The sequence below is a fragment of the Molothrus aeneus genome, chromosome 23 (genome assembly GCF_037042795.1).
Source record: "Molothrus aeneus isolate 106 chromosome 23, BPBGC_Maene_1.0, whole genome shotgun sequence".
NCBI lineage: Eukaryota > Metazoa > Chordata > Aves > Passeriformes > Icteridae > Molothrus > Molothrus aeneus.
Genome location: NC_089668.1, coordinates 5,475,637 through 5,617,720, shown reverse-complemented (window position 1 = coordinate 5,617,720; position 142,084 = coordinate 5,475,637). Strand labels below are relative to the sequence as shown.

Below are 142,084 nucleotides of genomic sequence, written 5' to 3'. Positions count from 1 at the left end.
CTTTTAGGATGCATTTTTCTGGTTTTGGATGCATTTTGCAGCTTTTGGGATGAATTTTGCAAGTTTAGGATGCATTAGGCTGGTTTGGGGTGCATTTTACTGATTTAGGATGCATTTTGCAGGTTTAGGGTGCATTTTGATGCTTTTAGGAGGCATTTTGCAGGTTTAGGGTGCATAATGCTGGTTTGGTATGCATTTTTCAGGTTTTGGGATGCATTTTGCAGCTCTGAAGGTGCATTTTGCACGTTTAGGGTGCATTTTGCAGGTCATGGGTTGAATTTTGCAGGCTTTGGGATGAATTTTACTGCTTTAGGGTGCATTTTGCTGATTTTAGGCTTCATTTTGCTGGTTTAGGGCACACTTTGCAGCTTTTAGGATGCATTTTTCTGCTTCTGGATGCATTTTGCAGCTTTTGGGATGCATTTTGCAAGTTTAGGATGCATTAGCCTGGTTTGGGATGCATCTTACTGATTTAGGATGCATTTTGCAGGTTTAGGGTGCATTTTTCAGGGTTTTGGGATGCATTTTGTAGGTTTAGGGTGCATTTTGATGCTTTTAGGAGGCATTTTGCTGGTTTAGGGTGCATAATGCTGGTTTGGTATGCATTTTTCTGGTTTTGGGATGCTATTTGCTGGTTTGGGATGTATTTTGCAGGTTTAGGGTGCATTTTTCAGGGTTTTGGGATGCATTTTGCTGGTTTGGGATGCATTTTGCAGGTTTAGGGTGCATTAGGCTGGTTTGGGGTCCATTTTACTGATTTAGGATGCATTTTGCAGGTTTAGGGTGCATTTTTTCAGGGTTTTGGGGTGCATTTTGCAGGTTTTAGGATGAATTTTGCTGGTTTTTGGGGTGCATTTTGCTGGTTTGGGATGCATTTTGCAGGTTTAGGGCTGTAGGGAGGCGCAGGGGCAGTGCCAGGTGAGGTGCTGGCTGCTTTGCAGTCTCCCTGGGCTGGAGCTGCTTTGGGATCCTGGGTTGAATTCGGGGCCGTGGCCCCGCTCTGCTGCCTGTGGGGTTGGAGCGTGGCCCCAGCTGGCAGAAAAGGCCTTGAGCTCCTGTTTGCATCGACCAGAGCTGGGCACTGAGCGCCAGCTGCGGGGTGGCACCAAAACATGAGCCCTGAAATTCAGTGTTTGAGGTAAACAGGTGTAGAGAGAGAGAAATTTGTGAATGAAACCAGCAGGAATTCCCCAGTCCCGTTCCTTGGGGCTGGGAATGAGGCTCTGCTGGGAGGATCTGGGGCCTCTGGGTGTGGATGTGGCTCCAGGAGAGCCTGAGAGGGACTGGGGACAAGGGACAGGACGCAGGGAATGTTCCAGTGCCAGAGAAGATTGATGGCATCCTAAAATGCATCCTAAAATGCATCCCAAACCTGCAAAATGCATCTTGCTCTGGGCAGAAATTGGGAAGGAGTTGTTTCTGTGTCTAGCACAAAACCCCTCACCAACAATCCTGCCTCTTCAGGACTTTTTTTAAAATTTTTAGCCCATTTTGTCAAATCAGAGCAAAAGGAGCAGTGGTTTGGGTGGTGTGCTTTAATAATCTCTGATTCCAGTCCAGGTGATAAATGTGGTCCTATGCCACACAAATAATTGTGCTGGGCTCTGGCAAAGCTCAGGAGGGCTCTGGAAGGACATGGGGACAAGAGAGATGGAGGAGGAGCAAAAAGTTTAGGTTTTATTGAAAAAAAAAAAAAGGGGGGGCTGAATTTTGGGATCCTGGCCTTGATTCTTGCCTTGCCTTGAGAGTAAAGAGTTTGAACTGGGGAGGGCTCTTGGTGCAGGAAATTCCTTGGAGAGGTGTTTGCTGGAACAAAACCAAGGTTCTGGTCAGTAAATGTGGGCAATGAGAGGCACAGCATGGTGGGGATGGAATGGGAGCACAGCAATGTCCTGGGAATGCCCCCGGAGCTCCGCAGGGGTGGCACCTGCAGCTCTGCCAGCACCGACCCCAAATCGCTGAACGCATTTGGGGACGGCTCAGACCTGGCCCTTCCCCTTCCTGCTGCTGCCCCAGCGCTCAAATCACCTTTCCCAAGGCAGCACAGAGCACCTGAGGCTCAGGTGGATAAAATATCCTGAGTATTTCATATTTCCCATGGCCATGGCTCGCTCCTCCATGTACCACAGGGGAATTCACTCCACGAGCGCTGCTTTGGCTCAGTGTCCATCCAGTGCTGCTCAGGGCTGGGTTTGTCGCCGTCCCCAGCGCCGGGGCAGCCTCTCCTCCCCCTGGCTGTGTGAGAGAGGCAGAGCAGGGGATGTTTTCCATTTCTCTGTGTTATTTCTGGCTCGGCTGCCTGCTCTGTAATCGCTGTGGAAACTGTTATGCTTGGGGGTTCATCAAGGAAACGCTGCAAGCTCTTCTAGGAGAAATATCTGCAGCAAGTGGCTGCGATCGTGGCTTCATAAGGGCTGGATTTAATTTGGAACAGCGTTTCCAGGAGGGTTTTGCTGGCTCTGTTTCCCATGGAGGCGAGGAACAGCTGAAGGGAAACGGCAGAGAGGAGCCCCCGGCACACTGGGAAAGGGGGGTTGGTGTTGGGACTCTGCTTCAGAGGGAAAAAAATAAATAAAATAAATCAGTTTTTGTTTTGAAGATGGGGGGAAAAGTTGGAAGGGACAGAGGGGGGTGTTGGAGGGATTGGAGAAGTTGAGGATGGATGGGATTTATGGTGGGGGGGTTGGATCTGTGAATGGGGAGAGGCTGCAGGGAGAGCTCAGAGCCCTTGCAGGGCCTGAAGGGGCTCCAGGAGAGCTGCAGAGGGACTGGGGCCAAGGATGGAGGGACAGGACAAGGGAGAAGGAGTTTAACCTAAATGAGAATGGGTTTAGATTGGATATTAGGGAGAAATTCTTCCCTGGCAGGGTGGGCAGGGGCTGGGCTGGAATTGCCAGAGCAGCTGTGGCTGCCCCTGGAGCCCTGGCAGTGCCCAAGGCCAGGCTGGACATTGGGGCTGGCAGCACCTGGCACAGTGGGAGGGGGCCCTGGGCTGCAATGAGCTGGCATTGAAGATCCCTTCCCACCCAAACCACTCTGGCATTCCCATTCCTCAATCCAGGATGGAAACCAGCACCAAAAACCATTGCAGCAAATGGAGAAAGGAAAGGAAAGAATGATTTCCTACATGGTTGGGGGGTTGGATCCATGACTGGGAGTCCCTTGATGGTCCCACAGCTGAGCCATGGCTCAGTGGCTCTGGTGGAGTGGCCTGAGGTGGCTTCCCGTGGCTGAGGCTGCATTTGGGGTACCCTGGTTCTGAACCCCAAGGGCTCAGTGCCCAATTCCAAAATTTTGGAAATTTTTCATTTCTGAAGGCTCAGTGCCTGTGCAAAGCTGCTGTGGATGGAGCTGGGTTGGTTCAGGGCCAGGAGCAGCTGCAGGGGTGAGGGCAGAGCTGCCAAACTGGAGAGGTTCCCCTTGCCCCAAGGCAGGGCTGGGGCTGTGCTGCAGCAAAACCCTGCAGGGTCAGGTTCAGGATGTATTTTGCAGATTTTGGGATGAATTTTGCTGATTTGAGATGCGTTTTCATGGTTTGGGAAAAATTGTGCAGCTTTTAGGAGGCATTTTACAGGTTTTGGGATGCATTTTGCTGGTTTAGGATGCATTTTGATGGTTTGGGATGCATTTTGCAGGCCTTGGGATGCATTTTGCAGGGTTTGGGATGCATTTTGCAGGTTTGGGGATGCATTTTGCAGGTTTTGGGATGAATGTTGCTGGTTTTGGGATGCATTTTGCAGGGTTTGGGATGCATTTTGCAGGCCTTGGGATGCATTTTGCAGGGTTTGGGATGCATTTTGCAGGTTTTGGGATGCATATTGCTGGTTTTGGGGTGCATTTTGCAGGGTTTGGGATGCATTTTGCTGGTTTGGGGATGCATTTTGCAGGTTTGGGATGAATGTTGCTGATTTAGGAGGCATTTTGCTGGTTTTGGGGTGCATATTGCTTGTTTGGGATGCATTTTGCAGGTTTAGGGCTGTAGGGAGGCGCAGGGGCAGTGCCAGGTGAGGTGCTGGCTGCTTTGCAGTCTCCCTGGGCTGGAGCTGCTTTGGGATTCTGGGTTGAATTCGGGGCCGTGGCCCCGCTCTGCTGCCTGTGGGGTTGGAGCGTGGCCCCAGCTGGCAGAAAAGGCCTTGAGCTCCTGTTTGCATCGACCAGAGCTGGGCACTGAGCGCCAGCTGCGGGGTGGCACCACCAGGGGCTGTGGTGTCCCCAAGGGGAGCATCCCTGTGCCCACTGGGGCTGGCTGTGGGGGCAGAGCCCCCGGAGCTGCTCTCGGGGTGCACCTGGCTGTGTCAGGTATTGCTCACAGAAACTGTGGAATTTCTGCACAGATGGGGTCAAAAACTGCTCAGGAATTGGGGAGGGTGGTTCTCCAGAGAGCACCAAACCCATCCTGTGGGCACAGCACGAAGCAGAGAGAGGAGAGGTCCCACCTGAGCATGTGGGTTTGTACTCATCATGAACCCTCACCAAGCTGTAGCCTGGGCTGCTCCATTGCACCAGGAGTGGAAAATTAACCCAAAAGTTCTGCTCTGCTTGTGCTTCCTACACTGGGGGGGTCATTCCTGCTGATCTGCCCCAGTCCTGAGGCTGGATGGGGCCTCTGCTGCTGCTGGGAGCTGTGGAACGCTGGATCCCATTGGTTCTGCTTACTGAGGGGTTGTGGATCACTGGATCCCATTGGTTCTGCTTACTGAGGGGTTGTGGATCACTGGATCCCATTGGTTCTCCTGCTCCCAGAGGAGCTGTGGATCACTGGATCCCATTGGTTCTCCTTCTCTCAGGGAGCTGTGGATCACTGGATCCCATTGGTTCTCCTGCTCACAGGGAACTGTGGATCACTGGATCCCATTGGTTCCCAGCTCCCAGATGAGCTGTGGATCACTGGATCCCATTGGTTCCCAGCTCCCAGAGGAGCTGTGGATCACTGGATCCCATTGGTTTTCCTGCTCCCAGAGGAGCTGTGGATCACTGGATCCCATTGGTTCTCCTGCTCCCAGAGGAGCTGTGGATCACTGGATCCCATTGGTTCCCAGCTCCCAGATGAGCTGTGGATCACTGGATCCCAGCAGTTCCCAGCTCCCAGATGAGCTGTGGATCACTGGATCCCATTGGTTCCCAGCTCCCAGAGGAGCTGTGGATCACTGGATCCCATTGGTTCCCAGCTCCCAGATGAGCTGTGGATCACTGGATCCCAGCAGTTCCCAGCTCCCAGATGAGCTGTGGATCACTGGATCCCATTGGTTCCCAGCTCCCAGAGGAGCTGTGGATCACTGGATCCCATTGGTTCCCAGCTCCCAGAGGAGCTGTGGATCACTGGATCCCATTGGTTTTCCTGCTCCCAGAGGAGCTGTGGATCACTGGATCCCATTGGTTCTCCTTCTCTCAGGGAGCTGTGGATCACTGGATCCCATTGGTTCCCAGCTCCCAGATGCTTGGGAGGCTGCTCCAGAGCTCTGCAATGTGGGATAAACTTTAATTCACGTTCATTGCTGTTCACCCCTGAACAGAATCAGCCCCCGTGTCCCTGGCTGGAAATCCCCCATTCCCACAACCCCACGCTCCCAGCTCCAGGGCTCACCCTGGCAGGCACAGGGAGGGAAAGGGTCACCCCAGGAGGCTTTGGAGCCTTTCCTGGGGTGGTTTATTTGTGGCACTTCAGAGAACTCTGTCACCAAGAGGCTGAAAGGGAAGGAGGAAAGGTGGCTTTGTCTGTGCTGTACCGATTTGATGGTTTGCATTTCAATAATTGCCTTCAGAATTTAATTTTAATAATTACCTTCAATAATTACCCTCATAAGTGACTCTGAGTCGCCTCTCACTTATTTGGGGCTCTCTGGGGGCTCTCAGTTTGTCTAACACTGCTCAGGATGTGCCAGCCCTCTGGGGGTGGTTTGTGGCCATTTAGAGATGTGGCACCCAGGGCATTGTGGCCATTTAGAGATGTGGCACCCAGGGCATTGTGGTCCTTTAGGGTGGCACCCAGGGCATTGTGGCCACTGGGGGCTGTGGCACCCAGGTGGTAGATGGCCATTAAGGGAAGGATGTGGCACCCAGGGCATTGTGGCCCTTTAGGGCTGTGGCACCCAGGGCATTGTGGCCATTTGGGGATGTGGCACCCAGGGCATTGTGGCCCTTGGGGGCTGTGGCACCCAGGGCATTGTGGCCACTGGGGGCTGTGGCACCCAGGGCATTGTGGCCATTTGGGGATGTGGCACCGAGGGCATTGTGGCCATTTGGGAATGTGGCACCCAGGGCATTGTGGCCATTTGGGGATGTGGCACCCAGGGCATTGTGGCCACTGGGGGCTGTGGCACCCAGGGCATTGTGGCCACTGGGGGCTGTGGCACCCAGGGCATTGATGTCCCTTGAGGGATGTGGCACCCAGGTGGTAGATGCCATTGAGGGAAGGATGTGGCACCCAGGGCATTGTGCCCACTGAGGGAGGTGGCACCCAGGTGACTGATGGCTAATGAGGGCTGTGGCACCCAGGGCATTGATGACCACGGAGGGATGTGGCACCCAGGTGGTTTGTGGCTATTAAGGGATGTGGCACCCAGGTGGTTTGTGGCCATTGAGGGCTGTGTCACCCAGGTCACTGGTGTCCCTTGAGGGCTGTGGCACCCAGGGCATTGATGACCATGGAGGGATGTGGCACCCAGGTGGTTTCTGGCCATTAAGGGATGTGGCACCCAGGTGGTTTGTGGCTATTAAGGGATGTGGCACCCAGGTCACTGGTGTCCCTTGAGGGATGTGGCACCCAGGTGGTTTGTGGCCATTGAGGGCTGTGGCACCCAGGTGGTCACTGGTGTCCCTTGAGGGCTGTGGCACCCAGGGCAGGATTCCCCCTCGCCCCGTGAGCAGAGCCTGCCCCGCTGGCCCAGAGAGCCCCGTTCCCCCATCTGATGAGCTCAGCACTGAATTATTCATGCAGCTTTTCCATCCCTCCCTGGCTCTGCCTGCCCCAGGAGCTGCTTGGGGGCGAGGCCTCCTGGGACACCCCCAGAGGGGTCTGGGGCTCTGCTGGGGCTGTGCCTGCCTCAACCCCCGAGGCTCCAGGCACCTCCTCTGCCCCTGGCTCCTCCCGCTCTCCTCAGCTTCCAGCCCGGATTGCTGCTCTCCCCTGAGCTCTGAGCAGGACAGAGGATGATGTGAATCCCTCCTGGCTCTCCTTTTCCTCCAGCTGTGGCCAGGGATGTGTTGGATTCTTCTCCTCAGCATCAGCTCATTTGGAGCCCAGCAGGAAAACTCTGCTTTCCTTGGGCCTCCTGCTCCAGGCTTTCCTGCAGGGAGCTTCCCTAAAAGCAGAACCTGAGGATGTTTGCTCTTGTTTTTCAGCCTTTTTTTCCTATTTTTTTTAAGGATTAAGGGTGGCCTGGCAGCAGGGCACTGACATTTAGGATAATCTGGTGTGATCCAGCGTTAGTTTTTGTGGATGTGGCTGTTTCCTTCCCTGCCTGTGTGGTTTGGCTCAGGGGTTCTGGATTGCTGTGACCCAGAAGGAGACACCTCAGAGATATTTGTGGGATTTTCCTCTTCCCTAGCAGCCAGGGACACTTAGGGGAGCTCTGATCATTTCCAGAACCTCTGGGATGGGTGGAATTTGTGTGCAAGCCCCAGAGCTGCTGAGTCTCTCACACTTGTGGTTGTTTTTACACTTGGTTTTATAGAAAAAAAAAGGTGCAGGACAGGGGAAAAGATGATTCTGTGCTCCTGTCCAGCCTCCAGCTGGAGCTCTGCAGGATCTGGGCAGGGTGGAGGGCTCAGAGCAGCTCTGGGGGACTCTGCTCCACCCCTGCAGGCACCAGGGCCTGTCCCTGCAGCACCCTGGTGCTTCCCAAGCTGGGAGCAGGAAGGGTCATTCAGCATTTTAGGGCAAAACCAGCACAGATCATTAAAGATTCTCCACTGGGTGTCCAGATCCTCCTGCTGGGTTGGGACTGAACCTAAAGGGTCTCTGCCAGGGGAAATGAAATGGTGAATTTGGGGCTTTTTGGAGTGAAAGTGGCCAGGGGAACTCTTGAGTGCAGTTCTTGGGGCTCTGCTCCTCTGGAGCCAGGCTGGGAGAGCTGGGGGTGCTGCCCTGGAGAGGAGAAGGCTCCAGGGAGAGCTCAGAGCCCTTGCAGGGCCTGAAGGGGCTCCAGGAGAGCTGCAGAGGGACTGGGGCCAAGGATGGAGGGACAGGAGGCAGGGAATGGCTGCCAGTGGCAGAGGGCAGGGCTGGATGGGATCTTGGCAATTGGGAATTGTTCCCTGGCAGGGTGGGCAGGGGCTGGGCTGGAATTGCCAGAGCAGCTGGGGCTGCCCCTGGAGCCCTGGCAGTGCCCAAGGCCAGGCTGGGCATTGGGGCTGGCAGCACCTGGCACAGTGGGAGGGGGCCCTGGGCTGCAATGAGCTGGCATTGAAGATCCCTTCCCACCCAAACCACTCTGGCATTCCCATTCCTCAATCCAGGATGGAAACCAGCAGCAAAAACCATTGCAGCAAATGGAGAAAGGAAAGGAAAGAATGATTTCCTGGATGGTTCCAGGTGCCCCCAGTGCCATTTGCCACAGGGGTTTGTAGCCTGGCAAGGCCTGGTTGGAGAGGTTTGGGCTCTGCCAGGGTGCCCAGAGCAGCTGTGGCTGCCCCTGGAGCCCTGGCAGTGCCCAAGGCCAGGCTGGGCATTGGGGCTGGCAGCACCTGGCACAGTGGGAGGTGGCCCTGGGGTGGGACTTTAGGCTCCCTTCATCCCAAACCATTCTGGAATTTTATGATTTATGATTATAAATTCTGATATTCTGTGGTACATTAGGAGTCCCAGCAGAACCCCAGAGCCCCCCAGGTGCAGGGAATGACCCCAGAGCCCCCTCACTGCCCACCCCAACCCTCACCCCTCATTTCCCCTCCTCCCTCCCACCCCAATCCCTCTCTGGACTCAGCTCCGCTGCTCCTGCCCGGCCCGGGAGGAGCTGCTGGGAGTGAAATGTTAATTAAACGTTAATTAAACGTTAATTAAACGCGGGGCCGTAATTGGCTGCCCCGGCCCGGGACCCCGAGCCCCGCTCAGCCGGGTTCGTTCTGCAGCCCCGGCTGCCGGAGCCTCCTGAATATTTCATGGCTCTGCTTTGTTGCCATCCTTCCCGTGAGTCATTTTTCCAGCAGAACCCCGTGCTAGCCGCGTTATTTGACCCCCCTTTTTTAAATTTAACCGCTTTTATTTTTTAAATTTAACCTTTTATTTTATTTAAACCTCCTTTTTATTTAACCTTTTTTAAAATTTAAACCCTTTTTTTAATTTAACCTCTTTTCGAATTTAACCCCTTTTCAAATTTAACCCCTTTTTGAATTTAACCCTTTTTCATTTAATCCCTTTTTATTATTTAACCCCTTTTTTATTTAACCCCTTTTTATTTAACCCCTTTTTTTATTTAGCCCCTTTTTAGAAATTTAACCCCATTTTTATTTAACCTCTTTTTTATTTAACCCCCCTTTTTTATTTAACTCATTTTTTAAATTTAACCCCCCTTTTGAACCCCCTTTTTAATATTTAACCGCTTTTTTTACTTAACCCCCTTTATAACTTCCTTTTTTTTATTCAACCCCTTTTTTAAATTTCACCCCTTTTTTTTACTTAACCCCTTTTTTATTTAACCCCTTTTTATTTAACCCCTTTTTTTATTTAGCCCCTTTTTAGAAATTTAACCCCATTTTTATTTAACCTCTTTTTTATTTAACCCCCCTTTTTTATTTAACCCATTTTTTAAATTTAACCCCCCTTTTGAACCCCCTTTTTAATATTTAACCGCTTTTTTTACTTAACCCCCTTTATAACTTCCTTTTTTTTATTCAACCCCTTTTTTAAATTTCACCCCTTTTTTTTACTTAACCCCTTTTTTATTTAACCCCTTTTTTATTAACCCCTTTTTTATTTAGCCCCTTTTTAAAAATTTAACCCCATTTTTATTTAACCTCTTTTTTATTTAACCCCCCTTTTTTATTTAACCCATTTTTTAAATTTAACCCCCCTTTTAGCCCCCTTTTTAAAATTTAACCACTTTTTTTATTTAACCTCCTTTATAATTTCCTTTTTTTAATTCAGCCCCTTTTTTAAATTTCACCCCTTTTTTTAAATTTCACCCCTTTTTTTTACTTAACCCCTTTATCATTTAACCCCTTTTTTAAAATTTAACTCCTTTTTTATTTAACCCCTTTTTTAAATTTAACTTTTTTTTTTTTTTAATTTTTTATTTAAGCCCTTTGGAAGGTTCCAGGGAGAGCTCAGAATCTGCTGGGAAGTGCTGGGGAGCAGAAGCTGTGCCCGGGGGAAAGTGGCAGCGCATCCCTAAATCCCCTGGAGCATCCCCAAATCCCCTGGAAATACCCCCAAATCCCCTGGAGGCATCCCCAGAACTCCTGGAGCATCCCTAAATCCCCTGGGGCATCCCCCAAATCCCTTGGAGGCATCCTCAAATCCCTTGGAAATAACCCCAAAACCCCTGGAGCATCCCCAAATGACCTTGAGCATCCCCAAATCCTCTGGAGCATCCCCAACTCCCTTGGAGGAATCCCCAAAACCCCTGGAGCATCCCCAAGTCCCTTGGAGGCATCCTCAAATCCCTTGGAAATAACCCCAAAACCCCTGGAGCATTCTCAAATGCCCTGGAGCATCCCCAAGTCCCCTGAAAATACCCCCCAAACCCCTGGAAATACCCCAAAACCCCTACAGCTTCCACAAATCCCCCGGATTCATCCTCAAATTCCCCGGATTCATCCCCAAATTCCCCAGATTCATCCCCAGATCCCCCAGATTCATCCCCAAATCCCCCAGATTCATCCCCAGATTCCCCAGATTCATCCCCAAATTCCCCAGATTCTCAGGCTGAGGTGTTGGAAGCCCTGGCACAGGTTGAATTTTGAATTTTTGAGCTTTGCAGATTGTTGTTTTCCCCCCATGGCTGAGCCCCCTCCAGAGCTCAAAACTGAGGGAATTCCATGAAATTCTGCATCCTGGAAAGGAGGGATTGGGGCTGGCAGCGTGGGATGGGTGTGCAGCCCCCAAGGGATGGGATGAGCCCCTGTGGAGGGATTTCCTGGGGCTCCCTGCAGTTTTCCTGATGTTAAGTCCACATTTTCTGTTGTTCCCTCCACTTTTTTGTGCTGTTCTTTCCACTTTTCCTGGTGTTTGTGGTGTTCCTCCCACTTTTCCTGGTTTTCCTTCTACTTTTCCTGGTGTTAGTTTCACTTTTTCTGTTCTTCCCTCCACTTTCCCTCGTGTTCCCTCCAATTTTCCTGGCCCTCACTTCATTTCTCCCAGTGCTCTTTCCACTTTTCCTGGTGTTCATCCCACTTTTCCCAGTCTCCACTTTTCCTGGGGTTCCCTCCACTTTTCCTGGTGTTAATTCCACTTTTCCCGGTGTTAATTCCACTTTTCCTGTTCTTCCCTCCACTTCTCCTGGTGTTCCTCCCACTTCTCCTGGTGTTCCTCCCACTTCTCCTGGTGTTCATCCCACTTTTCCTGGTGCTAAATCCACTTTTCCTGGTATTTACCCCACTTTTCCTGGTATTTATCCCACTCTCCCTGGTGTTCCCTCTGCTTTTCCTGGTGTTCATCCCACTTTTCCTGGTGTTCATTTTTCCTGGTGTTCCCTCCACTTTTCTCCATCCCACCAAGCAATTCTGCCTTTGCAGCTCAGGCTCTCTTTGCACCCTGCAGGTTCTGTCCCTACTAAAACCTCTCCAGTGGCTTTCCTGAATTATATCTCGACTTTTTCCCAAGTTTTCCTTTCAGACAATGCCCCAGGGATGGTTTTGGAAGATTCCCTGTGCTCTCACTCTGCTCCACCCCCCTTGGGCACAGCTCTGTGCTGTTTCTCTGCCTCTCAACCTCACTCCTGCTGCTCAACCTCACAGCTCTGAGGGCAAAAATACACCCAGGTTTCATTTCAAAAACTGCAGTGGAAACTTTCTATGGAAAGAAGCCACCCCAAAAAGCCCCTGCAAGAACCAAGCCCGACAGAACGACTTCCTCTGGCTGCTTTGTTTTCCGTTTGCATCAGCCCTGGCCTCCCTGGGGCTCTGCACTTGTGGTTCTTTGGTGTCATCCAGCACAAGTGCAGCACAACCCCTGTGCACACAGGAGAATTCGATGCTTTTTGGCTTTTTGAATCTCTCTGATATGGGGAAAAAAAACCCCTAGACCAAAAAAAAAAAAAAACCAAAAAAACTCAGCTGAGCTTTGTATAGATGGAGTCGGTGGCAGGAGTGGAGGTAAAAGTTAGAATTGGTCAGGGAGATGCTCCAGGTGAGGAGGATGGAGGAAAGGCAGAAAAGGAGAAAAGGGGAAAGAAAGAAAAGGAGAAAAAGAGAAAAGGAGGAAAGGAGAAAGGGGGAAAAGGAGAAAAGGAGAAAGGGAGGAAAGGAGAAAGGAAGTGAAGGAGTGCTGGGACAGAAATGGCCAAAACGTGGGAGCTGCTCCACCAGGGAGAGGGGAATGCTGAGGGATTCAGCCGTGGGGGCTGAGCTGCTGCTGCCAGGCTGGGAGAGCTCAGCTGGGGGAGGCTTTGTCACAGAGCCATGGGATGGTTGGGGTTGGAGGGACCTCAAAGGCCACCCAGTGCCACCCCTGCCATGGCAGGGCCACCTCCCACTGTGCCAGGTGCTGCCAGCCCCAATGCCCAGCCTGGCCTTGGGCACTGCCAGGGCTCCAGGGGCAGCCCCAGCTGCTCTGGCAATTCCAGCCCAGCCCCTGCCCACCCTGCCAGGGAACAATTCCCAATTGCCAAGATCCCATCCAGCCCTGCCCTCTGCCACTGGCAGCCATTCCCTGGCTCCTGTCCCTCCATCCTTGGCCCCAGTCCCTCTGCAGCTCTCCTGGAGCCCCTTCAGGCCCTGCAAGGGCTCTGAGCTCTCCTGGAGCCTTCTCCTCTCCAGGGCAGCACCCCCAGCTCTCCCAGCCTGGCTCCAGCCCTGACTCCACCCTTCCTGTGTCTATCCAGCTTGTAAAGCCTTAAAACCCCCAAAAGTCCCAGTTTGTCCCCAGTGTGACAGCACAGAGCAGTGCAGGTGTCCCTGTGCCCATGGTGGCTCTGGGCCCTTCCTGGCTGTGAGCTTCCACTTTTCCTGGTGCTCATCCCACATTTTGGGGCCTGCAGAGTGAAATGTCTCATTTTTCACCCCTTGGGAAGATGAAGCAAAGATTTTTTTTCTTAATGAGTCGTTAGGGCACAGCTTTGAGCATCTGATTTCCTGCTGGCCTCTGCCTCGGTGCCATTTTCTGCTCACACATGGAGCTAATGGCCAATGTTCTGCAAAGACATTTTGGGGTTTTATTTTTTTCCCCTTTTCTCTCTGGCTGATTGCATCCTCAAGAGCTGCTGGTTCAATCTCAGTTCACAGCCTCTCTCCACTTCCTTTAGAGCAGCAGAGAACTTCTCCTCTGCACTAGTGCCAAACCCTCAAAGCCCTTCCTCGTGCCTGTGACTCCCCTTGCTGCTCTGAGCCATTTCTGAAGGCAGAGCTCAGCCTGAGCAACCCAAAAGAAATATGATATTATAACATAATACATTAAATAAATATTTTTGGGTAAAATAAACCCAAGGAGGAGCAGGAATGGGCCACAGGAGTAATTTCCCCCTTGGTTTTGGTGCTCTCTTGGCGTGGCTGTGGGGGAATGAATGAACAGAAGATGCCACAGGCACTGAGGAGTTCAAATGAGGATTTATTTCGAGGGTCTCAAAACTTGAGACCATGCAGAGAAGCCACAGCCAGGCTCCTGCTGCTCAGCTCCAGCTTAACTGGGAGGCATCAGCCCCTCCTGGCCTTGGAACAAAGAATTTTAGGTTAAAAGGGGAAAATAAAAAACCAAAAAAGGAGCAGTGCAGGCACTGGAGATGAAGCAGCTTTAGAACCTCTTTTATCAGGGCGGCTTCCACCTCCAGGCTGGAGTTAGAAATTCATTTCCCAGCCACAGACACAAATTCCCAACAATTCCTCTCCCCCTCCCCGAGGCAGGGCAGGATGGCAGCTCCTGGGAGCTCCCCCAGCCGTGCTGGGGCTGCTGGCACTGCCAGCACCAATGTCCAGCCTGGCCTGGAACTGGGAAAGGGGGCATGAGGATCCCCTGGGGCCAGGGCGCCCCTGGAGCTGCCAATTCCATGGAGCCCTGGAGAGCTTGGAGCTGCTGCTCTGAGGAGCCACAGCACAGAGCCCCAGAATTGTTTGGGGTTTTTAAAGGAAGGGACTTTCAAACTCATCTTGTCCCATGGGCAGGGACACCTCCCCTGGTGGCCCCAGTGCCCAGCCTGGCCTGGGACAGCCCCAGGGGTGCAGGGGCAGCCGCAGCTGCTGCTGTCCCCTGCAGGGAGGGGACAATTGGGGTCCCATCCCAGCCTTCAGCCCAGCCCAGACACAGACAGCACCTTGTGCTCTCCTTCCCTCACAAAACCTGCCTGGAACCTCAGCACTGCCTGGCACTGAGGGACCTCGGGAGGATCTGCAGCCTGACAGGGCCAGGGGTGGAGATTTGGAGGAGAATCCAGAGCAATTCCCCTTTCCCAGTGGCTCAGCCCTGCGATGGTGCTCACAGGGGTCTGAGGATGAGGGAAGAGATGAGGATCTGACTCCATGTTTCAGAAGGCTGATTTATTATTTTATGGTATATATTACATTAAAACTATACTAAAAGAATAGAAGAAAGGATTTCATCAGAAGGCTGGCTAAGAATAGAATACAAAGGAATGATCACAAAGGCTGTCTCAGACTCTCTGTCCGAGCCAGCTGGGCTGTGATTGGTCATTAATTAGAAACAACCACATGAGCCCAATCCCAGATGCCCCTGTTGCATTCCACAGCAGCAGATAACCATTGGTTACATTTTGTTCCTGAGGCCTCTCAGCTTCTCAGGAGGAAAAATCCTAAGGAAAGGATTTTCCATAAAGGATATCTGTGCCACAGCCCTGATTCCAGAGCAGCACAAACTGCCGGGATGGCTTTTCCCTTCCCATCCCTGCAGCATCTTCAGCTCCAGGGGAGAGCTCAGCTGTGCCCTGGGCTGGCTCCATCCATGGACATTGGGCTCCCTGGAACCTTGGCAAGTGTTCTGACTTCACCTGGGATCAGGACACTGGGAAATGCCAGCAGCATCTGGGTCAGGTGTGAGTTTGTCACCCTTTATCCAGTGCAGGGTGTCCTGGGATCTCTCTCCTCTTCCCCCCCTGGCCTGGAGCCACCCCCACGGCTCTCCTGGAGCTGGGGTGCCTGAGTGTGTCCCACCCCAGGGTCAGCCCCTGCATTCCCACATCTCCAGCCCCACACCCCCTGTTCAACCCCCAAACCTGCCAAGCTTTCATTCCCTGCCTCCTCCTCCTCCTTCAGGGCTTTCCCCTCCTCTGGGGCTGCAGGGAGGGTTTGGGGTTTCTGAGCTGCTGAGAGCCCAGGCAAGGAGCCCACAGGTGGAAAGAGCTGAGCAGGAATTGCTCACCCTGCACTGGGCCAGGATTGGGCTGTCCTCCCCCTGCCAGCCACGCTGCCTCCCATCCATCCTGGGTGCTTGAACCCTGCAGAGCCTTGGGGGGTTCCTGGGGAGCCCTGCTCCCCTCAGAGCACAGCTCCAGGCTTCTCCATGGCCCCTGCAGCCTGGGAACGGGGAGACCAATGGGAATGCTGGGCTTGGGAAGGGAGAATGGAAATAAAGGAACAAGAGTCGGTTCCCCAGGTGGAGAGGCTGGGGCAGGGAAGGGCCTTCTACTCCTCCTTTCTTGGGGGATAAAAGCTTCCAAAGCCATTTGGAGGAGAAATCTCGGTTTGGGGCTGAAAGCTGCTCTGTAAAGCACAGCCTGGAGCTGGACCAGCAGCTCTGCATCTCCATCTCCCAGCACGAGAGGAGGACAAATAATGAGCAGCTCAAACCATCCAGACTCCTGTATCAGTGCTAAAACCAGGCCCAGCCAAGCTGAAATCCTCAGGAGGTGACAGCACTGAGGAGCTGAGTATCTGTAGTGGCCATTCACCCACTGAGATGGGAAAATAAACCCCAAAACTCCCCCATTTCTGAGTGATTTCCCCTACTGACAGGAAGGAGCTGCAAAGGGCCATTGCTGCTGAGCTTAATCGCATCCAGTGCTCCTGAGGCCAAGGGGAAAGAGCTCTTCATGAGCCAAAACCAAAAAAAGTGAATGTATTCTGGTGCAGCAAGAGCAGCACCCTCAAAGCTTTGCTCCCCACACCACCAAGTGTGAAATCAGAGATTTTTTTAATTTTTTTTTTTTTTTAAGTAATGCTTTTTGCTCACTTCCTGCCCGGCCTCTTGGGCTCTGAGCAATGAATCAGGGTGAATTAACATCAGGGGCCAGATTAGGATCATGCCTAAGCAGAACTTTGCTGTCATCTTCCAGGGAATTAAACCAAGGCCTTGTCATGACCACCAGTGTGGGACCAGTCCCGGCCTCTCCTCCTGGGGACCCTCTCTTGTTCCTTTATTTCCATTCTCCCTTCCCAAGCCCAGCATTGCCGTTGGTTTCCCCATTCCCAGGCTGCAGGGGCCATGGAGAAGCCTGGAGCTGTGCTCTGAGGGGAATTAATGCATCTTCCAGGGAATTAAACCAAGGCCTTGTCATGACCACCAGGGCAGGACCAGTCCCAGCTCTCTTCCTGGGAACCCTCTTTTTGTCCTTTATTTCCATGCCCCCTTCCCAAACCCAATATTCCCATTGGTTTCCACGTTCCCAGGCTGCAGGGGCCATGGAGAAGCCTGGAGCTGTGCTCTGAGGGGAATTAATGCATCTTCCAGGGAATTAAACCAAGGCCTTGTCATGACCACCAGGGTAGGACCAGTCCCAGCCTCTCTTCCTGGGAACCCTCGTTTTGTCCTTTATTTCCATGCCCCCTTCCCAAGCCCAGCATTCCCGTTGGTTTCCCCATGGAGAAGCCTGGAGCTGTGCTCTGAGGGGAGCAGGGCTCCCCAGGAACCCCCCAAGGCTCTGCAGGGTTCAAGCACCCAGGATGGATGGGAGGCAGCGTGGCTGGCGGGGGGAGGACAGCCCAATCCTGGCCCAGTGCAGGGTGAGCAATTCCTGCTCAGCTCTTTCCACCTGTGGGCTCCTTGCCTGGGCTCTCAGCAGCTCAGAAACCCCAAACCCTCCCTGCAGCCCCAGAGGAGGGGAAAGCCCTGAAGGAGGAGGAGGAGGCAGGGAATGAAAGCTTGGCAGGTTTGGGGGTTGAACAGGGGGTGTGGGGCTGGAGATGTGGGAATGCAGGGGCTGACCCTGGGGTGGGACACACTCGGGCACCCCAGCTCCAGGAGAGCCGTGGGGGTGGCTCCAGGCCAGGGGGGGAAGAGGAGAGAGATCCCAGGACACCCTGCACTGGATAAAGGGTGACAAACTCACACCTGACCCAGATGCTGCTGGCATTTCCCAGTGTCCTGATCCCAGCTGAAGTCATGTCTTGGTTTGGAAAGCCGGGTGTCTGCTAAGGAAGGCAGGAGCCTCCCCTGAAATGGAAAATGCAAACACCCTCCCTCTGAATTGCTGTAAATTTTAAATTAAGGGGCTCTCAGGCAAAAATATGGGAGCAGGAATAACAGTTCTTTAATAGGAAAAAAAAAGGATAAAATAAAGAATGCAGTGAACTAAAGCAACAGTGCCAGAGTCAGAACCCAGCCTGACACCCTGTGGGTCAGGCTGGTGGCAGCAGAACCATTGGAATTGTGGCTCAGCCCTCCTGCAGTGCCAGGGCTGGTTCTGCTGGAGCAGGGATCCTGGAGAAAGGTGCAGTCTCTGCCTCTGAAGATCCAGGGCAAGAGGCAGCTGCTGCTCCTCTGGGCAATCCAGTGCAGAAGCCGTGCTGGTGTTCCAGAATCACCAGATTCTATCCGGGTAGGAATGCTTGGCTCCTCCCCCTGGGCTCCCATCTGCCAATGGGATGCTGTAGTTCTTATCAGCCATGCAGGGACATTCCATAGCTGTTATCAGCAGGTGTGTCCCTGGAGGGAGGAATGGGTGTGGAAGAGATAAGGAAAAAACTGCCCACTGAAGAGAAGATAACTGCCCCACCTCTAACAGATGGTAAATAGAATCCATCTTGCCCCTTGCAATCTGAGACAAGCCAGAACCCTTGCCAAGGTTCCAGGGAGCCCAATGTCCATGGATGGAGCCAGCCCAGGGCACAGCTGAGCTCTCCCCTGGAGCTGAAGATGCTGCAGGGATGGGAAGGGAAAAGCCATCCCGGCAGTTTGTGCTGCTCTGGAATCAGGGCTGTGGCACAGATATCCTTTATGGAAAATCCTTTCCTTAGGATTTTTCCTCCTGAGAAGCTGAGAGGCCTCAGGAACAAAATGTAACCAATGGTTATCTGCTGCTGTGGAATGCAACAGGGGCATCTGGGATTGGGCTCATGTGGTTGTTTCTAATTAATGACCAATCACAGCCCAGCTGGCTCGGACAGAGAGTCTGAGACAGCCTTTGTGATCATTCCTTTGTATTCTATTCTTAGCCAGCCTTGTGATGAAATCCTTTCTTCTATTCTTTTAGAATAGTTTTAATGTAATATATACCATAAAATAATAAATCAGCCTTCTGAAACATGGAGTCAGATCCTCATCTCTTCCCTCATCCTCAGACCCCTGTGAGCACCATCGCAGGGCTGAGCCACTGGGAAAGGGGAATTGCTCTGGATTCTCCTCCAAATCTCCACCCCTGGCCCTGTCAGGCTGCAGATCCTCCCGAGGTCCCTCAGTGCCAGGCAGTGCTGAGGTTCCAGGCAGGTTTTGTGAGGGAAGGAGAGCACAAGGTGCTGTCTGTGTCTGGGCTGGGCTGAAGGCTGGGATGGGACCCCAATTGTCCCCTCCCTGCAGGGGACAGCAGCAGCTGCGGCTGCCCCTGCACCCCTGGGGCTGTCCCAGGCCAGGCTGGGCACTGGGGCCACCAGGGGAGGTGTCCCTGCCCATGGGACAAGATGAGTTTGAAAGTCCCTTCCTTTAAAAACCCCAAACAATTCTGGGGCTCTGTGCTGTGGCTCCTCAGAGCAGCAGCTCCAAGCTCTCCAGGGATCCATGGAATTGGCAGCTCCAGGGGCGCCCTGGCCCCAGGGGATCCTCATGCCCCCTTTCCCAGTTCCAGGCCAGGCTGGACATTGGTGCTGGCAGTGCCAGCAGCCCCAGCACGGCTGGGGGAGCTCCCAGGAGCTGCCACCCTGCCCTGCCTCGGGGAGGGGGAGAGGAATTGTTGGGAATTTGTGTCTGTGGCTGGGAAATGAATTTCTAACTCCAGCCTGGAGGTGGAAGCCGCCCTGATAAAAGAGGTTCTAAAGCTGCTTCATCTCCAGTGCCTGCACTGCTCCTTTTTTGGTGTTTTATTTCCCCTTTTAACCTAAAATTCTTCATTCCATGCCCAGGAGGGGCTGATGCCTCCCAGTTAAGCTGGAGCTGAGCAGCAGGAGCCTGGCTGTGGCTTCTCTGGATGCTCCTGAACCAGGCTGGAGATTCACTTGTCAGAGAAATGCAGAAGGAAATGTTGGGATGTTTCCCCAGCAGCAAGGCCAGCAGTCATTTCCATCAGTGTTTGTGGCTGGGGAAGCCTCAGCAGCCAGGGAGGGATGGGGCAGAAATTCCATGGAATTTCTGAGCAGCCAGGGCAGCTCTCACTGTGTGCTTCTGAAGGGGGATGCTGGTTTAGTTTTGTTTTTTGGTTTTTTTTTTTTAATTTTGCTATATAAAATGAAAATTCCCTTGTGATAAAAGGGAATTTGAGCTCTCCCAGGTTCCCCACAGCCAGGTGGCAGCGAGGGCTTGGTGATCATGGAATGGTTCAGGACCTTCCCTTCCCTTCCCTTCCCTTCCCTTCCCTTCCCTTCCCTTCCCTTCCCTTCCCTTCCCTTCCCTTCCCTTCCCTTCCCTTCCCTTCCCTTCCCTTCCCTTCCCTTCCCTTCCCTTCCCTTCCCTTCCCTTCCCTTCCCTTCCCTTCCCTTCCCTTCCCTTCCCTTCCCTTCCCTTCCCTTCCCTTCCCTTCCCTTCCCTTCCCTTCCCTTCCCTTCCCTTCCCTTCCCTTCCCCTCCCTTTTTCCCATTCCCTGGGCAGCAGGGCAAGGAATTCCTCCTCCCCAGGGCTCCCAGAGGAGTTTTTGGCACCTCCATTGCTCTGTCCACAGATCCCAACCCCAAACTTTCCTCCCCTCCCAGCCTGGGAGCCCTGAAGTTGCTGCTCCTTGTGGGCAGGGCAGCCCAGTCCCCATTCCCCTCCAGGTTTCTAGGAAAACATTGATATTTTCAGAAAATATTATCTATATTGTTCCTGAAAAATATTTTCCAGGAAAACCAGATATTCCAGATCCTGCTGTGGCTGGGGAGGCCTGGAGAGGTCGCGGGGCTCTGGGGGCAGAGCAGCCCAACAGCAACCTGGGGACACTCTGAAAATGTTTCATTTTCCTTGCAAAAGGTCCAGAATGGAGCACAGCTCCTCAGGCTGGTGGGGTTTGTGTCTCACAGAGGGGATTGGAACTTTTGTAATGAAAAATCCGATTATTTGTGGTGTCAGGGCCGGAGCAAGGCTGGTTCTGTGCAGGGTTTGGAATGGGAAAGGGTTTGGAGTGTGATTTGGGGGTTGGTTGGGTTTTGGGAAGGAATTGTTCCCTGGAAGGGTGGGGAGGGGCTGGGCTGGAATTCCCAGAGCTGCTCCAGCCCTGGAAATGAGGCAAAACTCAAACCATAGGATGGGGAATCACAAAATTATGGAATTATAGCTGAAAGGGACCTGAAATCCCCTCCAGTGCCACCCCAGCCATGGCAGGGCCACCTCCCACTGTGCCAGGTGCTGCCAGCCCCAATGCCCAGCCTGGCCTTGGGCACTGCCAGGGCTCCAGGGGCAGCCACAGCTGCTCTGGGCACCCTGGCAGAGCCCAAACCTCTCCAACCAGGCCTTGCCAGGCTACAAACCCCTGTGGCAAATGGCACTGGGGGCACCTGGAACCATGCAGGAAATCATTCTTTCCTTTCCTTTCTCCATTTGCTGCAATGGTTTTTGGTGCTGGTTTCCATCCTGGATTGAGGAATGGGAATGCCAGAGTGGTTTGGGTGGGAAGGGATCTTCAATGCCAGCTCATTGCAGCCCAGGGCCACCTCCCACTGTGCCAGGTGCTGCCAGCCCCAATGTCCAGCCTGGCCTTGGGCACTGCCAGGGCTCCAGGGGCAGCTCTCTGTGCCCAGGGCGATGCTGAGAGGTTCCTTTTAACCTCTTGGGATCCCTGGGAAAATCCCAGATCCTCCCTGTTCCCAGCTGTGCCCAAGAAGATTTTGTTGGTGCCAAGCCTGGCTTAAACGGCTCCCAAACAGAGCTGGGGCCCCTCAGCCAGCCCAGGGAGCCTCTGGGGGAGCAGAGCCCACTCTGGATCTATTTTTGGGCTTTGTGGAAATGCTGAAATTCCTGGCAGGCACTCAGGAACTCCCTGCCCCAGCCTGATTTCCTCTGAGGAATCAGAGCAGCTCTGCTGAGCCTTCCACCTGCAAGGGAAGGGTTTGCCTGCTCTGTGGGAAGGCAGATTGGTGCAAAAATAAATCTGCTTTGAGATCCTGTCACGTGAAGGGCACCTGCAGATGTTTGAGTTGAATATTTTTAATTTTTCTCTAATTAAAAGGGTCATTTTGGGTTTATTCCACTGGACAGGCCTCCCCTTCCATTGATCCTGTCCCTCTGGGTGATGTTGGCACGTCTTGGTCTCTTCAATCTCTGTTTCTTGTCCACCAAATTGATGGAATTTTACTTCTTTCCCCTGTGCAGACAGATCCCTCTGCCTGTGTGCGTGATGTGCTGGAGGAGCTGTTAATTTGGTTAATTAACTTGTGTAATTGAGCCACTGAGTTGCTTCCTGAGGGGTTTTTCTACCCTTGGAAAGAAAGAAAATTGGGAGTCCAAGGTAAAGCCACCTCCTGGTGGGCTGTACCTTAAATTCCCTGATCCAGGTGTTGGAGAACTCTTGAATTCCTTGAATTCCCACTCAGAAAACTCCTCCTGGTGTCCAGCCTGGGATGTCTGGTGCAATTTAGGGCTGTGAATGTAGGAGTGATGGGGATGGGATGGTCAGGATGGACAGAGAGCAGAGATCTCTGCAGCCAGGGCTGGAACTTGGGGTTTATTGCAAAGGGCCTGGGTGCAGGGCCCTGCTGGGAGCTGCCAGCCACAGCTCAGAGCAGGCCCAAAGAGGAGCCCCAAAGAGACCCAAAAGAGAGAGAGCAAAAGCAAAAGGGAAAAAGAGATAAAGAGGTAAAGAGAAAGAAGGCAGGAGCATGGTAAAGAGGATGAGAGAGAGCGGAGAATAAAAGCAAGAGGGAAAAGTGCAAAGTTCCTGTTACAATACCATAAATCTTCTTCTGTGCTGAATATTCTAATTCTCACTAACCAATCTAGTCCAAGATACAAATCCTACAGCATTTCCATACTGTGAGATATGTATATAACTATTACATACTATAGGGACTATAGTTACTTATATATATACTTATGTTACTTATATATAGTAATATAATATAATAGAATGTAAATGATATATTATATTATATTATATTATATTATATTATATTATATTATATTATATTATATTATATTATATATTACTTATATTACATATATATACACACACTATATTTACTATAAGAATCATTCCATTACCACACTGGGTTACATTTTAAACCCTACAAACTCCTCTTTGGGCCCCTTCTGCCAGGCTGGCAGGGTCTGCTCTGAGCCTTGGGCCTGTCTGCAAGCACAGGGGATTGTTTGATCAAAAGGGGATCACCTTCAGCTGGCCATGCCATTGTTTTCCGGTTGTTCAGGAACTGAGGGATCTCAGAGCTTGCTTTCATTTCAATCTCGCTTAGAGTTTCCATATTCTCAGAATCTTTTGCCAGACAATCATATTGATAAGGCTTTCCTGTTCCATCCTCCCCAAGGGACCCCCCTGACAAACCCTGCAGATGATTTATCCCTTGTGCTGTGTCCCTTGGGTGGATTTGAAGGCCAGGCTGATGCCTCCCTGTGGTCTTCACTCCAAATCAATCCCCAGGCTCGGAATGTGAGTCCCCATCCCTGAAAATGTCCAACAAACCGCTGGGTGTGACACTTGGGGACATGGCTTGGTGGTGGCCATGGTGGTGCTGGTTTGGGGTTGGGCTGGATGGTCCTGGAAGGCTTTTCCAACCAAAATGATGCCACAAATCTGATTTTCCTCTCTGGATTTCCAGCCTTTGCTCTCTCCACCCATTTCAGATCATTCTCTTTGGGAATTTATCTGTGATTTGACTGAAATGTCCAACACCATAACCATGCCATAAATCTGATTTTCCACTCTGGATTTCCTCTGTGCTCTCTCCACCTATTCCAGATCACTCTCCTTGTCCTCACTGGGAATTTATCTCTGATTTGACTGAAATGTCCAACCATAACTGTGCCATAAATCTGATTTTTCTCTCTGGATTTCCAGTCTTTGCTCTCTCCACCTATTCCAGATCGCTCTCCTTGTCCTCACTGGGAATTTATCTCTGATTTGACTGAAATGTCCAACACCAGCACCTCAGAGGGGCCAAAGAGATGGAAAGTTCCCTTTGTTGATTTGTTGGACATTTTGCCTCTGCATCACAGCAAATGTTGGGTTTTATTTTATTGCACTATCGCTATTTCATGTTGGGTTTTATTTTATTGCACTATTTCATGTTCAGCTCCTGGAAATCCTGAGATTCCCCAAACCCCACCCTTTCAAGCCTGTATTTATCTCCCTGGTGACCATGCCATTGATTATTCCTGCCTCACCAATTCCTCATCATTCCTGAAGTATCTCTTTCTTTTTTTCTTGTTTCTTCCAGACCATTTCTACAATTTATCAAGACCATTTCGACTCCTAATCCTGGCTCTGAAGCACCTGCAGCCTGTCCCAGCCTGGTCTCTGCAGCAATTTTAGTAAGAAAAATCTTATTTTCCATCCTCCAAATGCATTTCAAAGGTTCCAACCTGTGCTGGAGCTCCCATTTTTCCTTGGGCATTGTGGAATTGGATTTGATGATCCCGGCGGGTCCCTTCCATCTCAGAATATCCTGGGGACACTCTGAAAATGTTTCATTTTCCTTGCAAAAGGTCCAGAAGGTCCAGAATGGAGCACAGCTCCTCAGGCTGGTGGGATTTGTGTCCCACAGAGGGGATTGGAACGTTTGTAATGAAAAATCAGAATATTTGTGGCATTATTGCCTGGGAGGGTGGGATTTGTGTCCCAAAGAGGGGATCCCAGCAGCTTGGAATGTTTGTAATGAAAAATCAGAATATTTGTGGTGTCAGGGCCTGGTTCTGTGCAGGGTTTGGAGTGGGAAAGGGAAGAAAGTGTCATGTAGGGATTGGCTGGATTTTGGGAATTAGGAATTATTGCCTGGGAGGGTGGGACTTGTGTCCCAAAGAGGGGATTCCATCAGCTTGGGACGTTTGTAATGAAAAATCAGAATATTTGTGGTCAGGGCCTGAGTAAAGTTGGTTTGTGCAGAGCTTGGAGTGGGAAAGGGAAGAAACTGTGATTTGGGGGTTGGTTGGGTTTTGGGAATGAATTATTCCCTGGGAGGGTGGGATTTGTGTCCCAAAGAGGAGATTCCATCAGTGTGGAACGGTTGTAATGGAAAATCAGAATATTTGTGGTGTCAGGGCCTGAGCAAGGCTGGTTCTGTGCAGGGTTTGGAATGAGTAAGGGAAGAAACTGTGATTTGGGGGTTGGTTGGGTTTTGGGAAGGAATTGTTCCCTGGGAGGCTGGGATTTGCATCCCAAAGAGAGGATTCCATCATCTTGGAACGTTTGTAATCAAAAATCAGAATATTTGTGGCGTCAGGGCCTGGCTCTGTGCAGGGTTTGGAATGGGAAAGGGAAGAAAGTGTGATCTGGGGGTTGGTTGGGTTTTGGGAATTGGGAATTGTTCCCTGGCAGGGTGGGGAGGGGCTGGGCTGGGATTCCCAGAGCAGCTGGGGCTGCCCCTGGAGCCCTGGCCAGGCTGGAGCAGCCCGAAGGTGTCCCTGGGTTGGAACTGGGTGGGTTTAATTTCCCTTTCAACCCAAACCATTCCTGGAAAATCAGCAATTCAGCTTTTCCCTGTGGATTTGGGCACTTTTGGCTTTTCCTTCACTCCCCACCTGCCATGGACCCCTCAGAGCTGCCTTTGGCTCCCCCTCGTTCCTCAAGGAGAGTTTGGGGCCGAGACGCCAAGGGCGGAAATGCAAACTGGGTTTGTTTCATGCAAATTGGGTTTATTTAATGCAAACTGGGTTTGTTTCATGCAAACTGGGTTTATTTCATGCATTTAAAGCAGCTCTGGATGCTCCAAACCCTTGGAATTTTGCCCTCTTTCCAACACTGTGTGATTGTACCTGTATCTGCACGGGTTCATTTTGGTGGAGATGGCAAGAATTCCAGGATTGATGACTTTCTGAGGAATAAAAGGTTTATTATAGACCAGAGTTATATTTTTAATGTAAAGGGGCAGAGCCACAGGCTGTCCCCAGGGACAAAATCCAGTGGGCAGCCACTGCTGGTGTCCCTGTGACTGTCAGGGCTTAGCAAATAAGAAATGAAAACAAATCCAGGGCCCCAAAGGTGATCAGGTGCAAATAAAATGAATTAATTCCTTGTTTTTCCCTCAGGAGGAGTCTAAATCCAGGCTTTGCTCTTGTGTTTGTCAGGGCATTCTTGGTTTTAGGCTTTCTCTGTGCCCTCCACTCGTTCTGGAAGTTTAAATTTAAAGAAACAACAAAAAAAATCCCTGCTTGGTTTTCACCTCAGACTTCCTAGAAATGATCATGGGTTAGGATTTACAGCACCTCTGAAATGCCATGTCCGTATTTGAGGGAAACTGAGGCACCAGAGTTTGCTCCAGGGCTGAGCTGGAGTGGGAAATGCCAATTTTCATGACCTGCCTTCCCCAAAGTCACAAGAAATTGAGAGGAAACGAAGTTCTGGGAGCAAAGCCTTGCAGCTTGATATTTTCAAGGGCTTTAACGACATAAAACTGATTTACTTTGAGGGGAAAAGCTTGAAATATCCCTGCAGAGAGTACATAATGTGCACGGTTTTGTATTCATTCCCTGAATTTCAGTGGATGGATGAAACCTCTCCCAGGCATAATGGAATTATATTGGGATGTGCTCTCATCAGGGTGGTGTTAAAAGCAGGTGCACAAAGGGAATTCTCTTTGGAGAGAGGGGAAAAAAAACCCCTTGTGTTACCAGTGAATGATTCTTAGCCCTGCAATGAACCTAATCAGCTTAATTAGGATTAATTTGGCCGCCTGGCTTTTATTTGTGTGGAATAAAAACAGGTCTAAGGAGTTTTGTTGAAAACCTCTGTGAGTGTTAGTGATATTTTCGAGTTCTTTCACATTGGCAGTGTAAAAATCTCTGCCTGGTTGGGCTTTTAGGGAGAATTATGCTGCACCCAGCATTTAGAGCCATTAATTCTCCATCTTCTCTTGCATCTTTCATTGTCAGGAAATCCATCTCCTGTCCCCATTCCCATGGGGAGGTGACCCAGCTCTCCCTGGGTGTCTTCAAAAGTGGGGATTTTTTTGAGGATTGTACCAAATCTCCCCTCTGGCAGCAGCCTGGTTCTGCTCCTGCTCTGCTGCCCCATCCCAGACAAGGCTTTTTCCCTCTGTCCCAGCCTTCCTGTAATTTTCCACCCTGAGCCTGTCCTGCCCAGCCTGGGGCCGTTCCCTCTGCTCCTGTCCCTGTTCCTGGCTGTGCCCTCCTGGCAGGAGCTGTGCAGAGCCACAAGGGCCCCCTGAGCCTCCTTTGCTCCAGGCTGAGCCCCTGCCCAGCTCCCTCAGCCTCTCCTGGGGCTCCAGACCCTGCCCAGCTCCTTCAGCCTCTCCTGGTGGAGCCTGAGGAGCAGCTGAGGGCTCTTGGTGTGTGCAGCTGGAGCAGGGCACAGTGAGGGCAGAGCTCAGGGATCTGCAGCTCCTCCCGAGGGGCAGCTCCCATCCCTGCTCTGGGCCAGGGACAGCAGCCAGGGCACGGCTGGAGCTGGGCCAGGGCAGCTCAGGCTGGAGCTCAGGGCAAGGTTCTTCCCCCAGAGGGTGCTGGGCACTGCCCAGGCTGCCCAGGGAATGGGCACGGCCCCGAGGCTGCCAGAGCTCCAGGGATGCCCAGGCTGGGCTTGCTGGGGGCTCTGGGCAGGGCTTGGCTTTGGCATTGATCATCCCTGTGGGTCCCTTCCAGCTCAGCACATTCCATGATTCTGTGAGAGGGAGGGATGGGGGAGATGAAGGATGGGGGAGAAATTTGGGCAGCGCTGCAGGGATGGCCAGGCTGGGGCTGTTGGGGGGTCTGGGCAGGGCAGGGATTGGACTGGGTGATCCTTGTGGGTCCTTCCAGCTCAGAACATTCTGAGATCCTGTGACTGTGCTTTGCCACCACTCCCCAGGTGCAGAGGATTGTGCTGCAGTGTCAGATCAGAAGTTGTCCCCAGATCCCTGCTGGTCCCATGGGGACAGTGGCATCTCCTTGTCAGTGGCCTCTCAAATCCAGACTTTGCACCAGAACCCGTTACAGCCCCAGGGTTGGCTCTCAGAACCCAAAACCCTTCCCTAAAGTCACAAAGAGCCTTTTCTGCTCACTTTTTAGTAGGAAATGTTGTCACTTCCAAAATCTGCTTTGACTCATCCCTTTACACCCCTCTCTCCAAACCCTGGCATCTTACTACACTCACAGGGAGGTGTTAAGATCAGTTTTGGGCCTCCTTGCCTGTTTTTTTCAGTGTTTTCTCTTAGCTTGGTGCTGTGCAGGAGGCCTGGGGAGGGTGTGAAGTGTGTGTCCCTCAGGAGTGTCTCACTGCTCTGACATCACCCCGCACCAGCACACAGGGGATGGTTTTCAATGAGGTACCACGCACTATTTTCAGCAGCTTCTAAAAATAAATCCCTGCCCAAGCTGCTGTTGTGGTAGCAATGTTTTATCTCTTAATTGGGGCTGTTTGCTGAGGGTGATTCATAGAAAGGAACTGAGCTTTCCAAGTTTTACCCTGAGGTGAAACAGCCGAGGTGATTTGCTGATTGTAACCCAGGCCTGGCAGCCAGGAGGAATTTTTGGATTTTCTCCACGTTTTTTTGTTTTGCTTTTCCCCTAAGGCTGCAGTGTCACATTAAACTCTGGACAAGCTCCTTCTCCTGGAGGTGTGTGGGAGGTGGCAGAGCACGTTCAGTGCGGGGACAGTGACCCCCAGAGCTCTGGATGTCACAGCTAATGAGAGATCATGGCTGAGCGAAGGAATGAGGAATCCCTCTGGGAATTCAAGGGGAGATATAAAACTTGTGTGTGCTCAGATCTATGGGGAAGAGGAGCCAGAGGTGGAGGAAGGCATTTCATGACTATCCAAGGAGCAGGAGATGACTCAGCCTTCCCACACTGTCACCTAATTCCTCCTGGGCCCCTCACTGCAAACAGGGCCTGGAGCAGCTGGAGCACATCCAGGGCAGGGAACGGAGCTGGGCAGGGTCTGGAGCCCCAGGAGAGGCTGAGGGAGCTGGGCAGGGGCTCAGCCTGGAGCAAAGGAGGCTCAGGGGGCCCTTGTGGCTCTGCACAGCTCCTGCCAGGAGGGCACAGCCAGGGGGGCCGGGCTGTGCTCCAGGGAACAGGGACAGGAGCAGAGGGAACAGCCTCAGGCTGGGCCAGAGGGAACCTGCCCAAAGGGAACCTGCCCTGTGCCCTCACCTGGGCAAAGGGAACCTGCCCTGTGCCCTCAGTGGTGACCCCAGGCAAAGGGAACCTGCCCTGTGCCCTCACCTGCCCAAAGGGAACCTGCCCTGTGCCCTCAGTGGTGTCCCCAAGCAAAGGAACCTGCCCTGTGCCCTCAGTGGTGACCCCAGGCAAAGGGAACCTGCCCTGTGCCCTCAGTGGTGACCCCCCCAAGCAAAGGGAACCTGCCCTGTGCCCTCAGTGGTGACCCCCCAAGCAAAGGAACCTGCCCTGTGCCCTCAGTGGTGACCCCAGGCAAAGGGAACCTGCCCTGTGCCCTCAGTGGTGTCCCCAAGCAAAGGGAACCTGCCCTGTGCCCTCAGTGGTGACCCCCCAAGCAAAGGAACCTGCCCTGTGCCCTCAGTGGTGACCCCAGGCAAAGGGAACCTGCCCTGTGCCCTCAGTGGTGACCCCCCCAAGCAAAGGGAACCTGCCCTGTGCCCTCAGTGGTGTCCCCAAGCAAAGGGAACCTGCCCTGTGCCCTCAGTGGTGACCCCAGGCAAAGGGAACCTGCCCAGTGGTGCCCTGGGCAAAGGGAAGCAGAAGTTGAGCCCGAGCTGTGGCCCAGTCCGCGGCCAGGGGAGGTTGTACCAAACTCTGAAGTTGTCCATGAGGTTTTTCTCCTCCTCTGACCCTCTGAGGGGCGGATTTGGGGCAGAGTTTTTGTTCTTCATGAGGAGGCAGAGCAGAGTGAGGCAGCACTGCCACACTGAGTGCCCCAGCTCAGACAAGCACAGCACGTCCTGAGCGGGGAGGGACCCCCAGGACCACCCAGCCCAACTCCTGTCCCCACCCAGGACACCCCAAGAACCCCACCCTGAGCACACCAGAGATGGCCACAAGCCCTGGCATGGTGGAGATGTGCCCACCTCACTGCAGAGCTCTTGGAACATTGGTTATTGAGAATTGGAGACTTTCTGTGCTGCCAGGCACTGACCCCCAGAGAACACTGCACTGACCTGAGGCCACGGAGAAGCTTCCAGAATGGAATGACAGAGCTGGGATTGTGGGTGTGGAGTTTGGATAGAAGTGTGTGAGATCACAGGGTGGGAAACTCAGAGTTTGGGGTTTAGAATACAGGAATAGATATGGAGCAAGATGGAGGTTTTGGGGTGGAAGCTTCTCCTTCTCCTTCTCCTTCTCCTTCTCCTTCTCCTTCTCCTTCTCCTTCTCCTTCTCCTTCTCCTTCTCCTTCTCCTTCTCCTTCTCCTTCTCCTTCTCCTTCTCCTTCTCCTTCTCCTTCTCCTTCTCCTTCTCCTTCTCCTTCTCCTTCTCCTTCTCCTTCTCCTTCTCCTTCTCCTTCTCCTTCTCCTTCTCCTTCTCCTTCTCCTTCTCCTTCTCCTTCTCCTTCTCCTTCTCCTTCTCCTTCTCCTTCTCCTTCTCCTCCTTCTCCTTCTCCTTCTCCTTCTCCTTCTCCTTCTCCTTCTCCTTCTCCTCCATGGGTTTGGGTGGTTTTGTGTAATTGGATAAAAAGTCCCCATTGAAGGCCATGGGTGGTTGGTTATTGGGTTAAAAGTGAAAATAATTCAGGTGTCATTTCTTAATTGGACAGTTTATCCTTAAAAGGCCTTGTAGAGAGAGAGACAGGGCTCCATTTTCAGTGTGTGAGAGTGAAGTGCTGCAGAACTCAGGGTTTGTGGGACTGTGACAGAGATAAGAGCTAACAAACATCTGAGTCCAAACAAGAAACACCATCTCACACATTTAATCCCAACCCTGGCAAGGAAAAAAAAAAAGTTAAAACTCAACAGAGAACAACAGGAAAACCACCAAAGGGCTGGAAAGTCTTGTGGTGATGCTCACAAACCCTCAGCAGGATCCTTGGGGTGTCAGAGCATTGGGTGTTGGTCTGGATGCTGTCACCTCCTCCCCTCCTGGGGTGAAGGTGCCTTTCAGGGGTGGCCTCCTCCTCCTCTTCCTCTTCCTCATCCTCGTCCTCCTCGTTCTCCTCGTCCTCCTCGTTCTCCTCGTCCTCCTCCTCCTCCCTGCCTCACCTGCAAAGAACACCGACCAACCCCCCCAAAACAACAACTCCCCTTCCCAAGGTCACAGCAATCATCTCAACCCCAACTCAACACAAACTGAATCTCACTTATGACAAGGACATGGGGCACTTAGGGTTTGTCAGGATCCTGGCGTTGGCTGTGGGAGCCTGGGATCACACGTGCTGCTCTGTAAATTTGTTTAGCTCTGAACTGGAAAGGAGCAGAGGGTCATTTTTGGGCTAATTTGGAGCTGATTTGCTGTGCACTTCAGGAATTGCTGCCTCAAAAGCAGCAGAACCAGCTAAAAAACAGAATTGTTAGCAAGGCAAAAGTGTGCCAGAGGCTGAGGCTGGGCACAGGGGAATTGGTTTTGTTTGCAAGAGGTCAGGCTCTTTAAAATGCTGTTTCCTTCATTCATCTTCATTAAGGAAATGACACTCAGAGCGAAAATGAAACACCCCAGGGAAATAAAACTCCTCCAAGTGTGGAGGAGATCTGCCCAGAGCTGCAGAGCCTTTTGGATGAGTTTATTCCCTGCAGTGCCTCGTGGGGAAGGGAACCAGACCGTCCCCATCTCTGGAGTGTCCCAGGCCAGGCTGGACAGGGCTGGGAGCGCCTGGGACAGTGGGAGGTGCCCCTGCCCATGGCAGGGGTGGGATGGGGTTGAAGGTCCCTTTCACCCCAAACCGTTCCAGGATTCTGGGATTCAATAATTCAATAAATCATTAGTTCAGTAATTCTATAATTCTGTGATTCCATTAGTCTATGATTCAATAATTCAATACTCAATGAATAATAGAATATTAAATATATTCAATATTCAATTGAATATCGAATGTATTCATTATTCAATTGAACATTGAATATAATAATAACAACAGTTCATATTTAATGAATTATATTCAATATAATTCAAGCTGCACACACATTATATTGAATATAATAATAACACAGTTGTTATTATTATATTCAATATTCAATTGAACATAGTATTCAATATTCAATCATTGAATATAATAGTAACAACAGTTCATATTTAATGCTTGAATATTGAATGCTATGTTCAATTTAATATTGGATATAATAATAACAACTCAATTATTCAGTGATTTAATAATTCCATGATTCTGGGATTCTATAGTTGTGTGATTCTATAATTCAATAATTCAATATTGAATGTTGAATATATTCAATTGAATATTGGATATAATAAAACCAGCTCATATCTAATAATTGAATATTGATACTACATTCAATTGAATATTGAATATAATAACACCTCAATTATTCAATGATTTAATAATTTGGTGATTCCATGATTCTGTGATTCTATAATTCTGTGATTCTCTGATTCAATAATTCAATAATTCAATAATTAAGTGATTCTATAATTCAATGATTCCATTATTCTATGATTTAATAATTCAGTGATTCCATGATTCCGTGAGTCTAAAATCCTGTGATTCTATGATTCATTCAATATCCAAAGAATAATTGAATATTAAATATATTCAGTATTCAATTGAATATTGAATATAATAATAACAACTCAATTATTCAATCATTGAATAATTCAGTGATTCCATGACTCAATGATTCCATAATTCCATGATTCTGTAATTCTCTAATTCTATGATTGAATAATTCAGTGATTCCATGAGTCTGTAATTCTGTGATTCAATAATTCAATATTCAATGAATAATTGAATATGAAATATATTCAATATTCAATTGAAGATTGAATAAATTCAATAGTCAATTGAATATTGAATATAATAACAACTCAATTATTCAATGATTTATTAATTCAGTGATTCCATGATTCTGTGATGCTATAGTTCTGTGATTCTATGATTCAATAATTCAATATTCAATGAATAATTCAATTGAATATTGACTATAATAATGAACGCTCGTATTTAATAATTGAATATTGAATACTACATTCAGTTGAATATTGAAAATAATAATAACTCAATTATCCAATGATTGAATAATTCAGTGATTCCATGAGTCTGTGATTCTATAGTTCTGTGATTCTGTAATTCAATATTCAATAAATAATTGAATATTAAATATATTCAATATTCAATTGAATACTGAATATAATACCAGCTCATATTTAATAATTGAAGATTGAATGTTATATTCAATTGAATATTGAATATAATAATAACAACTCAATTATTCATTGATTGAATATTGTATTAATGATTGATTATTGTATTTGTGGGGTTCCCCGATGGAGGAAGGAATGATGAATCTGACTCCATGTTCTCAGAAGGCTAATTTATTATTTTATGATACTATATTATATTAAAGAATGCTATACTAAACTGTACTAAAGAATACAGCAAGGATACAGACAGAAGGTTAAAACGATAATAATGAAAACTCGTGACTCTCTCCAGAGTCCTGACACAGCTTCTAAAGGTGTTTAGAAAGTGTCCAAAGGTGGGAGAAGGGGATGGGGAAGGGTCTGGAGGAGCAGCTGAGGGCTCCTGGTGTGTGCAGCTGGAGCAGGGCACAGTGAGGGCAGAGCTCAGGGATCTGCAGCTCCTCCCGAGGGGCAGCTCCCATCCCTGCTCTGGGCCAGGGACAGCAGCCAGGGCACGGCTGGAGCTGGGCCAGGGCAGCTCAGGCTGGAGCTCAGGGCAAGGCTCTTCCCCCAGAGGGTGCTGGGCACTGCCCAGGCTGCCCAGGGAATGGGCACGGCCCCGAGGCTGCCAGAGCTCCAGGGATGCCCAGGCTGGGCTTGCTGGGGGCTCTGGGCAGGGCTTGGCTTTGGCATTGATCATCCCTGTGGGTCCCTTCCAGCTCAGCACATTCCATGATTCTGTGAGAGGGAGGGATGGGGGAGATGAAGGATGGGGGAGAAATTTGGGCAGCGCTGCAGGGATGGCCAGGCTGGGGCTGTTGGGGTCCAGGAGCTGGAATGGACCATCCACCATTTAAGAACATAATTTTAAAAAATCTTGGTGCTCCAGAACAAAAAATACAAATTTTGCCACTAGCAGCCAGCCAGATGTGGCTACAGGAATATCAAATGCTTTGCAAAGAATAGAAATATTTCTTGGTATTATTATGGGGTTTTTTTTGACCTTCAGCACTGTGGGCTCTCCATGACCAGAGAAAATTGTGCTGGTTTCTGGTTTCTGACCATTGCTGCTCATCCAAACCCCTTCTGGAGTGTCACAGTTGGCCTGTGCACACCACAGCCCCAGCTGCAGCCTGAGGCTTTGTGTGAGCTGCAGAGAAATGTGACTGAAAAGGAGCAGGTTTCCAAGAATTCCCTGTGCTTTGCTTTGTGCAAGGCCTGAAATGCAGGATGTGTTTCTCTTACCCCAAGCAGATCTCCAGCAGCAATTGTAGGTGAATTACAACGAGAATTGCTGGGTTTAGGGAGGGCCCACAGAGATCTGTCCTTGGGCTTTGGGAGTTGGGGTATTTCTCCTCGAAGAGCAAAGCCAACAATAAAAACATCTGGGATTGGATTTTAGAGGTCTGGGCAGTGAAGCCAGACAAAAAAAGCCTCGAAAAAAAGGGAACAGAATCTTAGCAGAGAAGGAATCGATCACCAGAACATCCTCAGCAAGAGCTGCTGGTCCTGCCACTGTTTGCAGTCTTTAAATCAAGACTATTTTCTGTTTTCATGAGAGAAATTGAAGCTTCGGGGCGAGTCCTGAGCCAGGTGCAGAAATGCCTGGAGGGTTCTGCAGCCTGGGTTTAGCAGGTCAGGCTTAGTCAGGCCCTGGGCTGGCTCCTGGGCTCAGTGTCTGAGTGTCTCTGAGGACCCTGTGGGGTTGTGGCAGCCCTTTTTGAACCATGAATCTTTTCATGTTCCTGGAAAGGCTGATTCCAAAAAATCAGCAGAGTTTTTGGCTGAAATTCCCTGTCTGCAGTGCCCCATAAATAGGAGCATCAGTGTTACCCAGATAAAACTCTCAGGTTTTTGGTTGATAATTGCTGCCCCGAGATGTGCAGGATGTCTCTGCTTCGGCCCATGTGTCTGAAGAACGAGTCTGGACTCTTCACTTTTTGGTCTTGAGGTTTATTAATTCTTATCTATAAAATTTTCTTTCTGCCCAGCTGAGATCTGCTCAGCAGGGCAGCCACAGGCACTCTGACCGCCCCCAAGGGTGGTGTTGTCCTTTTATACTGCAAACTACATGGAACATATTTACACTTAATTCCCAATACCTATCACCTGTGTTAGACAGTGCACTTCTACTCTAAACCAACCCCAAAGTGCCAACATCACTGCAGAAAATGGAGAACAAGAAGAAGAAGGAGAAAGACTGGACACGCCCAGATTCCTCCATCTTGTCCCCAAAACCCCCATACCAAAAATCCTAAAATCTACATTTTCACCCTGTGATCATTTTGTTATTACACTATTCAAACCTGTGTGACTTTCAGGTCCTCATACAAAGCTGGTAACTTGCTCCAGGGGTCACAATCAAATCCCCAGGTGCTCTGGGCTGTGTGCCAGGGTCTCTGAGCTCCCCGGCGGGGCCCTTGGCAATTCTGGACACCCGGAGGGATGCACTGAGTTCTGACAAAAAACCAGTGTTATCTCTTAGTCTGGGGCTGAGAGGAGTTCCCAGGATAAATGCTGGGCTAATTTCACTCCAGTTCATCACTGGTGGTGACTTTGAAGAGCTTAATGGGGCTCCTGCTCAACTCACAAAGCAAAAGCTGAGACCAGCAGGGGCTCCATGGGTTATTCTGCCCCTGGGCAAACAAACAACCTCTTGTGCCATGATTCTTTTTAATTTAATGCATCCTGGGGGATTCATTTTACAGTTCTGAGCCCCTTCCCTTAAACTCCAGGTGTGGGTGTAAGACTGACACATCTGCTGGGGAAAGGAATGGGATCTTCCAAACTGACTTTTAGGAGAGAAAATAAAAACCAAACCCAAAAGCGACCAAAAACCCAAGAAAAATAAAGGCATTGTAGGGCTCACAGAATGGTTTGGACTGGAAGGCACTTAAAGACCATGGGCAGGGACACCTTCCAGGACCTGCTCATGTTGGACATTCTCTCTTTTTGGGTGTCAGATCAGCATTCTGCTCATCTTCCCAACCATCCTCCCTGTGCCACCAGAGCAGGGCCATATTTGCAGCTCTCCTCGGCTGTGGATGAGCTCCAAAGGCTCAGAGAGGAAAATCCTACAAAGCTTTTGGAAACCCAAGGCTGTAATTTGAGTGAGCTCCTCCGCGGTGACCAACCGCTCGGGTTCCCCAGGCCTTGCCCCCGTGGGTGTGGGGTGAGCGGCTCGGGAGGGCTCTGGGGTTTCCTGCAGCCCCAGGAATGATTCAGCACCTTGCAGGCAGCTCAGGTCGGGCTGGTTTGGGGTGTGGGAGCACCATTCTTGCAGCACCCCCTCCTGCAGCTCAGCCCCACATCCCTGGTGAGGGTGATGGAGCAGCACGCAGAGCTGCTGCTGCCTGCACCAGGGAGGCTCCGGGGTGGAGACCCCGAGGGGCTGGAGCTCTCCTGGGGGAGCCTGAGTGCTCCTGGGGGAATCTGAGCCACCCTCAAGCTGTGCTTTGTGCAGGGTTTCCGAGCCCTGGGGCGCTGACAGAGGTGTGGAACCACATCCTGCCCACGCTCGGAGCCTCCCCGTGAGGAGAGAGTGACTGAGCTTGCAGAGCTCCGAGGAGGGCCAGGAACCTCCTGCCCCTTCACAGCATCACCCCACGGGCAGCTTTGCTCCTCTGCCCCTCCTTTTCCCACCCTGCCACTGGCTGGTCACTCCTTGGTCACCTGTTGGTCACTGGTTGGTCACTGATTGGTCAATGATCAACCAGTTGATTAGTGCTTGGTCATTGATTGGTCTCCAGTTGGTCAGTGATTGATCAGTGGTTGGTCACTGGTCACCAGTTGGTCACTGGCTGGTCACTGGTTGGTCACCAGTTGGTCACTGGCTGGTCACTGGTTGGTCATTGGTTGGTCACCAGTTGGTCACTGGTTGGTCTCTGGTTGGTCACCGGTTGGTCACTGGTTGGTCACTGGTTGGTCACCAGTTGGTCACTGGTTGGTCACTGATTGGTCACCGGTTGGTCACCGGTTGGTCACTGGTTGGTCACTGGTTGGTCACTGGTTGGTCACCAGTTGGTCACTGGTTGGTCACTGGTTGGTCACCAGTTGGTCATTGGTTGGTCACCAGTTGGTCACTGGTTGGTCACTGGTTGGTCACCAGTTGGTCATTGGTTGATCACTGGTTGGTCACCGGTTGGTCACCAGTTGGTCACTGGTTGGTCACTGGTTGGTCACCAGTTGGTCACTGATTGGTCACCAGTTCGTCATTGGTTGGTCACCAGTTGGTCACTGGTTGGTCACTGATTGGTCACCAGTTGGTCATTGGTTGATCACTGGTTGGTCATTGGTTGATCACTGGTTGGTCACTGATTGGTCACCAGTTGGTCACTGGTTGGTCACTGGTTGGTCACTGGTTGGTCACCAGTTGGTCACTGGTTGGTCACTGGTTGGTCTCTGGTTGGTCACTGGTTGGTCACTGATTGGTCACCAGTTGGTCACCGGTTGGTCACTGGTTGGTCACTGGTTGGTCACTGGTTGGTCACCGGTTGGTCACCGGTTGGTCACTGGTTGGTCACCGGTTGGTCACCGGTTGGTCACTGGTTGGTCACTGGTTGGTCACCAGTTGGTCACTGGTTGGTCACTGGTTGGTCACTGGTTGGTCACTGGTTGGTCACTGGTTGGTCACCAGTTGGTCATTGGTTGGTCACCAGTTGGTCACTGGTTGGTCACTGGTTGGTCACTGGTTGGTCACTGGTTGGTCACCAGTTGGTCATTGGTTGGTCACTGGTTGGTCACTGGTTGGTCACTGGTTGGTCATTGGTTGATCACTGGTTGGTCACTGGTTGGTCACTGATTGGTCACTGGTTGGTCACCGGTTGGTCACTGGTTGGTCAGTAGTTGGTTCAGTGCCTGGCCCTGGGCACAGTCCCAGTGTTCCTGCCCTGCCCAGGGCTGGTGCTGCCCGGGGTCCCTCTCCCTGTGCCCGCTGCTCTGTTTGAAGCCCTGAGCTCTCCCTGCTGCCCCTGCCCTGCCCTGGGCTCTCTCTCAGGGCCTCCTCCCACCCCTCCCTGAGCCTGTCCCCACTGCTGTGTCCCCGCTGTGACAGAAATGTCTCTGCAGACACCAGAACCCTCAGCTCCATGCAGAAACCCAGACCTGAGCTCTGCTCCGTGCCTGTCAGGGCCTGCAGCCGTCCTTTATTTGATGCTCAGGCATCAAGCAGGAATGCTGGCCCCTGGAGAGGGTTTTTTTTTTTGTGCTTTTAATAATTTTTTACCTTTCCTAAAGAGGCTGGAGGCAATTTCAGACTTGCCTCATGTCCAAACGTTGCTTTGCCCATGGAGGGAGAGGCAGCGGTCTTGTTCCAGCACTGGCTGCTTGTCCACAGGGTGGATTTAACTGGGAATTGTCCCTCCCTGGAGCCAAACCCAAATTCTTTGGGATTATTGAGGGGTCCCTGTGCTCAGGGCTGGTTTGCAGCAGCCCCTTGAGGAAGGAGTTGCTGTTAAAGGTTCAGGACTGCGCTTGGTAAATGGTATTTGGGGAAAAAAATATTGTTCTGCTGTGAGATACACCAGGAAAAGAATTGAGAATCCAGCTGTGAGGGTTCCTGGATTTCATCAAGGAATCTGAACAAAAATCCAAAAACTCTTCGTGGCATTTCTCACACTGACCCAGCAGAGTCAGAGGGGGTTGAGGATCCACTTTGCCAGCAGCTGATGGGTTTAAGGGTTTTTATTTGGATTGTTTATTTTTTTTTAAGCAGCTACTTAATCTCAAATTCAGGTGTGTGGCTGCTTGTGACCTTTAACTGAAGAATTTCTTGTTTGCATTGAAATAATTATTTTGGTGATCTCTCTGCTGTTCTACCAGAGATTTCATCCCAGGGAGGGTTTTTGAAGCATTCTTCTCCTCAGGGCTCTGCAGAGCAGGAGGATTTTTGGGTCAGTAGCTGAGTATATGAGTAATTTCTGGCTCGGGGTTCTCTGCAAATCCCAGATATGTTTTTTTAATTTCTTAGAAAAAGGTAACACACACTGAAATAAATAAAACAGGTTGGATGTGTTAAGGAAAATATTTTTCCATTTTTTCTTGACAAACACATTTAAATTCTTTTAAAAATACCCCCAAATGAACATTTTGAAGCCTATTTTTTATTGAGCCCTGTGCTAAGCTGAAGGAATGTGATCTCAGATTTCCTGGATGTCTGTCCACAGGGATATATATCCACTGTCTTTGCTAGGGATGGCTTAAAAAATATTTATTTGCCTTGAAATCTTTAATATTTGACCTGCAGATCATTTCCTTGATGCCATTCCAGCTTTGAGCCATGATGAGCTCAGCTGGGAGGTGCTGGGAGGTGTTTTCAAGGTATTTTTGGTCACCAGTGTGAGCTGGTTTCTAATTAAACAGGAGCTCACACTTTATCTCATTAGAGACACGATAACAAACGTGCACAGCACTGGCTGATCATTGGGAACGGATTCCCTGAGTCTGGCAGGCTCAGAAAAGGGGGTTTTGTGTCACTGAATGGTCTCCTTCTCCTGGTCTGCACGAAGGTGGCATTTTGCTGCTGGTTTGGGTTTGTTGGGATGATTTTTCCAGGCCCTGGATGTGACCCAGCAGGTACAGCTGGAATATTGCCAGGAGGCACAGAGTGCACCCGGGACTGCTTTGCTTTGGATTCAGGGGAAGTTATGGAGCAGAACTTTGGACCTCAGTGGTGACTCTGGGGGTCACCTCGAATTTGCCACCTGCAGGTGCTTTCACCAGTAAATATCAACAGCAAAAGGCCCCAAAATTGAGTTGTTTCTCATTAATTAAAGTTCTGGAATGTTCTGCCCGGGGAGGTGGTGGAGTCGCCATCCCTGGGGGTGTTTAACAAAGCCTGGATGTGGCACTGGGTGCCAGGGTTGAGTTGAGGGGTTGGGGCTGGGTTGGACTCAATGAGCTTGAAGGTCTCTTCCCACCCAGTGATTCTGGGAATTCTGCCAATTCTGTGATTCTGGGAATTCTGGGAATTCTGTCTATTCTGTCAATTCTGTGATTCTGGGAATTCTGTGGCTGCCCCAGCCCTGGAAGGTCCCCGGCCAGGTTGGAAGCAACCTGGGGGAGTGGAAGGTGGATGAGCTTTAAGGTCCCCCCAGCCCAAACCATTCCATGGTTCCATGAATCCATGCCCGAGTACAAGTCCAGCAGGTGGATGCAGCAAACACAAACCTTCCACACGAGCTCCTCCCCTGCTGTGTTCCAGTGGCCCCAGATGAAGATCCCTGTTCCCATAGAGTGGGAATGGGGTGAGGCTGGGGTGAATCCTCCTGCCCATCCTTCACCCCAATCCCCCTGGGAGCTGCTGGGGTGATCTCCCTTGTGTGGCTTTGTCCTCCTGGCTGCATCCTGTTCCTATTTGGAGCCCTCAAACCCTTACAGGGATAAAGGGAAGGGAAATGTCAGGAAGTGGCGCTGTCTGAAGAAATGGAGCAAGGAAAAGGCAGCACCAGGATTCCTGGGTTTTAATCTGGCATTTAAATCTTGGAATGGCTGTTCCACCCCAGGCAGGACCCTCCAGAATCTTACTTCGATATAGAATTGTTCAATTAATGATTATTTGTCCTGCAGCTTTGCTGGATGCTCAGATTTATCCCACCAAAGCTCAGAGCTCTTCCCCATCCAAATCCACCTCAGGTGTCCCAAAGAGCCACCCCAAACCACTGGAAGCAAAAGATGCTGGAAGAAATATTTGGCCAGGCTGCATCCCTGTGTAGGCGTCAGGAATTTCTGAGGGATGCAATGGGATTGAAAGGGTGGAGACTCCCTGGAGTGGAGGAGATCCTGTCTGGGGTTCTGAGCACGTGGAAAATCCTGCTCTGGGTTTTGTGCCATGCCCCCAGCCAGTGCTGGTGCTGTGGATTCCTGAGGAACAGGTTTATGAAGGGAAAAACCCGAGGAGAGGGACACGCAGCCAACGGGGTCCCTACATAAATATTTGCCTTCATCTACAAGAAGGATCTGTTAAGAAGAGGCCAATCACCTGGAAATGACCCAAAACACGTCCTGCTGCTCGTTAAGCCCTGCCTGTTTCCCTGGCACAAGGTGTATTTTTGTATGAGCAGACAAGGCAGTTCTGTGAGCCTGTGATGACAAGGGAGCAAACACTGCCCAGACTTGACTCTGCTCTCCCTGCAAAGCTCCCGACATTCCCTCCAAACTCAGTCATGCTTTCTCTCCTTTTCCTGTTAAACAAATGCATATCTTGATTTTGAGTTATTTGTGCTCTCTGTGTGCACTCCAGAGCTCCAAAACACGAGGTTTTCCCCCCTGTATCTGGTGTGGGGAACATCAGGATTTTCCAGGGGGGACAGGTCTTCCCACCCTTCCCAGCTGTCTGAAATGGGGATCTGTCTAGAATTGCCTAGAATTGGGATTTGGCTTGGAATTTTTAACCAGAATTGCACATGGAGCTGTGTGTGTGTGTGTGTGCACAGACAACTGCAGGATAAAAATATAGATATATAAATAAATATATACAAATAAATATATACAGTAATATATATATACATATAGATAAATAAATATATACAAGATATAAATAGAAATGAATATATCTATATAAAATATAATATCTATATTAAAATATAGATATATAAATAAATATATACAAATAAATATATACAGTAATATATATATACATATAGATAAATAAATATAAACAAGATATAAATAGAAATGAATATATCTATATAAAATATAATATCTATATTAAAATATAGATATATAAATAAATATATAAAATAAATATATACAGTAATCTATATATACATTTAGATAAATAAATATAAACAAGATATAAATAGAAATGAATATATCTGTATAAAATATAATATCTATATTAAAATATAGATATATAAATAAATATATAAAATAAATATATACAGTAATATATATACATATAGATAAATAAATATAAACAAGATATAAATAAAAATAAGTATATCTATATAAAATATAATATCTATAATAAAATATAGATAAATAAATATATAAAATATATAAAGTTATATATATATATTTAAAATATAGATATATAAAAATAAATATATACAAGATATAAATAGCCACACTATCCTTTGAAAATGAGGGGTTGGGTAAGGAAAAACTCCACCTCGTGCAGCTGGCTCTGCATTCCCTGGTGAATCCCTTTCCAGCAGCTCCACCTTGCCTGGGAAAATATTTACCTGGAGAAAAGCTGTGTTAATGAACCCAGCCACAGAGTGGGAGCACAGCAGAGGCTTTGTGGGGCTGAGGGTGGCACTGGGGACAGGCAGGGCCTTGCTCACGGTGTCACATTCATATTTCTGGGTTTGTCACCGTTTCTGTAATGTGACAAAATGTAAATGAATGTCAGGATTTGCTCCCCACAAGGCTCTGGAAAAGGGAGATTTCCAGCCTGGAGAGAGGATCAGAAGCTCTCCAAATCCTACAGGGTTTGCCTGTAGGAAATAAATGGATTATTTATCTCTATTTCTGCCTTTCACTGAGGGTAGGGAAAAGCCCCATTGCCTTTGGTCCTGAATCAGCTGGGAAAGTTTCCTTGTTGAATTTCCACTGAGATTCCAATTATTTTTTCCATTTAAACAGAAATCTTTCAGCATCTCCTCTGTATATTTAATTAAATAAGATCCAGACTGGTGCAACACAACACTGTGTGTTCCTGCTGCGTCCAGAAAGTGGAAAATCTGATTTATTTTGATTTTCACACTTGCACAGGTGCAGGAATTCCCAAACAAAAAATTCCCAAGCAAAAAAAGCATTTGCACTATGCTAATAGAGGGAATTTATAATATATTTGTATTTTTACAGTACCTTCCGTTCTTTAGAGCACTGAGGAACTTGGTTAACACAAAGCTGGAATTCCAAAGCTGGAATTCTGTGCATGAGGAGAGGGCAGCCTTGTGTGGTACTGCAGGGCAGCAGGAAAAGGGAGAATTCCTGCTCCTCCCTCCTGCATCCAAAGCAAACTGGCAGCTTTTTGTGATATCAGCTGGAAGGATCCCTTCAGTGGGGCTGAACAATAATCTCAGAGTCGGTTCTAATTCCATTCTGTTTAAATCTTATTGCACTTTGCTTAATTGCTTCTGCTTTGTCGTTAACGAGACAAAGAGCAGTTTGTGTAAGGGAAAAATTGTCGAGTGGCAGAGCTGGAATTTGCATGTTAAAAGTTTCCTTTTTTATTGTTTTCATTGCCTTCCAATCCCTCGTTTGGTTTTGTTCAGTCCTACAAAGCTGCTGTGCCCTGCAGCTGACATCACCGGCCTGGCTGTGTCCTGCCAGGGCATCCTTAGGGAAAACTCCTCTGGATCATGCCCAGGAAGGCTCTGCATGGGCAGGACCAGCCCTGCACACACTGGGATGGGGCACTCCCTGTGCCAGTCCTCCAGCAGCCTGGGCGCTTCTGCAAGCTGCCAAAAGGGTCCCTCTCTCAGGATATTTGCAAAACACACCAAAATTCCTCATTTTTTCCCATTTTTTTCCATTTTTTCCCATTTATTCCTAAATTTTTTTCCCATTTTTCCCATTTATTCCTAAATTTTTTTCCCATTTTTTCCATGGATTTGCTCCAGCTCCCACAGCAACCAACAGTCAGGAAAGCAGGGACTGAGCCAAACAATGCAACCATGACACTTCTTGGGGGTTTTTGGCTGAGTTTTTTTGGTTTTTTGGTTTTTTTTCCCAGTTATTTTCTTTAGTGAATCGTGAGGGGAATGCTACTCTCAGGAAGCCCTGGAATGCCAAATAAAGGCAAGGAAATGGCATTAATTCAGCTGGAGGAAACTTGGGAAAAGCTGCTCATCCCTGGTGTTCCCCCGCTGTGGAGAGCCAGCAAAGGCTGAGTTACTACGAGCTGAAAAGGGCACATTTGCAACTTTACTGCAGAGCTTTCCCAGTGCCCTTGTTGGAACAAACTTCCCAGGGAAGTGGTGGAATCTCATCCCTGGAAGTGCTCAGAAAATGAGCGGGCATGGGCTTTGGTGTTTTGGTTTGGAAAGCCAGGTGGCTGCTAAGGAAGGCAGGAGCCTCCCCTGAAATGGAAAATGCAAACCCTCCCCACCCCTCTGAATTGCTATAAATTTTAAATTAAGGGGCTCTCAGGCAAAAATATGGGAGCAGGAATAACAGTTCTTTAATAGGAAAAAAAAAATGAAAGGATAAAATAAAGAATGCAGTGAACTAAAGCAACAGTGCCAGAGTCAGAACCCAGCCTGACACCCTGTGGGTCAGGCTGGTGGCAGCAGAACCATTGGAATTGTGGCTCAGCCCTCCTGCAGTGCCAGGGCTGGTTCTGCTGGAGCAGGGATCCTGGAGAAAGGTGCAGTCTCTGCCTCTGCAGATCCAGGGCAAGAGGCAGCTGCTGTTCCTCTGGGCAATCCAGTGCAGAAGCTGTGCTGGTGTTCCAGAATCTCCAGATTCTATCCGGGTAGGAATGCTTGGCTCCTCCCTCTGGGCTCCCATCTGCCAATGGGATGCTGTAGTTCTTATCAGCCATGCAGGGACATTCCATAGCTGTTATTAGCAGATGTCTCCCCAGCTGTGGAAGAGATAAGGAAAACTGCCCACTGAACAGAAGACAACTGCCATCCAGATGGCAAATAGAACACAATTTGCTTGATAATCCAGGACATTTGGGAATATGGTGGGATTGGGTGGAAGGCTGGACTTGTCCTGGAGAGCTTTTCCAACATTAATAATTTGGTGTTTCTGTGGAAATCCTGCAGGAGTTACATGGGCTGGCGTGGGGTCTGGATCCTGGGTGGTCAAATCTGTGTGGATAAAGTGCTGGGGAATATTTTGGGAATGGGGATTAGCTCGTTATTGCCACAGCCACGAGGTCCCTGCTGCTGCCTCCTGGCTGCCCTCAGCTCTGCTTTGGGGGGTCATTCACTGGCCATCCCACTGGTGTGGCTGCAGCCCTCCTGCTGCTCCAGGAATTGTTCTCCTGGATTCCAGGGCAGAGGAAGTTCTAAATTAGTCCCTCACGGACGGCTCAGCCCAGGTGTGTGAGCAGCAGTCAGCACCTGGGGCTGGCTGGGCTTCATTCAGGGGAGAGGAGATCAGAGAAGGGCTGGGACAAAGCTGGGGAGCTTGAGCTCTGCTTCCCTCCCTGAGGGCTGGAATACAGGTTGGATATTAGGAAAAGGATTTTTACAGAAAGGTGATAAAGTTCTGGAATGTTCTGCCCGGGGAGGTGGTGGAGTCCCCATCCCTGGGGGTGCTCAACAAAGCCTGGATGTGGCACTGGGTGCCAGGGTCGAGTTGAGGGGTTGGGGCTGGGTTGGACTCAATGAGCTTGAAGGTCTCTTCCCACCCAGTGATTCTGGGAAAATTCTGTGAATCTCTGCTGGGTTCCTGTGCTGGGAGTTTGGGATCTCTGCTCCTGGTGGAGCTGGGATTTGTGCTGGGCTTGAAGGATGAGCCAGGCTCTGGCACATCCCAGGGTCAGCTCCAGGCCGGGCTCTCCCTGACCTGCTGCAGCTCCCAAACCAGGCTGGAAAATGGGCTTTTCTGGGAGCCCTGCTCTTCCCAGCACTGCTTTCAGACCCTGCAGAGTGCAGCCCAGGCTCAGAGCGCCGGGTGGGTGTCTGCAAGCTGCCCTCTGCTCTCCTTCTGAGCAGTCTGGCAGCCTGAGCCCTGCTGGGGCTCATCCGTCCTGGCTCAGCTTCCCTTGGAGCTTTTCCCTCTGCTCCGTGCCAAGGCTGGAGCTCAGCTGGAGCAGGAGGAGCCACAGGAGCAGCAGAGCAGTGCCTGGTGTGGGGCCACCCTCCAGCCTCAGCTGCAGAGCTGCTGGGGCTGCTCCAGGGCCGGGAAATGAAGGAGGCAGGATCAGCTGAATTCCTGAATGGAAGGAGCTCCCTCCATCTCGGGGGCTGGAGTTTGGGTGTGCCCTCTGCACAAGGATGCGATTCACCTTGGAGCAAGATCCAGCTTCTCAAATTGGGAAATAATCTTATTAAAACCCTTCCTGTACTTTCCTCTGTGTGGTGTTGGAGATGTGGGCATCCATGGGCTGTTGGATTGTGGAAGAGGCACATGGAGAAGGAAGCAGGGAGTGTGGAGCCAGTCCTGACTCCATGGGAATGGCCAGATTTGGTGTGTGAATCCTTGGACTGATGTGTGACTCCATGGATTGGTGTGTGTGAATCCATGGATTGGTGTGTGAATGCATGGATTGAGTGTGAATGCATAGATTGGTGTGTGAATCCATGGATTGGTGTGTGTGAATCCATGGATTGAGTGTGAATCCATGGATTGATATGTGAATCCATGGATTGGTGTGTGAATGCATGGATTGGTGTGTGAATCCATGGATTGGGTGTGAATCCATGGATTGGTGTGTGAATGCATGGATTGGTGTGTGAATCCATGGATTGGGTGTGAATCCATGGATTGGTGTGTGTGCATCCATGGATTGGTGTGTGTGCATCCATGGATTGATGTGTGTGCATCCATGGATTCATGTGTGTGAATGCATGGGTTGGGTGTGCATCCATGGATTGGTGTGTGTGAATCCATGGATTGACGTGTGAATCCATGGATTGATGTGTGAATCCATGGATTGGTGTGTGTGAAGCCATGGATTGGTGTGTGTGAATGCATGGATTGGTGTGTGAATCCATGGATTGCTGTGTGTGAATCCATGGATTATTGTGTGAATCCAAGGGTTGGTGTGTGAATACATGGATGGGTGTGTGAATCCATGGATTGGTGTGTGCATCCATGGATTGCTGTGTGTGAATCCATGGATTGGTGTGTGAATCCATGGATTGATGTGTGTGAATCCATGGATTGGGTGTGTGAATCCATGGATTATTGTGTGAATCCATGGATTGCTGTGTGTGAATACATGGATGGGTGTGTGAATGCATGGATTGGTGTGTGCATCCATGGATTGACGTATGAATCCATGGATTGGTGTGTGTGAAGCCATGGATTGGTGTGTGTGAATCCATGGGTTGGGTGTGCATCCATGGATTGGTGTGTGTGAATCCATGGATTAGTGTGTGTGAATCCATGGATTGGTGTGTGTGAATCCATGGATTAGTGTGTGACTCCATGGATTGGTGTGTGTGCATCCATGGATTGCTGTGTGTGAATCCATGGATTGAGTGTGAATCCATGGATTGGTGTGTGCATCCATGGATTGGCGTGTGAATCCATGGATTATTGTGTGAATCCATGGATTGGTGTGTGTGCATCCATGGATTGGGTGTGTGAATCCATGGATTGGTGTGTGTGAATCCATGGATTGGTGTGTGTGCATCCATGGATTGCTGTGTGTGAATCCATGGATTGATGTGTGTGAATCCACGGATTATTGTGTGAATGCATGGATTGGTGTGTGTGAATCCATGGATTGGTGTGTGCATCCATGGACTGGTGTGTGTGCATCCATGGATTGGTGTGTGAATGCATGGATTGGTGTGTGTGCATCCATGGATTGGTGTGTGTGAATCCACGGATTGGTGTGTGAATGCATGGATTGGTGTGTGCATCCATGGATTGGTGTGTGAATGCATGGATTGGTGTGTGTGAATCCATGGATTGGTGTGTGCATCCATGGACTGGTGTGTGTGAATCCAGGGATTGGTGTGTGAATCCATGGATTGGTGTGTGCATCCATGGATTGGTGTGTGTGAATCCATGGATTGGGTGTGAATCCAAGGATTTCTGGTTGTCCATGGAAGACAATCCAGGCAGTATCCAAGGAGAGGCTCATCCAGGGAGGGTCAGGGTGAGCCATTCCCAGTGACCCCCCCAAAGCTCCCGGCCATGGAACCAGGCCTGTCATCGACTCCTTCCTGCTGCAATCCTGAGGTTGAGCAGGAATCACAAACTCCCTCTCAACTCCAGTTGTCCCTTCCTTCTATTATTGTTTTTCCCCACTCCTGTGGTTTGAAGGGACGCAGAAACATTCTGGGAGGTTTCTCAATCCCTGGGTTCAACCAGGAGTCTCTGCAGGGGAGCACATTTCCAGGGAAAGGCCATTCCTGCCTTCCCTGTGCTCAGGGCACGTGGCCTTGGATGGAATCACTGCTCACCACGAGCTGCCTCCCCATCCTGGCAGCCTGGAGGGGTCAGTCCTGGGGAATTCTGAAGGAACCATTAGGCAGGAGTGGTTTAAAAATACTAAATAGTGGCTTTTAAATAGTGAGAAGGGAGAGCAGCAGGGATTTGCACAATCCCACGGAGGAGATGAGCTGGGAATGCTCAGAATTCCTCACAGGCACTGGACCTCGAGGGTCATCTTGAATGTCTCTAAAAAAGTTGATTTTCTTGAATTTTGCTTGCAAGAAAACAGGATCAGTGTCCTTATGAAAGCGAGACACCCCTGAGAAGCCCTCTGGCATGAGGGAGTGCCTGCAGGGGCAGGAGCCAGGCTGCAAATCCCACTTTTAGTGATGGAAAAGGAGCAGCAGGAGCTGGGAGGGAGCTGGGGCTGCCTGGAGGCTGAGCCAGAGCCCTGTCCTGGCTGGGCAGAGCCGAGTGCTGCTCCAAGGAATTCATGGAAGTGCTGATGCTTTGCTCCCTCCCTGCCCTTCTGTGGCTGCTGCTCCTCAGGCTGCACTGGGCTTGCTGCTTTTTTCTCTTCTTCCCTCCACTTCTAGTTTTGATGGTGTTATTTCTGGGAATATTTAGCTCTCAAATATGCAGATTTTGCAATAATTTCTCTGTTGTGACTCAAATGCTTTTCTGGAAAGCCTCTTTGAAGTGATGAAATTCTCTAGATTAACCCTTTGCCTTGAATAAATGCAGAGTTGGGTTTGTTCATGTTTTCCTCAGGGCCCTTCTCTGCCTGGAAAGGTGGGAGGGAAAACTGCAGAAACTCTGTGGGATAAAAATAAAAAGTGAATAAGCACAAACTTTTAATCCTGGATTTTTTTAATGAGCAGAGAAAGTCTCCTGGCTGCCTCCCCATCTGTTTCCAGTGAAGAGGATCCTTCTTTATCTCCCTGGGTCTCTCCCTTCCCAGAGGATCCCAGCCCCCCCTGGGCCCTCAGTGCTGAGTCACAGCCCAGCTGTGGAACAGGGAAGTGTCCCCATCTGGAAATGGGGACTCACTCAGGCCTAGCAGAGATGAACTCGCCCAGTTTCACACAGGAAATGTGTAACCAAAGTGGGAACTCAACCCAAATCTCTCCAGTTTAGTCCTGGGTTTTCTTCTCCCCTCAGTGAACCACGGCAGCTCAGCAGATGTTGCTCAAGTCTGAGGGTCCAAACAGGTGAATTCCACAATCCTGGAATGGTTTGGGTTGGAAGGACCTTAAATCCCATCCCATCCCACCCCTGCCATGGCAGGGCCACCTCCCACTGTGCCAGGTGCTGCCAGCCCCAATGCCCAGCCTGGCCTTGGGCACTGCCAGGGCTCCAGGGGCAGCCCCAGCTGCTCTGGCAATTCCAGCCCAGCCCCTGCCCACCCTGCCAGGGAACAATTCCCAATTCCCAAGATCCCATCCAGCCCTGCCCTCTGCCACTGGCAGCCATTCCCTGCCTCCTGTCCCTCCATCCTTGGCCCCAGTCCCTCTGCAGCTCTCCTGGAGCCCCTTCAGGCCCTGGAAAGGGATCTCAGATCTCCCCAGAACCTTTTATCCTTTTATTCAGCTGAACACCCCCAGCTCTCCCAGCCTTTCCTCACAGGAAAGGTGTTGGGAGATCTATGGAAGGTGAGTGAATTATTTCCTTGGAACTGAAGAGATCTAAAGGCAAAACTTGAGACTAAATACGAGTTTTGGAGGAAGGGCTGGGCCAGGAGGAGACGTAACTGATCCAGGGTTGGGATTAAATGTGTGAGTTGGTGTTTCTTGTTTGGACTCAGATGTTTGTTAGCTCTTATCTCTGTCACAGTCCCACAAACCCTGAGTTCTGCAGCACTTCACTCTCACACACTGAAAATGGAGCCCTGTCTCTCTCTACAAGGCCTTTTAAGGATAAACTGTCCAATTTAAAAATGACACCTGAATTATTTTCACTTTTAACCCAATAACCAACCACCCATGGCCTTCAATGGGGACTTTTTATCCAATTACACAAAACCACCCAAACCCATGGAGGAGAAGGAGAAGGAGAAGGAGGAGGAGGAGGAGAAGGAGAAGGAGAAGGAGAAGGAGGAGGAGGGGAAGGGGAAGGGGAAGGGGAAGGGGAAGGGGAAGGGGAAGGGGAAGGGGAAGGGGAAGGAGAAGGAGAAGGAGAAGGAGAAGGAGAAGGAGAAGGAGAAGGAGAAGGAGAAGGAGAAGGAGAAGGAGAAGGAGAAGGAGAAGGAGAAGGAGAAGGAGAAGGAGAAGGAGAAGGAGAAGGAGAAGGAGAAGGAGAAGCTTCCACCCCAAAACCTCCATCTTGCTCCATATCTATTACTGTATTCTAAACCCCAAACTCTGAGTTTCCCACCCTGTGATCTCACACACTTCTATCCAAACTCCACACCCACAATCCCAGCTCTGTCATTCCATTCTGGAAGCTTCTCCGTGGCCTCAGGTCAGTGCAGTGTTCTCTGGGGGTCAGTGCCTGGCAGCACAGAAAGTCTGGAGTTCTCTGTAGGCAGGGCTCCAGCAGAAGCCCTGGGCTGGAGCAGCTCAGCCTGCAGTGCTGTTTGCTCTGAGCGTTGGTGTCACCCCGGGGAGCTGGGAGCACCCCAGGGGCTCCCCAGCTGTGGCGCTGTTTGTGCCCTGCTGTGGTTACCTGGGCCTGTCTCCAGCAGGGCCCTGGCTGCTCCTGCAGAGGTGGAGCTGCAGGATCTGCACACCCTGAGCCCAGCCCGCTCTTCCTTCCACAGGCTGAGCTCAGCCCTGGGCAAACAAGAGGGGGACACCACCAAAATGCCCCACTGCCCATTGCACTGTGAGTAACCTCTGCTTTCTCCACCCTGGCTGCCTTCCCTGCCCTTTGCAGCGGCCTCACCTGGGAGCAGGACCTGCCTTTCTCTTTGTCCAGTTTATTTTGCTTTCACTTCAATTAATTTGAGAAACTTCTGCCTTGTGAATCCTCCTAGTGCTGCATTTTTATATTTCTGTGTCCAGTTCTGGCCTCTCAGTTTGGGAAGGACTTTGAGATGCCTGAGAGCATCCAGAGGGGGCAACGAGGCTGGAGAGGGGCTGGGAACACAAACCCAGATGTGCCATGGCAGCAGCTGGGATCTGTGTGCCCTATAATCCATGGGGCTTTTTCCTTTAGGATTTGCAGTCATTGTTCCAGTGCCATGCTCAGGATGCTGAGGGAAAGAGAGAATAGAAATGGTGAAGGGTTGTAGAATCATGGAATATCCTGAGCTGGAGGGGACCAAGGATGATGAACCTGCCCAGAGCCCCCAACAGCCCCAGCCTGGCCATCCCTGCAGCGCTGCCCAAATTTCTCCCCCATCCTTCATCTCCCCCATCCCTCCCTCTCACAGAATCATGGAATGTGCTGAGCTGGAAGGGACCCACAGGGATGATCAATGCCAAAGCCAAGCCCTGCCCAGAGCCCCCAGCAAGCCCAGCCTGGGCATCCCTGGAGCTCTGGCAGCCTCGGGGCCGTGCCCATTCCCTGGGCAGCCTGGGCAGTGCCCAGCACCCTCTGGGGGAAGAACCTTGCCCTGAGCTCCAGCCTGAGCTGCCCTGGCCCAGCTCCAGCCGTGCGCTGGCTGCTGTCCCTGGCCCAGAGCAGGGATGGGAGCTGCCCCTCATGAATTTCCCCTTTTTTTCTTCCTTCCCTCTGGATCCTTGGTGCAGAAACTCTCCCAGGCTTCATTTTTTTTTCTCCCATTTTTTGTTGCACTGTTAAATTTTTCTTGGAGAAGTCTCAGCCTGGATTAACTGCATCCAGTCATGAGAATTATCCTTTGCCACTGGCATTCCAGGAGCTTCATTCCCAGTAATGGAATAAAGATGTCTAGAGTAGCCTGGACTGGCCTGGAATGGCCCTGCTTGCTGCTGTGGGCAGCCAGGTGTGTTTGTTTGTTGGTCTGTTCTTGAATAGTGCAGAATTCCTAAAAAAATAAAAATCAGCTGGGGGCCATGTGTTCAGCAGAGGAGAATGAGGATGGTCTGAACATTTGGGGTGATATTGAATTAACTCAAGAATTTTCTTTGCAAGCATAATTATTAAACATTTAGGAATTGATATGTGGCCTATAGGAGAAAATTCAGTGTTATAATGTTGTTCAGGTTGAGTTGGGAGTTCTTAAATGTGAATATTTGAGTTTGTGGCAGCTCACTCTGCTCTTGCTGAAAAAATCCCTGCTTAAGTCCACTTCTACCCAGTTAATGTTCTCTGTCCCTGCTTAAATCCAATCTCCCAGGTTAAAAAGCTCTGTGTGTCACGAGTGGGGCAAACCCCAGCAATCTGTGCAGAAATCAAGGTGATAAATCAGCTCCACGAGTGCCTTTGATCTTGAATAAATGCTGGGCTCAAAGTCTAGCCCAGACCACGGCCAGGGTTAGTCAGCACTGAGGGCTCTCTGAAAAGGGCTTTCAAAATGTAATTGAATCCTTCTCCCAGCAAGGAGCCTGACTTCCTCAGCAAGTCAGGGCAAGAGCAGGTGCTCTGCAGGTCTTGGGAAGGTTTGAAGCTGGTGCTGGAAGGGAGCAGGACCTGGATTTGAGGAAAAAAAGGTGAAGTTCAAGGCTCGAACTGATTTTGTGTCCTTTCCCTGAGGTGCGGTGTCACAGGTGGACTGGACTTATCCAGCCAGTAAAAAATGACATCTCAGGGGAACCCATGTCCCTGAGCCGAGCCCCTCATGGGGGATCCATTGTCCCCACTGGGTCCCTGCCTCTCTCCACGAGGGAGATGTGTCCCAGGACCTGCACCCTCCATTTGGCCATCTGAGGTGGCAGTTTGCAGCGAGTCTGTGCTGTGTCCCAGGGTGTCCCAGTATCATTACACTGCTAAATTCAGCTAAATCCCCTTCAACTCCAGGTCCCTTTTCTCACTGACTCCACAGGGCTGTAGGAGTGAATGAGCAGTGAGGAATCCTTGGAGGACTTTGTGGATTCTCCTGCTGGCTCTTCACCCTGCAGGAGGAAGCTGGGCCATGGCTGAGCTCAAATCTCAGTCCCCTGCTCCTCCCTGCTCTGCTGGACTGGCACTTCAGCCCCATCCCCTGGGAACTCAGGGATTGGAGTGATTTCCTCTAATTAATCCAGTCCTAGTAAGGCACCACACCACAGGGCAGGCAATACCTTCAAAAAGAAGGATAATAATTTATTTGTCATTATAAATCACACCTATCATTTAATTTAGAAAGCGCCTCCCTTCTTTTCCTTCAGAGCATCCCACCCATTTCCACTCCATCTCCTGGAGACACTGGCTGACTCCAGTGTGGTCAGGGTGCAATTCCAGTGCAATTCCCTCCCGGAGTGTCCCATCAGGAGCTGTGTTTGCTCAGGGTGGTTAATAGGGTTTGAGAGGTCCCATCCACACTCATTTCAAGGGAGTTTCCCTTTAGAAACAGCCCAGGATGACACCCCACGTGTGTGCCACAGAAATTGGATTTGCACCTTTGTTTGGTGACAAAAGGCAGGAAATTAAAGAGGCAACAGTTCAATAAAAGCTCCTCTTTACCTGCCTTTGTTGTAGGTAACGCTGAAGATTAGCACAGCTCAAGAGCAGCTTTTTTCCAGAGAAGATGCCTTGTTATTTGTCAGGGATGTAAGAGGTGTGAGGCAGGGCTTTGGAGTCAGTCGGTTTGGAAGGGAAATACAATTATAAAAACTTTAAACCCCTAAATGTTTGCAGGAGATTAGGAGGAACTCGAGTTTGAAAGCGTTTTAATTCATTTTTCCAAACTGTCTCTGTTTCAAGTTCCTGTCTTTGGTTGCTGCCTCAGAGCCAGGTTTTGTGAGCATTAAACCGAGTCCCTGAGGTTTGCCTGAGTGCAATTTATGTTTCGGTTTAGGCAGACATTCAATGAGTTGTTCTGAATTATTTGTGTACAAAATATTTACTGTTAACCCCGCCCCCCAGAATGAGCAGCGGTTAATTACTTACACACAAAAGCTAAAAAAGTTTTTTTTTTTGTCTGTTTTTCTTTTGTATGTAATTACAGAAATGTGGGAAATACTTTTCCAAGGCTTTTGAACTCCAAAGTGGAACAGAAGGAAGACACAGGGGGACATCCACCGTTCAGTGTTATTTTCCTTGCACAGGAGAGAGAGAGAAAAAAAAATAAAAAAGGATCTTTCTGAGATGAGCACTAAAGTCTCAAGTTTTCAAAGGTTTGCATAACAAACAAGAGACACATTGTGGGTTGCATCTTGACTTTGAAGGCTTGCCACTGTCAACTGAAATAAAATGGCAAGGTTTAAAGCCTTAACCAAGTTCACAAGGAAAATATTTGGACTGAAAGTTTTGGAAAGTTTTCTCTCTTTGAAGTAGTTTGTCATGTGTTACCAATGTGAACTTTATTGACCTTGAAACGTTTTTTTTTTTGAATCAAATAGCAACTAGTGACACTTTAGTAAAATCTTAAATCAACAACCATCTCCTGGCGGCTCCAGCTTCGTAGCAAATGCAGGCAAAACAGGGAATCTACAGAGGAGACCTTTATTATTCCTAAATGAAGCCTGCCAAAACCTTCCCGAAATAGCATTCAAAGACCCTTTTAAGGTCATGGATCCTGAACAAAGCCAGAAGAGCACAAAAAAGGCTGAGGAAAGTCCAAGAAAGAGGCTTCCCAAAGGAGAGGCTTTCCAAGGCAGTATTTCATCCCCAACTACGTACCAGGGCAGCTCTGCTCCTTCCCAAGGAACCCCTCTCCAAGATATCATCTCGCAGCAGCACTTTTCCGGCTCTTTGCCCGTTCCACGAGAGGACCCTCAGGAGAAGCCCGGCCACCAGAAACAACCCAAGCCCTCCTCCTTTGACCACCCCGCCCACGTCCCGCAGCTTCAGCAGCACGCACTGGCACCAGCATTTATGTCCCCGGGGAAGCCGGAGCATGTCCTGGAAGGTCCCACATGGCAGCTAGTTGATCCAGTCAGGCCAGGGCCCTCTGGCTCCTTCCCGTCCCCCGGGCTGCACGCCCACCACGGCCAGCTCCTCCCGTCCCACTCGCCCATCATTCCCACAGAGGACATGCCGGCCGTGCAGAAGGTCTTCATCCCCCGCCCCGCCCAGGTGTCCCTGAAGCAAGCTGAGGAGGTGCACAAGAAGGAGAAGAAGCCCCAGAAGCCGGGCAAGTACATCTGCCAGTACTGCAGCAGGCCCTGCGCCAAGCCCAGCGTGCTCCAGAAACACATCAGGTCCCACACGGGCGAGAGGCCCTACCCTTGCATTCCATGCGGCTTCTCCTTCAAGACCAAGAGCAATCTGTACAAACACAGGAAGTCCCATGCTCACCGGATCAAAGCTGGGCTGGCCTCAGGGATCGGAGCAGAGATGTACCCATCGAGCCTGGAGATGGAGCGCATCGGTGGGGAGGACTTCGAGGAGCCAACGGAAGGGGAGAGCACGGACTCAGAGGAGGAGACGGCAGCAATGTCGGGGCACACCGTGGAGCTGTCGCCCAGGCAGAAGCACACCCTGCTCTCCAGCAGCCTGCTGAGCGCGGGGAGCCAAGGCTCCAGCCACGACCGCTGCTCGTTGTCCCATTCCAGCATGTCCCAGTCCCTCGAGGACAGCTCCCAGTTCGTGGAGCCGTCGTCGGAGCACGCCCTGAGCCATAAGTCTGAGGACACCCACACCATCAAGCAGAAGCTGGCGCTGCGCCTGAGCGAGCGCAAGAAGGTGATCGACGAGCAGGCGTTCCTGAGCCCCGGCAGCAAAGGCAGCACGGAGTCCGGGTACTTCTCCAGATCCGAGAGCGCGGAGCAGCAGATCAGCCCTCCCAACACCAACGCCAAATCCTACGCCGAGATCATCTTCGGGAAGTGTGGGAGGATTGGGCAGAGGACGGCGGCACTGGCTGCAAACACAACCCAGGGGTTCCCACACCTGTCTGGCGATGAGAAGCCCAGCATGGTCCCGTTGTCTGTGCCTAGAACACAGGTGATCGAACACATCACTAAGCTAATTACCATTAACGAAGCTGTTGTGGATACCAGTGAAATCGACAGCGTGAAGCCCAGAAGAAGCTCTCTTTCGAGGCGTAGCAGCATTGAATCCCCAAAGTCTGGTGCGTACAGAGAACCGTTTCAGTTCGATATCAAGTCTGGCTCCAGCAGCCAGCTGGATGCAGCGAAAGTCCTGGCATCCCACGGTGAAAAAATGAAGCCCGAACAATCATTGTTGTCACTTCAGCAATCCCACAGTGCCACAGAGACAGTGCCTCTCCTAAGAAGCCACTCAATGCCTTCTGCTGCATGCACTATAAGCTCCCCACACACCTTTAGAGGTAGCTACTCATTCGATGATCACATCATGGAGCCGGAAGTCTTAAGCCGCAGCCAAGCGTTTTCCTCCCACCCTCGAATGCTAAAACGCCAACCAGCTATCGAGCTACCCTTGGGAGTGGAATACGTCTCAGAGGAGGTCGGCTCTGCCAGCAAAGAAACTGTTCCCAAACCTCCCGAGGAGCCTGAAACCAAGGAAAGCGATCTTACCAAAAAGTCCCGCAAGGGCCCGAAGGCGAAAGGGTTCATGTACGAGTGCAACGTGTGCGGCGCTCGCTACAAGAAAAGGGACAACTATGAGGCCCACAAGAAGTACTACTGCTCAGAACTGCAGCTCTCCAAGCCCCGCTCTGCCACGTCCCACACCTCCTCAGAGCCGGAGAAGAGCGCGGCGGATCCCGACGTGTGGCCCCAGATGATGCATTACAAGCTGGGCAGCACCTTGGAGCTCACCCCGCTGCGCAAGAGGCGGAAGGAGAAGAGCCTCGGGGATGACGAGGAGCCTCCATCTTTTGAAGTGTCTGACACCCCCTCCTCCAGCACCGGCCCAGGCACTCAGTTTGCAAACCTGGCCTCATCTGAGGTGGCTCTAAACCTGACCCGTGAATCCATGAAGTCACCAGCAGACTCGGGAAAATCTGCACCTTCCGAGGCCAGTGCCAGCTTCCATTCCAGGAACACCAAACCAGCTTCGAGCGCAGAGGGCAAGGAGAGGAGAACAACCTCCAAGGAGATCTCTGTGATCCAGCACACGAGCTCCTTTGAGAAGTCAGACTCCATCGAGCAGCCCAGCAGCTTGGAAGAGGACAAGCCCCTGTCCCAGTTCCCATCTCAGCCCACGCCCCAGCACAGCCGCCCCCCTCACTCCCTGCAGCCCAGGCTCGTCCGCCAGCCCAACATCCAGGTCCCCGAGATTCTGGTCACGGAAGAGCCGGACAGACCAGAAACAGAGCCAGAACCTCCTCCAAAGGAGCCAGAGAAAACCGAGGAGTTCCAGTGGCCGCAGAGGAGCCAGACTCTCTCCCAGCTCCCTGCAGAGAAGCTCCCACCCAAGAAGAAGCGGCTCCGGCTGGCAGAAATGGCCCAGTCCTCCGGGGAGTCCAGCTTTGAGTCCGTCTCTCTCACCCGGAGCCCCAGTCAGGAGAGCAGCCTATCCCACGGCTCCAGCCACTCAATCTCCTTTGACCGGGATGACCACACCAAGCCAGAGTCGAGTAGCCAGCCCTCCGAATCCCACCCAAAACCTCCTGGTGTTGGCTCCCATATGCTGATGGTCCCCAGCCACCATCACCATTCCAGGGAAATGCGGAGATCTGCTTCCGAGCAGACGCCCAACGTGTCCCACCCTTCCCAGATGTCAGAGACTCGCAGCAAATCCTTCGACTACGGGAGTTTGTCGTCCACTCCTGCCTCCACCCCCGGCCCCTCCACCTCCTCGGCCCCCCAGGAGAGGAGGAAATGCTTCCTGGTGCGGCAGGCATCCCTCACCAGGCACCCTGAGCACGAGCCAGACCCGGCCCCGCTGGGCTGGCCGGACACGGAGGATCCAGCTCCTTCTTCAAGTAAATCTCCTGCCACGAGTTTGCCCCATCAGCCGACCACATCCTCCCCTTTGCCTTCTCACGGCACCTACCCGAGTGACAAGAGCCAGCCAAAGGACAGCCCCGAGCCATCCTACAGCCCGCCATACACAGAGGCTCTGCAGGTGTTCCACCACCCCGTGCCACAGCTGACGCTGCACGAGAAGCACTTCATGGCCCCTCAGGTTTCCATATTCCCCTACCAGCACCTCCTGCCACAGCCGGGGCAGTCTGCAGAGCTCTTCGCTGCACACACCATGTCTGACATCCTCTCTGCCCAGTTCTCCATGCCTCAGATCCCTCCCTCCATATTCCAGACCCCACCGCTGCCCCTCCCGCAAACGCTCATCCACCCAGGCCCGCTCCACATCGCTCCTCCCTTGATGTCTCACCCCGCCGAGGTGTCCTTCAGGCACCCTTCGTTCCTGCCCGTGCACTACCCTGGCTCCTCCCCGATCCCCTCAGCCTTCTTCCTGCCTCTTCAGTCTCAGTTTGCCCTCCACTTGCCAGGTGATGCTGGTGGACATTTGCCACAGATCAAATCCAGTTTGTTCTCGGCAGCAGGAAGCTCCAGCCTGTCCCCGTGCACGGATTATGACTCGGACAGCAGGTTGCACCCTCTGACCTGCGCAGCGAGTCCCGCGCTCTCTGTCACCGTGACCCAGCTCGTCGTCCCCACCCGGACAGAGCCCATGGTGTCCCTGGTTGTCCCCGTCCGCATCCAGACCAACATGCCCTCCTACGGCAGCGCCATGTACACCACGCTCTCCCAGATCCTGGTCACACAGTCCCAGTGCAGCTCCTCCACCATCGTCCTCCCCAAATTCGATGACCGACAGCCCAAGGGCGCCCTGGTGTGCAGCGCTGATGTCCACGGGCTGGGGTTTGACCTGGCCCAGATGATCACAGAGGAGCAGAGAAGCCTTTTCCAGAGCCCGTACCTGAGAGTTCCCCTGCCCTTGCCAGAAAGAAAGGGCTACATGCCCCTCACCTGCCCCTCAGACAGCGTCCTCGGCCTGGAAGGGGGCCCCTCCACAGTTGGGGGCAGCAAAAGGATGCTGTCCCCAGCTGGCAGTTTGGAGCTGACCATGGAGACACAGCAGCAGAAGAGAGTGAAGGAGGAGGAAGTGTCTGAAGCAGAGGAGAAGCTGGAAGTGGTGAAGCCACCCAGTGCAGTAGAGGAAGGGAAAAAGCAGGATAAATCTCACTTCCTTGCAGAAAGCCAAGACAGGGTGGAGGTTGAGACACCACCCAGCGTGTCCGTGGAGCAGTCGGAGCCAAAGGAAACCCCGAGCAGTTCCCAGCAGGCAGCGTCCCGGCCGGGTTCCCCGAGCTTTGAGGCACTGCAGGAGTACGAGCAGCCAGCTGGCAAACAGTTCCTCAGCCAGGAGCCTCTGCAGCCCGTCAAGAAGGAAGACTCCAAAGAACCGGTGGAGCAGCCTCCACCAACCCCTGCCAGCACTGCCCCCGTGCCCGAGGGCGCCGCCGGCGCGGGGAAGGCTCGGGAAGGCACCGACACCAAGAAGGTCCTGCAGTTCCCCAGTCTCCACACAACCACTAATGTCAGTTGGTGCTATTTAAACTACATCAAGCCAAATCACACCCAGCAAGCGGATGGGCGCTCCTCGGTGTACGCCAGCTGGTGCATCAGCCTCTACAACCCCAACCTGCCCGGGGTGTCCACCAAGGCAGCCCTGGCCCTGCTGAGGTCCAAGCAGAAGGTGAGCAAGGAGACCTACACCATGGCCACCGCGCCGCGGCCTGAGGCGGGCAGGCTGGTCCCGGCCGGCTCCAGGAAGCCCAAAATGACCGAGGTAATGCAATCCTATCTCTTTCTCCTGATCCATTTGGATGCGTGGGTAGAGGGGGCTGAGGGCCTGGGCGTGGCTGTGCTGAGCGTGGTCGGGGTTTACTCGTCCCGCTGGCGCTGTGGGAAGCGCCTGTTCTCAGTGAAGCTCTTAGAGTGAAGAGCCCAAACCCCACCGAAAGCCCAGCCCAGGAGGCAGGAGAGCCTGCTGCCAGGCCAGGTTTCTGTTCTCCAGTTCCTACTTGCTTTGTAGCCCAAAAAGTAGGAATCACCACCACCACCCCACCAACCACCACTGCTCCAGCACAAAGGATTAGACTTCATTTGCATTTGTCTTGATATTTGAAATAGCTTTACAACTTCTTTTTTTTTTTTCTTTTTTTTTTTTTTTTTTTTTTTTTGTTTAAACGCTGTTATAATTCCCTGCATTTTGCATGTTAGAAACGAAGAGAAAGGATTACCTTGGGGAAATGGGATTCTGTCTGGTTGTGCATCTGCTCATCTCACATTAATGAACATGGAGAGGCATGCTTAAAAGTATTTAAAAAATATTACAGGGAGATTTGCAAGTGTATTTAGGCCCCTGAAGAAGCACAAAGGCTGACAGTGACATTTATAAAAGTGCCTCAGCTGGTCAGACACATTTTGTTAAACACCCCTGTGGTTTGGTCCGTTTGGTCCATAGCTGTCCACCTGCTTTTCCAGGTATTTAAGGATATTTTATGCCTGGTTTTAGAGTTAAGACTTCACAGTGGCTTCCCAGGGGCAGGGCTCCCCCAAGGCATTGCCCACACGGGCACAGAAGTCTTTAAGACTCTCCTGTGAGCTGCCTAATTTTATGTATCTCATTTTAAAGCCAGACTTTACCCTTCCTGCTTAATGCTGAACCAAACAGATCCCTTTAATCCAGATCATGTTCATGTAGATTAGCAAACAGAATCGCTCTAAAGATTTTGCAATTTGATATTCATCTCAAGTCAATTTATATTGATGGATTATTCATTTTAGTTCTGTGTCATGAAATGAACTCTGAATATTAAATTTATCATAATCGCTGCTGCAGCTGCTGCTTATAAATATGTCTTAAAATACACAGTAGAATCACTTTGATTCAATAAATCTTTATTTCTATTCAGCATTTCCATCACTCTCCTGCAGAAATCCAAGAGACAGATTTCTAGGGACATGGGGGCAGATAATTACCTGAGCAGTGCAATAACCACGCTGAGATTTATGCACGATTTCTCCAAGGGTTTTATCCGAGTGGTGCCGCAGCACCCTGGATTTCAATCCCTAAAGGAAGTGCCTGTGCTGCTCTGAGCCCTGCTCTTTGCCATGGTGCTAAAACCCACACCCAGTGAGTGTCCAGAGGTACCAGACCCTCCCTCCCTGAAGGGAAAGGTTAAACAGGGGTTAAAGGGTTAAAGGGTTCAGCCCTCACTCATCCAAACCCACATTTCACTGCATGCATTTCCCCCAAAGCCTCCAAACCCCCTTAGCCAACCCCTCCAAGCTGCCTGGTGGTGCAGGTTCAGGTTCCCATGGCTCAGTTTGTGAAGGGTTCACCCTGCCCAGTTCACCTGGCACCAGCAGATCCTAACCCAGCCCTGCTCCCACGTGGCCGGCAGAGCCCTGAGAGCTGCAGCAAGCAGAGATAAACCGAGTTCTTGCCAAGCACAGCATTAATTTGTGATCAGTGGGGGTGAAATCCTCCGTGCAGGGTGTGAAACACGGGTAGGGAAGCAGCAGCTGCCAGGAGGTGCAGCAGCAGTAGCATCACTCCAGGGCTGGAGCCCAGCCCTCAGCTAACTCTGCTCTGGCTCCTTGCCCTCCCTGTTCCCTCCTCCATGTAACTCCAGGGTGTCCCTGGGCCTCCCAGGAGATGTAAAAAGCTCTGGTGTTTTGTACAGTTATGCATGCAGCAAACAGTAGTTCTGTACGTGCTGTCTCCGTCCTTGCCTTGGGGTTTAAATTTCCAGTGGGATTTGCTGAGCAGAAAATTCTGGAATTCTGGAGTGGCTGCGTGCTCCAGCGTGCATGTAGGGATGGCTGGTGACACTGTACTGGGGCTTGCACTCTCTGTAAATTCCAACAAGACTGTAAAAGGGGATAGTAGTGACTGTATGATTTTGGCTCTCTGGTGCCTTTCATCTGTCAATGTTTTTGTGCTTTCAAAAGTTGCAATAAATAAACCTCATGCTACATCTAGCAAGTCAACTGTTTTGTATTCCTCAGTAAACCTGGGAAGGTTGTCCCTAGCAGTGCTCTGAGCCCGTAGCTACCATCAGGAGGTGAAGTCACAACCCTAAAAGTTTAATTTTTGAGGGTTCTGAGTGTCTCCTGCTGCTGATTTCCTCACTGTCATCTCCATGCCCACAGCCACCAGCTCAAGACCATTCCTGCTATTAAATGGTTCCAATGGCTCCTGGCACTGCCCTGGGCTTTTTGTCATGAAATTCCTGGCACTTTTAGGGACACAGGACTACACAGGGACCACTCCCAGGAGGCTTCTAGGATGGGTGTGTGGATGGTGTGGCCATGGGGCTGACCTGGCCCCAAGCCCTGGGTGCATTTAATGCTCTGAGCTGAGCTCCTGAAATTCCTGGGCAAATTTGAAATGCTTCACCCCAGCTTTGCAAAGCAACTTTTGAGTGAGTCCATCCCTCCTCCTGCTGAGCATCCCGTGGTAGTTCCAGCAGCTGAGAAGGCTGGGTTATATCCCCCTGGATTGTGTAGGATTCTGTTGGAGCTGCTCACTCTGTGGCTTCCCCCAAAATCCCTGTTGGATTCTGCAGGATTCTGTTGGAGCTGCTCACTCTGTGGCTTCCCCCAAAACTCCCCCTGGATTCTGCAGGATTCTGTTGGAGCTGCTCACTCTGTGGCTTCCCCCAAAACCAGGGGAGACAAGGAGGCTCCACTGGGGTGATTCATCCCCCACAGACCAGGCTGAGGTGAGGCAGGTGAATCCCTGCCAGCCAGAGCCAAGGGTGCCCAGCTCTGCTTCAGCCTTCAGGGGCTGCCTGCAGGCCAAAACCCCTCTGAAAACTGCTCTCAGCTGCCTGCAGCCCTCCATCAGTTACAGAGAATGTGAGGATATGGATCCAGGACCCTCATCCCGGATATGGACTCAGCTGCATGTCAGACTGTGTGAGAGGTGACCTGGGGGAAAGGCTCTGCTTTCCTTTCTCTGGAGATCCCTGGGGGGCTGTAGGGGACCAACCTCCCAACGTTTCATTCCAGGTTGGAGAGCTCTCCCTGGCTTTGTCCTGTTGGGATTTAGGGGGCAACATCCCATTATTTTGTTTCGGGTTGGAGAGCTCACCTGCATTTGTTTTGTTAGGATTTAGAGGGCAAAATCCCATTATTCCATTCCAGGTGTGGAGAGCTCTCCCTGGCTTTGTCCCAGGATTTAGGACATCCCAACATTTCATTCCAGGTTGGAGAGCTCTCCCTGGGTATGTCCTATTAGGATTTAGGGGGCAAAATCCCATTATTCCATTCCAGGTGTGGAGTGCTCTCCCTGGCTTTGTCCCAGGATTTAGGACATCCCATCATTCCATTCCAGGTGTGGAGAGCTCTCCCTGGGTATGTCCTATTAGGATTTAGGGGGCTAAATCCTATTAGGGGGCTAAATCCTATTAGAATTCCAGGTTGGAGAGCTCACCTGCATTTGTTTTGTTAGGATTTAGAGGGCAAAATCCCATTATTCCATTCCAGGTGTGGAGAGCTCTCCCTGGCTTTGTCCCAGGATTTAGGACATCCCAACATTTCGTTCCAGGTGTGCAGAGCTCTCCCTCATCCCACCCACAGAGGCAGCTTTGATGTTCAGGTCCATCCTATAACAAACAACGTTCATCGTGTAGGTGAGGTGTCAGGGCATGACTTAAACCTTGGGCTGGACAAGGTTGAGACACAAAACCCCCTCAACAAGTGGCAATTTAACAGTGAAGTGGCAATTTAAAAGCAGATTTGGCCCTGGGAACGTGTGGGGAGGTGGAGGATTCTTTTCTCCCGTGGGTTTTGTGGCTTTCTCTGGGCTGTGCCCTTGGCAGCGAAAGGAAATCACCCAGGAATGCTGATTTATGTCAGGCTGAGGTGGCTGAAACCCAAATTTGTGTGAATGTGTGTGAATGTGGGGTAAACCTGGGGGTTCAATGTACAAATTCTGCAGATGCCCCCTCTCCAGACCTTTCAGATGTGCATTTCAGAGAGAGCATTTTCCAGGGACAGAGATTTGGGAACAGACACTCCACATGCTCAGGGTCACCCCAGCCACTTCTCTTCATCCTTCATTTTTCCAGGTGGCAAGAGCTGGATAACCTGGAGGCAGCAATTAAAAAACGTGTCAGATGCAGGAATATTTTGTGTGTTGACAGAGTGACAAAACTATCCTTTGTCTCCTTAAAAAGGATAAAAGCCCAAAAGTTTCTTTCCTCAATTAGCAAAAAAGACACCTCATAAGACCTAAGAAACTTCACCTCAAACTTAAGGATAGCCAATTGGACAGAAGCCATGAATTTACTAGAAAAAGAAGAAAACAAAGAAACGAATTGCTTTTGTGAAGTGTTTTACCAAGAGCAAGAGCCTCTTGCACCTGGCTCGGTTTTTCTCTGTAAAGAGTTTTCTTATTTTACCTTTTATTAAAACTTTTTTATTTCTAACACTACCACAAAAGCCATCCTGCTAATTTTATGCCTTCTAAAGTAGCTGAGCTATCTTAAGTGTAATATAAATCTTCAAAAACTTATGAGACCTTGTTGGAACCCAGGAAATTTCTCTGATTGCCCTGGGTGACTTGAGACCCTGGCAGGGGCTCAGAGACCTTGGAACAGAGTCAAAACCACCTGTGCCTTCCATTTTACCCCATGGAAACAATTACTAACTCTGTGTGAGGATTTACAAGCCACAAGAGTTTGAGTAGAATGATAGTGAATTTGCCACAGGGTGAAAATGTAGAATTTTGGGGTTTTAGAATGGGGGTTCAAGAGGCAAAATGGAGGAATCTGGGCATGTCCTGTCCTTCTTCTTCTTGTCCTCCATCTTCTGCTGTGATGGTGGCACTTCTGGACTGGTTTAGAGACAGACTGTCTAACATAGGTGATAGGTATTGGAAAATTATTGTAAATAAAGTACAGGTAGTTTTTAGTATAAAAAGATAACACCACCCCAAGGCGGTCAGTGTGCCACAACCCAACCTGCCAGACAGACCTCGGCAGGTCAGAGAAAGAATGTGCCAGGAAAATGAATCCACAAACACCAGAGGTTTATGTCCAGAAAGGAGACAGAGGAGTCCTTTTACTTTATTCCAATCAAGGCAGAGGCCATGGGGCATCCCCTGGGGTCTCTCCAGTTTTTGGAGGGTGCAGCCTCCTTTTTATCCCAATTTCCAGCTGCATTTCCCTTCTCTCTTTCCCCATTTCTGAGGCACTTGAGAGGTTCACACTCCCCAATACACCTGATCCCAAAGATTCCCCTCTAATGTACAACCCTCCCTTTTGGTTGTTAATTCTTACAGAATTTAGGGGTTTTTCTTCCCCATTGTTTCTTTCATCTTTCAATGTCCAATTTCATTTATCAGCAAACCTAAAGTTTATTTGTAAAATCAAATATCTTTTTCCATTCATCAATCAGTGGAATCCTCCCCATTGCTTCTTTTATCTCCCAGTGCTGGTTTTATCTCCCAGCAGACCCACAGCTGGTTTGGAAAGACAAATCCACTATTCCTCTCAAATGTTATAGAAAAGAAATAATAAACAACCTTGAAAACCAGAACAGAGGAATCCTGACTCCTTCCTTGGTCCTGGGGCTGGGAAAAAAGAGATTTTCTAACACCTTGGGCTCATCTTGACACCAGAGAGACCCCATCAAGACCCGGCTCAAAAAAGGCCCCTCTATCAGTCAGGGGTTACAGCAAATCCCCCACAACCCTGAGAGCCCCAAATCCAGCAGCAGGGCCCCAAATCCAGCAGCAGGGCCCCAAATCCAGCAGTAGGGCCCCATATCCAGCAGCAGGGCCCCATTTGTTGGGGGGGGTGCCCCAATTCCAGCCCCTGGTGTCAGGATCAGTGCTGGCGCAGCGCTGGCTCTGCTGGGGCTGTTTGCTCTGTGTGTCCTGCCAGTGATTCTGTCTGTAATCATGGATTGTTTTGCTCTTTTGGGGAGATAGGTTCATTTGCCTTCGCTCCTTTCTAATGAAGGTCGAAAAGATATAACTAGAGCTGAGAAGGAAGAGGAGAAAAGGGGAAAATCAGAAGAAGAGGCTCTTGTGACCAAGCGAGGGGAGCCGGTGAGGATCAAGATCTTTGAAGGAGGGTGAGTGTCTCATTTTATTTCTCTTCTTGTGTCTCACACTTGTGTGGAGTTGTTACAATGATGGCAAGGTGCCACTGGAGGTGAGCAGATGGAGCTGGATTTCAGTTTATTTTCCACAGCCACTGTTATAAAACTCAGCCCTCCACATCTGGAGTGCAATAATTTCCTATTTTTGAGCTGTCTTTAAGTCAGCAGTCACCTGGATCTCTTTTCTGAGTGGGTGGTTGAGTGAAGAGCACAAATCCATCTCGCAGCTGTCTCTGAGGTGATGCAGGTGCACTCTGTATCTGCTCAACCTTTCCAGAGCCTTCTCCTGCCAGTGATGGTCCTGATGGTTGTTCCCATTCTGAGGAGGCTCTGGGCAGGTCTTTCCTGATGCCTGGGGTTTGGGTGGGGAACTAAAGAAGCGTTTTGTTCATGTGATTTCCATCCCACCCAACTGAAATAGCTCAAACCAGAATGGATGCAAGGCTTTAATTTGATGTGTATCTTAAACCTTGGCTCCAGGTAATCCAGGGGGCGCCTCAGGAATTCAGCACTGGTCTAAAGCTGCTGTTTATCTCTTTAAAATTTTTAAAAATAGCTCACAAGCAATGTGTCTGGGGGTTGCAATTAAAGATCATCCTTCCTGGGTGTTGCAGAGGGGGCCAAATTGGTGCAAGCAATGTCCAGCAGGATTTTGTTCTGCCCTTGCTGTTGGGTGCTCTTGGTTTCTGTGTGTTAGAAAAAGGCTTTCATTAGGCTGTGCTTGTGGTTTTTCTGCTGCTACCAGATGAAGTTTGCTCTTATTTTAAAATACCTTGTTAGCAGATGGCCAAACTAGCAAAGCAAGAGGGAAAATCAGTGCTTGGGGAGAGGACAGCTGCTTGTTGGACAGGAGAGCTCAGCTCTGCCCCAGCTGTGGGCGTTGTGTGCCCACCTCAGGTTTGGGCAGGGATGGGGGATGCAAAGAGCCAAACAGGGCCAACCCTGCCGTGGCTGTGGCCTGATATGGCTCAGGGAGCAGCAGAATGAGAGATTTGAGGGGCTCAGGAAATCTCTGTCACCCTCCTGTGGCAGATGGGACCCCTGGGAGCCACTGGGATGGTGTCTTGGTTTGGAAAGACAGGAGTCTGCTAAGGAAGGCAGGAGCCTCCCCTGAAATGGAGAATGTAAACCCTCCCCACCCCTCTGAATTGCTGTAAATTTTAAATTAAAGGGGCTCTCAGGCAAAAATATGCGAGCAGGAAATAACAGTTCTTTATTAGGAATGAAAATGAAAGGATAAAATGAACAATGCAGTGAACTAAAGCAACAGTGCCAGAGTCAGAGCCCAGCCTGACACCCTGTGGGTCAGGCTGGTGGCAGCAGAACCATTGGAATTGTGGCTCAGCCCTCCTGCAGTGCTAGGGCTGGTTCTGCTGGAGCAGGGATCCTGGAGAAAGGTGCAGTCTCTGCCTCTGCAGATCCAGGGCAAGAGGCAGCTGCTGCTCCTCTGGGCAATCCAGTGCAGAAGCCGTGCTGGTGTTCCAGAATCTCCAGATTCTATCCGGGTAGGAATGCTTGGCTCCTCCCTCTGGGCTCCCATCTGCCAATGGGATGCTGTAGTTCTTATCAGCCATGCAGGGACATTCCATAGCTGTTATCAGCAGGTGTGTCCCTGGAGGGAGGAGTGATTGTGGTCACTCAGAGAGAGATAAGGCAAACTGCCCACTTGACAAAGGTAATCTGCCATACAGATGGCAATTGAAAACATCTTGCATTGCCATTTTCAGCAGATGGGTTTTATTGCCTTCAATGCCATGGGAACCTCAGTTCCCCTGGACTGGGTGGTCCCTGTGGCTGCTCAGGGGGGTTCCTGCATTCCTTCCTGGCCCTGATTGAAGCAGCTCAGCATTACCAGGACTGAAAATCCCCCTGCCCCTCCCAGAGCAGCTCAGGGGGCCCTCAGTGCTGCACCCCTCGTGCTGTGCTCACACAGGAGGGGCTTTGTCCCCACCCCAGCACAGCCAAGGGACAGCAGGGGTCTGTGCTGCTGCCAGGGTCCAATGCTGCTGTTTATTTCTTAAAAATGTTCAATTGCTCTTCCTGTTTGCTGCCATTCCCAGGATGGACTCTGAGAACAGAGGGCTGGGGGCACTCAGGCCGTGTCCTTCTGCATGGCAGCCACAAACCAAAGCTCTGTGCCATCCAGGGAATGTGCCAGCCATCCTCAACCTGTGTTGGCTTTAATTTTACACTTCCTGTGGCTCTGCCCGTGTCCCTCTGGCTGGGACACACCAGGAGCTCACAGCAACGAATTCCATGCCTGAATTCTGTGTCTGGATGTGATGGCAGTGCCCAGGGCCAGCAGGACAGGCTGTGTTCCCAGGCTGCTCCTGTGCCCCCTGCCTCATTCCCACAAGGTTTTGGTGTCAGGGTGTGCAGCCCCAGCAGCCAGGACCTTTTCCTGCTGCCCCTTCCCAGGGTCTGCCAGGACCTTTTCCTGCTGTTCTGTCCCAGGTATCTGCCAGGACCTTTTCCTGCAGATAAATCCACAGGCGCCTGGTCTCTTCTGCAAGTTCCCAAATGGATCAGACTCCCTTTCCTGGCCATCTCTTGAAAAGGTTTTACACCAAGTGCAGCCATTTTCAAGACATTATTTCACTCTCTTATTTTGCTTTTTTTCCCTATAAAAATTTCTTCCTTGACTCATTTTTCCCTTTATTTATTGGTTTCACACTGAATGCTGCTGGCCAGGTCCATCCTTCCAGGGGATGCAGTTGGATTCAAAGCTTTTGGATCCGTCCCACGCTTTGTTGTCTCAACCAAGGAGTGAGATTATAAAGAAATTCACAAAATGTGCACTTGCTGCAACTCTTTTAGCTCCTTCTTCCCCTCATTTTTTATTTCCTTGGAGCTCTTGCTTTTCTCTTTGCCATCTTCATCACTTTCCTTCTGTAGAGTCTTCTGCCTTCCCCAATCCCATCACTTTCCCCAACCCCATCGCTTTCCCCCTCAAGGGGCACTTCCAGGACCATCTCTGAGATTTCTCCTGCTGCTCTCCAGCCTCCTAGCTGGAATTTTATTCCTTGGCTTTCAGGGGAGACCAGAAAAGCCAAATTTCCTCTTTGCACCATTCTCTCTTGTCAGGAAGGAACTCATGAATCCCCCTGGAGCACTGGGGGCAGCTTGGCTCCCCTTGTCTCCCCTGGAGGTGTCTCCTCCACAGCTCTGGGAGGGATTGGCTCCTCTTGTTTCCCCCTGGGAAGAGTTTGGCTCCAGCACTTGCAGGTTCCTGGAGCTTCCTTGAGGTTGGGTTTGGGATCAGGGCTCAGCAGTGCCGGGCATGGGGCTCAGCCCTTCCCTCCCCTCTGTGTGTGAAGGGTTTGTGGTGCCAGCTCAGGAGGAGCTGCCTGTGGAGATCTGCAGCTCCTGGTGAGTCCCAGCCCTTCCAGCACCAGGCTCCTGATGGGAAGTGCTGGTGATGGAGAGAGCCAGGGAGACTGATTCAGGGATCAGAATCTGATTTTATTACGGGATACAAACACTTTTTTACTATTTCAGGGACACTGGTAATGTGCACTACAAGGATTAGGTTAAAATCACAAACAGAAACTTATGCATATAACAACATCCCTTGCTTGCAGAGTTTAATGGGATTTTCTTTTTCCAGTAAACTCATTTGATTGAATCCTGTTGCAATCCAGGCCTAATTTTCAAAGTTCTGTTTGCTTTTGCCAAGGCATCCTGTTATCAGATCTCTTCTGTCAGCCAGGTCCAGAGTCCATCATCTCTCTTGTGTCCCCCAACATTCCAACAGGAAGGGGCTCTGCAGACCCTTTGCAGCCTCTCTGGTGCCCTGGAAGCCTCAGGAGGGACCTGCATGGTCCTGCCTTGGCCTCTCCACACTGCACTGGGGCTGGGTCCACGGGGTTTTCTGTTGGAAGAACAAACTCCTCTTGGAGAGGAATTGAGTGCCTTGAGGTCACTCCATGTGTAATTTCAGCCGCAGCTTTTTATTTGGAATTGTGGAATTCTGTCAGGCTGGATCAATCCCCATTCTGAGCAGATGGCCCCGGCCCTTGAGGGGAGGCTGGAGTCATTTAACACCCCAAGGACAGGCTTGAGGCTGCACAGGCTCCTCGGGTTGTGCTTGGGAGAGCCATTAAACAGCCAGGTCAATGCCTGAGCCCCTCAAGGAGCCAATCAAAACATCCACTGGGCTCGTCCTGAGGGATGCTCTGCTGGTTGGAGCAGGGAAAATGATCTCTGAAGGTCAGGCTGGCCAGCAGGAGAAGTGCTGTGGTTCCTTGGTGGCTCGGTGTCACCTTCATCACCCCCCTGGGGTGCCCATTGTGCAATCTGACATCATGGAACCAGAGATTGGTATCGACCTGGGGCGGGCTGGGGTCTGTGCTGCTCTCAGGCTCTGCTCAGGGACCTGCTCCCTGCTTGCTGCCATTCCCACCATGGAACCTGAGAGCAGAGGGGTGGGGATGTTCAATCCCTGTCCTTCTGCTTCACAGCCCAGCCCTCTGTGCTGGTATGGGGACAATTCATTGGTTTAGTTAATTAGTTAATTACAACCAGTGGGAAAAACAGTACCAAGATATATAATAAATATAAATAATAAAAATAAATATAAAAAGCTTAACTGACATCCCCTAACCAGTGCCATGTATAGTGAAAACTACATTTTCTCTTTGGAAAACTGTTCCTTTTTAACTGTTTTAGGGACAAAAACCACTTATGGCTGTAATGTTATGACTGGAGGCACAAATATCTGAGTATCCTGGCATTCCCACCTTAAAAAACATCTTCCCTTCACACCATCCCCTGGAAAAACCCCACACATCCACCAGGAGGGATCTCACTTCAGAGGGATGCTCAGAGTGGGGCTGTTCCCCAAAGGCTGCTCTGCTGCTTTTGGAGGAATCCAAACCCTTCCCTCTTTGTCTTCACCAAAATGTGACAGAGTTGGAGATGCCCATCCATGGGATCTCCTGAGCTGGGGCTCTGAACTGGGGCTCTGAATCCCCATCTCTCTTGAGCCTGGGTGCAGCCCCTTCCCGAATGACTGGAGTTGCCATGTAGCCCTTCCCTTCCCTTCCCTTCCCTTCCCTTCCCTTCCCTTCCCTTCCCTTCCCTTCCCTTCCCTTCCCTTCCCTTCCCTTCCCTTCCCTTCCCTTCCCTTCCCTTCCCTTCCCTTCCCTTCCCTTCCCTTCCCTTCCCTTCCCTTCCCTTCCCTTCCCTTCCCTCTTTTGGGGTTTTAGGCACTCAGGAACACCACAGAGCACTAGATGTGCCTCCCTCAGCCTGAACAGCAAAATATTTTCTTCTGGTTGAAGGAGAATGAAGAAAATGGGGCCGATTTATCATATTTAAACATGATTGTTAACGAGTGGATGAATAAGGAGAAAATCCCCACCTGGGCTTACCCAGGAGCTGCTCTGAGCCTCCCTGCCCCGCTCTCCTCCCAGAACTTTGCTGTGGGAGCTGTGGTGGCTTCCTGGGGCTTATGTCCCCCTGTTGGGGAAGATGAAACAGGAAAGCCTTATAAATATGATTGTCTGGAAAAAGATTTTGAGAATATGGAAGCTCTAAGTGAGATTGAAATGAAAGCAAGCTTTGAGATCCCTCAGTTCCTGAACAACTGGAAAACAATGGCATGGCCAGCTGAAGGTGATCCCCTTTTGATCAAACAATCCCCTCTGCTTGCAGACAGGCCCAAGGCTCAGAGCAGCCCCTGCCAGCTTGGCAGAAGGGGCCCAAAGAGGAGTTTGTAGGGTTTAAAAGGTAACCCAGTGTGGTAATGGAATGATTCTTATAGGCTGTATGGAAATGCTGTAGGATTTGTATCTTGGACTAGATTGGTTAGTGAGAATCAGAATATTCAGCACAGAAGATGGTTTATGGTATTGTAATGGGAATTTACGTTGGTATTTGTGCTCTTACCCTTTTACTCTCTCACCCTCTCACCCTCTCTCCCCCTCTCTTCTCTCAGGCCTGCTCTGAGCTGTGGCTGGCAGCTCCCAGCAGGGCCCTGCACCCAGGCCCTTTGCAATAAACCCCAAGTTCCAGCCCTGGCTGCAGAGATCTCTGCTCTCTGTCTGTCCCCACCGTGCCACCCCCCAACGCTCCTACATCTCCCCGTTCCTGTGGCCAGCCCAGCTCCCTGGGCTCACCTGCTGGAATTCCCCTGGACAAAGGCTCCCTGCTGAACCAGCCCTGACCCCAATCCCCGCCAGGGGATTTCCTTGGCTCAGATGAGTTCTGAGAATTCTCCCTGTTTGTTTTGGAAGGAGTCACTGATCCCACAGGCAGGGGTTGAGGGGATCAGGGAAGGAGGAATCCGAGACACTTCCTACTGCCCTGAGCACCAGACAGAGCCAAGGGCAGCTCCTTCATTTAACGTAAAATGTGGGATCAGGGATTACCCAGGGTAGGAAGGGACTACCAGAATCCTGGAGTCCTGGCCCTGCACAAAGGCCCCAAATTTACCTGAACTCACTCAGGGCTCCAGGGCAGTGCCTGGAATGTGAACACACCTCTGTGGAGCAGGGCTGGGCTTAAACAGGAATCACAGGATCCCAGAATGGTTTGTTTGGAAAGGAACTGAAATCCCACCCAGTGCCACCCCTGCCATGGCAGGGCCACCTCCCACTGTGCCAGGTGCTGCCAGCCCCAATGTCCAGCCTGGCCTTGGGCACTGCCAGGGCTCCAGGGGCAGCCACAGCTGCTCTGGCAATTCCAGCCCAGCCCCTGCCCACCCTGCCAGGGAACAATTCCCAATTGCCAAGATCCCATCCAGCCCTGCCCTCTGCCACTGGCAGCCATTCCCTGCCTCCTGTCCCTCCATCCTTGGCCCCAGTCCCTCTGCAGCTCTCCTGGAGCCCCTGCAGGCCCTGCAAGGGCTCTGAGCTCTCCCTGGAGCCTTCTCCTCTCCAGGGCAGCACCCCCAGCTCTCCCAGTGTGAATATTTTGCTCCATTCCTAGATAGAAGCAAACAATTCCTGTAATTTACATTTTTGAGTGAAAGGGGTTTTCCTGAGTCTGTTTGCTTTGCATGGCCGGGAGAAATTGGTGCTCAGACTTTTCCTGAGGGCTGCTGGTGCCAGACTGACCACTCAGCGTCCACTGGAGCATCTCCTGGGGCTTTGGCTGCTGGATTTCCCCTGTCCTGAGAAGTGCTGAGCAGGCACTGATGCCCTCCTTGCAGAGTCCTCCTGGGAATCTCAGAATTATGGGATCATAGCATTGCCTTGGTTTGAAAAGCCAGGTGTCTGCTGAGGAAGGCAGGAGCCTCCCCTGAAATGGGAAATGTAAACCTCCTCCCTCCTAATTGCTGTAAATTTTAAATCAAGGGGCTCTCAGGCAAAAAATATGGGAGCAGGAATAACAGTTCTTTAATAGGGAAGAAAAAAAAAGGATAAAATAAACAATGCAGTGAACTAAAGCAACAGCGCCAGAGTCAGAACCCAGCCTGACACCCTGTGGGTCAGGCTGGTGGCAGCAGAACCATTGGAATTGTGGCTCAGCCCTCCTGCAGTGCCAGGGCTGGTTCTGCTGGAGCAGGGATCCTGGAGAAAGGTGCAGTCTCTGCCTCTGCAGATCCAGGGCAAGAGGCAGCTGCTGCTCCTCTGGGCAATCCAGTGCAGAAGCCGTGCTGGTGTTCCAGAATCTCCAGATTCTATCCGGGTAGGAATGCTTGGCTCCTCCCCCTGGGCTCCCATCTGCCAATGGGATGCTGTAGTTCTTATCAGCCATGCAGGGACATTCCATAGCTGTTATCAGCAGGTGTGTCCCTGGAGGGAGGAGTGGGTGTGGAAGAGACAAGGCAAACTGCCCATGAACAGGAGACAGCTGCCATGCAGATGGCAAGCAGATACAATTTCCTTGGCCATCCAGGACAGGCGTGCTTTGGTTGGGTTGCAAGGGACCTTGACGCCCATCTCATCCCAAACTCCCCCACGGGCAGGGCTGCCCCCCACTAAATCCCATCCTGGCTGCGCCAAGCTCTCCCGGCAACACCAATGTAAGGCCTCAAGCATCAGCCTGTGCACTGGAGTTTATGCTGCCTCCAGAAGGGTATTTTAATTAAAAAGTGGGGTTTAGGTGTGGAATTTTGGGTTGTTTTTCAGCCAGAACTTCACCAGCAGTGCGGGGGGCGGGGGGGGGGGGTTAATGTCCCTCTGAGCCCCCAGGGACAGCCCTGTTACCCATCAGCTCCAAACACCATTAACCCCCTCGTGGTGGGACGCTGGGAAGGAGGGAGAGCAAACCCTGGACTGGGCAGAGCTCAGCTGAGCAAAAGCTGCTGGCAGCTCTCCAAAATCCCCTCCAAAGGCACCAAGCCCCATCTCCCTCCCAAAATTTGGTTTTCTGGTGGGTTTTCCATGGGGTTTAGGTGTAGCCTGAAGGGTTGTGACGCTCCCACTCACCGGGATCTATCCTGGGTGCCAAGGAAAGGTTCTGGAGCTGGGCCGGGGCAGCTCAGGCTGGAGCTCAGGGCAAGGCTCTTCCCCCAGAGGGTGCTGGGCACTGCCCAGGCTGCCCAGGGAATGGGCACGGCCCCGAGGCTGCCAGAGCTCCAGGGGTGCCCAGGCTGGGCTTGCTGGGGGCTCTGGGCAGGGCTTGGCTTTGGCATTGATCATCCCTGTGGGTCCCTTCCAGCTCAGCACATTCCATGATTCTGTGAGAGGGAGGGATGGGGGAGATGAAGGATGGGGGAGAAATTTGGGCAGCGCTGCAGGGATGGCCAAGGTGGGGCTGTTGGGGGGTTTTGGAGCTGATCAATGATCCCTCTGGATCCCTCCCAATCCCTCCCCACTCTGGATATTCCACAATTCTCCTAAAAGAATTCGAGGTCTCTTTCAGCATCTTTACACTTTTTTTTTTTAATAGCACAAAACCTCCACTTTTTTCTGCTTAAAAACCTAATCCAAAGGAGACAAAACACAGCATGGCAATTTGAGGAAGGAGAGGTTTTTAAATTTTCCCAATGCTGACAAGATAAAAGGGGGAATTGTTTAAGAGGCAGCTCAGCTGCTTGAAAGAGGCATTCCTTAATAAGAAGAGAGAAAAACAGCAAGGAGAGAAAAATATTTGCAAAATGAGAGGAATCTGTGCTTTTTGCTTTGGAAATCATTATATTCTTACATTAAAATGTGCTTAAAAGCCAATATGACAAAAAGCTTCAAGTCCATAGGAAGCAAATCCTTTTTCTTTCTTTCAGTCCTAAAGTGTCTTCATGAAAATTTGGATTTTTCTCGTTAACTTTTGGTTTACTTAAAAAGAAAATGTTTTCTCTGGTAACTCAGGGAACAGTCAAAGCGAAAAATCAATTTTTTCCACTGGTTTGTTCAGGAAATCTTTTCTTGGATGGAGGCAGAGGGTGGGAAACAGCACTGGGAAGAGGAGGAAAGGCAGAAATGTGAGTGCAGAGTCAGAGCAGGAGCAGAAAAGCGCCTGCTGGGCTCTGAGCTTGGCTACCTCAGAGGGTGCAGCGTGTCCTCATGGGACCCAGGGCGGTGTGGGGTAGAAGGGACTGAAACCCCATCTGATCCCATACCCCAGGGTGTCCTCATGGGACCTCAGCCTGGTTTGGGGTGGGTTGGATTGAAATCCCATCTGATCCCATATCCCAGGGCGCTCTCATGGGATCCCAGCCTGGTGTGGGGTAGGAGGGATTGAAATCCCATCTGATCCCATATCCCAGGGCGCTCTCATGGGATCCCAGCCTGGTGTGGGGTAGGAGGGATTGAAATCCCATCTGATCCCATACCCCAGGGTGTCCTCATGGGATCCCAGCCTGGTTTGGGGTGGGTTGGATTGAAATCCCATCTGATCCCATACCCCAGGGTGCTCTCATGGGATCCCCATCTGGTTTGGGGTGGGAGGGATTGAAATCCCATCTGATCCCATACCCCATAATGGTTTGGGGTGGGTTGGATTGAAATCCCATCTGATCCCATACCCCAGGGTGTCCTCATGGGATCCCAGCCTGGTTTGGGGTGGAAGGGATTAAAATTCCATCTCACCCCATACCCCAGGGTGCTCCAGGCCCCATCCAGCCCAGCCTGGGCTGGGGCTGTGTGGAAGAGCTGGCACAGGGAGGGTGGGGTGGCTGCAGCACCATCCCTGCCCTGAGCTGCCCCTCAGCAGCCAGGCCTGCCTGCCAGGAGCTCCTGGAAAGAAAGTTTCTATGAGGAAATAAAATATAATATTCTAAGATATAATATAATATAATATAATATAATATAATATAATATAATATAATATAATATAATATAATATAATATAATATAATATAATATAATATATATTGTATATTATAATTCTTATATATTATTATTATATACTATATAATTAAATAGCATAATCATGATAATTACTATTGCATTATCATGTAGTAAATATTGATACATTTATTATATATTTATTAGATATTATCCATTATATTATTATATTATTATATTATATATTCTATTACATTTTAATCACTATAGATATTGTAATTAAAGCATATTATACAATTATATATTAATAATAAATTTTGTTATATATCATATATCATGTATCATATATTGTATATTCTATAAATATGTAACATATAACATGTTATATATTATATTAGATATTGTTTATAATTTATTATTTATTATATATATTATATATAATATATAATATATTATATATATATATATATTATATATTATATATATTATATATATATTATATATTATATAACAAATAACATATAACATATAACATATATAATATATGGTATATTTTATATATAACAATTAACCCCCCCAGGCCCCATTAAACACTGCATGTCTGAGTCCATAATCACAGGCCCTTCCCAGCTCCCCCCCAGCCCTTGGCTGGATCACAAAGGCTTTTCCCGGCTGGGGCTGTTCCCATTTGGGTTGTGCAGGGGCCAGGCCAGGCTTTGGGATTCCAGGATGTCCCCAGTGCCTTTCCTGTCACAGCAGCTGTGTTTGTGTGTTTGTGCCGGAGTTCCTGCCCGGGCTGTTCCCAGCAGCTCCCGGGGAGCTGGGGCTGGGCTCCCCAGGACTCTGGGATGAGCCCCTCTCCTCTCCATCCTGGCCTTTCCTGCTGTGTGAGGGGACTCACAAACACCCCAGCTGAAATATCTGACTGGGAATTGTTGATGTTTCCTGGCCTGGACACCTCTCTCCACAAACTGGGTTCATTGTGCAGTTTATTCCTGTTTTCCCATGAAACCCAACTTTTGGGGAAGATGAACCAGGAAAGCCTTATAAATATGATTGTCTGGAAAAAGATTTTGAGAATATGGAAACTCTAAGTGAGATTGAAATGAAAGCAAGCTCTGAGATCCCTCAGTTCCTGAACAACTGGAAAACAATGGCATGGCCAGCTGAAGGTGATCCCCTTTTGATCAAACAATCCCCTCTGCTTGCAGACAGGCCCAAGGCTCAGAGCAGCCCCTGCCAGCTTGGCAGAAGGGGCCCAAAGAGGAGTTTGTAGGGTTTAAAATGTAACCCAGTGTGGTAATGGAATGATTCTTATAGGCTGTATGGAAATGCTGTAGGATTTGTATCTTGGACTAGATTGGTTAGTGAGAATCAGAATATTCAGCACAGGAGATGATTTATTGTATTGTAATGGGAACTTTGCGCTCTTACCCCTTTTACTCTCTTACCCTTTTGCTCTCATCCCCTCTCATCCTCTCTCTCCCTCTCTTCTCTCAGGCCTGCTCTGAGCTGTGGCTGGCAGCTCCCAGCAGGGCCCTGCACCCAGGCCCTTTGCAATAAACCCCAAGTTCCAGCCCTGGCTGCAGAGATCTCTGCTCTCCGTCCATCCTGACCATGCCACCCCCCGAGGCTCCTACACCCAACCAACCCAGAAGGATTCAGCTGAGGTTCTTGTCTGGTTTCCTTCGTTATTTTCCCCAGTTCTTTCTGCCGGTTCAGCCTCTCCCGTCCTCGTGGGTGCTCATTTCCCACAGCCAATTATTCAGAAATGTTGTCTGCAGCTTCCTGCCTGACCTCGTGTGGGATGCTCGAGTTTCTGCACGGATTTCCTTCCCCCTAAGAACCCTGAGAGCATCCAAGCCCGTGGGATTCCCCTGCTGGGGGAGGAGGAGGCGGAGGAGGAGAAGAGGAAGAGGAGGATGCTCTTCCTCAGCCCAGCATTCCCATGGGTTTTCCCAGCATCTTACTCCACTCACCACCATGGGTTTTATTTTCTCTCTCACAAAATTCCTGTTTGTTCCCAGCTCAAATCAAGAATTAATAAATGGGACCAGGCAGTAAAATGCCTTTGCTGCCTCTCACAGGTGCCTGGGGTACCTGGCGGGGACCTGTGTCACCTGTGGGGAGTGAAGGATGTCTCAGTACCACACTGAGCACTAAAGGAATTTAAAATCTACTCATTATTGCATTTTTCCAAGCAATTTCTTTGCTTGTAACACCTGGTGGATCCAAGGATCAGGCCAGGCAGATGAAGAGGAGGAGCTCCTGCTCTGAGGTGGGCACACAGTGGGTGCCTGGGCAGGACAAAGTAGGATTTCCCTTTCTTCTGCAGGGCAAAGGTGAATTCAGGGAGCCAAGAGGGAGAAAGGGAGCCCCGTCCTGCTTGGGGAACTCCTCCATGCCTTGCCAGAGACTTGTGGCCATGGAGCCCACCCTGTCTCAGTCATTCCTTGGCAAAAATGGGGGCAAAATCAAGGCTGGCAGGAGTGGTGCTGCATTTTTAGACCTCCTGGCTGTCCTCAGAGCTGGTTAGACCGTTCCCAGCTTTTCCCAGAATTCCCAGAATCACTGGGTTGGAAGAGACCTTCAAGCTCATCGAGTCCAACCCAGCCCCAACACCTCAACTCAACCCTGGCACCCAGTGCCACATCCAGGCTTTGTTAAACACCCCCAGGCATGGGGACTGCACCACCTCCCCGGGCAGAACATTCCAGAACTTTATCACCTTTCTGTAAAATCCTTTTCCTGCTATCCAACCTGTATTTCCCATGGGGCAGCTCAAGGCTGTGTGCTCTGGTTCTGTCAGTTCTGGAGACAGAGCCCAGCCCCAGCTGAGCACAGGCACCTTTCAGGAGCTGCAGAGAGCTATGGGGGCAGCCCTGAGTCTCCTTTTCTCCAGGCTGAGCACCCCCAGCTCCCTCAGGGGTTCCTCACTCACAGGGTTTGTGTTCCCAGTCCCTTTCCAGCCTCGTTGTCCCCTCTGGATGGGCTCAAACATCTCAAAATCCTTCCCAAACTGAGGGGCCAGAACTGGACACAGCACCTGAGGTGCAGCCCCTTCCCTGAGCTTTTGTGTGACTTTATCTCATTTTGGGGTCGGGGGTTTGCTATGAAACCCAGAGTGCACAACTCGGGGTCATGCCCTGTAGTGAGGCTGAGGGTTTTGGGGTCTGGGAGGGGGAGAAGGGCAACTTGGGGGAGAGTCTGGATGGAACCTTTGTGCTGACGGGATTTTTGCATCATTTTAAAATGCGAAATATAAACCAAATTAATTTATTTTCAATATAAATGAATTAGAAACTAAAAATGAACAGAGAACATTCAGGCTAGGATGGATGTTCCAGGTCTGCAGGGCTGTGGGCAGGGAGGAAATGTTGTGAGCTGGGAGCAAATGTGAGCAAATTCAGGTGTCCAAGAGCAGCTGAAGGAACAGACAGGAGCATTTCACACAGCCTCAAACACACAGGTGAGGAGATTTGGGGTGAAAGGAGCAGGATTTGATCCCACAGACAATTGTGGCAGCTGGACAGGGATGGAGAGAGGCAGAAATTGGTCAGAAGGGAAGAGCTGTAATTATCCAGCAGGTGAGGGACAGGCTGGAAGCTCTGAGCTCTCACAACAAAGAGGGGGGAGTGAAATGAAGAGAAAAATGAGAAAAATGGCTCAAAAATGAGAGAAAAATGGCTCAAGTTGCAGCCAGCAGAGAAGGGAAGAGAGGCTGAGGGTCAGAGCTGACCTCAGGATGGGGAAATGCCAAACTCCCAGGAATGGCTGGATGCAGGCACCAGCTTCAAACACTCCTGGTGTCCTTTTGTTTGCATTTCCACGGGGGCACCTGCCCTCAGTTCCGTGGGAAAAAAACATTTCCCTGCAGTTTTAGATGCTTTCCTTTGTTAGGGTGTTGAAAATGAAAATGTAGGAGTATCACATTCACATTTTCTGGAAAAATCCCATCAGCCAGGATTTTTCTCCTGGGAAGCTGAGAAACCTCAGAGAAAAAGGAAAACAAATTCTTTTCTCACTTGCTTCTCCTGTGTTTTGCTGCTTTGGAATGTGTTTGGAGATTGTTTACCCACAGGTGATTGTTCCATTGGATTCTGCTGGGAGTTGTTTTCACTCTTTGGCCAATCAGGGCCCAGCTGTGTCAGGACTCTGGAAAGAGTCAGGAGTTTTCATTGTTATTTTAACATTCTGTAAGTTTCCTTTCTGTATTCTTTAGTATAGTTTAGAATAGCATTCTTTAATATAACATAGTATCATAAAATAATAAATTAGCCTTCTGAGAACATGGAGTCAGATTCATCATTCCTTCCTGCCACGGAGGACCCTGAAAATACCACATGTGACACCTGTATGTGACCCCTGTGTGACACCTGTGTGTGACACCTGTGGGTGACCCCTGCGTGTGACACCTGTGTGTGATACCTGTGTGTGACTGTCACTGTCACATTTTCTGAAAAATACCTTTGCCGAGGATTTTTCTCCTGGGACGCTGAGAAGCCTCAGAGAAAAGGAAAACAATTCTTCTCTCATTTGCTTCTCCTGTGCTGTGCTCATGTGGAATGTGTTTGGAGATTGTTTACCCATAGGGGATTGTTCCATTGGATTCTGCTGGGAGTTGTTTTCACTCTTTGGCCAATCAGTGCCAAGCTGTGTCAGGACTCTGGAAAGAGTCACGAGTTTTCATTATTTATTATCATTATTTATTATTCATCATTATTTATTTAATTGCATCTTTTTAGCCTTCTATAAGTTTCCTTTCTGTATCCTTTAGTACAGTTTAGTACAGCATTCTTTAATATAATATAGTATCATAAAAGAATAAATTCGCCTCCTGAGAACATGGAGTCAGATTCATTCCTCCCTGCCATGGGGGACCCTGCAAATACAATAAAGGAGAATTTGTGTGAAATCCTGCAGGAAATCCGTGATCACCTGGGCTGTCCCTCCTCATCTCTGATTGCCAGGAGTGACACAAGGCCTGACTCAGGACCAGGGGGTGACAGGGGCCAAATGTCTGCAATAATGAGCTGTGCCTGTGAGCAGAGCATTCATGGGCTGCTGGCAGAGCTCCAGCCTCTGGGCTTTGCACTTCATCCCTGCACCGACATCAATTCCCTGCAAAATCAGAACAGGCAAAGGTTTTTTATCAGATTTTTATCAGATTGCCTCAGGATCAGGCAGTTCTTAACATCTGCACAGCCAGGCAGCCTCTCTGGGCAGGGAGGGTGTTGGATTAATCCTTTTTCTGACCGAGGGATGGGGCAACCGAGAGGTGTTTCAAAAATTCCTATTTTTTAAAACTTTGAGAATTTTTACAAATCCATTTCCCACAGGAAGGGATTTCAGGGAGCCTTTAGTGGATTCCAAGCCTGTGCAATCCATGAGGAACCTGATGTGCAAAGAGGCAGAGCCAGGGCCCAGTGCCTGCCATTCCCATCCTGGGAACGGGGCAGGAAGGTGACCCTGAGAATGTCCCAGAATGGCTTCTGGGACTGCCTTTCTGTCACTTTCTAATAAGAAAAACATTATTTTGGGGAGACAGCTCTCTGTGCCAGGCTGATGTTGATCTGAGTCCTGTTTGGTGTCTTTTTAGTTTTGGGTTTGGTGGGTTTTTTGTGTGTGTGGTTTCTTTATGTTTGTTTTTTTGGAGTTTTTGCTTTTTTGTTGTTGTTGTTTTTTTTTTTTTAATATTCCCAATGTAGTTGGTTTTCAGTTCTCTTTAGTATTGACTACCAGAGAGTACTGGAGATGGCAGATGGGAGGTGGAATTCTTGGGAATGATGGAAATGATAAAGGTCTGAGAGTAAAATGTGGATAAATCATGTTTTTTAAAAATGAATTTCTGTCTGTATTTCCTATAAAATCCATCCACTGACCAGGGATCCACCTGGAGAGGGACCCCTGGAGTGGGAATAAAGCCATCCCCCATCCCAGTTTGAGATTTCACTTCTGGAGAAGTTTTCCTGTTCTGCACGGGGAGCACAGAACTCACCGTGCTGTGGGAGCTGGGACAGAACCCAGCAGTGGCACTGGGAGCACTGGGACAGGAGGATTTTCCAGTTTCTCCCAGTTTGTAGCTGGAAGGGGAGGAGCTGTGAGCTCTGTCCTGGTGGAACTGAAGCTCTGGAGGTTGAGGAGGGGAAGGGGAAGGGGAAGGGGAAGGGGAAGGGGAAGGGGAAGGGGAAGGGGAAGGGGAAGGGGAAGGGGAAGGGAAGGAAGGAAGGAAGGAAGGAAGGAAGGAAGGAAGGAAGGAAGGAAGGAAGGAAGGATCGATCCAACTTGGAGGCAGAACTGCAGATAATTATTTTTAAAAATCCCAAGTAATTTTTCACTGTTTAAAAATTATTCAGGTTTTTTGTTTGTTTGTTTTTTATTTGTTTTGGGATTTTTGGGGGGCGTTGGGGTTTTTTCGTTGTTGTTTTGATTTTCCTGTGTTTGCGTTGAAAATGTGAATCCAGCCCAGCTGGAACTGAGGGTTTCTTGCTCTGTAGAGCCTCAAACAAAAAGAAAATGTGACCTCATAGGATAATAAGCTGCTCTTGCTGCTGTTGAGATATGACTGAAGAATTCCAAGGTTTTTAAGCAGGAAAAAGGGGCAGATTAGAGGCAGGGTCTTGGCAAAGTCTCCTGGGGATGCTCAGCTGGCGTTTGGTTTTTTGGAAATTCAGGTGTTTCTGAATGCTTGGGTGCCCTTCCCTCTGTTCCTAACTTGATATATTTGATCTAAGGGAATAATCAGATGGATGTAGCCAAATTTTATACATTTTCCTGCATTTTGGGTGCTCTGGCTCCAAATTTTATACATTTTTCTGTGTTTTAGGTGCTCTGGCTCCAAATTTTATACATTTTTCTCAGTTTGGGTGCTCTGGCTCCAAATTTTATAAAAATTTTATAAAATTTTCTGGTTTTGGGTGCTTTGGCTCCAAATTTTATACATTTTCCTGGCTTTTGGGTGCTCTGACTCCTCATAGACCCCAGACCAACCTGGTTTTTTGTGGCTGCCCTTGTGGGAGCAGCACAGTAGCGATGCTTTCCGAGCTCAAATTCTTCTCCCATCTGTTTCAGATCAGCACTTAAATCAGTGCTTTTCAGCATCTATGTGTGTCTTGACATTCTTATTTAAACAAACCATTCGATGGCAGAATTATGGTGGTTTGAAGGCTGCAAGAGCCTGAGCATTTCCAGGGCATTTCCAGCATTTCAGTCCCCTCACAAAACCCCAAGAGCTGTTCCAAGTGTGGGGTTATCTGCAGAGCCCTGGCCTGGGCTGTGCCAGCCAGCTGGGCCTGATAAAACAGGAACTTTTCTTGAATAAGAACTCAGAAAGGATTAAACCCACAGCCCTGGGCTTGGCAGGAGAGCTGGGATTGGGGTTGGTCGCTGGGGAGCTCCCAGGTGGGGTAAAGTGCAGAAATCCAGCAGATAAGGGAGCCTTGGAGGCTGAGCAGGTTTGTTCCTTCCCAGGAATTCACTAAGACCAAGCACTGTGGATTTTGATGTGCACAATGTACAGGGGATGATGGTTTTCTCCGTGGCTCTGTTGGTTTGTGGATATTTTCCTTTTTCCCCTCAATATTGAGAATTACAGTGAGGTGTGTGTGAGAGCAGAGGGTCACGAATAAAGGAGAATTATCGACCCAGGCTGGGAGATTTGGAGCTGCCCCATGCCAGTCTGGCTGCAAAATATTCCTAATTACAATAATTTATTATGAATTCAGCTCCTTGAGCTAAATTTGTTGAGCTGGGCTTTCCCAGGACAGAATTCCTGATCTCTGGAAGGTTCTGGGAGTGTTGGAACTGCAGCTGCACTTTCCCAGCAGAGAATTCCTGATCTCTGGGAGGCTCTGTGGGTGTTGGATCTGCAGCTGGGCTCTCCTAGGACAGAATTCCTGATCTCTGAGAGGTTCTATGGGTGTTGGAACTGCATCTACACTTTCCCAGCAGAGAATTCCTGATCTCTGGGAGGTTCTGTGGGTATTGGATCCGCAGCTGGGTTCCCCTAGGACAGAATTCCCAAGCTCTGGGAGTTTCTGTGGTGTTGGATGTTGGATCCGCAGCTGGGTTCCCCTAGGACAGAATTCCCAAAGTCTGGGAGGTTCTGTGAGTGTTGGATCTGCAGCTGGGCTCTCCTAGGACAGAATTCCTGATCTCTGAGAGGTTCTATGGGTGTTGGATCTGCAGCTGCACTTTCCCAGCAGAGAATTCCCGATCTCTGGGAGGTTCTGTGGGTGTTGGATCTGCAGCTGGGTTCTCCTAGGACAGAATTCCTGATCTCTGGGAGGTTCTGTGAGTGTTGGATCTGCATCTGGGCTTCTCCAACAGAGAATTCCCAATCTCTGGGAGGCTCTGTGGGTGCTGGATCTGCAGCTGGGCTTTCCCAGCAGAGAACTCCCAGCCCTGGTGCTGTTGGCAGCCTGATTCTCCAGGGAATCGCAGCATGAAGCGCCCTTGGCTGTGTCTGCTGAGCCTCGGGAGGTTTTATTCCTTTCAGAGAAGAGCACCAGCCTAAAGCAGCTCCTGACTCTGCCCCACCTCCTTCAGGAGCCCCTGGTTGCCCCAGTCCCGCCCTGCCAGGATTGCTGCAGCACTCAGGACATGGCAGCAGGAACAGCAGGAACAGCTGCCGCTGCTTTTTGCATATTTGTGTCTGCAGGGCCTTCCTGCCTTCCCTGAGGGAGGGTGACTCTGTCACCAGGGCCACCAGGGCCTGCAGCAGCTGAGGTCACCTCTGGGGCAGGGCTCTGAGGGCTGTGCCTGGGATCAGAGGGCGCCAGGGAATTCCCAGCTGGGTTGGTGACCCCCAGAGTCGCTGTTTGGTCTGGATCAAAGCCACCTGTCCCAAATGGGGACATTGAGGGGCCACCTGTGTGTCCCCCCCTGCCTTGAGAGAAGCGCTGCAGTTTTAGGGTAGCCAAGGATGCTGGGTTTGTAACTTTCTGGAGCTAAAAATGGATTTGTTTAAATCCCAGCAGAACTGACCTGGCACATCTGAGACTCCCTTGCACACACAAAATACAGGGAGGAAGAGTTTGGGGCGGGGAGCTGGGAGATGTGCCAGGTTCTTTCTGTTTAAAGGGAATATCCTGAAGTGTCAGTGCAGGAAGGGGTTTCCTGAAACCCAGGGGAATGGCCTTTGCAGCCCTGATTGCAGAATCACAGAAATGTCAGGTTGGAAAATCCCTCTGAGCTCATTGAGTCCCCCTGGCACTGCCAAGGCCACCACTGGTGGCTTTTAGGGGATGGGGGACTCCAGCACTGCCCTGGGCAGCTGTTCCCACTCTTTCCATGAAGAATTTATTCCCAATATCCCACCTGAACCTCCCCTGGCACAACTTGAGGCTGTTTCCTCTCTTCCTGTTACTCTGGGTTTTCTCTGCAAGCCAAACTTGCCCAAACCCACATCCAGTTTGAAGGGGGGACCAGGATCAGGACCCCATTATTGGGGTCGGGACCCCATTATTGGACCAGGATCTCCCCATTCCTGGGGGTTATTGTGGCTGCCAGCCCTGTGGCCAGGGGAGGGAAACTGAGGCAGGAGGAATGCAATTCCCTGGGATTGAGCTGCAATTCTCTGGGATTGAGCTGCAATCCCCACAAACTGCAGGCACAGCAGGGACCCCGAGGTTCCCAGGGGCAGCCCCTCAATGCCACCAGCAGCTCCTCAAGGGGTTTTCAGATTTATTTTTGCTCCTGTTTGTGCTCTGTTCCCCTCCTCCAAAGCCTCCTGCACAGGCTCAGGAGCTCTCTGCTCTCTCTGTGCTGCCTCTGCGAGGTTTCCATGGGAAACTTTCCAAGCAGGGAAATTTCAGCCCACAGGGGAGGCGGCCGGAGCGGGGCCTTTTCCATCTGCCCTGGGAGCTGCTCTCCTCCTCCTCCTCCTCCTCTTCCTCCTCCTCCTCCCACCAGCTCTGCATTCCTGGGAGAGAATTCCCTGCTGCCAGTGTGTTTGCATCCCTGCTGTGGGGAGTTTTTGGCTTTTAAATGAATTTATTTTATTTATCTAACAATAAAACTTAATAATTAATAATGAAATAAGAATGAAATAATTAATAGATTTTTAAATTAATAGTTTTAAATCTATTATTATTTTTTAAATTTTTATTTAATTTTTTATTTTATATTATTTTATACTATTTTATATTATTTTATTTAATATTTTTAACTTCATTTTATTTTTAAATTATCATTTATTCTATTTTTATTATAATTGTAATTTTTTTTGTTAGGGTTGGGATTAAATGTGTGAGATGGTATTTTTACATTTTATATTATATCTAATATAGAATAATTATAGAATAATAATAATAGAATAAATATTAATATAAATTATAAATTATAAATTATAAATTATAAATTATAAATTATAAAATAATAATATAATAATAAATAGAATAATTATAGAATAATAATAACCAGTATTATTAATGTAATACTACTACTAATAATAATTTTATTAATATTATTATATACATGGAGCCTTCTGCACAGCAATCAATTAATGGACCAGCTAAAAACCAGCTAAAACTCTGCCCTAAGACTGAGTTAGGCTGGGTTTTATTAGGCTTGGCTGTGGGGAAATGCCTGGGAAAATGGCATTGGGGGTTTTCCAGGATTTTCCTCCTTAGTTGTGGTATTCAGTGTTCCTCAGCTCCCAGGGAAAAGCTGAGGGGGTTGAAGTGCAGGTGCTTGCCAGAGCTTTGGGTCTGCTCAGCTCCTTGCACATCATCATCATCATCAACATCATCATCATCATCATCATCATCATCATCATCATCATCATCATCATCCCGGGGATGCAGCTCCAGCCCGGCCCCTGTGGCTTTTCCTGCTGCCTGGGCTGCCCCGGCAGAGGGAAATGGAAGGAAATTGAGGGAAATGGAGAGAAGTCAAAAGAACCTGGGGGAAACTGAGGGAAATCAAGAGAAACTGAGGGAAATCAAGGGAGATCAATGGAAATTGAGGGAAATAATGGGAAATTGAGGGAAATTGAGGAAAACTGAGGGAAATTGAGGCAAATCGAGAGAAATTGAGGGAAATCAAGGGGAAATCAAGTGAAATCAAGTGAAATCAAGCAAAATCAAGGAAATCCGAGCCCAATTGCAGCTGGAGCTGGAAGCTGTGACTCCAGCTCCCAGGTGGGAAAGGGCACCCCCAGAGCCGAGGCCCTGGACAACCTCAGGGGGGTTGGAACTTGGCTGGAGAGCCCATGGCTGAGGGGGGATGTCCTCAGGGATGGGGATTTTGGCCAGAGTGGGAAGAGTCACCCAGGGGCTCTCAGGGTGGGGAGCGAGGTGCCAGCCTGGCAGGAATTCAGGCCAGGGCTCCCCTGGGGTGGGTGAGCCCAGCTTGGCCCCAGCCCTGCCCACAGCCCTCCCGTGTCCAGGGCTGGTTTGGGACCCACATTGTGATGTAAGAGCACTAAATGACCATGCTGGTGCCCATGGATTCAGCAGGATTGATGATTTAGGGCCTCTTTCCAGGTGTTCCACAACCCAGGTCCTTCCTCTGTACCAGTGAGGATGAGCAGGGCTTCAACCTCCCCATTCCCTTAGTCCAGGTGAGAGCCTGAGGTTGGCAAAGCCCCCCCAGCTCACCTGGAATCCCTCACCTGACTGGAACTGATCTGGAAATTTGTAGGACAAAACTTTCTCTCCTCCAGCTCCTGCTGTCCAGAGGGACTGATGGTATCTCAGGCCTCCCTGGAATCAGTCCTCATTTCCTGGCCCGGCTCTGACAGGAGGCAGGAAATGAGAAATAATTGAATCAGTTCCTACAAATTGGTTTGTCTTGGATGCAGTCTGAGGGATGGGGAAGGGCCTGGGCTGTGTCTGGGGCTCGGAGCATTTCTGTCTCCACCAGAGCAAGGTAGAGAATGTCATTAATAATTCCAGCCCCGGGTGCTGGGAGCAGGGGGAGGTTGATGGGATGGGCTGCTCGGAGGTGATAATCCCAGCCCAATCCATCAGATCCTCTGGGGGTTGAGGGCTTGTAATAACCTGCGTGGCTTTGGGAATTCTCTCAGTGGTATTTATATCTGGAGATCAGAAATTCATCAGCCATCAATGCCCAGTGGTGATGAGGGCAAGAACAGAGCATGAATTGGTTTTTTTTTTTTTGGTGCTTTCTGAGGATTTTTGTTGCTGCTGGTTCTCAGGTTGTCTCTCCTGTGTTGTTGGAGAGTTTTGTTACCTCAGGAAAAGAGGGATGGGGAAGCTGGGCTTGGTTTTGTTTGCCACGTTTCAATAGAGGCAGAGGCTCTTTGGCTCCCGTGCTGTGGAAATAAACCCAGCCTATCATTATTAATTATTGTAATTACGTGTTAGGAGCTTCCCTGGGGAATTGGGCGTTGCCTGGGGAGGTGTCAGACTTGTGGAACCGTTTGATTCCCCTCTGAGTTCCAGCAGAGCCAAGGATGGATCCCAGAAGGATCAGCTGGTGGGGAGCTCCCAGGATGGTGCCAGTGAGGGCAGGGATGTGCTCCAGCCCCTCGGGAATTGCACATCCCCAAAAACCTCAGAGGGCTCAGCTGCTGCTGCCAGCCCCACCCTGGGAAGGGCTTGAGATCCCAAAGGGGCCATTTCTCCTGGAAAATCATCCTGCTGCTCCCCACCAGGTCCTGCTGGAGCTTCTCTTGGAGCATCTCCTGGAGCTTCTCCTGGAGCTTCTCCTAAAGCTTCTCCTAAAGCTTCTCCTGAAGCTTCTCTTGGAGCATCTCCTGGAGCTTCTCCTGGAGCATCTTCTGAAGCTTTTCCTGGAGCTTCTCCTGAAGCTTCTCCTGAAGCATCTCCTGGAGCATCACCTGGAGCATCACCTGGAGCATCTCCTGGAGCTTTTCCTGGAGCTTGTCCTGGAGCTTCTCCTTGAGCATCTCCTGGAGCATCTCCTGGAGCATCTCCTGGAGCTTCTCCTGGAGCATCTCCTGGAGCTTTTCCTGGAGCATCTCCTGAAGCATCTCCTGGAGCTTTTCCTGGAGCATCTCCTGAAGCATCTCCTGGAGCTTTTCCTGGAGCATCTCCTGAAGCATCTCCTGGAGCTTTTCCTGGAGCTCCTCCTGGCACTGGCAGCAGGGCTGTCCAGCCTGGCTGGTGAAGGTGTTTGGGGTTCCAGTGTTTATGTTGAAGGAGTTGTTCCATCCCACACAGGATGCCAGGTTCACATCCCAAATCCTCCGAAATCCAGGCCCTTCCTGTTATTGCAGAGCATCGCGGGGCCGGCCCTTGGATGGGGACTGGGGAATTGGGAATAACAGGCAGGGTTCAGGATGTCCAGGCCATGGATGTCCTGGCACTGTGGAGAAGGAGAAATCCAATATTCCCTGTGGGGCTGGAGCTGCTGGAAGGGGAAATGTTTGGGTCTCTGTTGCTAAGGGATAAATGCTGGGGACAAACACAGCTCCTGACCAGCACCCCTTGCCAAGCCCTGGGCCCGTCCAGGGTGGGTTCAGCCCCTTCTCAGAGAGGGACAATCCCCAAGGAGAGCCTCTCCAGCCTGTGCTGGTGCACAGGAAGTTTTCTTTCCTTTCATCATCCCTAAATGAGCTCCCATGGAGCTCCCAAAGCCGAGGGAGCAGTGGGAGGGGAGAGCCAGGAGGTCACTGCCAGAGCATCCCGGCCAAATCTTCCAGCAAAACTTCCAGGAAGAGGAGCTGAGCCCCCGTGGGACAGGAGGGAAACAAAAGGATGTGACAAAGCAGACAGAGCCCAGAGGAGGGGTCTGGTCTGAGCCAGTTTTGTGGCTCATTTGTACAGAAAAATCAGTGTTTCCTATTCCATCCCTTAATAACAGCATTGCTGGAGCTGGCCGAGGCTGAGGAGAAGCTGGAAGTGACCACAGATCCCTGGATTACACCCCTGGGAGAAAGGAAATGCAGTTTTTGAAGTTTGTTTGAGTGAGGCAGCGGCACCAGGGAAATGCTTTTGGGTCATAGGAAATACTTCACAAATTTGGCACAAATGAGGGCTGGAAATTCCCTTCAGTCACTGGGAGTATTTGGGGTATTTAAGGGGATCCCTGGCCAGACAGTGAGGAAACACAAGGATCCTGGAGGATCTGTGGCCACCAGCACAGTGACCCAGGGGCACTGGGTCAAGGGAAGGCTCTTCAAGTCCCTAATTTTATTAAAATAAGCTCTGATTCAAATAAACTCCATTCCATGTTCTGTAGTTCCAAACTCCAACAATGCCATGTTCTGTATCTCTGACTGCAGTTCATGTCTCACCCACTGCAGTGAGTGCCAACAGGCTCCCCATTCCCCCTTGCAGCGATTAGAAACATTATTGATAAAATGCATTTATTGATGTTAAAAAATTAATATGAATTTGGAAATATCACATCACTTAGAATTATAGAATCATGGAAGGGTTTGGGTTGGAAGGGAACTTAAATCTCACTCAGTGCCATGGCAGGGCCACCTCCCACTGTGCCAGGTGCTGCCAGCCCCAATGCCCAGCCTGGCCTGGGGCACTGCCAGGGCTCCAGGGGCAGCCACAGCTGCTCTGGGCACCCTGGCAGAGCCCAAACCTCTCCAACCAGGCCTTGCCAGGCTACAAACCCCTGTGGCAAATGGCACTGGGGGCACCTGGAACCATGCAGGAAATCATTCTTTCCTTTCCTTTCTCCATTTGCTGCAATGGTTTTTGCTGCTGGTTTCCATCCTGGATTGAGGAATGGGAATGCCAGAGTGGTTTGGGTGGGAAGGGATCTTCAATGCCAGCTCATTGCAGCCCAGGGCCACCTCCCACTGTGCCAGGTGCTGCCAGCCCCAATGCCCAGCCTGGCCTTGGGCACTGCCAGGGCTCCAGGGGCAGCCACAGCTGCTCTGGCAATTCCAGCCCAGCCCCTGCCCACCCTGCCAGGGAACAATTCCCAATTGCCAAGATCCCATCCAGCCCTGCCCTCTGCCACTGGCAGCCATTCCCTGCCTCCTGTCCCTCCATCCTTGGCCCCAGTCCCTCTGCAGCTCTCCTGGAGCCCCTTCAGGCCCTGCAAGGGCTCTGAGCTCTCCCTGGAGCCTTCTCCTCTCCAGGGGAGCACCCCCAGCTCTCCCAGCCTGGCTCCAGAGGGGCTCCAGCCCTGCAGCAGCTCTGGCACCTCCTGTGGATTTGTTTCCATAAGTGATCTCAACCCTGAACAATTTATTCAGGAAATTTAGGATCTCTTCAGGGTAACAAGTGCTGAAGTGAGACCCTGCAGGGAGGGCAGGGTGCTGGGAAGAAAACCTGGAATGAGGCCAGGAGTGAGAGGCAGGATGAGTGACAGAGGGACAAGAGCAGCCTGGAATTAAATAAATTTAATTTGCCAGAGCAGTCAGAGCACGGGGAGCAGGGGCTGCAGGAGGAGCTGTTGGAGAGCCAGGGGCGGCCGTGTCACCCCAGGCATTGCTGTCACCCCTCTGGAAGGTGGCCAATCCATCCTGGGGGCACAGAACTGGAGTGAGACCCGTCATCTGTGGGGATTTCTGTGCCAGACTTCCCCTGTGAATCTTTTATGAATCAGCTGGATGAGTCGCTGGTTGTTTTTTCCTTTTTTTATCTCGTGTTTCATTCGGTTTCTGTTTGATCTTCCAAGGCTGGAGCAGTGCCCAGGGCTGAGGGTGAGTGCTCACAAATATGAACTTCTGTGCTGTGTCCAACCTGTCTGACTGCTGCTGGGGAGGCAAAACCACCCCAATAAAATGGGAAAAAATTGAATTCGATGTGCTGGGAATGTAATCTGTGACAGTTGCTAAAGAAATCTGGTTTGGAGGAACTGGATTACACTGGGAAATTATCCTTACCAGTGAACAGAGCAGGTGTTGGCACAGCTGGACTCTGTAAGCATAAGGACAATACATAAATACTTAATACAATCACAAATTAAAGATTTGGTGCTAAATCTGAATATTTTTAACCAAAGTACATTCGTTGGATTTCATAGCATATGGAAGCATGTTTCCTGCACATATTGTAGTTTCATGACATTGTAGAGTAGGTGCAGCTATGTGTAGCTACATGATTAATTTCAAAAATATAGCTATGATGTAGCTATAATGAAATAAAATATATATTATAATAATATAAATATTTTAAAATATATTACATTTATAATAATATATTTGTATATCATTATAAAATAAAATATATATTATAATAATATATATAAATATAGCTATGATGCAGCTATTATAAAATAAAATATATATTATAATAATAGCTAATAATATATAAAATATATAGATATTTGTATTTTAATATATATTTATTTAAAAATATAATATATTTATATAAAAATAAAATATATGTTATAATAATATATAAAATATATATTTTTAAATATATTAAAATATATTTTGTAATCATATATATTTATATATTTATCAAAAATATACATTATAATAATATATAATTAAAAATATAGCTATGGTGCTACAGCTATTAATTGCTATAGCAATTAATCACAGCTATGTGTAGCTATGATTAATTTCAAAAATGCATTAGTCCAGAGTTATTTTCAGCTTGGTTTGATGATGTACAATTTTGCATCAGCAGTGATGCGGCTTTGATTTATCCTCAAAACATCCAAAAAACTCCATCACACCCCTGGCATTGCTCTTTGCTGCATTCCTTCTTCCCTCCTCCTGTCCCTGTGGTGTTGGATTTGGGGTTGGTTGGGTTTTGGGGCCCTGCAGGAGTTTGGGTTAGTTTGGGTTTTGGGGCTCTGCAGGAGTTTGGGTTTAGTTTGCGTTTTGGGGCCCTGCAGGAGTTTGGGTTAGTTTGGGTTTTGGGGCTCTGCAGGAGTTTGGGTTTAGTTTGCGTTTTGGGGCCCTGCAGGAGTTTGGGTTAGTTTGGGTTTTGGGGCCCTGCAGGAGTTTGGGTTAGTTTGGGTTTTGGGGCCCTGCAGGAGTTTGGGTTTAGTTTGGGTTTTGGGGCCCTGCAGGAGTTTGGGTTAGTTTGGGTTTTGGGGCTCTGCAGGAGCTCTCTGGTCATTGTGTGGCATCATCTGGGGACAGGGACACAGCCCAGCCCTGAGACAGAGGCTGGGGAAGCTCCTCCATTGTCTGTCTGCTCCTAAAATTGGATGTAATGGGGGAAGCCCAGCAGGGACTAATTAGTGAGTGCACACAATCAGTGCAGCCCCGCATTTCTTCACGCTCTGGTGGCTGAGGCTGAGCCCCTGGCAGGGACTGCAGGCTCACACTGCACTGAAATCCTCTCACCTTGCTCTGCGCTGCCATTTCTCCTTCCTGCTCCCCTCTGATTGCATTTGAGCCACGTTTGCAGTCTGGGCACTGTGGGGCTGCCGCTGTTTTGTGGGGTTTGTGCTCGTGCAGTGGTTTGCAGTGCCAATTAAATTATTTCAGCACGGATATGACAATTAAATGATTTCAGCAGAGAGGACAGAGCAGCCCTAATGAGCCGAGCTGTAATTCCACCTCTGTGAGAGCAGAAGGTGCCACAACCCCAAACTGAACCAGTCCTCCACTCAGGCATGACGTTGAGGAGGAACATGGAACTGGTTTTGCTTTCTTTTCTGTTTTTGCAGCTTTCCATCCACACCCAGCCCTTGCTGGCTCTGCTCGGGTTCATTGCACTCAGGGTCCCTCCGGGACACCCCACACCCTGCAGGGGCAGCTGTAGGGTCAGGGATCAGGTGCAGGATCAGGGATCAGGAACAGGATCAGGGATCAGGGATCAGGGATCAGGGATCAGGGATCAGGGATCAGGAATGGGACCAGGGATCAGGAACAGGAACAGGGATCAGGAATGGGATCAGGGATCAGGAAAGGGATCAGGGATCAGGGATCAGGAACAGGATCAGGGATCAGGAACAGAATCAGGGAGCAGGAACAGGATCAGGGATCAGGAACAGGATCAGGGATCAGGAGTAGGATCAGGGATCAGGCACAGCTCCTCTGGAGCAGCTCCTGCACTCACAGGTCCTCCCTTGCGTGTCAGTGTGTCCCTGATGGTGACAGTCACCCCTTCACTGTCTGTGTGTGTCCCCAATGGTGACAGTCACCCCTTCACCCATGGGGTGTCCCCAATGGTGACAGTCACCCCTTCACCCATGGGGTGTCCCCAGTGGTGACAGTCACCCCTCCACCTGTGTCTGTGTCCCCAATGGTGACAGTCACCCCTCCACCCATGGGGTGTCCCCAGTGGTGACAGTCACCCCCTCACCCCGTGTCTGTCCCCGATGGTGACAGTCACCCCTTCACTGTCTGTGTGTGTCCCCAATGGTGACAGTCACCCCCTCACCCCATGTCTGTCCCCAGTGGTGACAGTCACCCCTTCACTGTCTGTGTGTGTCCCCAGTGGTGACAGTCACCCCCTCACCCCATGTCCCTGTCCCAAACAGTGACAGTCGCCCCTCACCCCGTGGTGTGTCCCTGGTGCCAGGGCTGCCCCAGCTGCCCCCCTCCCCTGCAGTTTCCCAGCAGACTCTGGCTGTGAGGATCCTTTATTCCAGCCAGGCTAAGCAGATTTTGTGCCAGCTCCTCCCAGGTCCATGCCCAGCTTTGTTGTGCTGCTCTGGACATGCCTTGTTTGTCTGGGTGCAATATCCCTGTCTGGAAAATCAGGATGCTGGAGGGTTCGTGGTGCTTTCAGAGAGCTGGAAATGCCATTGTCTGCTGTGGGGTTTGCACAGGAATCCCTCTGCTCGCCCTGCTGGAGCTTGGGATGAGCCAAGGGACATCTCAGGGTGAATGTCTGGCCTTGAGGACACACCTGAGTGTGACATCCTCAGCCCCAGGGATTCCACAGGGAAAAACTGAGGAATTCTGCTGCACACTCAGCTGCAGAGTGGTCATTTTGTACCAGGGAGCTGTGAGGCAGGCAATTAATGATCAGTAATTAGTGGCACTGTGGGAGTTACACATTTATCTGGCAAATTTTGCAGGAGACATAAAGCAGAAATGAGATCAGTTAATCCCAGAGCAGCCTGTCAGGAATTTCCCAAGGATTCAGCCAAGCCAGATGAGTGGGCAGCCTGGTGACAGATGAAATGTGCCATCAACAAACCCAAAATCTGACACCAAAGGCAAAAACTCCAGAGCTGGACTCGGTTCACTTGCCAGGGAACCAAACCCAGCAGCTCAGGACAGGGATCAGATATCCCATTCCTCTTCCTGCGCACCCAAAATCCAAAAAGCAAACAAGGGATTTGATCAAATGTCAAAACCAGACTAGGAAATATTTCTTCAGTTGCTGTGAAAGCCTCCAGAGGTGTTCTTTGAGACAGCATCCAGCTTTAAATCATGAAAATTCACAGAATTAAAGCTAATTTTTAAAATTTTAATAATTAAAATGTAACCGCTGTGACCAGCAAGGTCACATCAGCAAAGCCTTTGCAGGGCAAGGTAAAATTCTGGTGGAATTAAAAAAAAAACAACTTGAAAAAGGAAGCAAAGAGGGGAAGGAGTGATTCAGTCCAGCCATGAGCAATGAGTCCCCCAGAAACCTGCTCTGCCTCCCTGCCTGCCAACCACCAAACTTCCTTCCCCGTGGCTGTCCAAGGGTTGATCCTGTGGTTTCCAGCCACATGGAGAGTTTGGATGTGCCTCACAGCACTGAGGGGAAGAAAAAAAGAAGTGTTTGTGGCTAAAAATGATGGTCAGGAATTTGTAAGAGGTGATCCTGGGAACCGAAGCTCCTCCAGGCTGGAGGCAGTGAATGCTCGGGGTTGGGTTTCAGCTGGAGGGAAGGAGCTGAGACAAAGCCTCCTCCAGGTTTGTGTTTTCCCATTGCTGGGTTTCCTGTGCTCCTGACAGGGATTTTGGGCCCGTTCTGGGGCTCTCAGGTCTCTGGTGTTCACAGGGGTCCCAGGATGAGGGAAGAGATAAGAATGTTGACTCCATGCTTCAGAAGGCTGATTTGTTATTTTCTGATATATATTATATTAAAAGGAAACGATATACTGAAAGAATAGAAGGAAGGATTTCATCAGAAGGCCAGCAAAGAAAGGAAAGGAATGATAATAAAATCTTGTGACAGCTCACAGCCTCGACACAGGTGGCTGTCATTGGTCATCAAGTAAAAACCATTTCACATGCTGGGTAAACAATTCTCCAGATCACATTCCAAAGCAGCAAAACATGGAGAAGCTGAAGCTTCCCAGCTTCTCAGGAGAAAAGATCCTAATGAAAGGAGTTGTCATGAAATATGTCTGTGACACAGGGTGACACCAGCCCTGCCAAGGCTGTGCCAGCTCCTCCTGCTCTGACAAGGGTTTGCAGTGCTGGCCCCAGATCTGCCAGCAGGAAACACCAAAGAACCTTTCAAAAATGCACCAAAGAGCTGGATTTTGATTTCTGTGTGTGTGTTTGAAAGCATTGTTCCCTAAATCAGCATCTGGGCTCATGATGGCCATTAACCCCTGCATTCCCAATCATTCCAGCGTAGAGGGGAGCGTGGCACCGCAGGGCTGGGAGCTGCTAAGGATGGGATTTGGATGGGCTGGGATAAGGATGGGATTAGGATGGGATTAGGATGGGATTAGGAATTACTCAGGGCTCTGAAGAGAAGCCCAGATTGCTGCCACAAACCCACAAACCCAGCTGTGGCTATCCCCAGGTCTGCTTGCAGCAAACCTCGGGGAGCAGGGAGGGTCCTGTGCCAGGGTAAATCCTCACATGGAGTGAGCTGCTCTTGTGCTGTTTTTTCAAGTTTTCCTGATATTTACATTCTTGTAACAAACTTTCTCACACACTTTATGTAAATAACTTACTGTTTTGCATTCTTTTATGGAGGAAATTTGATGGACTGTTGGTTTGTCCAGTGTCATTGGAGAGGTGGCACTGTCACCAATCCACTATCACTTTTGGAAATCTATAATATATAATATATTATCTATCTATCTATATATATATCTATATCTATATCTATATCTATATATATATATATATATATATATAATATTATATATATAATATATATATATAATATATATATAATCTATATATATAATATATATAGATATATATATCTATATATATAATATATATATTATCTATATATCTATATTATATATATAATGTTATATATATATAATATATTATATATTATATATATAATATATATAATATTTTATATATATAAAAATCTATAAACTATAAATACATATAATATACATAAAATCTATAAAATGAAATATATAATTTATAATCTATAATCTATAATCTATAATCTATAATCTATAATCTATATAATATATAATATATAATATATAATATATAATATATAATATATAATATATAATATATAATATATAATATATTATATAATTATATATTATATATTCTATATTATGTATATATTGTAAATAATATGTAATCTCTTATCTGAGCTATAAATGTTAAAGTCAGAAATTAAACTTCCCTCCTTTTTACCTTGAGAGAGCTGCATGTCCACATCTTGTTATTTTGTGGCCTGTAGTGACAAGCTGTGCCTGATTTATCTTCCTGATGCAAATCAGATGGGCACAGGAGCAGGGAGATGGGATCACACTGAAGGAATTATGTCCATAAATCTCTTGCAGCCCTCAGAGCAGGCAAATGGCATCTGCAGAGCCTTCTCTGGGTTATGGCACTGTCACCTCCTGCTGTCTCCTTCCCCTTTGGTTTGGTGTTCCTTGAGAGGAACTTGCTTTTCCTCCCTCTCCCCTCTCCCTGCCTGTTTTCCTCGTGGTTTCAGGGAGCTGTGGGGGAATATCTGTGCTGAGCGCTGGCAGGGTGTCAGATGAAGTGCAGTGCCTGATTCCAGATTCAAGCACAGGGCTGTTTTAATGTGGCCTGATGGCTTTAATGAGCCACACAAACATTGCCATGGCAGGCTGGAATTAAGGGCAGTGCAAGTCCAAGGCTGATAAAGGAGCAGTTCCAGGTTTGAAATGGCCGGGTGGGTCCCAGCACACTGACGGGCCGAGGAGGAAGCCTGCAGTACAAACCTGAGCAGAAAAAATCAGGATTCCTGATTCCTTTTGCTCCTCCTGAATCTTTAACACTGCCTGAACAAAGAAGGGACAGGAACCATCCCTAAAAACCTGAGCCCTGGAATCCTTTGGGGTTAATGGTGATAACTGGGCATACTGGGATGGAGACTGGGGCACTGGGGGAGCCCTCCAGACACCAGCTCAGTCCCCTCTGGCCAGATAATGAGAACTTTGTCATGATGGGTGTTGATGTTGGGTTTTTTCAGAGTTTTTTGGGGGTTTGGATGGTTGGGAATGGCACAATGGGGTGGCATTGCTGTGACTTCAGTCCCAGCAGAAAAAATGAAGTATTTGAGCCACCAGGTGCCCCTGGTGAGGACCCAGAGAACTCCTGCTGATGCTGAAGGACACAAACACAAACTATTGGACACCAAAGCCTGGTTTGTGCTACTGCTGCAGACTGGGGCTGTCTGAACACCCAATTTTCCTCTCTTTCCTCTAATCTGTGTCCAAAACTGAACCCATGACCTCACCCCTGAGCTCAGGAGGAGCTCAATCCTCTCTGAGCATCTCAGGAGCAGCTCAGGCTCCTCTGAGCACCTCAATCCCCATCTCAGCACCTCAGGAGCAGCTCATCCCCCCCTGAATGTCTCAGGAGCATCTCATGCTCCTCTGAGCATCTCAGGAGCAGCTCAATCCCCTCTGAGCATCTCAGGAGCAGCTCAATCACCTCTGAGCATCTCAGGAGCAGCTCATGCTCCTCTGAGCATCTCAGGAGCAGCTCAATCCCCTCTGAGCATCTCAGGAGCAGCTCAATCACTTCTGAGCAGCTCAGGAGCAGCTCAATCCCCTGTGAACATCTCAGGAGCAGCTCAATCCCCTCTGAGCACCTCAAGAGCAGCTCAATCCCCTCTGAGCATCTCAGGAGCAGCTCAATCCCCTCTGAGCACCTCAAGAGCAGCTCATACTCCTCTGAGCATCTCAGGAGCAGCTCATACTCCTCTGAGCATCCCAGGAGCAGCTCATGCTCCTCTGAGCATCTCAGGAGCAGCTCATGCTCCTCTGAGCACCTCCCACAGCTCTGAACAGATCCAAGGGGCTCAGCCAGGGCTGGGAAGGGCTCAGTCCCAGCTCACTGCCTGCAGCCAGCAGGATCAGCCTGAATTTCAGCTCCCCCAGACACCCCTGTAGAGCTGGAACTGCCTGGGCTCTTCCTGAGGGAAAGGAATAAAGTGTGGGGGAGATCCAGGGGTCCCTGCAGTGGGACTCACCCACTTCCAACCCCACCCTACAGGCAGCTGGGAGGGGTTTCCATGGGTGCATCCTGTGCAGGCTGTGCCATTCCCATCCTCTCAATTCTGGGCTGGTCTTTGTGTGGTTTTTAAACTCATTTTTAAATGAGCCTTGTTTTTTTGTTTGTTTTTTTTTTTTAACATTATAAATACATAAGTTTTAGTATTTATCATATATTCACTTACTGAAGTGCTCAATCTATTGCAGTGCAGCTGTTTCTGTTCAAGTTTCTCCTCAGTCTGGCTGCTGTCTTCTCACCCTTCTGGTTTGGAATAGGCTTCACTGGGAAGACACTAAAACCTGACTGATGGTGTTGGATGCCTTTGGATCTCCTATTAAGAGGCTTTAGACAGCCTGATTTTTCCAGGGTGGATGTTTGGAGATATCTGAAGACCAGACTTAATTCCTCCTGGGTAGAAAAATGACTTGCAAGAAGTGCCATGCTTTAAAAATTTGGCCTCTATAAGATCTGAGGGGAGCAATTTGGTGTTACCTTATTCTTCTTGTGCTGCAAGTACAGGAAATTGCAGCCTTCATTTGCTGAGCAGCAGGAGGCTGGAAGATTTGTCTCAGTCTTATAAGGGTTTTTCAACCCCCCCATCCTGCAGCCTTCCCCATGCACTCATGCCTGGACAGAAAATCAAATCTGTAATGGGAAGGAAGGATGACCAACCTCATTCTCTTTTAGGGTAAACCTAAATCGTGATCCTGTGCCAAAGATAAAAGAGCCTGGAGTCTGCAGTGTTTACATCTAGTGGTAGCACCATTCATTTATTAGAAATAAGGATGTTTTCTTCTCATTGTGTCCATTCTGGGTGTGTCATTCAGGCTGTGTGGGGCTCACAGGGGGGTTTGTGGCACTGGTGACATCTCAGGTGGGAGCCTGGAGGGTGGGAGGTCCCAGGAGCTTTGCCTGGAATGAGTTGTGCCAGCACCTGCAGAGGCAGCCTGGGCATGTTTGAAGTGGCAGGGACTGAGAGGCAGCTGGGCTGGCCTGGGACAAACCCTGTCCATCCTGGCCTAGGCCAAACTCTGTCCAGCCTGGCATGGACAAAACCCTGTCCAGCCTGGCCTGGGATAAACTCTGTCCAGCCTGGCCTGGGACAAACCCTGTCCAGCCTGGCCTGGGATAAACTCTGTCCAGCCTGGCCTAGGCCAAACTCTGTCCAGCCTGGCCTGGGATAAACTCTGTCCAGCCTGGCCTAGGCCAAACTCTGTCCAGCCTGGCCTGGGCCAAACTCTGTCCAGCCTGTCCTGGGATAAACCCTGTCCATCCTGCTCTGGGCCAAACTCTGTCCAGCCTGGCCTAGGCCAAACCCTGTCCAGCCTGTCCTGGAACAAACTCTGTCCAGCCTGGCCCTGGACAAACTGTCCATCCTGCCCTGGGCCAAACCCTGTCCAGCTTTGCCTGGTCCAAACTCTGTCCAGCCTGGCCTGGGTGCCTCAGTTTATGTTTGAGGATGGGGCACACCAGCACAGTGGGGTGTCCCCATGACTCTGTCCAGTCTGGCCTGGGCCAAAACTTGTCCAGCATGGCCTGGGATAAACTGTCCATCCTGCCCTGGGCCAAATTCTGTCCAGCCTGGCCCAGGACAAACTCTCTCCAGCCTGGCCCAAACTCTGTACAGCCTGGCCTGGGCCAAACCCTGTCCAGCCTGGCCTGGGTGCCTCAGTTTGTGGTTGAGGATGGGGCACAGCAGCACAGTGGGGTGTCCCCATGTCCCAGCTCAGCTTTGGGCTCTTGGTGGTCACAGAGCAGCAGATTCAGGACATGAGACCATCCTGGATGTGTCTGGAAGCACCTGGGCACGAGCTTTGGGTGCTAATTCACATTTAGCCTAATTCCCCAGAGCTACCAAACAGCAACCAAGACCTGTGGTGTCAATAACACTCTGAACTAACCCAGCAAAGTTGTGACTTCTTCTGTTGAGGTGGGAATCTTCTTTTTTTTTTTTCTTTTTTTTTTTTTTCCCCTTTATCACGCCACCTGTTGCTCATAGGTACAAATCAAACGAAGAGTATGTGTATGTGCGAGGCCGTGGAAGAGGGAAGTATGTTTGTGAGGAGTGTGGAATTCGCTGCAAGAAACCCAGCATGCTGAAGAAACACATTCGCACGCACACAGACGTCAGGCCGTACGTCTGCAAGTACTGTAACTTTGCTTTTAAAACCAAAGGTAAGCCACAGCCAGCTGCCAGCTCCTCTGCTCAGGGTGCTGGCACTGCCAGCCTGCTGGGGGCACCCACAAAGGGAGAGGGAAGGCATTGCCAGGGGCTGGCAAAGCCCCCCAGTTGGAGGGAGGGGGATGAGGGAGTTGGAAATTGGTTGGTGTTTCCAGAAGAGCATCCCTGCCATCCTCCTTGTGCTTGTCCAAGGGGAAAGTCCTGAAATGCAGCTTCTCTGGCAGGGCTTTCTGAGCAAAACCAGCCCAGGAGCTCCAGGCTGAGCCCCTGGATCCAGGCTCTGGGGGGCCTCTCCTGCTACTCTGCCCATTCTCATCCTCTGCAGTTGCATGTGGCTTCCACATTCTCTGCATCACATCAAAGGACCTTTTCCCTAAAGGTTTTCATCCCAGGACATCGAGCCATCAATGCCACCAGGTGTGCTCTGCCATGGCCTCAGCAAGGGTGTCAGTGAGAGCAGGCAGGAGCCTGCAAACCACAGGCAAAATAGAACTTCATTCCATGAGAAACGGGGAATGGGACCTTCCAAATGGGCCAGAGGTGCCTTTAACTTCTTGTAGGGGTCTGGCAGCGTGGGTTGGACAAAGGTCTGGTGGCAGCAAGTCTTGGGATAAAGCAGCAACAAGTGTGGGGCTCGGGTTCTTGCTTACAGCTTGGCAGAGCTCAGGGAGCCTTTGGACAATGCTTTTGGGCACATTTAGGGGTTTTGGGGGCTGTCTGTCTTGGTTTGGAAAGACAGGAGTCTTCTAAGGAAGGCAGGAGCCTCCCCTGAAATGGAGAATGTAAACCCTCCCCACCCCTCTGAATTGCTGTAAATTTTAAATTAAGGGGCTCTCAGGCAGAAAGATGAGAGCAGGAAATATCAGTTCTTTACTAGGAAAGAAAAAAATGAAAGGATAAAATGAACAATGCAGTGAACTAAAGCAACAGTGCCAGAGTCAGAACCCAGCCTGGCACCCTGTGGGTCAGGCTGGTGGCAGCAGAACCATTGGAATTGTGGCTCAGCCCTCCTGCAGTGCCAGGGCTGGTTCTGCTGGAGCAGGGATCCTGGAGAAAGGTGCAGTCTCTGCCTCTGCAGATCCAGGGCAAGAGGCAGCTGCTGTTCCTCTGGGCAATCCAGTGCAGAAGCTGTGCTGGTGTTCCAGAATCTCCAGATTCTATCCGGGTAGGAATGCTTGGCTCCTCCCTCTGGGCTCCCATCTGCCAATGGGATGCTGTAGTTCTTATCAGCCATGCAGGGACATTCCATAGCTGTTATCAGCAGGTGTCCCCTCCCCAGGGAGGAGTGGGTGTGGTCACTCAGAGAGAGATAAGGCAAACTGCCCACTTGACAAAGGTAATCTGCCCTACAGATGGCAATTGAACACATCCTGCATTGCAATCTGGAACACTGTCCCATGCAGGAGCTGGACTGGGTGACCCCTGTGGGTCCCTCCCAGCTCAGGGAGTCCCAAAACACCCATTGTTGTCTGTAGCTCCATCAGTCTCAGAGGGTGGCACAGCTGGGAGGGCTCAGTGCCCAGGAGGAGCTGGTGTCACCCAGGCAGTGGCACAGCGTGGCTGTGGGCAGGGCACAGCGTGCTGTGTGCTCTGTGGCACCTGTGCTGGCCCAGGGGGACAGAGCAGGACAAGGAAGTGACTCAGGGGGGGCAGTGCCTGGAGCTGGTGGCTTTGCTGGGAAGGCTGGCGGGGATTTCTGGCTGCCAACGTGCTGGGGGTCACTGGCACTGGGGCAGAAGGGGAAGTGGCACCGGGTCTGAGGCCAGATTCTCATGCTGCACATCCCAGCGCCGGTTCTTCCTCTCCCTCCCATCCTGGAGCTGTTTCTGATTCATTTCCTTTCTCGTCCCCTCTTGCTTTGACTTCGTTCCGAGGTTTCCCTTGGGGAGCTGAGCCCGCTCAGCCTCTCCCATCACCTCACCTCACTCCCACCATGCTTCTGTAGGGCTTTTGCCCGGGGTGATGGCATCAAACCATCCTCTCCACCACCTCTCTGGCTGCTTTGCTCTTCATCTCTGCTCCCTTGAAGGCCACGATCTGTCAGCTCTGGCTGCACATGGCAAACAGACCCTTCCCTTCTTCTGCTTGGCATGGCCAAGGGAGCATGGAAATGCTTCCTTCCTTCCTTCCTTCCATGGAACAAAAATCATCCACACTCTGCTGGGATTTCAGTGGCAAAGCACCTGTTTGCCCATGGGGGCATGGAATGGGCAGAACTCCCCTGGATCGGGGGATTTATGAAGAAATGCTTGCATGGTGGTGACTTGGAATTGCATGAGAATGGTTCTTGGCTGGGAGGGTGAAGGGCAGAGCCTTGGGGGTGCTCAGAGTGCCCAGAAATGGGAGAAAAACTCTCTGGGGGGCACAAGGAGCTTTGGAAGAGCTGAGAGGGGTGAAGGGAAGAGCCCTGGAGTGTGCTCAAAGTGCCCAAAAATGACACAAGGAGATCCGGAAGAGTTGGAAGGGGTGAAGGGCACAGCCTTGGGGGTGCTCAGAGTGCCCAAAAATGGGACAAAAGCTGGTTGGGGGGCACAAGGAGATCTGCAAGAGCTGGGAGGGGTGAAGGACAGAGACGTGGGTGTGCTCAGACTGCCCAGGAATGGGAGGCAAAATGTTTGGGGGGCACAAGGAGCTCTGGAAGAGCTGGGAAGGGTGAAGGGAAGAGTTCTGGGCTGTGCTCAGAGTGCTCAGAAATGGGACAAAAGCTCTTTGAGGGGCACAAGGAGATCTGGAAGAGCTGGGAAGGGAGAAGGGCAGAGCCTGGGGTGTGCTCAGACTGCCCAAAAATGGGAGAAAAGCCGTTTGGGAGATCTGGAAAAGTGGGAAAAAGCTCTGTGTGTGTTGACAAAAGCATCAGCTGGTGACAGAGAGTCATCACCAACCAGAGTTTGAGATCACTTTAAAAATCACCAGGAAGGGCAGGAAGAAAATCCTTTTTTTTTTTTCTTCATGCCCGTGCCAGTGATTTTTAAAAGCAATTTCAAACTCTGCTCATACCAAGTGACCCAGAGGAGCGGGGGCTTTGCAGAGCTGCTGTTCCCAGCTCATTTTCGGTGGGGTTTGTCTCATTTTGGCTCCTCCCTGGGCTGGGTGGGGTTGGCAGCCCCGGGCACGCAGAATGCAGGAGCTGCAGCTCTCCCTCCTGCACAAACACGGAACTTTTTTAGAAATCAGCTTTCCAGAGTTAATTTTAGCCTTCAGCATCAGCTCCAGGGGGAGGTCTGTGGAGCTGGCTTCGTTTTGGCTGGGGTAGATCTCTCCAGCATGATCTAATGCTCTAAACTCTCCAGTAGGCTGGAAGCAGTTAAATGGGATTTTATTGTTATTATTATTATTATTTTTAATGAGGAGCTTTATCTGGTTAAAATGTACCTCACCCCCCACCCTTCCCCCTCTAGAAAATCCATGACTGTGTTCCAAGTACTGGGAAAACTTTTGCAACAGAAAATGCTATAAATATTTCCCCTTATTCATTAATTTGCTGCTTTTTGTGCCTTTCTGTCACTGGAAGCAAAGCTGTTCCTTTGGCTTAGAGAACTGCAGGGAAATTTTATTTTTTTATTATTCTAAAGCAAATCCATGAGATTAATTCTGGGGTTTTTTTGGTGTCTGTGCTTGTTTTGCTGATGGGAACAACAGCCTTGGAAATTTGGTTTGCAGAGATTTGTTTGATTTGGTGTTTCTGGAGCAGATCTAAAGGTGCCTCTTTAATGAGGTGTCTCTCCCTCCCCTGCGGCGGAGCTTTGTGCCTGTGGCCTCCAAAAGGGTCTTTAAAGGAGGCTCAGCAGCTTCTGCATTGTTTTCTGGGCAGGAAGGAAACAAGAAAAAGCTGGTTTCCCTTTCAGGAAGGTTGGGAAGAGCTTTTCCCTTCCCCTCTCTCACTGCTGCTGGGATGAGGGGCAGTGCTGGCACATTAATTCCCTTTCCCAGTTATTATTATTATTACTTTCCAGTTATTTTCCCTCCTCCTTCAGACCCACATCAGCCTCTCACAGGGTCCTGATTGCTTCCAGTGCCCTCAGAAATTCTGGATAAAATGTTTGGAACAGCTCTGAGGTCAGGAGGGATGAGGAGCTCCAGTTTAATTTAAAGGGAGCTGAGGAAAGGACACTGCTGGCTGGAGATCCCCCATTTCACACTCTGTGCCACTCACCCTTCCCAGCCTCCAGACTGCTCAGCCAGAGCCTTCAATAAATTCATTTTCAGTTCCTTAAATCAGCCCCTGCCAGCACTGAGGGCACTGCACATGTGAATATATGGAATATATTAAATTCAACGCATTAAATGCATTCCCCCCAGCCCTTAAAGGGCTGCACAGTTTGTTGTTATTGCAGCTCCAGCAGCCTCAGTCTCCTCTGGAAAGCACAGCAGGCAGAATTCCCTGGGCTTCCAGGGACTGAGCATCCCTGGGGACTGAGCATTCCATGGGCTGAGCATCCCTGGGTGCTGTCCCTGTGCTCCTGGGCATGTCACAAACATCCCCTGGGATGGGGACAGAGTTATCCCCAGGGATTTCCTGCCTGGACATCCCATGGGATGTGAGGCAAGAGCAGAAAATGTCCCAGTGGAGCAGCCAGGAGATGAAACACTGAGCAAAAGGGCTCTGGAACTCTCCAGAGAAAGGGAAAAAATCCAGGAATCAGGGCTGGGAGCAAAGGATTGGTGACCTCCAGGGAAATATTCACTGGTGTTTTCTGGAGCCAGTGCAGCCATTAAAGTCTCAGCCCCACTGGGAATTCTGCTCATTTGGAAATCTGCAAATCCTGGGTACCTTTCTGGAATATCAGCTTTTGGCTGGAAAGGTTTGATCCAGGAGGTGGCTGATGTTTTATGGCCTGGGTGGATCCAGGCAGGCTGCATGTGCAAATTCACTCCTTTAATCTATATGTCAATAAGGATAAAAGATAATAATCGATTTTCTAAAAGATTGAACTCCTCTGCCCAATGAATTCTGTAAATGAAAGCTTTCCTCCTCACAAAGTCTCACCTGGGGACATCAGCACCACACCGAGGCCTAAATCAAGGCCTGTGCATTATTTAAATCCCACATAAAACCTGGTTCAAGGATTTATTTGGCACACAGAGTATCAGTCATGGCTGGTTCTCTGTTTGAGGGCATCCCCCAGCAAAATCAAAGAATCCCAGAATGATTTGGGCTGGAAGGAACTTAAATCCCACCCAGTGCCACCCCAGGGCCACCTCCCACTGTGCCAGGTGCTGCCAGCCCCAATGCCCAGCCTGGCCTTGGGCACTGCCAGGGCTCCAGGGGCAGCCACAGCTGCTCTGGGCACCCTGGCAGAGCCCAAACCTCTCCAACCAGGCCTTGCCAGGCTACAAACCCCTGTGGCAAATGGCACTGGGGGCACCTGGAACCATCCAGGAAATCATTCTTTCCTTTCCTTTCTCCATTTGCTGCAATGGTTTTTGGTGCTGGTTTCCATCCTGGATTGAGGAATGGGAATGCCAGAGTGGTTTGGGTGGGAAGGGATCTTCAATGCCAGCTCATTGCAGCCCAGGGCCACCTCCCACTGTGCCAGGTGCTGCCAGCCCCAATGTCCAGCCTGGCCTTGGGCACTGCCAGGGCTCCAGGGGCAGCCCCAGCTGCTCTGGCAATTCCAGCCCAGCCCCTGCCCACCCTGCCAGGGAACAATTCCCAATTGCCAAGATCCCATCCAGCCCTGCCCTCTGCCACTGGCAGCCATTCCCTGCCTCCTGTCCCTCCATCCTTGGCCCCAGTCCCTCTGCAGCTCTCCTGGAGCCCCTTCAGGCCCTGCAAGGGCTCTGAGCTCTCCCTGGAGCCTTCTCCTCTCCAGCCTGGCTCCATGGCTGTCTCCTCCTCCCAGAGGAGCTGCTGCTCTCCTGCAAGTGCTTTCCAAGGAGGAATGTGACAATTGTTCATCCTGTGAAGCTCTGGCTCTTTGTGTCACAGTGCTGCCTCCTGCACTCGCTCATTTGTTGGTTTTTTAGGGTTTTTCTTTTTGGTTGTTGCTCAATTGATCAGATTTAACAGCAGAAATAGAAAGGTTCATCCCCAGCACAGACAGAATCATTTTCCCAGGAATCTCAATGCTTCAGCTCCCTAAATTCTGCTTTAATTCCTTAAAAAGACGATAATAGCTCTTCCAACAAGGAAAAAAAGAATCAATTTCCCTCATGAAATTTAACTGGGAAATAACTTCTAGTCCCTATTAAGCTGCTTTAGGTGCTTTTGGAAGGCCCCAGTCTCAGCTTTCTCCAAACAACACAGGCATTTAAGCTGCTCTAAGTCCCACTAAGAGCTCCCAGCATGGGCAGAGCTGAGGCAGCTGGAGCTCATAGTTCTGGGCAGGCGTAATGGGAGCTGTGCTCACACTGCCCCTGCTCCTCCTGGGGGCTCAGCATTCCCAGGAATTCCTGAGGGATTTTTTAAATATAGCCAGTTGATTGCAAATCTGGGAGCTTTTTTTGGTAAACAGTCCCCAATAAGGAGCACTTACCTGCTTAGGGTTCAGTGAAATTCCTCTGCTATTTAAATCCAGCTCCCTGCTGCTCTCTCTTGCTCCCTCAAAGATGTTTTTCCATGGTTTCCAAGGAAGCAATGCTGTGTGGTTTTTCTTTTATTTTTTTTTCTCCTTTTTTTTTTTTTTAACTTGGGAGCCAGAACTCTGCAAGGCTACAAGTAGCTGTGAGTCTTCCCTGGTAGGATTAAATCCAGCTCTCACTTAGCAAAGTGGTGTTGGTTTTACTGGAAATCTGCCGAGCGTTTAATCCTGCCAGCGTTAATTAAGGGCTCTAAAAAAACACAAACTGGAAGAAGAGCCCTGATCAGATAAATATCCTTGTCCTGCAGATTGCTCCCAGGATGATCACTCAGCTTCTCAGCCCAGGGAAAGGAGCCTCCAGCTTTTAATTTCCTTAAAACGATGCAGAGGGGGCAGATGAGGATCTGTCCTGCTGAGCCTCCCTTCCCTAAAAGGATGCAGCATCCCTCTTTTCTTGGGATTTCTCCAACAAAATTTGCACCCCGAGCTCTGCAGGAGGATCTTGGCCAGCAGCTTTACCTGGGGGAGGAAGGGAGAGACAGAGCAGAGGGAAAAGGAGCTGGAGGGGAAGGAAACAAAGCTTGGGATGAGTTGGTGCTTTGGGGTTTGGGGTGAATTTGTTGGCACTGGGGGTTGGGAAAGGAAGGCAGCAGCCACACGCTGGCCTGGCCAGGGACAGAAAACAGGACAGCAGGTGACACTGGTGGCTCCTGGCACATCTTGGCAAACCCAGCAGCTGCTGAGCCCCAGCAGAGGGGCAGGAGGGCTCTGGGAGCCCTGCAGGTCCTGCAGCTGCACAGGGACACACAGCTGGCCAGCCAGGTGTCCCTGGGACACTTGAGGTGGCCAAGGTGGCTTTTGAACACCTGAAGTGGCCATGGTGGCTTTTGGACACCTGAGATGGCCAAGGTGGCCTTGGGACACCTGAGGTGGCCAAGGTGGCCTTGGGGCACCTGACGTGGCCAAGGTGGCTTTTGGACACCTGAGGGGGCCATGGTGGTCTTTGAACACCTGAGGTGGCCAAGGTGGCCTTGGGGCACCTGACGTGGCCAAGGTGGCCTTGGGACACCTGAGGTGGCCACGGTGGCCTCAGAGTGGCCCTGAGGACCTGAGAGCAAAGCCTGGCACTGAGCAGCTCCCTCTCCTCAGGAATTCCTGCTGCTCCCTCGGGTCTGCGTCTCCCTGCTGCTGTTCCCAGGGCTGTTGGTGGCACAGAGGATTTCTGGGCTGGTTTGGGGGCAGCAGAACGCTGGGGATGTCCCCTCCCCACTGAGCTGGGTCCCCACAAAGCCCCTGCTCACAGCAGGCACTGCTGGGGTTGTGTTTGCTGCCCTTGGAGGGGCTCCAGGCAGGGTTTTGGCTGAGCAGGGGTGGGGCAGAGCTGGCTGGACAGGCAGCAGCACGGGGGGTTTGCAGCCACTGACTCGGTCTGGGCTGCTCTTGCTGCTGCTCATTTCCAAAATGAAATTCCAGCTCCGTGAGGCCACAGCTGGGACTGTGCATGGGGATGGTTTTTTTTTTTTCAGTTTGCATTTTCATTTTTTCTTTTTTTTTTTTTTCACCAATCCTGGTGATTCACTGGGAGCAGAGGTGTCTGTGAGAACACACTCCTGGCTCATGGGGTGGGTTTGGGGCCATGACAAAACTCCTGCTTTGGGGTGGGGAAAGGGGCTCTGGTTTGGAGCAGGGAGCTGAGCTCATCCTCACACCTGAGTGTCCTGACCAGGGGGCTCGGGGCAGTTAAACACAAGGCTTAAATAGAATAAATCTCTCTTATTTGGAGCTGTTTTGCTGCATTCAAATTATTAAACATGCCCTGAATCCACGTCCAGGTTGGGTGCCAGACACACAGGGATATAGAGTCAGCCTTTGTCTCTCGTGGTGTTTCCTGCTGGAGCTGCTCCATTTTGTATAAAATGGGCTGAAATAAATAATTCATGGGCTCAGGAGAAATCAAGGTGGCAGCTGGGTGGTTGTGGCACCACGGGTAATGCTCTGCTCCAGTGAATAGTGGCTTTTTTATCCCTGATATCCAGAGCAGCAGGAGGAGAGGCTCAGAGGGGCCCCCTGTGCTCCCCCAGCCTGGGACTTTGCACTGCAGCACCTCAGTCCTCCCTGAAGGTTGTAATAAAGTAGGAGAATTCTGGTTTTCCTCTGTTTTTTTTTAATTGTTTGATGAGAAAACCAAGCCTGGTGCTCCTCAGTGCCCTCAGGTGTCAGTGCCAGCAAGGCTGAGGGCACAGCAGGGGATGGGAAATTCAAGCACTCCTTCAGCAGGGCCCAGCTTCCTCCCCACCATCCCATAAATCCCTGGAAGTGTCCAAAGCCAGGATGGAGCTTGGAGCAGCCTGAGACAGTGGGAGGTGTCCCTGCCCATGGGACTGGATGGACTTTAGGTCCCTCCCAATCCCAGTTGGGGGTTTTAGGAAGAGCTGTAGGGAGGAAAAGGGAAAATGGGACATTTTTGCTTTAATTCTCCCACCCTTCATTTTCCTGCCTGCTCCATCCCCTCCAGCCAATGCTCCCCTTTGTTCAGCATTTCCCTGGCCTGTAACTGAGGTTAATTAGTCTCTAATTAACCTGCCTGTAATTTGGGAGGCAGAATTAGCGAGGTGCCCTCTGAGCTATCCCAGAGCAGCCCCAGTGACCCCACATCCCATCCTGGCCCTGGGGAAGCCTCATTGGGAATTTCTGAGTTCCAGAGGGTGTCCAAGGCTCCTCCTGCTCAAGGAGCTGAGCTGGCCCAGCCCTTTGGTGCTTTCCAGAGCACCTGAGCCCTTCTTTTTGGGGAAAATGGCAATGTAGGGTTTTCCCTCTTGCTGGCTGCTCAAACCCTCATTTTATTGTAAATTTATAAAATCATTAAAGCTCGAAAACCCCAACATCCCCAGGTGCCACATCCATGTGTTTTTAGAATGTTTTCAGAGCACCTGAGCCATTTCTTTGTGGGGGGGAAAGTGGGAATGTAGAGTTTTCCCTCTTGTTGGCTGCTCAAACCCTCATTTTATTGTAAATTCATAAAATCATTAAAGCTGGAAAAGCCCCATGTCCCCAAGTGCCACATCCACTTGGTTTTGGAACATTTCCAGAGCACCTGAGCTGTTCTTTTGGGGGAAAATGGGAATGCAGGGATTTCCCCTTTGCCTGGCAGCTCAAATCCTCATTTTATCATAGAATTATAAAATCATTAAAGCTGCAAACGCCCCACATCCCCAAGTGCCACATCCAGTTGTTTTTGGAACATTTCCAGGGTGGATCCACTCTGCCATGTGGTGTCCCCTCCAGGCAGGTGGGGCTGTTGGGATGAGGTTGGAGGATGATGATGATGATGATGATGCCACATTGGGATGTGTTTCCCATCCCTGCTTTCCTCCCATTTTTAGTTTGCTGCACCCTCATAAAACCATTAAAGCTGGAAAAGCCCTCCAGGATCATCCAGCCCAACCCTTCCCCAGCACTGCCAAGGCCACCAGCACTGCCCCACGTCCCCAAGTGCCACATCCACGTGTTTTTGGAATGTTTCCAGAGCAGCTGAGCCATTCTTTTTGGGGAAAAATGGGAATGCAGGGTTTTCTCCTCTTGTCAGCAGCTCAAACCCTCAGTTTATTATAAATTCATAAAATCATTAAAGCTGGAAAAGCCCTCCAGGATCATCCAGCCCAACCCTTCCCCAGCACTGCCAAGGCCACCACCACTGCCCCACGTCCCCAAGTGCCACATCCACTTGGTTTTGGAACATTTCCAGGGTAGAACTGCTCTGCCCTGTGGCGCTGAGGATGTTCTCCCCTCCAGGCAGGTGGGGCTGTTGGGATGAGGCTGGAGGATGAAGATGAGGATGATGATGATGATGATGACACACTGGGATGTGTTTCCCATCCCTGCTTTCCTCCCATTTTTTCTTTGCTGCACCCTCATAAAACCATTCAAGCTGGAAAAGTCCCACATCCCCAAGTGCCACATCCCCAAGTGCCACATCCCCAAGTGGTTTTGGAACATTTCCAGGGCAGAACTGCTCTGCCCTGTGGTGCTGAGGATGTTCTCCCCTCCAGGCAGGTGGGGCTGTTGGGATGAGGCTGGAGGATGAGGATGATGATGGGGATGATGATGATGATGGCACACTGGGATGTATTTCCCATCCCTGATTTCCTCCCATTTTTAATTTGCTGCAGCCTCACAGCTGAAAGCAGCCCAGGCCATCTCTTCCCCCAGCCCCAGCAGTTTTTCCAGGCTGCACAAGCCCTGGAAGGTCCCACACCCTGCCTGCACCTCGTCCTGCACCCTGGGGCAGCAGCAAAAGGAGGGAAGGGGCACCTGGCCTCGTGTCACCGGGGGTTTGCAGTGGGCAAGGCTTGGGGACAGCCAGGGACCTTTGGCTGGTTCAGGGAGGGTTTTGACTTGTGACTGCTGAGCGTGCAAAGGGGAAAAAAAAAGGGAAAAAAAGAAAAAATCTGAAGAAAAAGAGAAAATAAAATTAAAAATGGGGAAAAAGAAGGAGGGAAAAGGAGCCATATTTGAGTAAAATTGATTTTCTGCTTCTTTTCAGGGAATCTGACTAAACACATGAAGTCAAAGGCCCACAGCAAAAAATGTCAGGAGCTGGGCGTGTTGGTATCTTCACTGGTGGATCTGGAAGCCGAGGAAGGTAAAACCAACCCAGCCTTTGCTGTGCAGAGCTGCTGGGGTATGAGAGAGGGGCAGGAGCCACCCTGCCACACATGGGGAGCACTTTGTGCCCCCCAGGCTCCTGCTGAGAGCTGTGACCAGGGCAGGGTCACTGGGAGCCTGGGTGCCCTGGGTGCCCTGGCTGGGGTTGGTGACACAGTAGGACATTTGATTTTTGGTGTTTTGATGATTTTATTTTGAGGCTCTGGTTCTGTGCCTGCCTGCAGGCTGTGCTGCTGCAGGGATGGGCTTGGCAGGGCCCCCAACACACGGGGAGGGGTGGCAGGAGGAGGGTCCTGCTGGTGTCACAGGGGGTGGCTGCCACGCTCTGGAGGGGCCAGGGGCAGTGACACAGGGGCAGTGTCACACACAGACAGTGTCACACAGATGGGCAGTGTCACACACAGGGGCAGTGTCACACACACAGGCAGTGTCACACACACAGGCAGTATCACACATGGCATTATCACACAGTGGCAGTGTCACAGGGGCAGTGTCACACACAGACAGTGTCACACACATGAGCAGTGTCACACACATGGGCAGTGTCACACACAGCAGCAGTGTCGCAGAGCAGCAGTGTCACAGGGGCAGTGTCACACACAGGCAGTGTCACACATGGGAAGTGTCACACATGGGAAGTGTCACACACAGGGGCAGTGTCACACACAGGCAGTGTCACACACAGGCAGTGTCACACATGGGCAGTGTCACACACAGGGGCAGTGTCACACACAGAGCAGTGTCACACACAGGGGCAGTGTCACACACACAGGCAGTGTCACACATGGCATTATCACACAGTGGCAGTGTCACAGGGGCAGAGTCACACACGGACAGTGTCACACACAACAGTGTCACACAGCAGCAGTGTCACACAGGGAGGGCAGTGTCACAGGGGCAGTGTCACTTCTGGGCAGTGTCACACAGCAGCAGTGACATAGAGGGGCAGTGTCACACAGGGCGGTGTCACACACAGGCAGTGTCACACATGGGCAGTGTCACACAGAGCAGTGTCACACAGGCAGTGTCACACACAACAGTGTCACACAGAGCAGTGTCACACAGGCAGTGTCACACACAACAGTGTCACACACAGGGGCAGTGTCACAGGGGCAGTGTTACTCCTGGGCAGTGTCACACAGAGCAGTGTCACACAGGCAGTGTCACACAGCAGCAGTGTCACACACAGAGCAGTGTCACACACAGCAGTGTCACACACAGCAGTGTCACAGGGGCAGTGTCACTCATGGGCAGTGTCACAGGGGCAGTGTCACACATGGGCAGTGTCACACAGCAGCAGTGTCACACACAGTGTCACACATGGGCAGTGTCACACAGGCAGTGTCACACACACAGAGCAGTGTCACACAGCAGCAGTGACACAGGGGCTGTGTCACTCCTGGGCAGTGTCACACACAGGCAGTGTCACACAGCAGCAGTGACACAGGGGCCATGTCACACATGGGCAGTGTCACACACACAGAGCAGTGTCACACAGCAGCAGTGACACAGGGGCTGTGTCACTCCTGGGCAGTGTCACACACAGGCAGCGTCACACAGCAGCATTGTCACACAGCAGCAGTGTCACAGGGGCCGTGTCACTCATGGGCAGTGTCACAGAGCAGCAGTGACACATTGTCAGTGTGACATCAGTGAATCCATTGTCCCCCCTGCCTGAGGCTGCAGGGCTGTTGTCCCCCCCAGCCCTGGGAGGTCTCTCTGAGGCAGAGCTGCCCTGGGCTCTCTGGACTCGGTGTCAGCACTCGGGGCCAGTTTGGAATTATAGGAAGTCCCCAAAGTGTCACACAGGGGAGTCTCCCATTTCCCATTCCCAGTTTCCCATTTCCCCTTTCCCTTTTCCTGTTCCCATTTCCCATTCCCATTCCCCATTCCCAGTTTCCCATTTCCCCTTTCCCTTTTCCTGTTCCCATTTCCCATTCCCAGTTTCCCATTTCCCCTTTCCCTGTTCCCATTTCCCATTTCCTATTTCTCATTTCCCCTTTCCCACCATTCCCACCATTCCCACTCCCATTCCCATCGCTGCAGAGCCCTGTGGGTTTGTTCAGGGGGTGCACAGAGGTTCCCTTGGCAGGGATGGGGTCAGGAGAGGTTTCCTTTCCTTCCTCCCAGTTTCTCTCCCACCTGGTAAAACCAGGGAATATTCTGCTGGCCATGGGAATATTCTGCTCCATGAGCAGAGGCCCATTGCTCACAAATGTCAGTGTTAAACACAGCAGCCAAGGAGATAGGCAGAAAATGGGATTTTGGCCTCTGATGGTTGGGGCTGCTCGGATGGATGAGAAAATAACCCAGGAATGGCAGAAAGGTGCGTGAGAAATTCGAGATCCCAGCTGTGATCACAGCCCCTGCTCTCAGGGTGAGGGGCTGCAAAGAGCCCTCCCCTGTGTCCTCTCTCTTCCTCACAGAGACCCAGAACAAGAACAAAATGAGCTGCTTTAATTAAATAATAATAATAATAAAATAGGCTCCATTTTCCACGTGACACAAAGCAGCACAGGAAGGTTGCTGTGCTTTCCTCTGGGGGCAGGCAGGGAGGGAGCAGCAGTTCCTAAAACTCCCTGGATTATTTTAAACTGGAGTTGTATTTCACTTGATTGTTTGTATTTCTATTTAAGGGGCAGCAGAAAGCAATGGGTGTTACTATAAAAGGAGATTGGAGTATAAATCCTCACTCCTGCCTGGGCTGGGCTCGGTGGGCTGGTACCAGCTGGGGAGAATAAATAACACACATGGAATGAGTGAGAGGCAGCCTCAGACAAAGCTGTCAGCAGGACACATTCCCACTAATTCCCTCTCTCCTTCCTTCCTCCATCCCTCCCTCCCTGCCCTGTGTCACCACATTTCACAGAGAAAAGCAAAACACGGCTTCCCAAAAAATTCCTGGGATTCACATCCTCTGAACCTCAGAGAAAGGAAAAATTATCTTAATTTTTATTGAGATAATTCTTATCTCAATGAGAGATGTTTTTACTTTTGTTCTCAATACTCAGTACTTTTTGTTCTCAATTCTCAATACTTTTATTCTCAATTCTTATCTCATTTGCTGCAGCCTGTGTTTGTTCACAAGTAAAATACATTGTAAAAAATTGTTTGCCTAAAAAAAATCAATAATTAAATTCTAACATAAGTGTTTTAATTCCCTAACCAATTAAATCCAAGTATGTATGTATCAAAACTATAAACTAACAGTCACAAATTACTGTAGAGTTGTGCAATTAAATACTTAACAAATTCACATAATATGATAACATATAATAAGATATAATATAATAAGATAGAATATGGTATGATATAATAAGATATAATATGATATATAATATAATATAATATAATATAATATAATATAATATAATATAATATTTAACCTTCTAATAAAATAAAATCCTCCTTATCATTTCTCCCAAACATAAACAAAAATATCTGTTATAGCCCTGCCCTTTCTCTCCCCATGAGCTCAGCAGGATGAATTTGGGAAGCCTGGCTCAGGTCTGAGCTCTGTCCCTGCCTGCAGGGATCGTGTCAGGGTGCCAAAGCAATTCCCTGGGGCTGTCCCAGGACTCTCTGGGGTGTTCCCCTCGCTGGAATTTGTGGTGGCAAATGCAATCAGCTCCTCACTTTGGGGCTGGCTTCACTTTCCCTTCACTCCTGACCCCTGACTGGGGCAAGTTTGGCATTTCCAGTGACAGGGATTCCTCTATCCCAGCTGGGGCAAGGAAAGGAGAGCACCATGGCCAGGCACAGCTCCTGCCTGTCCCCAGCCCCACAGGCAGAGTCAGGGCTGGCTCCCAGCTCTGCCAGTGAAATGCATTCCTGTTCCAAGCAGGAAATCTGCTCAGCTCAGCCTGCAGCTGGGAGTTTGGAATAATATTTGTTCTGAGCTCAGTTCCCCTGGGGCTTTGCAAACAGCCCAGGCTCAGCAGCCCCATCACCGTGGAGGATTTCACAATCCAGAATCCCTCTCCAGGGAGAGTGTGGCATTCACATCTTCTGAACAAATCCCTTCACCCAGGGTTTTTCTCCTGGGAAACTGAGAAGCCTCAGGGAAAAGGAAAACAATTCTTCTCTCATTTGCTTCTCCTGTGCTGTGCTCAGTGGAATGTGTTTGGAGATTGTTCACCCACAGGTGATTGTTCCATTGGATTCTGCTGGGAGTTGTTTTCACTCTTTGGCCAATCAGGGCCCAGCTGTGTCAGGACTCTGGAGAGAGTCAGGAGTTTCATTATTGCCTTTTGAGCCTTCTGTAAGGATCCTTTCTGTATTCTTTAGTATAGTTTAGTATTCTTTAATAGAATATAGTATCATAAAATAAAAAATCAGCCTTCTGAGAACATGGAGTCAGATTCATCATTCCTCCCTTCGTCAGGGCACACAAATGTCACACACATTTGTCACATAAAGGTGTCACAGACAGGGGTCACATAGAGGTGTCACACAGTTGTCACCCACAGGTGTCACACAGGGGTCACAGAGGTGTCACTTGTGGTATTTTAAGGGTCCCCCATAGCAGGAAGGAATGATGAATCTGACTCCATGTTCTCAGAAGGCCAATTTATTCTTTTATGATACTGTATTATAGTAAAGAATACTATACTAAACCATACTAAAGAATACAGAAAGGATACTTAGAGAATGTTAAAAAGATAATAATGAAACTCCTGACTCTCTCCCGAGTCCTGACACAGCCTGGCCCTGATTGGCCAAAGAGTGAAAACAACTCCCAGCAGAATCCAATGGAACAATCCCCTGTGGGTGAACAATCTCCAAACACATTCCACTGAGCACAGCACAGGAGAAGCAAATGAGAGAAGAATTGTTTTCCTTTTCTCTGAGGCTTCTCAGTTTCCCAGGAGAAAAATCCTGGGCAAGGGGATTTTTCCAGAAAATATGACAGTGACAGTCACACACAGGTGTCACACACAGGTGTCAGGTATCACATAGTGGTCACACACAGGTGTCACACACAGGGGTCACACACAGGTGTCACACACAGGTGTCAGGTATCACACAGGGGTCACACACAGGGGTCACACAGATGTCACTCAGGTGTCACACACAGGTGTCAGGTATCACATAGGGGTCACACACAGGGGTCACACACAGGGGTCACACAGATGTCACTCAGGTGTCACACACAGGTGTCAGGTATCACATAGGGGTCACACACAGGTGTCACACACAGTTGTCACCCACAGGTGTCCCAGCATCTCCGTGCTCTGCTGGCAGTCCCCATCCTGAGGTGTCCCAGCAGCTCTGGCCCCTGGCTGGGCCCGGGTGGCATTCCCAGGGCAGGCCCCTGGCAGTGCCGTTCTGCTGGGCTGCAGTGACATCCAGTGGCTGTCCCCGGCGGCCCTGTCACTGCTGTCACTGCTGTCACTGCTGTCACTGCTGCCAGCAGCTCTGCACTCCTGCCAGAGGAGGAGCAGATTTTCCTTTGAGCATTGACAGCTCAGTACCTGTCACATTCACATTTTCTGGAAAAATCCCTTCGCCCAGGATTTTTCTCCTGGGAAGCTGAGAAGCCTCAGAGAAAAAGGAAAACAATAATTATCTGATTTGATTCTCCTGTGTTTGCTCATGTGGAATGTGTTTGGAGAGTGTTTACCCACAGGTGATTGTTTTTATTAGTTTTACTGTGAGTTGTTTTCACTCTTTGGCCAATCAGGGCCAAGCTGTGTCAAGATTCTGGAGAGAGTCACGAGTTTTCATTATTATCTTTTTTAGCCTTCTCTAAATATCCTTTCTGTATGCTTTAGTACAGTTTAGTACAGCATTCTTTAATATAATATAGTATCATAAAATAATGAATTAGCCTTCTGAGAACATGGAGTCAGATTCATCATTCCTCCTGCCACAGGGCACCCTGAAAATCCAATAGGTACCCAGCTCAGAAAGCTCCTGCTGGCCCTTCAGGCAGCATGGAGATGTGTTTTAACCTGCAGAAATATTTAAAACCTGTAGAATTTGCTTTTTTATCCTCCTCGCTGCCTGCAAGCTCTGATTTACAGAGCCCCAAACCCTCTGCCCTCAAACCACAGCTGGAATTTATCCTACCCAGGGAAATCCACAGAGGTTCCTTCCACCCTGTTGGATTTTTAGCAAAAGTTCTGCCTTGCTGGTGTTTATCTGTCATGAAATCTGGGCAGGAAAAGGCCCAACACATGAAGCTGGTGGCAGCTGTGGATATTCTGGAGTCACTATTGTAACAAATAATCATCAAACCCCACTGAGGGTGATGCCATTTTCACCTAGTAAAGGATGGGGTTTTTTTGCATTTTAGAGCAAATAAAGAGTATGGCAGGTGCCCAGCGGGGACTGAGGGCTGTGTGTGCTGCCAGAGCTGCAACTGGAACTGGGGTAGAGTGGGATTCACTGGGATCTGCTGGGATCAGCAGCAGTAGAGATGGCAGGGCTGCAGCTCAAAGCAGGAGATGATCAGACCCAGGAGCAGCCAGATCCTCTCTGCCCTTAGAGCTTGTGAGCAGATTTAGCACAGAAATAGACCCTGAACATGTGTTTGGTGAGCAGATTTTACACAAAAATAGCCCCTTACATGCATTCTGTGAGCAGGTCTAACACAAAAATAGCCCCTCACGTGTGTTCTATGAGGAAATTTAACACAAAAATAGACCCTGAACATGTGTTTGCTGTGCAGATTTAGCACAGAAATACCCCCTCACATGTGTTCTGTGAGCAGATTTAACACAAAAATAGCCCCTCACATGTGTTCTGTGAGGAGATTTGACACAAAAATAGCCCCTTACATGTGTTTGATGAGCAGATTTAACACAGAAATAGACCCTTACATGTATTCTATGAGCAGATTTAACTCAAAAATAGCCCGTTACATGTGTTTGGTGTGCAGATTTAACACAAAAATTGCCCTTATATGTGTTTGGTGTGCAGATTTAACACAAAAATTGGCCCTTATATGTGTTCGGTGAGCAGATTTAACATAAAAATAGCCCATTACATGTGTTTGGTGAGCAGATTTAACACAAAAATAGCCCATTACATGTGTTTGGTGTGCAGATTTAACACAAAAATAGCCCCTCACATGTGTTTGGTGAGCAGATTTAACACAAAAATAGCCCATTACAGGTGTTTGGTGAACAGATTTAACACAAAAACAGCCCTTTACATGTGTTTGGTGAGCAGATTTAACTCAAAAATAGCCCATTATATGTGTTTGGTGTGCAGATTTAACACAAAAACAGCCCTTTACATGTGTTTGGTGAGCAGATTTAACTCAAAAATAGCTCATTATATGTGTTCTGTGTGCAAATTTAACTCAAAAATAGCCCTTTACATGTATTCTATGAGCAGATATAGCACAGAAATAGCCCCTGAAGGTTTTCTACTCTCTGTTCTGTGTTTGCCTCCAGGAACCAGTGAAGACCTTTTCCAGGACTCTGAGGGGCGGGAGGGATCTGAGCCCATCGAGGAGCACCAGTTTTCAGACCTCGAGGAATCTGACGACGACGACGACAACGAGGACGAGGAAGATGAGGAGGAAGAGGAGAGCCAAGACGAGCCAGCGCCGAAGCTGCCGGAAGGCAAAGCCGGCACCCTCCTGCTGCCCTCCTCAGGGGGCTCCCCGTCCTCTCCAGAGGAAGGCACCCAAACATCCCCAGCTCAAGAAGCTGCCTCCAGCACCCCGAAAGCAGGGGAAGGCCAGCAGGCCTCCTCCTCCTCCTCCTCAGGGCTGGAGAGCAAGTGGTCAGCAGACAGCAGTGACATTGCTGTGTGCCACAGCTTCCTGAGCCTCCACAGACCAGCTCTGACCTCCACCGAGCGCTTGGCTCCTGCTGAGAGAGAATCTGTCACCAGGCCACAGATGTCCTTGGCCATGGACCTGTCGACCTCCAAAGACACCTCCCCGAGGAAAAGGTGGTCCCCGAGCCAGGAGTGTGGCAGAGGGGGTGGCAGCAGCAGCAGCAGCAGCAGAGCAGTGCTGGCGAGGAAGCACTTACTGACCAAAAACGAAACGTCCCCCAAACGCTTCTCCCCCACGGCAGAGCTGTCCTCCCTGAGGTGCCTGTCCCCAGGGAGGGGGCTGTCCCCCTGCCAGCGCCTCTCTCCCAGGAGGGAGGCCTCTCCCCTGAGATGCGTGTCCCCAAGGCTCGAGCTGTCGCCCAGCAGGCACCTGTCCCCCCGGAGGGAGCTGTCCCCGAGGACAGCCCTCCCCCCTGATGGAGAAGTGGCCCCTGCCAGGCACTCGTCGCCCAGCAGAGAGATGGCATCCCTGAGGTACTTCTCCTTGAAGAAAGTCTTGTCTCCAGGCTGCTTGGAGCTGGCCAGGTATCCACCCCCTGGCAAAGAGGACTTGCCTGGCACGAGCAAATCAGCAGAGGACAAAGTTCCAAGCTCATATCAAGCCCAGCCCGGGATATTCTCTTCGATGCCTCTACCTCACAGGTTCTTTGGCAAAAACTTACAGCTCTACGAGTCCAAGCTGGTAAGTCCAGTGCCCTGCTGCCCTCTGGTCCCCACAGGGTGGTCTCTGACACGGTTTTCGGTGGAGGCTGTGATGCAGAAGTGACCCTGAGAACAGGGACAGGGGACAGCAGTGGGTTTTGCACCCATTTGGGTCCTGCCCTTCTCAGTTGGAGAGAAATAAAGTTATCCCTTCTCCAAGGGGTTATTCCCACTCCCGAGCCAGCCAGTCCTGCTGGGACAATCAGCAAGGACAAACTCTTAATGATTAATTGTCACTAAGAGCCTTTTTGCTCCTGGGAATTTCATTCCCATCCCTGAGGTTTCCCTGGCTGGGTTGGAGCTGTGACCATTTCCCAGTGACCTGAGCCAGCCCTGGCTGAGCCCTGTGTCCACCCACAGCCAGCTCTGCTGGATGAGCTGCTGAGAAATGATTGTTTGGACAGCTCTCATTTCATCTCTCCTCTCTTCAGCACACAGAGGGGTTTCCCACTGGGTCCAGAACATGATTTAATCTCTCTGCTGGACAAATCCAATCCTGTGGGTAAAGGGAATTTTCCTGTTCCTCCCAGGGCTGCAGGCAGACTGATGGGGGTTTGGGGGAATATTTCCCATTCCTGCTGGAGTGCCTGGCTCTGCTCTCAGTTGTGCTCAGGAACGTGAGATCCCCTCGCTGTGGGGAGAGGCTCCAGCCCTCAGGGGCTGCACTGGGGAGAGAGAGAGGCCTTTCCAGAACCCCTGCCACCCCAGATGCTGAGCCAGGGCTTCTCCAGACCTTTCTCCCATGCCCATGCTAACCTTCTGTCCTGTGGGGCCTCCTTCCTGCTCCTTTCCACTCTGAGTCTTTGTCTCACCTTCTCAGAGACTCTCCTTTACTTTAGGACCAAGCCTTGCCTTCTTTTAATGCTGTTTCCCTCTCCTGTCAATCCACTTCTTGTGGTGAATCCCAGGGCTCTGGAAACCCTCATCCTTCAGCTCTTCTGTCAGGATAACTTCCCACTGCCTCTGCTTGGAGCAAATCCCCTCAGCTCCCAAACCCACAGTAGTAGACAATGTTTTAAGCCCTGCTTGTCTGCCATTCCCATCTTTCAGCTCCTTTAGTCACATTTACCTTTTTGGCTTCATTTTCCTGCTCTTTTTCTGCACCCAGAGCCACCACTGTTACTTCCCTGTGTGCCTCCAAAGCACCAGCAAAAACCTAAATGGAAAAAATTCCCCTTTATCAGCACGATGGACAGCTGGGCTTTCATTGCAAAATTAACATTCCTGGTAAGGCCACAAGAGACAGAAAGACCAGAGAAGGGTTTATCAGGTCCCAAACAGAGCTTGAAGATGATCTTAGCTCAGTTCCAGTGTCAGGCTCGCTGCCAAGTCCCACCACAACCATCTCCCTTCCCACTGGCCCTTGCTTAGGGCAGTCTCTCCCCGTGGTGATTGTTGCACCACTGAAATATTTGTTTGGGGTTTCCCAGCATCCCTGAAGTGATTTAGCCACAGCTTCCTGTGGATAAGTGACATTTAGCAGTGTTGGGGCTTGTCACTGCTGACCCAGCACACACCACCTTTGGTGGCTCTTCCTTTTTCTCTTTCCTGTTCTCTTTTGCTGCTTTGCTCTGCTGTCTCCTCAGAGATCCAGCTCACAGAATCAGGGAATTATTCCCCATAATCCTACAAAGAAATGTGCCCTCCAGTGGATCCTCACATTTTATCTCCAACCCCATCTTAATTGAAATTTGATTTCAGTTTCTGTTGCTTCCTCTTCTTGGGAGTCCTGTGCAGGGATTTAGTCATAACCTCATCACTAATTAATCCATTTCTGTTTAGCCACATATCTCTCCATGATGTACGTTAGGAAACTATGGGAAGCACCGAGAGAGAAAGAGGAAAAGGTAAAATGTAGGGTCTGAACCCTTGATTTGCACAGAGCACCCCATGAGGGTGGTGGTGGGGACCCACTGCTGGGTGTGCTGGAGCTGATGCTGCCTCTCACTGGAAGCATCCCTGCACTCAGCAGCTGTAAGGATGCAATCCTGCTTTAGGAAAGCACAGTGAAAATGAATAAATAAATAAATAAATATAAAATAACCTCGTTCTGGGCTCTCAGGAACCCCCTGCACTGACAGGGATCCCAAGAAGCTCAGCTGGCAGCAAACGCTGGCAGCTCTGCCAGTGTTCCAGAGGCAGCTCTGAGAGAAGGGGTGATGGTTTTAAACTAAAAGAGGGGAGATCCATCCTAGAGCTAAGGAGGAAATTCTTTACTCAGAGGGCGGGGAGGCCCTGGCACAGGTTGCCCAGGGGGATCCCTGGAAGTGTCCAAGGCCAGGTTGGTTGGGGCTGGGAGATACATGGTAAAGATGTCCCTGCCCACAGCAGGGGGTTGGACAAGATGGCCTTTAAAGGTCTCTTCCAACCAAATAATTCTCTGATTTTATAATGATCCAGGCCTAAGCCAAATCCCTGGACCTGTATCCCAACACACCACGGGCATATTTGTCCCAGAAGGGAAACGCTGTGGGTTGTGCTGCTCCTCACCTTAACGGTTTGGGGCTCCACATCTCCCTGAGTTGAGTGACCTCCCTCAAACCCACATAAACCCTAACCCCAGTCCTCGGAGGCCATCCCCTGTGTGCCACACTGACCCAGCTCTTCTTTTCCCCCTGGCACAGAAGATGGAACCCCGCAGCCCGCCCTGCTCCCCCGGCACCCCGCCGCCCGCGTGCCCCCGGCCCCTGCAGGCCCCTCACGACCTCCACGCTCCCGGCCGAGGGGAGGAGAATGTCTTCAGCCACCTCCCGCTGCACTCGCAGCAGCTCGCCAGGACCCCGTACCCCATGATCCCCATCGGGGGCATCCAGATGGTGCAGGCCAGGCCCAGCTCCCACGCCAGCCTGGTGCCCGGCCCCGCGCTGCCCCTCCAAGGCGGACACTTCCCCGCAGCCAGCGGCCTCGCCCAGCTCAGCCGGGCCGCCACGAGGGATGGGGAGCCCCAGAGCCCTCCAGAGCCCTCATCGGCGTCCGTGTCCCCCGTGGCCAAGGTCTCCAAGTACACCCTGAGCCCGGAGCCGGCGGGTGGTGGCTTCTCGGAGGAGAAGATGAGGACTAGCGAGCTCCAGCAGGAGCAGGAGGAGCACGGGCCCGCGGCGGAGGCCAAGCCCGGCCCGGCGGAGCGGCCGCGGGCCTCGGTGTCCCCCGGCAGCCCCAGCACCCCCAAGGAACCCTCTGTGGAGCCCTCGGCCAGCGGGGAGGAACCCTCCAAAGCCACGGGCAAGCAGCCATCGGGCAGCTCGAGCACCCCTTCGGAACCAGCCTGCACTTTCATCTCAGCCGTCCCCTCGCTGGCCAGGGACAGCCCCTCAGAAGCCCCCCCTGGCCACCCCCAGGCCCCGCGCCCCAGGAACCTCTCCGGAGAGCCCGGCGGGAGCAGCCCACACCCAGAGCACTCCGATTTAGGTCAAACTCACAAAAAGGTGGATGAAAACGCGGGAAGTACTTAAGCCTCCGCCAGCTGTTCCACCTTTAGGCTTCCTCTGTAAAATCAACAGACATTTTCAACACTATTTCCTTTAGTATAATCATAAGAAGCACTCTAGTGAATGACCAAACCCATGGAAAATTCCTGGTTTTCTTTGTCCCAGTCTGGTATTATCTCCACATGTATGCAGTTACTTGTGCCTTTTTCTATACCTTTTGTTGCTTGAAATGTACAAAACTGTTTGAGGCTGTGAATATTTTTTTAGAGTTTTTTGGAAAGGGGGTTTGTTAGACCTTGTCTTTTTTGCCATTTAGGTGTGCGTAATCCTGGGCCTGAGAGATGCAGAAAGGAAAGGGTTAAGCATTTTAAAGAGGAAGAAGATGCACTGAAAACAAAAGCAAAACAGAAAAAAACTTTTTTTTATATTGCTTAAATGATTAAAAAAAAAAAAAAAGAAAAAAAAAACCCCAAACCCTTGCTCCTGTGTACAGAAGTTTATGATTCGTATTTATTACATGCTTTATTTAATTCTTGCAAAGTGCTTGGTTTTTTTGGTTTTCTTTTTCCTCGCATCCCTATGGTTGTGCTTTAAACAGTTGAAACTGCTTTACATTTGAAAAACGTGTTTACCCTGACCTTGTGACTGAAAGTAGCACTTCCTTGAGCAGGGGAGGTTCCTTGTGTGCAGGGAGAGAAACTGTCCCTCGAAAAGAGGACGACAAACCGCGAGCACCCCTCCCTCCTGCAGAACCCAGCAAAGCACTTTTCTAATAAAAAAAAAAAAAGGGACAAAAAAAACTAAAAAAAAAAAAAAGAAAGAAAATATTCTTCTTCTTCAAAGATTTACCTGCGAGAAGGTAGGAATGTATGGAATGTAGAGCCCGTGCCAGGAAGGGTCTCTCGCTGGACGAGCCTCCTGCTTGCTTTGCTTTAATCCTCCCGCAGCGCCCGGCAAAGCCCTGCCTGGGCTGGGGGAGCCTCTGCAAACCCTCCCTTGGTGTCAGAGGGGGAGGAACTCAGCCTTGAAACCATTTCTCCCTCCAGCATGTTTGAGTTGTGGACAAGCTGCCCCCATCCCACCCCATCCCATCCCATCCCATCCCATCCCACCCCATCCCATCCCATCCCATCATTCCATCCCCTCCCACCCCACCCAGGCTCCCTCTGGGATTTCCAGGGATGCAGGAGGGCTCTGGGCTCTGCTCCTCCTCCAGGGCTCTCGGTGCCTCTGGCTCCTCTTCTCACCTTTATTTATTTATTGGCGTGGGACATCCCCAGCTCAGCCCCTCTGGCATGGACAGGCCCTGTTTCTGGCTGGTTTTGGGAGATAAAAATTTTGATGGTGAATGGTGAATGCTTGCAAAATCAGCTTGTTATGCATGCGCAGCAGCTTTTTCCAGAGCAGATTTTTCGGGATGAGCATCCCTGGCAGAGCAAAGGCCTGAACTGCCAATAAATCCGATACCAAATCCAGAGTGACCCCAACAGAGCCATTCCTCTGTCACAACTTTTTAAACCACAAAGTTTCAAGTCGTTCGCCCCAGCAGGTTCTTTACTACTTCAGAGGGTTTTCTGGTTGATGGAATCTGTACAAACCTCTTTTTTTTTATTTTAACAACAACAAAAAAAAAGATATAAATATTTAACCAGTGGACCAGTTCTTTCTTCTTTCAGAGCTGTTCCAGTTTATCGGGTACATAATACACTTTTTAAAAAAAATAAAAATACAAAAAAATAATAAAAGGAATCAAATAAAATTCTGAATGAGAACATATTTCCTTGCCAGACTTGATGAGCTATGAACTGTTCCCGTTTCACGGGCAAAGAATAGAAATTTTTTAATAATCTTCTGTCATTTTTTCTTTTCTTTTTTTTTTGCTCTTCTTGTAAAAGGAATTAAGTACCAAAAAAAAAAGATATCATGGAAATACCATTAAGGCTGTGACACTGACCAAAACAACGTCCAGAACCCATTTATCCCCTAATTAGCACTTTTATCAGGTTTCCCTTTTTCCCATCTCCCCCTTTTTTGGCCCCGAGCCTGGAAGCTGCTCCTGTTTGCAGAGGCAGAGCAGGGGCTGGAGCTCGGCTCGGTTCACTCGAGCTCTTGAGCACCGGTTTAAACCCTCCTCAGGCTTTAAGTGCGTGCTTAATCCGCGCCTAATCCCGGGGTGAGCGGGAGTGGAGTGCTCGGCCGGGGCTGGTGTGAGCATCCCTGGAAACCACCCACGAAATCGAGAGATTTCCCCGATTTTGGCCACTTTCTGCCCCTTGTCACACTCTTAACTTGATCCAAGGTAGCTTTTTGTATTTAATTTTACATATATATATATATAAATATATATATATATGTATGGTACATAAAAGTACTGCAGCAGCTGTGTCTGGTTTTTTGGTGCATTTGCCGTGAGTTTTGGGCTAGATCAAATCTGCTCAGCTTCTTCCTGTAACTGCATTTCAACCTTTAATCTATTTAAACTTTCTGCGGATTTTTTTTCCTCTCTGTCATTTGTGGAAAGAAGGGGAGGGAAAAAAGCCCAAGAAAACCCTGAAGTCTTTACATTGGTTTATTGATGATTTTGTTGTCGTTGTTGTGGGGGTTTATTATTGTCATTATCAGGATTTTTAAGCTTTCCTAGCAGCTCGAAGCTTTCTGCATCTCAGCTGCGGAGCGTCCGGGCAGTTTGTGTGTAGCCATCCAGATCTTTTCAGCCGGGGCCAAAAAGAACCCAGGAAAAGGAGTTTGGGAAAGGGCTGAGGTGCTCCCGGGGACATTCCCTGCCCGGATCCCCTCCCCACCCCCGGCAGCCGCGGAGCGGGGCAGGCAGGGACCGCCGCAAACTCAGGAGATGGGCACAAAAAAACCGAGTCCCAACCCAGTTTGGCTTCTCTGGCTGGGGTGAAATGGTGCTTCACGCTGTACCCAAGGGGCGAGAAGGCTCCCCCCAAAAATAACTCCTTGCTAATTAAGGGCTAATGGTCGCACTGCCAGCTCAGAGCTCCGCGGGAGGGACCCGCAGCACCAGCACCAGCATCTCTGGCTGCGGGCACACAAGTGCGTCCCTCTGCCCCGTGCTCGGCCGAGGAGCGCAGGAATGTCACTCCCGGGATTTTTATAGGGCTGGGTGTCATGCCCAGCCCTCAGCCGTGGCTGCCGTTCCCAGCCGGATCCCCTTTGGTCTCCCTGTGTCACCCTCGGTGGAAGCTGATTGCTGGTCACAGCTTTTCGTGTCGCTCTGAATGTCTGTTCTGCCTGCAAAACAGGGATGGAGAATCCCTTTTTGCTTCCCACAAGGGCTGAAAGGGTGGCTTTGCAGAACAATTAGTGGGATAATTTACCAGAGAATGTATTAATAATGTAAATGAAGAAGCAGAGCCCAGCCCTCCCTGTTCAGCAGCAGATGGAAATAAAATCCCCTGCTTTTCTCATGGCAGAGCTTCTCCAATTTATAATCCATGAGGGCACGGCCTGGCTGCTCCTGTGGTGTGGCTGCTCCATCAGCCCCAATCCCATGGGGATATTCCACTGATTATTTTCACAGCTATTTCACCCTGCCGAGCTGTTTGGGTGGCTCCCATCCATGCAGCTCCCGGATCACACAGGGGTGCTCTGGAGCCAGAATTCCTCCTGCACACAGAGGACTTGGCCCAAGCTCTGGGATCATTCCCTGACTGTGTTCTTATACCAGGACTGACACGCAGAGCTCAGAAAGCTCCTGGACCTTAATCTTGAGCACTTCTGGAATTTCAGCAACTCCTTTGTGCTGCAGCAGGGATTTAGCTCCTAAATTGAGCTCGGGGTCTGGCAGGGCTGAGCAGACCGTGGGATGAGGAGAGGGCTCCCCAAACCACCCTATCCTCGAGGCAGAGCTCTGCCAGCTCGGATTATTGCCAGCTCCTTGGCTGGATCCCCAGGAGCTGCATCCATAATGAAACAGCTGTGAATGTCCAGCTTCCCACTGAGAAATGCAGTTCCTCACCTGCTCCCAAGGGTGACATCCCAGCCCTGGTGTCCCTAATGTCCCAGCAGTCCCAAGCCCTGCTCTGATCCCAAATCCAGCCCTGCTGAGCTGCTGGGTCCTGCTGGGGCAGGGCAGGTAATTCCCACCTGTGTCCACCCAGAGCATCCCAAATCCTTCCTGCTGGGGCTGGGGCTCTGCCTTCCCCTGCCCAGCACATCTGCAGCTTTCCCTGCCTCGAGTTTTGTCCGAAATCCACAGGGACAGCACCTGAACAAGCAATATCCTAGGAGAAATCATTCAAATTATCCCAATTTCCATGCAAAATCCTCCAGGATTTGATCTAGCCCTTCCCTGCTCTCCTTGCTTTTCCCCTGTTCATCATCTGCTTTTTTTCTTTCCTTTCCTTTTAACATTTCTGTCTATTGCACAGTATTTACAAATAAAACCGTATTGTAAGTTATTTACAAAAAAAAAAAAAAAGAGAAAAAAAAGAAAAAAAAAATAAACTAAAAAACATCAGTCCTGATGGCATAAAACCAATCTGTTTTCATTACTGAGATATGATGGCACTTACGATCACTTTAGTAAATGTAATGTAAAAAATAATTAATAATAATAATTAATAATAATAATAATGTGTACGCAAATTTAATATACATGGTCTCATGTAAGATAAATATTTGCCTTTTTTTCTAAAAGGTGTATGTATTCTGTAAGTGGAATAGTCTGTAGAAAGTTTCTATATGTTCTTAAAATGGCAATACATTCCAAAAAATGGTACTGTAAATATGTACAGCGTCCAATGGAATTTGGTAGTTTTGCCTGTAATTTTATTTGAACTCCAGTTTCTACACTTGCATCTTGCAATGTCTGTATGGTTATATCAGTGCAAAAAAAAATGCAGGTAAAAAGCACAGTCTGATGTAAAAACAACAAAAAAACTGAACAAAAAACACACAAAAAACAAGAAAACAACAAAAAAAAAAAAGAAAAATACTCAGTATTTGATGTTTGTGACCCTTATTGTAAATGACATCTGTACTGTGAATGAGAAGTTTTTACAAGTATAATATTGCCTTTACTACAGCTCAGATTGTCTGCTCGGTCTGGGCGTATTTTTAAAAAAACAGCATGTTGGAATAAATTTTAAAGTCCCAACATATCACTACGTGTGTGAGTGGCATCCTTTAATTCCTGTTTTATTTCCCAGGTCCCTGGAGGCACATCTGGATAAATCCAGGTTCTGCTGCAGCCACCCCATCCCTGCAGGGGAAGTGCTGCCCTCATGGAAATGCCACAATTGGGTTTTATTCCAGTTTTTCCTCCTTTTTTTTTCCCTGTTTTTCCACCTCACAGAGCTGAGGCCCTGAGCAATGGATGCTCTGCAGAGGCCAGGCTGAATTCCCACAATCCCAGACTGGTTTGGGTTGGAAAGGACCTTAAAGATCATCCAGGTCCAGCCCCAGCTGGGTAGGGACAGATCCCACTGGAGCAGGGTGCTCAGAGCCTTGTCCAGCCTGGCCTTGGACACAAAATTAAGGGAAAAACAATTAGGATTATTATAAAAAAATCTGGAATTTCCCCCTTCCACTTGCTCCTCCTCAGGAACTGAGCTGCACTCAGCCCATCAATTCCCTTTATTCACCCAGAAATCCTCCTGGGCAGCCCCTGCCCTGCCAACCTTTACCCCATCCAAAAGCTGCCTGTGCCTGGGGGTGCTGCGTGCTGGGGAGGTGTCACACAGGGAGGAGAGGCTGAGAGGAACAGGGACCTGGCTCCAGGGATTTGGGGATGAGAGGAACAGGGACCTGGCTCCAGGGATTTGGGGCTGAGAGGAACAGGGACCTGGCTCCAGGGATTTGGGGATGAGAGAAATGGGGACCTGGCTTCAGGGATTTGGGGCTGAGAGAAATGGGGACCTGGCTCCAGGGATTTGGGGCTGAGAGAAATGGGGACCTGGCTCCAGGGATTTGGGGATGAGAGGAACAGGGACCTGGCTCCAGGGATTTGGGGCTGAGAGGAACAGGGACCTGGCTTCAGGAATTTGGGGCTAAGAGGAACAGGGACCTGGCTTCAGGGATTTGGGGATGAGAGAAATGAGGACCTGGCTCCAGGGATTTGGGGATGAGAGAAATGAGGACCTGGCTCCAGGGATTTGGGGATGAGAGAAATGGGGACCTGGCTCCAGGGATTTGGGGATGAGAGGAACAGGGACCTGGCTCCAGGGATTTGGGGATGAGAGGAACAGGGACCTGGCTCCAGGGATTTGGGGATGAGAGGAGCGGGGACCTGGCTTCAGGGATTTGGGGCTGAGAGGAACAGGGACCTGGCTTCAGGGATTTGGGGTTCCACTGAGGAGAGGGTTGAGAGCAGCAGGGACCTGGCTTCAGGGATCTGGGGCTGAGAGCTTCAGGGATCTGACTCCTGGGATTTGGGGCTCCACTGAGGAGAGGGCTGACAGGAACAGGGACCTGGCTCCAGGGATTTGGGGCTGAGAGAAAGAGGGACCTGGCTCCAGGGATTTGGGGATGAGAGGAACGGGGACCTGGCTTCAGGGATTTGGGGATGGAGAAATGGGGTCCTGGCTCCAGGGATTTGGGGATGAGAGAAACAGGGACCTGGCTCCAGGGATTTGGGGTTCCACTGAGGAGAAGGTTGAGAGCAGTAGGGACCTGGATCCAGGGATTTGGGGCTGAGAGCATCAAGACCATGGCTCCAGGGATTTGGGGTTGACAGGAACAGGGACCTGGATCCAGGGATTTGGGACTGTGAGCATCAAGGACATGGCTCCAGGGATTTGGGGCTGAGAGGAATGGGGACTTGGATCCCGGGATTTGGGGCTGAGATGAACAGGGATTTGGCTCCAGGGATTTGGGGCTGAGAGGAATGGGGAGCTGGCTCCAGAGGTTTAGAGCTCTGCTAAGGAGAGGCCTGAGAGGAGCTGGGAATTGGCTCCAGGGATTTGGGTCCTCAGGGAGCTGGGAGGAGGAGGAGGAGGGGAAGGAGGGATTTGGGGCTGTGCTGCACAGAGCAGCCAGAGACAGCTCCTCCTGTGCCCCGTGTCCCCAGCCGTGCTGGGGACGGTGTGAGAGGGGACACAGCCCCTGTCCCTCTGCCCGGGGCTGCCGGGGCTCCTCCCCACCTCGGCCAGATGGTTTGGGGCTGTTGCTCCCTCCCAGGAGGAGCTGCTGGAGCTGGAAGGGCTGGCACGGCCACCCGGGCTGGTGCTCGTTGTTATGACAACAGGAGGAGGCTGCTGAGAGCAGGGAACGGGGAGGGAGAGAAGGAAAAGGGATCAGAGAATCAAAGAATCAGAGAACTGTAGAATCATTAAGGCTGGAAAAGACCTCCAAGAGCATCAAGGCCAAGCTTTGATCGAATCCCACCATCCCCAGTGAGCCATCTCACAAAGGGCAGGATTTTGTGGGGCAGAAGGGGTCAGGGAAGGCAGTGAGGGACAGGCTGAGGGGTGGGCTGGGCATGGGGCAGGGAGGGAGGGCAGCCCAGGGATAGAGGGCACCCCAGGGATAGAGGAAATCCCCAAGGATAGAGGGCACCCCCAGGGATAGAGGGCACCCCAGGGATAGAGGAAATCCCCAAGGATAGAGGGCACCCCCAAGGATAGAGGGCACCCCAGGGATGCAGGGCAGATCAGGAATGGAGGGCAGCCCAGGGATGGAGAGGCAGCCCAGGGATAGAGAAGCAGCTCAGGGGTAAAGGGCAGCCCCAGAGAGGGAGGGCAGCCCCAGGATAGAGGGGCAGCCCAGGACAGAGGGCACCCCAGGGACAGAGGGCATCCCCAGGGATGCAGGGCAGCTCCAGGGATAGAGGGTACCCCAGGGATTCAGGGCACCCCAGGAACAGAGGGCATCCCCAGGCATAGAGGTCACCTTGGGGATATAGGGGCAGCCCGGGGATAGAGAGCAGCCAAGGGATAGAGGAAAGCCTCAGGATAGAGGGGACCCGAGGGATAGAGGGGACCCCAGGGACAGTGGGCGCCCAGGGATAGAGGGCACCCAGGATAGAGGGCAGCTCCAGGGATGGATGGCACCCCAGGGATGCAGGGCAGATCAGGAATAGAGGTCACCCCAGGGATAGAGGGCAGCTCCAGGGGTAGAGGAAATCCCCAAGGATAGAGAACACCCAGGATAGAGGGCACCCCAGGGATAGATGGCACCCTGGGGATAGAGGGCACCCAGGGATAGAGGGCAGCCCTGGGGAGGGAGGGCAACCCAGGGATGGCATCAGGATTGGGCTGTGCCGTGCCTGTGACACTGCTGGGTGCAAGAAGGGCCTGGCTGTGCCTGCAGGGCTCAGTCCCAAACTTCACCGGGGTGGGCCCTGTGCAGTGGTCAAGAACTTGGGCAATCATGCCCAAAGCAGCATCCTGGGGGTTACTGCAGCTGATCCCTCCCAGGGAGAGCTGGCAGCAGAGCTGTGACCTCATCCTCCAACAGGCACTGCTCACATAGGCAGCAAAACAAACCAAAAATCCACCTGGTAACAAACCCTGTGTCCTGCTGGGGTCACCAGTGCCCCTGACAGCCTCAAAAAGGGCACAAAAGGGAGGTGCAGGAGTTGTCAGGGGATGCCCAGAGTGTCAGCTGTGCTTTTCACTTCAAACTGGTGTCTCCTAACGTGTCCTTCTCCATAAACCCACAGCTCCTGTGCCCAGAGGATGAAGTAGAAACTTAACTTTCATCATTAGCAGGGTGCAATCAGCCCCAGCCTCTGTTTTATGGGGGAAAGCTGGAAGTGTGTCCCTGTGTGCCTGGCAGCAGGGATTAACACCCCTGGGAAATGCAGGAGTCTCCCCTGCCTTCCTGAGGACCTGCTCACATTGCTCAGGAACTGAGAAATGCAGTTCCTCACCTGCTCCTGAGGGGTGACAGCCCAGCCCTGGTGTCCCTAATGTCCCAGCAGTCCCAGGCCCTGCTCTGATCCCAAATCCAGCCCTTCCAAAGGAGAATTCCAAAGTTACCAAGCCCAGATGAGATAAAGGCTGGAGTAGCACGGCCTGAGTCCCTGGCTGACCCTGCTCTCCCAGCCTGGGTTTTCCGAAACCAGAGTGAGGGATGGGCTAAAGCCTCCCAGGTGCTCAAGAGGAGGCACCACCCGCCAGCCAAACTTTGTGCTTAGGAGCTCAAATCCATCCCAGACCAAAAGGACATGGATGGATGGATGGATGGATGGATGGATGGATGGATGGATGGATGGATGGATGGATGGATGGATGATGGATGGATGGATGGATGATGGATGGATGGATGGATGGATGGATGGATGGATGGATGGATGATGGATGGATGGATGGATGGATGGATGGATGGATGATGGATGGATGGATGATGGATGGATGATGGATGGATGGATGATGGATGGATGATGGATGGATGATGGATGGATGATGGATGATGGATGGATGGATGGATGGATGGATGGATGGATGGATGATGGATGGATGGATGGATGGATGATGGATGGATGGATGGATGGATGGATGGATGGATGGATGGATGGATGATGGATGGATGGATGGATGGATGGATGGATGGATGGATGGATGGATGGATGGAGGAATGAAGGGATGGATGGATGGATGGATCCATGGATGGATGGATGGATGGATGGATGGATGGATGATGGATGGATGGATGATGGATGGATGATGGATGGATGATGGATGGATGGATGGATGGATGATGGATGGATGGATGGATGGATGGATGGATGGATGGATGGATGATGGATGGATGGATGGATGGATGATGGATGGATGGATGGATGGATGGATGGATGGATGGATGGATGATGGATGGATGGATGGATGGATGGATGGATGGATGGATGGATGGATGGAGGAATGAAGGGATGGATGGATGGATGGATCCATGGATGGATGGATGGATGGATGGATGGATGGATGATGGATGGATGGATGATGGATGGATGATGGATGGATGATGGATGGATGGATGGAGGGATGGATGGAGGGATGGATGGATGGATGATGGATGGATGGATGGATGGATGGATGGATGGATGGATGGATGGATGGATGGATGGAGGGAGGGATGGATGGATGGATGGATGGAGGGATGGATGGAGGGATGGATGGATGGATGATGGATGGATGGATGGATGGATGGATGGATGGATGGATGGATGGATGGATGGATGGATGGACTGATGAGGAATGGATGGTGCCCTGCCCTTGGGACTCCCCTTAACCAGGAAACCAGCACCCACTTTAAACCTAAAACCATCCTGTGTGATGAATTTGCTTTATTCTTCCTGGAATTCCAGCTCAGCTGCACCAAGGGTGTGGTTTCAGCAGGAGATGGCAGTGGGTGAGGGTACAATACATCCATTGTATTATTTATCTCAGCAGATCTTTCCCCATTTTTGCTGCAAATTGCAGTTTAGGCCACAGATCTGCCCAAGTTGCTCAGTCCTAAAGGAATGCAGCATTCCAGCTGGAATATTTGGTTTAGGAGATGAAATCCCAAACTCCCAGAGGGAGGGTTGGCTCTGTGGTCCCAGCATTTGGTTGAACCTTTGGTCCTGGAAGCGTGTGAGCTCTGGGAATTCCCAGCACTGCTGCCTCTGGATTGTTCACTCCCACAGCGCTTTTCCCTAGCTGCCCCTTTCTGCTTTCTGCCCCTGCAATCAGCTCGTTCACTGAGAATCCAAACTTTTCACTGTAAAAATAGATTTAGATTTCCAGCTATAGTGCCTGCAAAAGGAGCTGGAAAGCGTGATCTTATCTTTGCTAACATATGGGAAGAATGAAGGCTGCAAAATGTGTTATTTCTTTAACCTCATAACTTTGGAGACACGAGGCCAGCAGGGCCCTGTGTGACACCGAGCTCCAGCAGAGATCTCTGGTTTTAAGATCTCTGTAACCCATTAGGGTGCAAATTTATGGAAGGAGTGGGGCTGGATAAAAACCAGGTGGAGTTTTAAGGTGAGGATTGTGCTCAAGGAAGGGATTTTCATATTCTTTTACAAGCTCTGTGCCTGAGGCTTTTGGCCTGGGATGTGGGTGCTGCTGGGTTGTCCCTCAGTGCCAGCTGGCACCGGACAGGTGTGGGGAGATGAGGAGATGAGGGTTATGGGGAAGGAAACCATGGATGATGGATGGATGGATGGATGGATGGATGGATGGATGGATGGATGGATGGATGGATGATGGATGGATGATGGATGGATGGATGGATGGATGGATGGATGGATGGATGGATGGATGGATGATAGATGGATGGATGGATGGATGGATGGATGGATGGATGGATGGATGGATGGATGGATGATGGATGGATGGATGATGGATGGATGATGGATGGATGGATGGATGGATGGATGGATGGATGGATGGATGGATGGATGATAGATGGATGGATGGATGGATGATGGATGGATGATGGATGGATGGATGGATGGATGGATGGATGGATGGATGGATGGATGGATGGATGATGGATGGATGGATGGATGGATGGAGGAATGAAGGGATGGATGATGGATGGATCCATGGATGGATGGATGGATGGATGGATGATGGATGGAGGGATGGATGGATCCATGGATGGATGGATGGATGGATGATGGATGGATGATGGATGGATGGATGAGGGTATGAGGAGAAGCCTCTGAAATGTGGGTTTGTGTTGCTCAATGGAAGACCCCAACCTCTTGAGGCAGACACTGCAGTGCTGGCTGGTGCTGTGTGAAATCCCAGCTGATCCTGCTCTGAAAATCCCCTCCCATCCCATTTTCCACGCATTCCTGAAGGTTTGTGCAGTCACCACTCCCTTTCTGAGCTCTTCCTTCAGGGCCAAACCCCACAACTGCCAAAGTCTCACAGAGGACCAGGAGCTGGGGCTTTAAATCCTTGTCCCCAAGCCGAGGCAGCAGCAGGAGCCTCTCAAGCTGCCCAGAGCAGCAGCAGTGATGGCTCTTGCTAACAGGAGCCCCATCTTCCAGGCCTTTATATCTCTGACTGGAGACCTAATAAGTGCTGAATTGGTGTGTGATTTAATGAGGCAAACTTCAAAGCCGCTGTTTCCACACCTAATTCACTCATCAGGACTAATAACTGCAATGGGTGGTGTTGTTTTTACTTCCTCCTTGCAATTTATTATTTACCCAGTTGCTTTACAGCTCCTAATTTAATAAGTGCAATAACCCAGGGGTACTGCTTCAGGAAGGAGGAGAAGCTGTGAAATCCAACAGTGTCTGCTTTGCTGGACACCAGAGCTCCCATTATAACATTTTAAACCCTTTATGACCTTGGCAAGGAAGAGATGTGGAGCTCTGTGCCTCCTCAGACAGCTCCATTCCCAAAATGTGCTGGCACTTGCTGGAAGGGGAGGATGGCTGTGCTGGATCTCCTGTGGATTTGTGTCCATGGCATGGATGGGGCCAGAGGGCATCTGAGGGTGGCAAAGCACATCCCCTCCGGGCAGGGGGATCATTTTGGGCTCTCCTCGCTCTGCCTCCCCCTTCCAGGGATGTGCATGGGGGAGCAGTGACCTTGTCCCAGCCCAGTGTCATCCAGGGGGTCACAGTGATGGCCACAAACCCCACTGTGCCTTCCCTTGGGGACTTGTAGGGGTCTAGAGGAACTGTTCTGGAGGGGACAGAAATTTCTGGGATCCTTTCAGGGACGTGCAGACAGCCCTGGGGTGAGGGAGGCTGTGCAAAGTCTGCATGTGTCCAGCACAGGGGAAACAGGAGCTCACTCTGCCTTGGCACTGCCCTGACAGCTCAGGCACTGCTGGATCATCAGGGATTCCCCTTCACCTTTTTCCCTCCTGAAGCTTCCCTGAGGTCCTGCAGCTCCCTGGATCTCCTTGGATAAATTCCCTGGATCTCCTTGGATAAATTCCCTGGATTTCCTTGGATACAACCTGGGGAGGAACCTGAGCTGAGCTGTGCCCCTGAGCTCCTCCTCAGGAGTGATTTCCCTGAGCTGCTGCGTTCAGAGCTGCTTGAAGCCCCATCCCTGTTCCCAACAACCCCCATCCTTCCCCTTCCCCATTTCCCATCTCCGGCTTTCAAAGCGCTTTTGCAGACATTAAAGAACTGTTCCCCAGAACCCCAGAGGCTCAGCTGAGCCCAGCCTGCTCTGAACCATTCCTGCTGTTGCTGTGATACCGGCTGGAGCTCGCTGCAGCCGCCAGCCTTTTTATTCCAGCCTCAGCTGGCTCTGAGGTTAGGTCATCCCGCAGATCAGACCCAGCCAGGGATGTGGGACCTCGCCCAGCAGAAGCAGGGATGCTGCTTGGCATTCATCAGCCTTCAGGCAAACTCACAGCCTCCCTTCCTGCCCTTGCACCATCCTTTCCCCCTGATTTATTCATCCTCGGGGCACCAGCCGTGCTCTTTGTGCAGGGTTGAAAGAATTCCGGGTGTTTCGAAGCCTCTCCGTTATTCAGGCACTTCTGGAGAAGGGGAAAATCCTAATAAACCTGCAGCGAGTTCCCCTGCTGCTAATTAGCAGCTGATCCATTTTCCTCTGGATTGAAGTGGGGAAATAGCAGCGATCCCAGATTCCTGGCCCATGAGCTGTTCCCAGCCAGGCAGCCCTGGGAGCATCCAGGGCGAAACCCCGGCTCAGTTTTCCTGTCTGTGGAGCACGAGGAAAAGGGGCTGCATTTCCCATTCTGGGGTTGCTGCTGCTCCGAGCCAGCACAAATTGCAGCCAGATTTGGGGGGTGGGCAGGCAGGGACCTGCCTGGGCTCCTGGCCATGGGGCTGGGCTCAGCCAGGGAGCAGCACAAGGCACATCCAGGCAGGGGTGCATCCAGGGGCTCCAGAGCCAAATGGGGGCTCCAGAGCCAAATTGGGGCTCCAGAGCCAAATGGGGGCTCCAGATCCAAATGGGGGCTCCAGAGCCAAATGAGGGCTCCAGAGCCAAATGAGGGCTCCAGATCCAAATGGGGGCTCCAGATCCACACAGGGGGTCCAGATCCACACAGGGGCTCCAGAGCCAAATGGGGGCTCCAGATCCAAATGGGGGCTCCAGAGCCAAATGAGGGCTCCAGATCCAAATGGGGCTCCAGATACACACAGGGGGTCCAGTTCCACACAGGGGCTCCAGACCAAAACAGGAGCCCTAGATCCACACAGAAACTCCAGATCGAAATTGGAGCTCCAGAACCAAATGGGGGTTCCAGATCTACACAGGGGCTTCAGATCCAAATGAGGCTCCAGGTCCAAATGGGGCTCCAGATCTACACAGGGACTCCTGATCCAAATGGGGCTCCTGATCCAAATGGGGGTTCCAGACTGAAACAGGAGCTCTAGATCCACACAGAAACTCCAGATCCAAGCAGGGGTTCTGGATGCACACAGGGGCTCCAGATCCACACAGAATCCCCAGTCTCAGCCCCCCTGCACAGGGATGAAGGGCACAGGTGTGGTCAGCGCGGAGGGGTCTGCAGGGCTGAGCCACTCACAGGGAGAAGAGCTCGGTGTGGACAGGACCACGTCTGGTTCTGGCCTCACCACGGCAGCCTCAGGCTCTGCTGGAGCCACACACAGCTGGAATTCTCCCTCCCAGTGTCCCAGGCCCCAGCAGGGTGACAGAGTGGAATGGTGCACCTCACTGGGGTCTGCAGGCACCGCAATCACAGAATCATTCAGGCTCCAAAATCATCAAGTCCAACCTTTGACTGAGCACCACTGCAGCACTCACAGCACTGAGGGAAATGTTTGCTGAGCAGGGCTGGGCACTGCAGACCTCCCTGGGCAGCCCCTGCCAAGGCCTGAGCCCCCTTTCCATGGGGAAATTCCTGCAGTGCCCACCCTGAGCCTGCCCTGGCCCAGCCTGAGGCCGTTCCCTCTGCTCCTGTCCCTGTTCCCTGGAGCTGTGCAGAGCCACAAGGGCCCCCTGAGCCTCCTTTGCTCCAGGCTGAGCCCCTGCCCAGCTCCCTCAGCCCCTCCTGGGGCTCCAGACCCTTCCCAGCTCCGTTCCCTGCCCAAGGACTGACCACACTCCTGTTCCTACAGAGCAGTGATGGTGGCCTTGGGGCCATTCTCATCCCAAATCTCAGCATCTCCTGGGGCTGTCCCAGGCATGAGGATTCCCTGACGGCTTTGTGGGGTTCTCAGCCAGGGTGGAGCTGCCTGCTGCACCCTCCAGCCTCTCTAAAGGGTGGCTTTGGGGGGACGCTGTTGCTGCCAGATGGAGTTAAAATGAGTTTGCAGGGATGAGGCAGGAAAAGATTGGCATAGCAGGGCTGGGGGTGCTCGTGCCAGCTCTTCACAGCCCCTGTCAGGCAGGTGTGCTGGGCAAAGGCTTCTCTTGAGGAGAAATTGATGATTTTTCTGGAGCTCTAATGAATTGCCTGGGGAAGCTGTCGGTCACGCCAGGCACTGCAGCCCCTCTGGGGCAGGGAGCATTTGGGGATGCTGGGCAGGGAGCCAGGAGGGCACTGTGAGCCCCCAGGGGATGGCACCGGCAGCAGGATGGGCTGGAGGTGTCCCCATACCCCAGGAGTGGGGCTGGGAGCAGGGGATGGGGAGGAGAATCATCCTGGGGAAGAAAAAAACCCTTGTGGGCTCTGCTGGTGCCACAGACATCCCTGAGGACACCACAGAGGAGGGTTTGAGGCCAGGAGAAAGAAAGGATGGGGGTTTGGGGCTTGCTGGCTGTTCCCCCATCCCAAAGCAGGTTTTACCCTGGTGGGCTCTGCCCCTCCCAGCTGCCCCCAGCCCTGGCACGGTGCTGTGGGGATGGGAAGCCCCCAGCTCCTCCCCTCTCTGATAATTACATTCCTCTAAGCAAAACAGGGCCCTTTCCCTGCTCCTTTTAGCCCAGCAATGCCTCAAAGTCCCCTACGTGTGTCACCTCAGCAAGGGGGTCCTGCTGGGGCAGTGGGAAATGGGGGGAGGAGGAGGAGGAGGAGAGGAAGAAGAAAAGGGAGAAGGAGGAGAAGGAGGAGAAGGAGGAGAAGGAGGAGGAGAAGCCCCGTTGTGCTGTCCCTGTCCTAGAGCTCCATCACAGGGCAGCTCCCTGACACTCATGGAAGGGTACAAACAAGATTTCTGTCACCCCACATGGAGCTAGGGGGTGTTGGGGACATCTCTGCAATGCCACCCAAGACAAGACTGTGAGGTGAGGAGGTCACCACTGCAATGCCACCCAAGACAAGCCCGGGGGGTTACGGGGACACCATTTCAGTGGCACCCAAAAGAAGGCTGTGGAATGATGGGGACCCCATTTCAATGTCACCCAAGGGAAGCTGTGGGGTGCTGGGAACCCCATTTCAGTGCCCCCCTCCCTGTGTGGCTGAACTTCCCCCCAGAGCAGAGGGGCAGCAGCAGCAGCAGCATTTTCAGTGCTTCCCCCTTTTCATCCCAGCAAATCCCTCCGTGGTTTTGGGGCCGGGTTCCCAGCAGGACACCCCAGAGCAGCACCCCCAGCCCCAGCAGGGGAAGGAGATGGCCCTGGCCGGCCCGGGAGGTGCCCCCAGCCCCGCAGCACCCCCAGCTCCCTCTGCCGCAGGAGCTGCCAGGGAATGATGCGCGTCCGCCGAGTGCCATCTAGTGGGGTTCTCTCTTACCACCCATATTTCCTTAAAAAAAACAACCAAAAAAACCCAACATTTGCTTAAAAACCCCAGTGCTGTGCGCGGATTTGATGCACGTCCGAGAGGAGCACACGGACTAATTAATGCAAATTCTGCCTCTCCTCGCTCTCCCGGCAGCTCCTTCCCAGCGGGGCTTTTGCAGATCCTCTCCTTGCACAATGTCTGAGATTCCCTGGCTCCAGATCTAGCTTGATTTACGGGAGAAAAATATTTATATTTTTAATATATATAATATAATATATATTTTTAACATATATAATATAATATAATATAATATAATATAATATAATATAATATAATATAATATAATATAATATAATATAATATAATATAATATAATATAATATAATATAATATATATAAAATTATATATATTATATAATATTATATATAAAATATAATATAATATAATATAATATAATATAATATAATATAATATAATATAATATAATATAAATATTACATTTTATATAAACATATATATTTAAATATAAATATTATATTTAATATATATTACATAGTATATAACATTTATATTATTTTATTACATAATGTTCATATTATGTAATATTTTATAATATAATATTTTATTTTCTATTTATCTATTTTTATAAATACAGGTTTTTAAAGGGCTCTGCAATTCAGGGGTACTGCAGGGTGGAGAACTTTTGTAAAATTTTGATCCAAATGTAAAATTTTTATCCTATTATAAAATTTCAATTCCCTTGTAAGATCCAGAGGGGGTTTCTCCAGGAACATCATGTGTTCCTCAGTGCTGGTGGCACTCCACAGCACATTTGGGGAGGATCCTCCTGCTCTGCTCTGCTCTGCTCTGCCTGTCCCTCCTGAGGGGCTTTTTGGGGTGACACAAAGCCATGAACCAATGGAAAAGCCAGGAGGGAACAGGAGATTTCAGCACAGAAATCCCTGGATGGGGCTGGGAAAGGTTCCCTTGACCCCTCTGATGGTGTCTCCTGCCCAGCACAGAGGCCCAGGCTGAGTATTTTGGG

General features: G+C 50.4%; 1 protein-coding gene and 1 long non-coding RNA gene across 2 annotated transcripts; one reads left to right on the top strand and one right to left on the bottom strand.

The window, feature by feature from the left end:
- The first annotated feature begins 54,153 nt into the window (after positions 1-54,153).
- Positions 54,154-129,637, top strand: HIVEP3 (HIVEP zinc finger 3). The gene is made up of 6 exons (XM_066565024.1): positions 54,154-59,506; positions 65,666-65,811; positions 101,219-101,394; positions 112,466-112,564; positions 119,991-121,063; positions 123,708-129,637. Exons 1-6 carry the CDS (start codon positions 54,392-54,394, stop codon positions 124,533-124,535), a joined length of 7,437 nt encoding a protein of 2,478 aa, XP_066421121.1. The 5' UTR covers positions 54,154-54,391; the 3' UTR covers positions 124,536-129,637.
- On the bottom strand, positions 91,228-107,950 carry LOC136566065 (uncharacterized). The gene is made up of 3 exons (XR_010784976.1): positions 107,878-107,950; positions 91,792-91,825; positions 91,228-91,662 (listed from the first exon to the last, which is right to left on the bottom strand). It is a non-coding gene; the product is annotated as an uncharacterized lncRNA (long non-coding RNA).
- Positions 129,638-142,084: the final 12,447 nt, after the last annotated feature.

What these genes read in the sequence shown, in the direction of transcription:
- HIVEP3 (XM_066565024.1), top strand. Translation starts at nt 54,392, where the DNA reads ATGGATCCTGAACAAAGCCAGAAGAGCACAAAAAAGGCTGAGGAAAGT. An exon ending in CTTTGCTTTTAAAACCAAAG is followed by an intron (nt 101,395 to 112,465) that starts GTAAGCCACAGC and finishes GCTTCTTTTCAG; the next exon opens with GGAATCTGACTAAACACATG. An exon ending in GGATCTGGAAGCCGAGGAAG is followed by an intron (nt 112,565 to 119,990) that starts GTAAAACCAACC and finishes GTTTGCCTCCAG; the next exon opens with GAACCAGTGAAGACCTTTTC.